Raw genomic sequence first — 144179 nt, 5'->3', positions numbered from 1 at the left:
TTCTAACTCTCTATTCCTCTCCCTTCTTCTCTGTAAAATATCAATAAAATATATTTTTAAAAGACTTTCTGCACAGCAAAGTAAATGGTCAACAAAATGAAAAGGCAGCCCACTCTGTGGGAGAACATATTTGTCAGTGATGCATTTGATAAGAAGTTAATTTCCAAAATATATAAGGAACTCATACAACTTAACAAAAAAGAAGATAAACAATCCAATTGAAAGATGGGCAAATGATCTCAATAGACCCTACTCCAAAATTGACACACAGAAAGCTAAGAGAGATATGAAAAAAATGCTCAAAGTCACTAATCATCAGAGAGAAATGCAAATTTAAACTATAATGAGGTATCACCTCACACCTATCAGAATGGCTAACATCAACAAAACAACAAATGAGCAGTGCTGGTGAGGATATGGAGAAAGGGAAACCCTAGTACACTGCTGGTGGAAATGCAGATTGGTGCAGCTTCTATGGAAAACAGTATGAAGTTTCCTCAGAAAATTAAAAATGAAACTCGCAATCCCACTTATAAAAATATATTTTATATTTTATAAATATAAAAAATTAAAAATTTGACCTCGCAATCCCACTTATAAAAATATATCCTAAGAAACCTGAAACCTCATTCACAAAGAATATATGCATGCCTATATTCTTAGCAGCACAATTTACAATAGCTAAGATCAGGAAACAGCCTAAGTGCCCATCAGAGATGAGTAGATAAAAGAGCCGAGGTACATTTACACAATGGAATGCTATCCTATATAATAAAAGCCTAATATATAAATCAACCGAATGGCAGAATGACTGGTAGAACAACTGGTCACTATGATGCACACTGACCACCAGAGGCAGACACTCAATGCAGGAGCTTCCCCCAGCACCATCCAAGGCAGGTGCCAGCAAGGCCTCCTGATTGCCCCTCTTATCACCCTGCAGTGGGAGGCAACTGGCAGCAGTGGTGGGGCAATTGTGGGGCAGGGCCAGCTGGTGAGCAGGTGGCACTACCCCCTGATCACCCCATCAGTCATCTCCAAGGTGTGTGCCAGCAGGGGCCCCATCAGCTCATTCCTGATCACCAGTCACGTCTAGAGACCCTACCCATACACGATTTTGTGCACCAGGCCTTTAGTCTATAATAATAAAAGCATAATATGCTAATTAGACTGGAAATCCTTCCAGACAACCTTCTGGATGAAGTTGCGGCTGTGAAGGAAGCCCGGGTCCCGGATGCCAGAAGGAAGGCTTATCTTGCATGAATTTTGTGCACTGGGCCTCTAATACAGCTATGAAAAGGAATGATCTATTACCCTTTGAGACAGCATGGAGGAAGCTAGAGAGTATTATGCTAATCAAAATAAGCCAGTCAGAGAAAGACAAGTATCATATCGTCTCACTCATATATGGAATCTAATGGACAAAATAGAAAGATGAACAAAATAGAGGCATAGAAGCATGGAACAGATTGATGAATCTCAGAGGAAAAAGGTGGTGGCAGGTGAGGTGGGGAGAGATTAACTGGAATACTTATATGCATATATGCACAGCCCATGGGCACAGACAGTAGTGTGATGAAGGCCTGGGGGACAGGGCAGGGAGGAATAAAGGAGGCCATAGGGAAAAAGGGTGGAAATATCTGTAATACTTTCAACAATAAATATACTTTTAAAAAAATATATATATATATATTTTTTTTTTACAAGAGGAAGGTAGAGGGATAGAGACCTAGAAACATCAATGAGAGAGAAACATCTACCAGCTGCCTCTTGCACACCCACTGCTGGGGATGTGCCCACAACCAATACACATGCCCTTGACCAGAATTGAACCTGGGACCTTTCAGTCCGCAGACCAACACTTTATCCACTGAGTTAAACCAGTTTCAGCAACAATAAAGATACTTTTATGAAAATGATTTAAAAAAGAAAGAGAGAAATTTTTATAAAAGAATAAAAAATTGTATCTCAAAGAAAGGGGATAAAGAAAGAAAAGCTCTGTATTCAGTGTTTAGAACTTTGTTATATGTAAAACTTAAGAACAATTTCTATAACCTTTTCATCTTTTGGTTATTTAGACTTCTCTTATAAGCTATTATGAAGTCTTTCTAAAATTAATATTTGATAAGGAGAATTAAAGAAAAACCTTTTGCCACTATCTCATTGAAAGGCAAAAAAAAAAAAAAAAAAAAAAAGGTAAATCAGATATATGGTAAAATTACAGACTATGGTTAGGTACCTCCAATGGTCTGATAAGTTGTTTAAATATATACTTTATTTATTCCTACTGAATGTCATTGAGCTATTAGAGGCCTGATGCACGAATTCATGCATGAGTGGGGTCCCTCAGCCTGGCCTGCAGGATTGGGCTGAAACTGACTCTCCAATATCCCCCAAGGAATCCCAGATTGCCAGAGGGCACATGCCAAGACAAAGGACCCCACCAGTGCATGACCAGGTCCTGGAAGGGATGTAGAAGGTTGGCCAGCCAGGGAAAGAATGTGGGAGGGCTCCAAGTTATGTGCTGCCCAGCTCACTCAGTCCCCAGCAATCAGATCCCAGCAGCAAGCTAACCTTCTGATTGGAACATCTTCCCCCTGGTAGCCAGTGCATGTCATAGCAAATGGATGAGCAGCCTTAGCATATCATTAGCATATTGTGTTTTGATTGGTTGAACGGCCAACTGATGACTGGACACTTAGCATAATAGGCTTTTATTATACTAAAGGCCTGGTGCATTAAAATTCATGCACTGGAGAAGGGTCCCTCATCTGGGCCTGTCCCCACTCACAGTCAGGGAGCCCTCAGGGATAGGAGGTGACCTGGTGATCAGGGAAGGCGATGCCCCATCACACCTCTGTTACTACCACTGCCACGGCAGTTCAAGACTCAGCCAGCCCTAGTTACCTGCACCTCAGGCCAGCCCTGGGCTGTTGGGCAGCCACCATCCAAGGCTTTCTTGTACCTCAGGCTGGCCCTGGGCATCTGGGGAGCTTAGGGAACTGGAGGACTCTGGAAGCAGGTGCAGGGAGTAGTCGGGCACCTGCCTCCTCAGCAGGGCTGAGGGGACTGGGTGCCACCATCTTGTGGCTGTGGGCACTGCCATCTTTGAGGGTGTGGCAGCAATTATCATATTCCCTCCTTATTGGCTGTGGGTGTGCCATATTTGAGGGTGGGGCAGTTAATTAGAATGTTCCCTCTTTATTGGCTATGGACACCACTATCTTTGAAATGGCATGAGGGTCAATTAGCATATCCCCTCTTCATTAGATAGAATAGGGTTAAAACCAAAGTGGTATGTTAAGTTGTATTCATTTACATGTCCACCATCAGAATTCAATTATGAGTTACCATTTATCATTTACAATCAACCATATACTATGTTAATATCTTTATATACGTTACTAGAGACCCACTGCATGAAATTTGTACACGGGGGAGAAGGGGTAGGTGTCCCTCAGCCCGACCTGCACTCTCTCCAATCTGGGAGCCCTTGGGAGATGTCCAACTGCCAGTTTAGGCCCGATCCCTGCTGTTGGACATCCTTCTCGTAATCTGGAACCTCACAATCTGGCTCTTAACCTCTCACCTGCCTGCCTGCCCTAACCACTCTGCCTGCCTACCTTATCCCCTTAACTACACTGCCCTGCTGGCCTGATCCTCCTAGTTGTCCTCCCCTGCTAGCCAGATCCCCCTAACTGCCCTCCCGTGCCAGCCTGGTCACCTCTATTAACTTTTTTTTTTTTACTTTTATCCCCTCACACACAATTGTATTTGACTTCCTTATTGACTTCTCCCTGTCATACAATTTTTCTCTATACTTTATTTAACAGTTTTTCCTACTAACTCATTATTTATAAACTTTTCTTTCCTCCTTATTTCCTACTTCTGTTCTATCATCCTTCTTCCCATCTTTCTCCTACCTTCCCTCCCTCCCCACATTTCTTCTTTTCTTTATCTTTACCCCTCCCCTTTTCCTATCTTCCCACCTTAATTTTTTCTTCATTTCCTCCCTCAGACCTGCTTTGCTCCCTCCCCCATTTCTTCCTTCTTCTCATTTTCCTTTTAAGTTCTACCGGCTCCCCTTTGAAACTTTTCTTCCCTCCCTCTTTCTCTCTCATCCACATTCTTCTCTACTTACTTCCACTGTTTTAATATCTATCTACTTGCCTAATTATTCACCATCATTTATCTTTTTTTTTCTGACCCCTACTTTTAAAATCTGTCCCTAGTACACAACTATACCTGATTTTCATTATAGCTCCTACAGTTCACTCACACCTCCTCTTTCCTTCTTTAATTCTGCTCTCTACTGATTGATTTATAAAGTTCTTCCCTCTCTCCTTACCTTCTTAAAACTTCCGGGGGGGAGGGGGGAACAGGAGGAGGCATTAACCTACAGCCCTGGGCTCAGCCCCTGCCAGGTGTTTGCCACTCCCACTTCCCTAGCTTTTCCACTGCTGTCCTGCTCCCATTCCCTGCCGGGGACACCAGCCCAGTGAGGGTGGCTGAGGCCCAAGCTGCCTGGGCCCTGCTGTAATGAAGCAGGAGCACTTCCACCCAGAAAGCCTTGGATCTTCCTCTCTGCCCGGAACTGGTGGGCATCTACCAGCCAAAGGCTGCCACTGGGTGGGGCTCCCTACTCCTCACTGTCTGCACCCCACCTCTCCCTGGGTACACCTGCTCTGCCCCATGGTCGCCACCCCCTTTCTGCATGCAGTTTATTTCCCCTCTTATTGTGTCCTATCCTATCGCTGGCCTTGCAGCTACTTATGCAGAGGGTGGGGATGCAGCCTGCTGATCCAGTAATGACCCATGTCACTGTAATGGGCAAATTTGCATATTCCTATATTACTAGATTAGATGTCCTTAAGTCCCGAAAATGGCCTTTGAAGTAGGTGCCATTGATAATAACTAAGTCAGACAGAGAAAGACAATTACTCTATTATCTCTCTTATATGCAGAATAAAAAAATAAAATAAAATAAAAACAAATGAATAAGAAAAACAGAAAAAGATCCATATATACAGAGAACAAGTTGCCAAAGGGGAGGGAGTGGGGAATTTTTGAAAAGATAGATGTAGAACACCAATCCCAGCACGTTCTAACACAGAAAGTTGGGGGTTATGCCCAAGGCCACACACCCAGTAAGTGGGAGCTCCCAAGTGATATATGTGCATTGCAAGCTACCTGCGAACGAGTGTGGGTGCTGCTGTGAGAACCAAAGTGACTGTCTAATATTGGCTCATTACGGTTTTTTTATGAAACACAACGACAGCATACTTACTTATAAAAAGTCAACTCCACATGACTCTGTTTTTGCAGAACTGAGTGAAAAGTTGGCTGAATTTGAAGCTATATTACATGTATATTTGATTAAATAATTACAGCTAGACAAACTAAACCTATAATAGAAAAATTGCACCTACATATATCTCTAGTAAGTGATCTATTTTCCAACATCATTTTACTGTTGAACAGCTAAATTGAGACAGCTTACTAGATAGTCTCTCCAATGTTTAATATCCAATTATTAAAAAATGAAATAGATCTAAACTTGAATTTTTCACAAGTTTAGGTTATGCCCTGACCAGTATATTTATACTGTAAGTTTGTTTCATTTTGGTTTTAAAAAAAAAAAAAAAGTTCTTATTGGCAATGCTTATTGAGCTGTGTGGTCAAATATTTATTTAAATAGAACTTATTTGATTTACAAATGATAGCTGACCACATATGAGCCTTCTTTCTAGTGACATTCTTATTTAAAGTATTGATTAAAGGTTTCTCATGCAGAAAGCATTTTTTTGTCAGTTCAGTTATGCTAGCCTTTGTAATAAACTAATTTGATTTCCTTTTTAACCTTTGTTTGATTAGGGGAGCATTAAAATTCAAGAGAGATGAAGTCTATCATCGATCTTGACTTCCTCATGGACCTCTTGTACACAGTGAAAGATGATTTAGAGAATGTCAAGAGTCCTGGAGCAACCATAATGAGAGAGGAAAAAAATCACTTCAGACTTACAAACCAGTAAGGGCTTATTTGACAGAAAGGGCAATTGCATTTAGTGACTTTTTAGAGAAATCAAAGTCAGGACGTTTAATTTTGTTCTTAGGCCAAGTCATTTAGAAATCTAGAAGATGAACTGTCATTAATAAAGTACTTGCTAGTTAAAATCAAAACATTTAAAAATATCTCAAGAGGTTAAACAACACATGTACATTATTACTTGCTACAAAGGAAGACTAAAAGTAAATTCTAGTATTTCTTTATAAACTAATATTTCTTTATAAATATTTCTTATATTTCTGGTAAAAACACTCATCTCAAGACAGTTCATAGTTTAATCCTCAAATGCTGTATCTGATAATTGTAGGGGGAAAAATCCATATCAAGCCAGTCCTCCTATAGTGCATCCCAGGATTAACCCTCTTTTATAAACATAATGAAAGAAAAAAATCTAGCATTTCTTTTCTTCTTTGAATAATATTATAAAATTGTATATTTTAAAGACTGCTGATGAAATGGGATTGTTCATATGTGAAGACTCTAAGCTAATTGCAAATTCTTATTGTTGCCCTCTTTTCTTGGACTCTTTTCCTGGACAGAAACCAATGTGTTTTATGACCTCAAAAGCTTACACCCATTTTTCATTCATATAGTCATCCCCAAAGATATTTAGAGCAATTCCACTGGATTTGGGATTTTTAGTTCAGGAGGTGGTCACCTACAATGAACCTAGTGATGTATTAAATGTTCAATGGGATACGTGGAGAATAGTATATCAGCTGGATCCACCCATTCTCTTTGCTATAGCTACTTAGAACATTTTCCAGGTGATACAGTGTGATAAATTGGAAAACAAACAGACAGGAAAAGAGAATAATTTTGTTAAAATTCTCCAAGCAATTGGTTGCAAAATTTCTAATTCCCTGTATAATTGAACTACCTCTTCCAGGTCAAATGGATAAATTGTCATGATTCTAGGTTTCTTGAAATAAGTTCTAGAGTCAGCAGGCCAGGGCTAATTTCTTTCTTTCTCTGGACAAGTCCTTGAGTATATTTACTGCAAGTAACATTTCTTTATTTGTTGTTCTGACAGAGATAGTTCATCTCCAATCCTCAGTTTCTAGATTTCACAATTTATTAGTTGTTTTTATTTATATTAATTTTAAATTAATGTATTTCTTCTTTAAGTTAACATAAACTAAGATGCTAGAAAACTAACTTTTTAAAAACTCAATTCAATTTGTAAGAGGAAGAGATTTGCCATTTGATATTCAAGGTAAATCTAGAACTTTTTTTATTTCTTTGAGTAGTACTATAGAAAAAAATATAGATCTTTTAAGGATGTTAATGAAATTAAATTGTTCACATGTGAAATTCTTTTAAATTAATAAAATATTACTACTAAGAATTCTTTCAAATTGTATAAAGTTAGATTCTTTTATAGAAAAGGTGATACTTTTATTTTAATGTCTAACAAATAATAGAGATGAAAAATATTCCATTTATGGTAACAAGTTTCCATGCTGTGAATATAGAGGTATAATGTTCATAAAATATGGCCAAATAATTTGAGAAAAGTATTTTCATATGCTACATGTGGGAAAATCACTAACACTTATTATTGAGAATTCAAAAATATCTATGTCATATTTTGATTTTTGTTAAAATCCATATAATTTAACATAAAATTTATCTGAAGATAATATATTCATATATTTCTACAGCATTTTTAGTTGAGATATTTATTTGGATTTTAATTTAACAACAAATACTGGTAAGCTTTTACCTGCCTAATTCCTCCAGTCTCATGGCAATCAATAGTACTGGCTCTTGGGAAATCCATCGGACTTATCCCTCTGGAGATTTAAAAGAGAGATTGTTGTTTGTTTGTTTTTTGTCTTCATTTGCCCTTCAGATTCACTGAACAAAATTTCTTATATCATAACAAAGATATTACTGGAGTATTTTATGTTTAATTTATCAGAATAGCTGCCAAGATGTTCAAATTTGTTTTTAAAAGGCAGGAACTCTATGGCAGACTAGCTTGAACTTAAAAAAAAAAAAGATTTTGTATGCTCTTCATTTTTTTCTATGGCCTCTGAAGTCAAGTTTATTGGTAACTGCTACAGTACTGTTCCTATCTCAACTGGTACCTTATTACTCAAAGCCAATATTAATTGCTAAATATGACTAATATCATGTGAAGGTCACAAAGTTCACTGCTAACCTTCATTTCAGCTCAAAATGTTTTCAAGGTTAATAGATTGATTTTGAGCAGAGAGATGATGCACTTATAAAATAGAAGAAAATGAAAAATTTGACATCACCACTATATGGATAGTTTTAAATGATTTCTTTGTTCCATTTGGACTGTAGCCATGAAATTCATTTGACATATATCACATACTTACATTATAACCTTGACACTAGAAAATAAATTAATGATACATTTTAATGTTAGATAATTTTACAGAGAGAGAGAGAGAGAGAGAGAGAGAGAGAGAGAGAGAGAGAGAGAGAAAGAGAGAGAGAGAGAGAGAGAGAGGCTCAAGAATAACAATAAAAATTAGGGCATTGTAACTTACTCTTCCAGCTGAGGGATATCATATATGTAAAATATAGACTAATAACTTTTAAAGATTGAGACCAGACTAAAATACAGTTCAGTTAAAACTATAATTCAGTCTACTGATTGCTTCCTTTGATTTACTTGCTAAGAACAAGGACAAATAAAAATTCTTGAACTTGTCTCAGTTCTATGCTCCCTAAGTTTTCTGAGGCACTGGCTCCAGTCTAAAGAATCTCCTGTTTTAACTTGTCAATGACTCTAGTATCCCTGAGAGATCTTTACCGCCATTCTGATCCTGCCCAATACCTATTTATGGGCCTTTTCTATCAATCAGTTTCTGAGGTTGGCTTTCAATTGCACTTTGGTGAGTTTGGAGAACCCTGACTTCTGGTGTTGACTGGGACTTATTGTTTGTCCCAGTTTTGCCAGGACCTGACCCACCAAATTTCCTGGGAGAGTCTTCCAAGTCTCATTAGGCTTTATGGTCTTTACTAGAAACAAGTCACCAAAACCTGTAGTAATATTGTTCCATTTCCCATAAGGCCTAGCTTATTCAACACCCTTTAGCTAGGGTGTTGAATAAGCTTTATTTTCAGGGTCTTCCCCCTCTCATTTCATGATGAATTAGCCCAACCACAATGAATATTATGTTAGTTTTCTCCCAAAATCATCACCAGTGGCATCCTCTCATCTACAGAACTGCATATGAACTCCTTGCCTTGGCTCTCCAAGTTGTCTACTATTGTACCACCTTCTTTCTGCTATTCTTAGGGAACAGCTAGATCTGCGATCTGCCCTTGACTCGGGTAGGGTCCCCTGAGATTATGGCCTATTGGGGCTTTTCATCCCCTGGCTGCAGGCAGCTGGGCCCACCCCCACTGCTGCCACAGCTTGCCATCTGTGCAGCACTGCCTCCCCCTCCCCTGCCACCAGTGGCCTCCCTCTGCAGGTGACAGGCTAGGATGCAATGGCTTGGCTTGCCTGGGCCTTCCTTTCTTTGCTGAGGAGTGGGGCCAGCCCGGCGAGGAGCTGTCTGCCAATCTGATTGCTGCTAACAGCTTGCCTGCCTGCCTAATCACCCATAACTGCTGGCCTGCCTACCTGATCACCCCTAACCACTTGCCTCCCTACCTGATCACTTCTAACTGCTGGTCTGCCTACCTGATCACCCCTAACTACTCTGCCTGCCTGCCTGATTTCTCCTAACTGCTTGCTTAGGGGCAGGGCCAGCCTGTGAGGGGCCGCAGTGTCTTGGTCTCTGGTCATTTCTGTCATGTTGCCTCTGGCATTTTATTATATAGGATTTGAAACATGCATATAGAAAATTTTATAGTATATCTAAGTTTAGATAACCAGGCTGAGGAAGAGTAAACTTTGCAAAAGCCTATGTTCAAAGAAATATTGACTTTGCTTGATACACATTAGATAGCGAACACCAAAATACTCCCAAACTCTAGAAAGAGGAGGCAGCCTGGAGAATCTTGCTTGGGGTGCTTCTAAAGCTATAAAATGTCTACTGGCTTGAGAAATCAAAGGTGCTCCCCTACTATTTTGGCTCCTGCTACAGTTTAGCCTCCTCGGCAACCTGATACACTTCCCATTCTCCTGTCAACTATCCCCAACTTCCCCTAGAAGACCTTGGCTTTCCTCATAAATATCAATGGAGCTTTGGTATTAGAGGCCTATTGTACATCAATGCCCCAGTCTGCAGAAATTCTCCCTGGATCACAAAAACGAAATTGTGTGTGTGTGTGTGTGTGTGTGTGTGTGTGTGTGTGTGTGTTGGGATGGGTAATTTGAAGAAAATAAACAATTAAGGATATAAAGAAAAATACTATGTTTATTCATGGCTGATCCTTGGGTTATTAGTTTCCTATACACAATGGAATTATTTGGTTGTTTAAGGCTTTCAAATATGAATAGAATACCCTTCATCAACACAGAACTCAGACAGATGCATACACACACATTCCCACAAAGTCTTTCAGAATTAAAAAAATATATATTAAGACAGAAGAAGATGGCAGCTACCAGGGCGGAGGTAAGGGAGAGGGTATGAATGAGAGAGGGTGTAAAAGAAGAGTGTATGGTGTGTGTGTGTGTGTGTGTGTGTGTGTGTGTGTGTATGGTGTGTGTGTGTGTGTGCGTGTGTGTGTGTGTGACAGTTAAATTCAGCAGGAGTACCAGGGACTGGCAGACCAGGCTTTCCTGTACAGAGAGCACCTACCACTACAGCAGGCACTCCCCAGACTGTGGGGGTTGGGCATGGAACCCACTCCATCTTGAAGGAGAGAATGTCCTCTTCTAGGAACTCATCAGCACCACCAACCAGACTGGCCTTGGACACTGCCCTTGAGCCTGCAGCCACTCCAGCCAAAATCTTGCTGCCCTATCCACAGACCTGCAGACCCTAATATGTCCACCTTCAAGGGTGCATGGCTCCTGTAGCACTTCCGACCTCCAAACACCACAATTGCACTTTTTCAGCATGCAGGCCTCCTGAGGTCACCACCCCAAAGGCAGTCTTGGGTGCTTCTGTGAGCCCCCACTAGGGTGTTCATATCCAAACAAGGGCGCATGGCCATGGCAGTAGAAATTTGAACTTGCCCCCCTCCAGAATGCCTCCCCACAGATAACACAGTCAGGAAGCTTCAGCACAAGGGCCCTTCTGAGTGTACCACCCTGACAAACAGTCCCCAGGTGCCTCTTTGAGCCACAGCTGAGTGCACGTGAATCCCAAACAATGGTGCAAGGCCCTGACAACAAAAAACTGAGTCTTCCCACTCCACAGCTGCCAACCTCCAGATGCTATGGCCATACCTTTCCAGTGTGCAGGCTTCCAAAGCCCACCACCCCAAGGGCAGCTCTTAGGTGCCTCTGTGAGCCCCTGCTTGGCACACTCATATCCAAACAAGGGTGCACAGCCCCAGCAACAGAAACTTGGTTTCTTCCACCTTCCCGCCTGCCTACCCACAGACACCATAGTCACACGGCTTCAGTGTGAGGGCCCCTCTGAGTGCACCGCCCTGGCAAACAGCTCCCAGATGCCTCTGTGAGATGCCACTGGGGGTGCATAAATTCAACTAAGAGCACAAGGCCCCACAGCAAAAACTGACTCTTCCTCCTCCACATCTGCTTACTACCAGATACTACGGTCATGCTTTTCCAGTGCGCAAGCCTCTTGAGCCCCACCAACCCAACAGGTGGGTCCTAGGTGCTTCTGTGAGCCCCCACTGGGCATGCAAGAATTCAACCAGGGGCACAAGGCAGCAAAAATTGGGGCATCCCTCTCCCCGACTACCAGCCTCTGGACACCACAATTAAGCCTTTCCAGCAGGCAGGCCTATTGAGCCATTTGCCCCTGTAGGTGTCTCCTGGGTGTCGTGGGGCGCACTTGTATCCAGGCTAGGAAGCACAGCCCTGGAAATAGAAATTCGGACTTTCCCCTTCCCAGCAATCTATCCACAGACACCCCAGTCATGTGGCTTCAGCACACAGGCCCCCTGAGTTTGCCACCCCAACAGGCAGTCCCTAGGTATCTCTGTGAGCTGTCACTAGGTGCACGCATATCCAACCAAGGGTGAAAGGCCCCAGCAGCAGAAACTCAGACTTCCCCCTCCTCAGTTGCCAACCTTTAGCACTAAAGTCATACTGATCCAGCGCTCAAGCCCCTTGAGCCTGCTGCCCCAGGAGGAAGCCCCTGGCTGTTTGCATCCAGTCTCTGCAGCAGTGCCACTCTAGTACATAAGCCACCTGAGCCCACTGCCCCAGCATACAGCTCCTGGGTGCCTCTATGAGCAGCCACTGACACACATATCCAACCAAGGGTGCACAACCCCTAAAGCAGAAACTGTGCCTTCTCCCTTCATGGGGCTGGTGCCACATCACAATTACTTCAATCCAGCATGTGGGCCCCATGAGCACACATGCCTTGCAGACAGCTCCTGGGCTCCTCTGTGAGCTGCCACTGGACATGCGCCTCTCCAACCAAGGCAGCATAGCTCCTTCAGCAGGATCCACAGCATCCGCCTCCTGGCTACCTACCTCTGGACACCTTGCTGAGTTACTGAGGACTTGCCTCCCTCGACAGGTCACATTGTTTCAGCCCCAATCTCTAAGATTCCTACATCCCCAGCTGCTGGATCCTGAACACCCTTCTGATTCAGAGAGGGAAATCACTTTGGCTAGAGTCCCACTGTCTCAACCACAGACTATGAGACACCCTCTCCCCACTGTCAAGGGCTCCAGTACCCTCGTAGTGAGCTGCACAATGATGCTTATCCAACAAAAGTCACACGATACCAGCCAAAGTCACAGTACCTGAGCTTCAGGCCCTGAGATTCCTTCCTTCCAGGCAGTGGACTCTGGGAACCCACAGTGAGGACATACCAGTGATATCTTAGATAATCTTTTCCACAAGAGCTGGAACCACGATCATATCCAAAACAGCCTGTACAACAAAACTGGGAGTGAGTCAGTCCCAACCTATGATGAGACTTCATCCATGAATAAGAACTAACATTCAAGATCCAACTACATTAAGAGAACCCAAATAACTCAGGTGAGGAGCTCCTCTAGATCACCAAGCCCAGAATACCTGAGAGACTGCACCAGTAGCACCACTGCCAAAAGAACCTAGGCAGCGAAGTAGTTGAATCTAGGACACAGAAACAATTAAAACATTACAGCAAAAAATGGGGAGACAAAAAAATCCCCAAAGGAAAGAAAAAGAGGAATCAATAGAAATGGAATTAAATTAAATGGAGGCAAGTAACATGTCAGAGAAAGAATTTAGAGTAATGGTTATAAGGATGCTCAAATGGCTGTATGACAAATACCTGCAACTCAATGAGAATTACAAGGAGCTGAATGAGAATGTCACTAACATGAAGAGGAACTGAGAGGAAATGAAGAATGACATAGCTGCAATAAAGAACACAAAGGAAGGCTTAAACAGTAGACTAGAAGAGGCTGAGGACTACATCAGTGAATTAGAAGGCAGGGTAGGAAAAACATAAAAACACAGCAGAAACATGAAAGAAAAGTTAAAGAGCAGAATGAGAGGCTAAATATCTTTGGGACAACACAAAACAAAACAACATCCACATAATAGGGATACCAAAAAGAAGAATAGAAAACATGTTTGAAGAAATAATGACAGAAAACTTCCCGGATGTTGGCAAGAAAAACACACACACACACACACACACACACACACACACACACACGAAGTCCAAGAAGTACATAAGAGTCCCAAACAAGATGAATCCAAAAAAACCAACACCAAGACACATCATAACTAAATTAGCAAACATCAATGACAAAGTAAGAATCATAAAGGCTGCCAGAGAGAGACAGAAACTTAACTACATGGGATCTCACATTAAAATATCAACTGATTTCTCAACAGAAACACACCAGGCCAGAAGGGAATGGATTGAAATATACAAAATGATACAAAGCAAGGGACTAATTCCAAGAATATTATACCTAGCAAAGCTATCATTCAGAATTGAAGGTAGAATCAGGAGTGTCACAAACAAAAAAGGACTAAGGGAGTTTATTACCACAAACCAACATAGAAGAAATGCTAAAGAGACTTCTGTAAAAAGAAGAAACAGAAAGGCAAGAAGGAACATAAACAAAGAATAAAATGGTGACAAACAAGAACTTATCAATAATAACATTAAACACAAATGGATTAAATGCTCCAATCAAAAGACATAGGATAGCTTACTGGATAAGAAAACATGACCCATATATTTGTGTCTACAGGAGACCCACCTCAAAACAAAGGATTCACATAGACTGATGATAGTGAAGGGATGAATTTTTTTTTCCACTTTTCTCAAGTGGAAATGAGAAAAAAGCTTGAGTTGTAATACTTCTATCTGACAAAATAGACCTTAAAGTAAAGGCCATAATAAAAAATAAGGAGGGCAACGTCATAATACTAAGGGTGCAATTCAACAAGAAGATATAACTGGTAAACATATATGCACCCAATACAGGAACACCCAAATACATAAATAACTCTGGAAGATATCAAGGGAGAGATCAAAAGATACACAATGATGGTAGGGGACTTTAATACCCCCACTGACATCACTGGATAAATCCTCTAAACAGAAAATCAGCAAAGAAAGAGTAATTCTGAATAACTCACTATATCAGGTGGACTTAATTGATATCTTCATAACATTACACCCAAAAGCTACAGAATATGCGTTCTCCTCAAGTTCACATGGGACATTTTCAAAGATAGAACACATATTAGGACACAGGCAAAGCCTCTTCAAATTCAAGAAAATAGAAATCATAACAAGCATCTTCTCAGATCACAATGTCTTAAAATTAGAAACCAGCTACAAAAAAACAAATACATAAACACTTGTAGATTAAAAAGCATGCTATTAAACAATGATTGGGTTACCATAGAGATCAAAGAAGAAATAAAACCATCCTGGAAACAAATGACAATCCAAAAAAACACAACAATCCAAAATCTATTGGACACAATGAAAGCAGTCCTGAGAGAAAAGTTTATGGCTCCATAGGCCTACCTCACAAAAAGAAAAAATGATAATAAATTATCTAACCCTACAACTTAAAGAAGTAGAAAAAGGGCGACAGAAAAGCCCACAGAGAACAGAAGGGAGGAAATAATAAAAAACAGAGAGGAAATAAATGACAAAGAGACAAAAAAACAACAACAAAAGATCAATGAAGCAGAGATGGTTTTTTGGAAGGATAAACAAGATTGAAGAACATCTAGCCAGGCTCACCAAGAAACAAAGAGGAACCAGATAAACAAATGACCAAATAAATCCTTTATAAAAGGGTTATTAAAAAAATACTATGAACAATTCTACTCCAACAAACTGGACAAAATCGACATAGTCCTAGAAAAATACAAGATCCAAAACTCAATCAGGAAGAATAAAAAACCTGAATAGGCTAATAACTACTGATAAAATTGAAACAGTAATCAAAAAGCTTCCAGCAAATAAAAGCCCTGAACCAGATGGCTTCACATAGGGGGCGGGGGAGGGGAGTTACCAAATATTCGAAGAAGAACTAAAACCAATCCTTTTCACACTATTCCAAAAAATTCAAGAGGAAGGAGCACTTCCAAGCTCATTCCATGAAGCCAGCATCACCCTAATCCCAAATCAGATAAAGACACTATAAAGAAAGAGAATTACAGACCAATATCCCTGATGAACAAAGATGCTAAAATCATCAACAAAATTCAAGCAAAACAGATCCAACATTACATTAGAAAGATCATACACCATGACCAAGTGGGATTTATTCCAGGGATGCAAGCCTGACACAATATCCACAAATCAATAAATATGATATATCAGATAAACAAATTAGAGGACAAAAATCACATAATCATATCAATTGATGCAGAAAAAGCATTTGACAAAATCCAACATCCTTTTCTGATAAAAAAAAAATGCTAAGCAAAGTGGGAATAAAGAGATCATACCTCAACATAATAAAAGCCTTATGTGACAAACCTACAGCCAACAATATACTCAATGGTCAAAAACTAAACTCATTTCCCCTAAGTACAGGAACGAGATAGGGATGCCTGCTTTCACCACTCCTATTCAACATAGTATAGGAAGTGCTAGCCACAGTTATCAGACAAGAAGGAGAAATAAAAGGCATCTTAATTGGCAAAGAAGAAGTAAAATTGTCATTATTCACAGATGATATAATATGATATGACATGAGATGATATGATACTATACATAGAAAACCCTAAAGACTCCATCAAAATTACTAAATGAATTTGGCAATGTAGCAGGATACAAAATCAATGCTAAGATATCTATGGCCTTTTTATACACCAATAGTGAACTTACAGAAACAGAGACTAAAGAAGCAATTGCATTTAACAATGAACCAAAAAAATTAAGATACCTAGGAATAAACTTAACTAACATGGTAAAAGACCGGTACTCAGAAAACTATAGGACATTGATAAAAGAGATAGAGAAAGATATAAACATGTGGAAGAACATACTGTGTTCATGGATTACTAGAATCAACACCATTAAAATGTCTATACTAACCAAAGAAATCTATAAATTCAATACACTCCCCATTAAAATACCAATGGCATATTTCACAGACCTAGATAAAACATTCCAAAACTTCATCTGGAATAAAAATAAAGACCCAGAAAAGCTACAATAATCCTGAGAAAGAAGAACAAAGTAGGTGGGATCTCAATACCAGATATCACACTGTGTTACAAAGCCACTGTTCTCAAAACAGCCTAGTACTAGTGTATAGACCAATGGAATAGAATAGAGAACTTAGATATCGATTTAAACCACTATGCTCAATTAATATTTGACAAAGGAGGCAAGAACTTACAATGGAGTCAAGACAATCTCTTCAATAAATTGTGTTGGGAAAATTGGACAGATACATGCAAAAAAAAAAAAAAATGAAACCAGACCACCAACTTACATCCACACACACAAATAAACTCAAAATGGGTAACGGACTTAAATGTAAGATATGAAACTATAAAAATCTTAGAGGAATCCACAGGCAGCAAAATCTTAAACATATGCCTAAGCAATATCTTCAGCAGTACAACTCCTAGGGCAATGCGAAGTAAAGAGAAAATAAACAAATGGGACTACATCAAATAAAAAGCTCTGCACAGCAAAAGAAATCATCAACAAAACAATAAGAAAGCCCACTGCATTGGAGAACATATTGGCCAGTGTTATCTCTAATAAAGGTTTAGTCTTTAACATTTACAAGGAATTCATACAAGTGAACAAAAGGGAGATAACCCAATCAAAAAATGGGCAAGGAACCTAAAGATATATTTTTGAAATAAGACAAAAAGAAGGCCAAGAGACATATGAAAACATGCTCAAAGTCACTAATCATCTAAGAGATGAAAATCAAAACAACAATGAGGTATCATCTTACACCTGTCAGAATGGCTATTATCAACAAATGACAAGTGCTGGCAAAGATGCAGATTAAAAGGAACCCTTGTGTACTGCTGATGAAAATGCAGACTGGTGCAGCCACTGTGGAGAACAGTATGGAGTTTCCTCAAAAAACTAAAATTAGAACTCCCATTTGACCGAGTACTCCCACCTCTAGGAATATAATCCCAAGAAACCAGAAACACCAATCAGAAAGGATATGTGCACCCCTATGTTCATAGCAGCACAATTTACAATAGCTAAGATTTGGAAATAGTCTAAATGCCCATTAGAGATGAAAGGATTAAAAAACTGGTACATCTACATAGTGGAATACTATGCTGCTGTGAAAAGGAAGGATCTCCTACCATTTACAACAGCAGGGATGGAGCTGGGGAACATTATGCTAATCAAAATAAGTCAGTCAGAGAAAGTTAAATATCATATTATCTCACTCATTTGTGGATTATAATGACCAATATAAACTGATGAACAAAAACCGATCCATAGACACAGAAGCATCGACCAGATGCGAAAAACTCAGAAGGAAGGTAGAAGAGGGTGGGAATAAGAGGGAGAAATCAACCAAAAACATTGTATGCATGCATAAAAGCATAACCAATGGACACAGACACCAGGGTAGTGAGGGCATGAGTGGTCAGGGAAGAGGAGTATCAGGGGATAAGGATACATATGTAATATCTTAATCAATTAAAAGATATATTAAGATAAATCAACAACATATATATTTCACGTTTTGCCATTTTCCAGTGATTTAAATTGGAGACATAACTCTATGTAATTAATTTTCTAGATGATATTATATGAAACACACCAGACTAGAAAATGGGACACACAGAAATTTTTTAGAACCAGAAGTGACCTTGACGGTCATCTAATTCAATTTCCTCAATTTTCAGAAAAAGCATAGGTCTCAAGAAATAAAGTAATTTGTTCAAAGTCAGAAAGATGTTCAAATAAAAGTGGAATTGGGTCCCATGCCTCTCTAATATCTACCTTTCTTTCCACTCTGAACAGCTCTCCTCATTTGTCTCATTTTGTGCTTAAGCTAAAGTTGTCTTCTTAAACTTGACATTTGTACTCACGGTTTGCAAAGAACTAACCTATTCAGGTGTAAACATATTCTGTGGTTTCCATACCTTCCATGCTTAATATGTCTCACAATAGCTGATATACATTAAAGAAATTTGATACTTTTCCTTGTTTCTACTGTTCAATACTTTCATTTTAGGATTCTCTCTCTTTCTGTCTGTCTCACCCCTACCTTGCCCCCAAAGTTTGTGAAGGAGTCAATTTCTGAAGCTTGAAATTTTAGTAACTTTATACTATCTAATATTTTCAGAAATCACATGAAAAGCAACAAAAGGAACCTGTTACCCCATTGCCTGCTAGTCTTGTTAAATTATATGCCTGTTGCTTTTTGCTGTTTAATTTTGTAAAAGCATCTTTCTAGCACTCACTTTGGGGCAGAAATTTATGAAGACAATAAACAATGGCAGAAACTGTTGCCAAGGGGTGGGAAAAATGGACATATCACAATGTATAGACAAATACCAATGGTCATTACTGGATTTTCTCCAGAAGGACTCCAAATGCATATGCCACATTCTCTGACTCTGAATGGAAAGAGGTGGTTCCCTCATTCTTCCAACTCTAACTGACTACTTCCATAAGTCAGTGCAGGACCAGCTGCATAAAACCAAGTCACCTCTCTCTTTGTCCCTCCCATTTGGTAACTATCATTCAGGATTTCTAGTTGTGTTTTTATGGCTACTTCCTCAAGGTTACTCTTTATTTTATTTGATTTAATTGTATAGAAATATATTTGTTTAAAGAATGTTTAAGAGCTGAGGTCTATAATAGTTGTAAGGGCCTAAGCCTTTATGAAACAAGTCTGAATATAATTTACAAAAAATTCTTCTGCCAGGCAAATCTGAGCTAGTTATGAATAAATGAGAATAGTAAAAGGATGAAGAGTCAAGTTTGATGAGGAAATCGCATTTGCAGTTTGAACATGTTGCATGGGAAAGGCTTGCAACATGTGGCTTTAATTACTGTTTTCCTAACTGTGTTATTTAACAAGAGCTGAATTCCTTTTGAATTCAGAGACTTGAGCTGATAATGACAATTTTTAAAGAATTTGTCCTAAAAGATTTCCTTATCTGGTTGTAAGATTCAGGAATTTGAACTCCTTTTATGAAGTGATACCTTATGTTTTTATACTCTCAGGTTCAATTGGGAGAGGAAGCTAAGAGCCCCTCTGAAGGGATCCAATTGTTGAACCACAGTAATTGGTTTACATTTGTGTTTTTAGTATTCCTGTATTGAGTTTTCTGATCTCATAAGCTACAACTGGTATCAATCTAATGAATTATTTATTGAAGAAATTCATAATGTCATTTTATAAAGCTTTATTTTTACCATAGTTGAGTCTTTTGCTAAAATTGTTTTTATTAAAGCGTGCTGAAAATTTAAACAAGATGGTACAGGTACTTTTACAAAAATGAGAATTCTCCAATGAGGAATCTAGAAAATGACTCATAATCATGAAATCAGACTCCCAAGGATTAAATCTTGGCTCTACCATTAAGGATCTGTAGGACCTTAGGCAAGGTATTCTATCTCTTTTCCTCAATTTTGTTCTCTAGAAAGAGAGTTATAACAGCATCCACCTCATGAGATGGAGATTATATAATTTGCTCACATTTATTTATTTCCTTCTCCTCTTTTACAGTTTTCCTTGTATACAACCTTATCACACTTATTGTGCTTGGCCATATGTCTTGATGAGATTGGTGGGCCAAAAACAAAAAACCATCTGCCACATCTGAGCAGAAGCATTTAGAGACATTGCATGTGCCCATCAATGTTTTTTTTTTCCCCCATTTTTTTTTATTCAGGTGTTATATGTGTACATATTTTCCCATAGCCTCCCCATCCCACTCCCACACATGCCCTCACCACACAGTGTTTTGCATCCATTGGGTATGCTTATAAGCATGCATACAAGTCCTTCAGTTGATCTCTTATCTCCCCCACCTCTCCCTAACCTTCCCGCTGTAATTTGACAGTCTGATGCTTTACTGCCTCTGTATCTATCTTTCTGTTCATCAGTTTATAATTATCCACAAATGAGTGAGATCACGTGGAATTTTTCTTTCATTGACTGGCTTATTTCACTTAGCATAAGGTAGCTGCAAATGGTAAGAATTCCTTCTTTTTATGGCAGCATAGTATCCATTGTGTAGAAGTACCATAGTTTTCTGATCCAGTATTCTGCTGACAGGCACCTAGGCTGTTTTCAAATCTTAACGATTGTAAATTGTTCTGCTATGAACATGGGGGAGCATATATCCTTTCTGATTGGGGAGTGCATTGAATCTATAGATTGCTTTGGGTAGTATAGACATATTTTAATGATGTTGATTCTTGAACATGGTATGTTCTTCAATCTGTTTATGTTTTCTTCTATCTATCCCTTTTTTTCCGTGTCCTGTAGTTTTCTGCATATAGGTCTTTTTCCTCCTTAGTTAACTTTATTCCTAAGTATCTTAATTTTTTTGATGTGATGGTAAATAGGATTGCTTTTTTAGTCTCTCTTTCTGTAAGTTCACTACTGAATATAAAAATGCCATAGATTTCTTGGCGTTAATTTTATAACCTCCTACATTGCTGAATTCATTTATTAAGTCTATTAGTTTTTTTTACAAATAAATGAATTCAGCAATGTAGGAGGACATAAAATTAATGCCAAGAAATCTATGGCATTCAGTTCACTCCCCATTAAAATACTAATGGCAACTGGTGCAACCACTGTGGAGAACAGTGTGGAGTTTCCTCAAAAAACTGAAAATGGAACTCCCATTTGGCCCAGTAATCCCACTCCTAGGAATATATCCCAAGAAACTAGAAACAACAATCAGAAAAGATATATGCACCCCTATGTTCATAGCAACACAATCTACAATAGCTAGAATTTGGAAACAGCCTAGGTGCCCGTCAGCAGATGATTGGATCCAAAAACTATGGTACATCTACACAATGGAATACTATGCTGCCATAAAAAAGAAGGAATTCTCATCATTTGCAGCAACCTGGATGGAATTGGAGAACGTTATGCTGAGTGAAATAAGCCAGTCAATGAAAGAGAAACACCACATGACCTCACTCATTTATGGATAATAAAGAACATTATAAACGGATGAACCAAAAGATAGTTATAGAGACAGTAAAGCAACAAGCAGACTGTCAAATTACAGCAGGTAGGGTAGGGAGATCTGGGGGAGATAATAGATCAACCAAAGGACTTGTATACATGCATATAAGTACAACCAATGGACACAAAACTTTGGGGAGGGAGCATATGTATGAGGGGGGGCAATGTTAAAATATGTACACAGATAATAATTTAATTAAAAATGTAAATAAATAATAAATAAATAAATAAAATACCAATGGCATATTTCACAGAAATAAAAAGAACTTTGCAAAAATTCATCTGGAATAAAAAAAAGACCCGGAGTAGCTGCAACAGACATGAGAAAGAAGAATAAAGTAGGAGGGATCTCAATACCAGATTTCAAGCTGAATTACAAAGCTTCTGTTCTCAAAACAGCCTGGTACTGGCACAAGAACAGACATATAGGCCAATGGAATAGAATAGAGAATCCAGATATTGACCCAAAACACTCAATTAATATTTTACAAAGGAGGCATGAACATACACTGGAGTCAAGACAGTCTCTTCAATAAATGGTATTGGGAAAATTGGACATATACATGCAAAAAAAATTAAACTAGACCACCAACTTACACCATACACAAAAATAAACTCAACATGGATAAAAGACTTAAATATAAGATAGGAAACCATAAAAATACTAGAGGCATCCACAGGCAGCAAAATCTCAGACATATGCCAAAGGAACTTCTTCAATGATACTGCTCCTAGGACTATGGAAATAAAGAGAAAATAAACAAATGGGACTACATCAAAATAAAAAGCTTTTGCACATCAAAAAAAAACACACAAAAAAACAAAACCCATCAACAAAACAATAAGAAAGCTCACTACACAGGAGAACGTATTTGCCAATATTATCACTATAAGGGTTTAATCTCCAACATTTATAGAGAAATCATAAAGCTTAACAAAAGGAAGATAAATAACCCAACCAAAAAATGGACATCCTACATAATTATTTAGAAATTCACCATATTATTGCTTTTGTCAATAGTTCATTCCTTTTCATTTCTGAGTAGTATTCCATTGTATGGAAATACGTTAATTTATTTATTCATTTCTAATGGACATTTGGGTTGTTTCTAGTTTGCATATTGCAAATAAAGCTGCTACTAATTTAAAAAAATGGAACTCCCATTTGATCCAGTGATCCCACTTCCAGGAATATATCCCAAGAAGCTAGAAACATCAATCAGAAAGGATATACACACCCCTATGTTCATAGAAGCCAATTGCCATAGCTAAGATCTGGAAACAACCTAAGTGCCCATCATCAGATTAGTGGATTCAAAAACAGTGGTACATCTACACAATACTACTATACTGTTCTAAAAAAGAAATAATTCCTACCATTTGCAACAACATAGATGGAACTGGAGAGCATTATGCTAAGTGAAATAAGTCAGAGAAAGATAAATATCACATGATCTCACTCATCTATGGGAAATAATGAACAACAAAACTGATGAACAAAAACAGATCTGGAGACAGGGAAGCCCCAATCAGACTGTCAAACCTCAGAGGAAAGATAGGGGAGGGTGGGAATAAGGGGTAGAGATCAACCAAAGGACTTGTATGCATGCATATAAGCCTAAACAGTGGTCACAGACAACAAGGGGGTGAGGTAATAAGTGGGGGTGGGGGAGAGTTGGAAAGGTAATGGGGGGGATGAGGACAAATATGTAATACCTTAATCGATAAAGAAATTTTTTAAGAAAGAAAATAAAGAGTTGATGATTTTTTAAATATTATTGTTAATGATAACAACACTTAACATTAATATAGTAAATTTAATTTAAAGTACTTTCACATCTATTTTGTCACTATTCTACACAGCAACCCAAATAGTTGGCCCTGACTTCTGGTGACCCTATAATACCTATCATGTCCTATCTCAATAGTCCTGCTCATCTCCATAGACTTATGCATGAGGCTTCTTTGGTGGAGTCAATCATCTCAAATTTGGTCTTTTCCTTTTATTTATGCCTCATATTTTTTCCAGCATTGTTGTCTTTTCCAAAGAACCCTGCCTTATCATGAAGTATGAACCAGGGTACAAAGGCTGTATCATCTCTTTTTAATACTAGATAACAAATATAGATTCATAAAGGTTGGAAGAGCTGCCCAAAGTTGCATAGCTATTAAGTGGAAGAGATGGCTCATTTTACCTCAGGACCATTGTTCCTTAATCTATCATTAAACTTCAGTAAAAACATACCAACTAACTTCCAAAATTTATATGATAACAAAGATGTAGCTGCGCTTTCATCTGTCCTCCAGAAACATGACAGGTAGAGTTGAATAATGAATCAAAGTTATTTCATTCATCCATGAGGTAAGATGGAGGCAAGGAACTGTTCATGGTGAAGAGTGCTACAGTTGCCAATCTCTGTTGATCAAAGAGAGGAAAGCCAGAAAGGTGACCCTATTAGGAGGAACTTCCTAATGAGCTATGAGGCTCTGTCACCTGACTCACAGGCACCACCCATAATTGCTAGTCCCAGGCACCCATTCTAATGAGCATGAGTGATAGCCAGATGGACTCATAATAGGATTATTATACAAAGATAATACATAAGAAAAGACAGAAAAAAAGGAAGTGGAGGTTCCAAACAAATTTAAAAATATCACCAGAAACCAGGCAAAAAGTCAAGTATATAACCATGAATTTACAAATTGAGATAAAACTATTGATTTATAAAACAACATTTTCAATTTAGTTTATAAGGGCCTAGGGAAGATAAAGTGAAATAATAGATAAAACAAATGCTCACAGAAGTATAAAGATGGCTTTGGAAGGAGCACAAAGAAGAATAGACACTGTTGAGAACAAAATAAGAAATACAGACAAGAGTAAGGAAGTGAGAAATGAAAACAAACAATAATTGGAGAAGATTAGAGAGATAAATATAAAAGACATGTTTCTGAAATCCATAATTAATAGGAGACTTGAATATAAATTTTAAATGGCATATCTTATTCTAAGAAAATAAACTTACATCAAATTAACAACACTAAGACAGATCCTAGGAAAGCTACTAGATATCAAAGATAAAGAAAGATTTTTTATCAATAGGAACAAAATTCAGAGGAAAATGAGAACATAAAGGAGATAACATAGGTTCAGAGAGTTCCTTATTTTTCATAATCAGGCAGTTAATATGTGGATTTAAATATTAAATATGTGCATTAATAATCAAACAAAAGCAGCAGTAGAAAGAATATTGGGAGAAGTGGAAATTACTGATATTAACATTATAATAGAAGTTAAACAATGTTGAGCAAAGAAATAGATGTCTTATGTAAAGTATACTTATAAAAATAAACAACCTTAGAGAATTATAAATCTTTTTTAGTATCAGTAAAACAAGCAATCAAAAAACACACACATAGACACTTGGCAAAAGATAGAAATTAAAGCATTAATAAAATCTATGCCGAAACTGGTTTGGCTCAGTGGATAGAGCATCGTCCTGGGGACTGAAGGGTCCCGGTTTCGATTCAGATCAAGGGCATGTACCTTGGTTGTGGGCACATCCCCAGTGGGGGTTGTGCAGGAGATAGCTGATCGATGTTTCTCTCTCATCGATGTTTCTGACTTTCTATCCCTCTCCTTTCCTCTCTGTAAAAAAATTAATTAAAAAATATTTTTTAAAAAACAAACAGAAGTACATCATTAACTATAACAAAAGTAAGATCTGCCTCAAGAAATGTATCCTACAAATATATTCATATATGTGTGAATTATGTATATACAAAGATGACCACTGCAAAATTGTTTGTAATATCAAAAGACCTGGAACAATTTTAACTTTATCATTAGCAACTGATTGAATAAAGTATAACACACCCATAAAATGAAGTATTATATTGCAATAAAGAGAATGAAGCAGCTGCAAAATCATAGTGTTAGATTTTAAAATAAAGTATATAATACACAAGTATTTGTATAAAAATCATATATACATACAACATGCAAATCTGAATATGGGTATGTGTCAGTGTAGGTATACGTTTTTACCTGGAAGGACAAAAAAATGAGTAAAAGCAGATCTTACCAAAGAGGGAAATTGGGTCTGTGGAGGATGGAGGCAAGAAAATTAACTTTTATCCATGTACTTTTCTGAATTGTGTTTAAGTAATTATTCTATCTAGTCAAAATTATATAAATTAAATAATTTTTTAAATGCAAAAATAACCTTACCAATTGGTTGACCTTGTTATGCAAAGTGCCAGTTTATCATGAATTGGGAAAGAAAGGTGGTTTGACTCAGAAAATTCCCTGCTTAGAACATCTCTGAGTACCATATTTACTTCTGTATCCCACTGAGAAATAAATTTTCAGTTTTCCTTTGGAGCCACTAAGAGTTTGACTTAGAAAGGATTTGAACACAGAGATCACTATCTGAACTAGATAGAAATGATCCAGACCAGTAGCAATGCCTACTTCAAAAGAAGACTAGCTCTAGCCTGTTTTGCTCAGTGGGTAGAGCGTCAGCCTGCAGACCCAAGGGTCCTGAGTTTGATTCCAGTCAGGGGCAGGTACCTCAGTTGCAGGCTCCTCCCTGACCCAGTAGTGCAAGAGGCAACAATACATGTGTCTATCTCTTTTTCTCTCTTCCATTCTTTCTATAAATCAATGGAAAAAAAATATCCTCGGATGAAGGTCAACAACAAGAGCAACTAAAGGCTAGAGAACGCCCATTTGTGGCATGCCCCTTGCACACAAGGAAACAGAATTAAGTCAGATTAAAGTCATATTGCAGTTAGAGGCAGAGGCATGGTGTGTTCAGGGGCATGGAACACAGCCTGCAAGGCTGTTGTTAATTGTTCTTTAGTTCTTAACTTTTCTAAATAAATGTCCACTCCCACTAAGAGCACCCTCCTATGGAGCTCATTGTAAATGAGAAAATATTCTTGCTTTGCCTGTACTTTGTGGATTTTTTTTTTTTTTTTGCCTTTCTATTAATAGAGTATAGTCTCTAGACCTAGATCAGAGAGACAACTTACACAAAACTACTCACACAGTATAACCTTCCACCATTTGTTATTTCAAAGCATAAAACACACACACACACACACACAACTGATTAGAGAAAAAAAATATATAAGGGCAGCCTCCCTCTTGAGAATTCAATTTGATCTTTAAAGCCAGCAATCTGAGCTTTTTAAAGGCACATCCTGTTCTAATCAATCAAGCTCTCACTTCCAATGGCAATTAACCTTCCCTAGGAACTAAAGAAATCAGAAACTAAAGCCTTGAATATGAAAAGTCAATATAGTCTTTTCTACTAAGTTGACTTTGTCCCACAAACGTACCCAGAATTTTGTCAACAGGAAATCTAATGTTCCAATATATTATAAGATACCAACACCATCTATCTTTACCAATCTGTCATATTAAATGGATAAATTAAGAAATAATATTTCTGATAAATTTGAGAAGACCCAAAGATAAGCAATAGCTTTCAGTGTTTTTTCTCAGATAATATTGTTTTTGACTACTGTGTCCATGATTAACTGGCTGAATATTCCAGGACATATGAAGTTCTAAGTCTACTTACTCATAACAGTAAGTGGCTTTGCAGCTGTTGTTGGCCAATAAAAGTGATAGGAAGAGTCATAAAATCTAGGTTATGCACACAATGAGATTTGCAGTACAAGACATGTTTAAGGATTTTTTTTCCAATGAGCCACATTATAAATTTGCAACAGACTCATTTTAAAAAGAACACTTTATTGAGCTATAATTGACATACCAAAGTTGTACATATTTAATGTATCTAACTTCATAAGTTTAGAGATAAGTGTACACCCATAAAACCATCACTATAATTATGCTATAAAGATATCCATCACTTCAAAAAAGTTTCTTCTAGCCTGTTGATTTATTTAGTGATAAGAGGACTTAACATAAGATTTAACTTCTTTTAAAATATCTAAATATATATATTTATTTCAGAAAGAAAGGAACAGGGAGAGAGAAATAGAAACATCAATAATGAGATAGAATCATTGATTGGCAGCCTCCTGCATGCCCCTCACTGTGGATTGAGCCCTCAGCCCAGGTATGTGCCCTGACCAGGATTCAAACCATGACCTCCTGGTTCATAGGTCACCACTCAACAACCGAGCCACACTAATCAGACAAGATTTAACTTCTTAGCAAAATTGTAGGCATACAATGTAGTACTGTTAACTCTAGGCTCTATGTTGTACAATAGATCTCTAAGACTTAACTCATTTGGAATAATTGAAAGTTTTTTATCTAATTATTAATTTAAAATTCCCTGCCCCTCTTATGAAACTTTTTATAGGTTGCTTGGAAGCTAATCTTCTTTATATATTTTTTTAAGGTTGTAATGTTGCATTTCATGTTACTGCTAGGTAAATTCTGATAACTTCATTAGACATACAATTATAAAAGTCACTTGTATATTTAGATTTTCTTTAAGCAATCTAAACCTCTCTACAGCTATAAGTTCAATTAATACACATAATTATTCTAATTTAGTAGAACTGCTTAACAATCTAATTAGCATTTATGTTCTAGGAAGTTAACAGGACAAATTTCAGCTGCCTAACTATATGCAGATCTAACATTTTCATTTTGCTCTCCAGTCCTCCTGCAGACCAAATCAAGGCCTCGGGGCATGAGCCAGGTCCAGGAAAATGAGGGCATCCTTGGAGGATTCTACTGCATACATCTGCATGAATGAATGAGGTCGAAGTCTCCCTGCTGCTGGTGCTGGAGTCGCCCAACATACACACAGGATGGGAAATGAATCCCTCCTGTGGCAAGAGTTGGAACTACCTAGAAATCTTTCACTCCCTAAAGACTCTGGTGAAGGCATCCTGATAGTAGTTGTTTTTAATCTCTCAATGCTGAGCTTGAGAGACCCAGGATACCTTTCAGCAACTAAGAAAGGGCAGGGATCAGTCCACAGTTGTTGAAAGGTTTAAATGAGCTAAATTAGTCATGTAATTAGAGGTCATGCTGAAGAATGTTCTACTGCCACAGAACTGGTTGTGGTTTTCAAACAGGATAAAAGGGTGTGGGCTTAAAATGTGGCATACCACCTAGAAATAGCTGAAATTGCCAAGCAGAAGGCATAACCACATGACCTGTTTATGATCTGTTGCCTGGCTCCTCCCTACAATATGAGCCCATGTCAGTTATCTAAGAAAACAAAGTAATCTATCTAAATATAAAGAAGGGCTTAGTGCATGACTGCAGCTATCAGTGCCAGTCTGATGGCAGCAGGGTGTGCAGAGAAGAACTCCAGACAAGGAAGAGAGTGCAGAGCTCCTGCCTTTGGAGTGTCTCTGACAAGAGTAAATCCTGCAATTGCTCGGGGCCTTGACATCCTCCTTTATTAAAAGAGAATAATAATACCAACTGTGTTTTTCTTGCAAAACTACTTAGGATAAAGAAAACCAAGTAACTAGTATTTCTGAACTCCTAGTGCTTACATAGGTATAGACCCAAATGTGGGCTTGAAAAGGGGTGAGAAATCATTTCTGATATAGATGGCTAATACACATATGAAAAGATGCTCGATGTCCCTAATCATCAGAGAGTTTCACATTAAAACCACAATGAGATATCACCTCACACCTACCAGAATGACTATTATCAATAAATCAAAAAACAAGTGTTGGTGAGGATGTGGAGAAAAGGGAACCCTTGTACACAGTTGGTGGAATACAGATTGGTGCAGCCACTGTGGAAAACAGTATGGTGTTACTTCAAAAAATTAAAAATGGACTACCTCATGATCCAGGGATTCTACTTCTGGGAATTTATCCAAAGAAATCTGAAACACTAATTCAAAAGACTATATGCACCCCCACATTCATACATTTATTGCAACATTATTTACAACTAGAGGCCGTGTTTGTGCACAAGGGTGGGGGGGGGCAGGGTACAGGGAGGAGGGTCCCTCAGCCTGGCCCGCAATGAGGGTAGCATCCCGCATGTACTAGCCAGCCTTTTATCAAAGGCTGACCCACCCACAAACCCTCCGCTGGCTGGGGTGCACAGGACCCTGGGGCTCATCACTGGGACGACACCACCAATGATCAGCACCCTGGCCAGGATGGGCACCACCATCTTTGTGGTGAAGTGATGGTTAATTTGCATATTACCCTTTTATTAGATAGGATAGCCAAGATTTGGAAGCAGCCCAAGTGTCCATCAGTAGATGAGTGGAATATTACTCGGCCATAAAAGGGAAGGAAATTTTACCCTTTGCAACAGTATGGATGGATCTGGAGAATATTATGTTGAGTAAAATAAGCCAGTCAGAGAAACACATAGACCATATAATTTCATTCAGATGAGGCATTTAAAGAAAAAGCTTAACTATCAAGCAAAATAGAGACAGACTCATAGATAGAAAGCAGGCAGATAATTCTGGTCAGCAGGAAGAATGTTATTGAAGGAAAGAGGAAGAGAGTGGAGGAATTAAGCAAAAAAAGAGAGAGAGAGAACTCGTGGACATGGATAGCAGTGTGGTGATTGCAGAGTGGGGATAGAAATGGAAGAGGGCATAGAGGGGATAAATGGTGATAGAAAAAAATAAAATAAGAAATAGTTTCTGGCCTAGAGTATTTCACAATAAATTTTGGAGGAGATCAGACTAAATTGTGAAATAATAGTAAACCACAGTACAGTATTTGCACAAGTACTCAGTTATAGGAGATATATACATATAATGTAAAAGCTAAGTGACCAGAATGGCATAACAATTGGAATGACCAGAAGAACCAGTCGCTAAGATGTGCACTACAGCTGGCCAACCAGCCCCATTGGGGGTGGCCTGCTGGTCAACCTCTCGTGGCCCCTATCCCCTGCTGACCTCATCCCCGATCACCTTACCCCATCCCACCCCACCCTGATTGGGGCTGGGACTGGCTGATCAACCCCTTCCCTCCAGCCAACCTGACCCCAATCGGCCCCAATCATCTCTGATTGGCCCCCATCAGGGTGGGCTGGCTGGACCCCATGCAGGAATTGATGCACCAGGCCTCCAGCAACCTATAATTCTTTAAGATTTCACAGTCAAGGGAGGGTCTCCATGACAGGCCATCAGCTGGACTGGATCTTGAAAGCTGAAAACAATTGTGAAGGAGGGAAGGACAGTCATTCCTGTGAGAGGAACTGCATTAATTCAGGCTTCAAGGGAGCAATGACAGGGTTATTTAAGGGGCCAGGAAGTGACTGGAAAACATTTAAAGAGGAGTAGGGAATGAAATTATATAAGTAGAACGAGAGAAGATTACACCAACAATGAAGCCAGGTAAAGGTGATTTTTTTTTTTTTTTTTTTTTTTTTTGTGGGGGAAGGATGGGAGAGAGAGAAATAGGATTCAGATATTTCAATCAATAGTGACCCCATGTTTAAGAAAGATTGTTTTGGTAATCAGTGTGTAGACTGATCAGAGCTAAGAAGGTGAAAGCATCAATTAAGGAAAAGCATCAATTACCCACTCAGTAGTAGTGATAAAAATACGGAGAAATAATGGAAGAAAAAAATCAAACTTTACAGAGGAAAAAAACTGAAGAGGAAATTAAGATATGCTAATAGGTCATTTAAGATTTGAGGCTGGTGACTGCCAGAATGTCTGTTCTGTCTGAAAGTCAGCACACACTGATACTTTTTTATTCTGCTTTACTTTGATTTACTGGGAGTCACTTCAAGAATTGCTTTACAAAATATTATAAATGTAATTGATTCATTAATTATGAACTTACTAGAGGCCTGGTGCACGAAATTCATGCATGGGGAGGTGTCCCTCAACCCAGCCTGCACCCTCTCCAATCTGGGACTGATTTGAAGAATGGCCTTAACAGGCAGTTAGACATCTCTCTTACAATCCAGGACTGCTTGCTCCTAACCACTTGCCTGCCAGCCAGCCTGATCACCCCCTAACCATTCCCCTCCCAGCTTGACCACTGCCTAACTGCTCCCCTCCCGGCCTAATTGCCCCTGACTGCCTGCCCCTGCCAGCCTGGTCATTCCCGACTGCCCTCCCCTGCTGGCCCAGTAACTCCTAACTTTCCTCCCCTGCAGGCTCGGTTTCCCCCACTGCCCTCCCCTGCAGGTTTGGTCCCCCACAACTGCCTTTCCTGCAGGCCTTGTCCCTCCCAACTGCCCTCCCCTGCAGGCCTGGTCACCCCTAACTGCTTTTCCCTGCAGACCTGGTCCCCCCCAACTGCTCTCCACTGCAGGCCTGGGTCCCCCCAGGTCCCCTCCCATGCATGTTTGGTCACCCCCAACTTCCCTCCTCTGCCAGCCTGGCACCTCCTATTTGCCATCCCCTGCTGGCCATCTTGTGGTGGCCATCTTGTGTCCACAGGGGGGCAGGATCTCTGACCACATGGGGGCAGCCATCTTGTGTGATGGTCAATCTTCATATTACTCTTTTATTAGATAGGATAGAGGCCTGGTGCACGGGTGGGGGGCAGCTGATTTGCCCTGAAGTATGTCCCAGATCAGGGTGGAGGTTCCCTTTGGGCATGGGGTGGCCTGAACAAGGGGCCTGTGGTGGTTTGCAGGCCGGCCACGCCCCCTGGAGACCCAAGTGAAGGCCCTGGTATCTGGGGTTTATTTATCTTCTACAATTGAAACTTTTCAGCCTGGAGCAGAGCCAAACCTCTGCTTGCTCCATGGTAACAGCCATTTCCATTTGGGGTTTTTGAATCTTCTATAATTGAAACTTTGTAGCTTTAAGCAGAGGCCTGGGCCGGCCAGGGTGTGCAGAAATCTTGGCTTCCTCCATTGCCAAGGGCAACCCTAGCCTCCTGCTCTTTTCAGCTCAGTGGCTGCAGCCATTTCTGTTTGGATTTGTTTACCTTCTATAACTGACACTTTGTAGCCATGACTGAAGGCCTAGGCCAGGGCAGGTGGAAAGCTTGGCTTCCTCCATTGCCTGGGAAATCCAAACCTCCCTCCTGCTCTCTGTGGCTGTAGCCATCTTGGTTGGGTTTATTTGCTTATTTTCTCCTGATTGGTTGGTGGGCATGGCTTGTGGGTGTGGTGGAGTGATGGTTAATTTGTATATTACTCTTTTATTAGGTAGGATTTCTTCAGCACATACTGCTAATCATTACATAGTTCTGTAAATAAGTTTCTTGATTCTTCCCATCTTCATTTAACATAGACTCCTACTCTCTGATTTTGCAATAAATGTTCTGCATTGTGTTCTTTTCACTGTTTTTGCAGATCTCTGAAGCTTAAAGTAGAATCGTTCATTTAATCCTTATTTAAAATAGCATACTGTTTTTATGAATGTTAGCTTCTGGGTCTTATAGCAAGATGCAATTCCATCTTAATACACTAGATGGCAGATAATCACTACTTTCTCTTTAAAAAAAAAAAAAAAAAAAGGAAAGAAAGCTAATGAAAAACTAAATAATCTGGCTCACACATTTGTTTGTTCTCTAACCTCATTTAAATACACACAAGCGCGCATGCTTTTATCCCTAACAGCTACCTGCATTAGGCTGAAAAAATTGAGGGAAAGGTTTTCACTCTATTGAGATTTCAATACCTGTATCTTGCTTCTTTTAATTGTTCTGGGCTTTTTTCCAAGTGTTTTGTTTCATTGACTGTTTTCGGGGTGTATTTTTGTTTGTTTGTTTGTTTGTTCTTGTTCTGTTTTTTTGCTTAGGAAGGAAATGTGGTGGGAACAAATAATAATGAAAGTGTTAATAAGGACATTATGAAGTGAGACTGTTTTGATTATAATGCATTATTTATTCATTCATTCGCTCATTTGGCAAGGCAGGGTTGAGGGAGTTGGGGTCAGGAGAGCACAATGGGAGCATATAGACAGAAGATATGGTCAGGATGAGTGAGCTTGTCCCCAAAGCCATACAGCATCATTACCAAAGAGCCTTTGCCACTCTTTCAGAATTGCCTTGGCACCCCAGGTCTGAGAAATGTTACCGAAAGTTACTTTAAAGAGATATCTAGTTTATCTTTCTATACTTAAATCAACTTAATAGGAAGAAGCCAACAGTGGACTTCAAATATGACTCTAATATTGAATTACTTTGAAAAGTGAAGTAAAAAAAACATCCTTTGAGTGTCTACTTTGTGCAACACACTGCAGAGAATAGTTCTCCTATGCTGTGTAATGTCTCTCACATCTACCTCAGAAGAATTTAAAGTTACTGAATCTTGTGAGACTTATCTATTACTAGAGGCCCGATGCATGAATTCATGCATAGGTGGGGTCCAGCTGGCCTGGTCCAATAGGGGCTGATAGGACAGGGCTAGCCAGGGAGAGGGGCCACAGGCAGTTGGCCAGCAGACCCCACCCCCTGGTCAAACTCCCAGTTGAACTCCTAGTCGAACTCCAGGTTGAGGGTACAATTGGCATATTAGCCTTTTATTATACAGGATTTTTCAAAATAGTCTAACAACATTTGATGTCCTCCTACATGTTTTCTAATTATAACCAGAAAGTAAAATAAATGTTTTATTTGAATATGAAATCTGAGTTAAGATTCTGTTTCTAATTTTCTTGATCAAGTCTAATATGTCTAGTTTAAGGATAATTTTTTTCAAAACAATAAAACTAATCTTATTTAAAGCTAATGAGACCCTATTGAAAAGACATTATTTTTGTGCATTTCCTTTAAATCTCTAGTCATTCTGAATGAGCTTTTTCATGACTCATTTTACTAGAATACAACTTATAGCTTATTTTGAGTTATGTTTCACACAATAGGACTTATATATGCTTACTGTTATTCTCACTTGAACTTCTTCTATATACTTAAAGTGGAACAGCTTAATTATATGAAGGCAGATGGTGTTGGCCCTATTAAAGGAGCCATAACAGGGCACATGGAGTGATAAGCACTCCGCATTGACTTCCCCTGGGCCCCAGGCACGGGGTGTGAGGACAACAAATAGCCAGCCATGGAGGAGGAGATGGTGAACTGAGGACTTCTCTGTGAAACACTCTGCTTCAAGTCAGCAGTGATGAGTAAGATGACTCTATAAAGACAAAACTGCTTTCATAATTGACTCACTCTAGCCCAGAAACTTCCTTGGCCAGTATTCTAAAGTTTTGTTCATGTGATTTCACTTTCTGGTTTTCCTAGGGAAGCGGGAGGCTGATCTGTGTGAGCGTTATTTCCATATATAGAAAGAAAACTGCCTGGTGAAAAAAAAGAACTGGAGAGAAAGCTGAGTCAGTGGCCTTAGGTAGGAATGACTGTTGGGAGTGTCAGGACTAAAGCTGCCCTTCAGCAGACATTATTATTAACCATGTTACGTCTGCAGATGTTTTCAAAGACAGATCAGAAAAGGGAGGTGCTGCAAATGTAAACAGTTTAAGTACTAATTTTTTGACAGAAATCTAACGGTCAAAAGAGATTGCAAACATATATTAAAATTCTGGAGGACTAATGCAAGGCAGATTTTCGCAGCCTTGATTTTTAAAAATTATAATTGTTACTATCTTTATGTCTACATTTGCTTATTTTTATTTAAAAATATATATTCCTTATTTTTATTTAAAAATATATATTCCTAATGTGACTTTGAAACATTGCATTAGGATTAAAAATAGTGTAAAAATAGACATAAGGTAATGTTGCTTATTCTGATAAGTCAGAATAATTCTGCACATGTACAGAAATTGTTTTTGGTATTTGTGACATAATAGTTACTGCAGTTTAAAAGATAGAGCTATCAGGAATTTTGACCAGAATAGTTTCAAGAGTAAGAAAAGAACTTTTGGATTAGTATTTGGGAAAGAATAAAAACTGTACATCTATTACTGATTCTTCAATTTTTCCAGTGTGTGCATAGCTCATACTACCTCCTTTTCCACTCAAAAATGGTTGTTAGTAGTCTAATAAATTTTTCTGTGATTATGCTCATAAAGCTTTTCAAACTTCTTGGGGGCAATAAATTTTTGTTTTTAAACATATATGTAGTTAAAAGATATATGTGCCTATTCTGATTATCAGATGAGAATAAATAAAAAATTTGCCCAGGTGGTGTGGCTGAGTGGTTGAACATCAACCTATGAATCAGGAAGTCCTGGTTGAACTCCTGGTCAGGGCACATATGGCCTCGATCCCCAGTAGGGGACATGCAGGAAGAAGCCAATCAATGATTCTCTCTCATCACTGATGTTTTTCTCTCTCCCTCTGTCTTCTTCTCTGAAATCAATTTTTTAAAAACTCTGTAACATGGGAAATTTAAACATTACTAAATAATTGAAATGATCCCATAGGCTTATTATTCTCAGAGTGCATAAAAATGGCAGAGAAGTATCCAGTTAGTACAAATCAACTAGGAAAATTTCTCTATAACACTGCTGTGACTAAATGAGCAAGGTGATGTAGGAAACCAAACAATTACCCAGTGAGCATTTCCTTGCATAAAATAGAGATAAAAATTTTCCTCCAAAAAATACTTTTCCACCTAATATAATATCTTTAATTTTTAACAGAAGTTAACATTGTCATTGTGGAAAATTCAAAAATACAGAAATGAAAAAAAAAAAATAAAAATGTGAATACCACTTTCTAGTTCCATTCTCCCCAGAGAACAGGCCTCTTTCTAAGGATAAACACACACACACACACACACACACACACACACACACACACACACACACGTGCATGCATGCATATCCATAAGATCATAATATACTATTCTGAAATTAATTTTATATAACTTTACAGATTAATATGTATAGATCAGCACCATTCTTTTGATTCTTTTGATTGGCTACAGCCAGACTGAATACATCACTGTTTACATCTTTAAATGTTTGCATGCCTAAGATCAAGTATGTCCCCAAAGGTAAATTATAAAAGAGAAATCTCTGGGTCAGAATCTGTACACTTTAAAAATTTGGGGATAGTTTCAATTGCTCTCTCTCCCCTCAAAAGTATTTAATGCACTACTACTTTGTTGTACATGTTAAGGCATGTCTATTTTCTATTGGTGTTGATTCTGCTGATAGGAAATCATTCTTGTTAAGGCATGTTGCAATCTTAACAGTTTAACCATTACATTATTATCAAAGAACCCCAAATGTATCATTTGATCCTACCAATCAGGCCCCTTTTTCATGGGCTTTGCCCAGCAGGCAAATGAAAAAGGTGTCCACTTTGCTGTTAGCTACACATGGACCTAATGCAGAGCTCTGGAACAGCTCTACCCAGAATGCCGTTAAAACATGAAGTATAGAAGGTGCACTCATTTCCCTCATGCCCAAATCTGAATGGTGGCATTCTTTCGACTATCCTGAAGCATGCAGAGAGTAGTGGCAGGGCCTCCTATCCAGTCAGTTTACATACAAGAGGCAGGAAAATAAAAAAAGATGGATGAGATGAAGTTAACCATGAGTCCACCTCTTTTAATACCCAATACTTTGGTACACAGGTGCTTTTGGTAAAGGTGATTCTTCTGAAAGGGAAGCTTGGAAGAGCATGGTTAACGGCAGGTTGGTGTGAGGAACTCTGCAGAAATTCTCCCTCCAACTACTGCTGATTCTTTCTCTATACTCCCTTAGACCAGTTTTCATGTGTTCTTTATTTTTTTTAATTGACTAGACAAGTCTACATATTATTTTAATTCCACAAGTGGTTATTATTATATTTTAACAAAGAAACCTGAGCCTACATTTCTCTATCCGAATCTGTCATCAAATTATAACTTTGATTGCTCTTTTCTACTCCACTTGGAACCTTTTGCAAACTTATACTTTGCCCACCCTCTCTCCATCTCTCTTTCCTTTCCCATGTTTTACTGAATAATCTGCCCAATTTTCCAGATGCTTTAAGAACGATTTTTTTACAATATGATTTATTTTTCAAGATTACTTTTAATTGCATCACACTTCATTTACCAAAATCTATTTTAAATTAATTCTTAATTTTATTGAAATTTTACTATTTACTGCTTTTTCCTATATATTGTGTTCTTTCCTTTTTTTGTGATCTTTACTTTGATTCCATTTTTATTTAACTAAATATTTTCAGAATTATCCCAAAAGTGTACATTGTTGGTACACTATTATATTCTGATTCTCTGAATATCTAGGATCCTGAATTATATTACATTTCCTTACTAACTTGTGATTCTGGTATTAAAAGTGGGCTTTTGAAAAACAATACTGTCTTTAGTTAGTGAACATTTTTAACCTGCAAACAAAATCTTTTCTCCAGTTTTGAAGAATGATTTTCTATTACTTCATCAATTGTTCATTCTTTATTGTTTGCTTTTCTTGCATTTAGAACGCTGATGTTTTAAATCTTTATTGTTGAAAAATATTACATAGATCCCTCTGTTTGCCCCACTGTTTTCATCTAGCCCATCCCTGTCCACCACCCCAGGCCTCAACCACCATATTGTCTGTGTCCATGGGTTATGCATATGTGCATACAAGTTCTTTGGTTGATCTCTTCACATGTATCCACTGTCCCTGCCTTCCTCCCCTCTGGGTTTAGACAGTCTGTTCCATGCTTCTATGTCTCTGGATATATTTTGTTCATCAGTTTATTTTGTTCATTAGATTCCATATATGAGTGAGATTATGTGATAAATGTCTTTCTCTGACTGACTTATTTCACTTAGTATGATACTCTCCAGGTCCATCCATGCTGTCTCAAAGGGTAAGAGATCCTTCCTTTTTAATGTTGCATAGTATTCAATGGTGTTAATGTACCACAGCTGTTTTATACAATCATTTGCTGTTGATGGGCACTTGGGCTGCTTCCAAATCTTAACTATTATAACTTGTGCTGCTATGAACCTAGGAGTGCATACATTATTTCTGATGGGTGCTTCACATTTCTTAAGATATATTCCTAGAAGTGAGAACACTGGGTCAAAAGGCAGTTCCATTTTTAATTTTTTGAGGAAACTCTATACTGTTTTTCATAGAGGCTGCACTGGTCTGCATTCCCAAACTTGTCATTTATTGATTTGCTGATGATAGCCATTGTGGTAGATGTGAGGTGATAACTTATTGTCATTTTGACCTGCATCTCTCAAATGATTAGTGACTGAGCATTTTTTTTTTCATGTCTTTTGGCCTCTTGTATGCCCACTTTAAAAAAAAGTGTGTATTTAGGTCCTCTGCTAGTTTTTTAATTGGATTAACTCCTTTTGTTAAGTTGTATGAGTTCCCTATATATTTTTTTAAAATTAATCCCTTACTGAATGTATCATTAGCAAATATGTTCTCCCCTTCAGTGGGCACTATTGTCATTGTTTGGTGATTTCTTTTGCTGTGCAGAAGCTTTTTATTTTGATGTAGTCCCATTTGTTTATTTCCTCCTTAGTTTCCTTTGCCCTAGAACAGTGGCCAGCAAACTCATCAGTCAACAAAGCCAAATATCAATAGTATGATTGAAATTTCTTTTGAAATCCAAATTTTTTAAACTTAAACTTCTTCTAATGCCACTTTTTCAACATAGACTCACCCAGGCCATGGTATTTTATGAAAGAGCCACACTAAAGGGGCCAATGAGCTACATGTGACTCCTGAGCTGCAGTTTGCTGACCACGGCCCAAGAACATGTATTCCCAAATATATTGTGACAAGAGATGCCTACAAGTTTGCTGCCTATGGTTTCTTCTAAGATTTTTATGATTCCACTACTTATATTTAAATCTTTTATCTATTCTGAGTTCATTTTTTGTGTATGGTGTAAGTTGGTGGTCTAGTTTCTTCTTTTCTTTTCTTTTTTTTATTTTTATTTTTATTTTTGTTTATGTATCTGTTCAATTTTCCCAACACCATTTATTGAAGAGACTGTCTTGGCTCCATTGTATGCTCTTGCCTCCTTTGTCAAATATTAATTGGGCATAATGGCTTGGGTCTATTTCTGGGATTTCTGTTCTGCTCTATTGATATATATTCCAGTTCTTATGCCAATACTGGGCTGTTTTGAGTGCCATGGCTTTGTAATATAGCTTGATATCTGGTATTGTGATTCCTCCAGCATTGTTCTTCTTTCTCAGATTGTTGCAGCTATTTGGGGTCTTTTTTTATTCTACCTAATAAAAGAGTATTATGTAAATTAACCATCACTCTGCTACACCCACAAACAATGCCCACCAGCCACACCCACCAGCCAATCAGAACAAATATGCAAATAAACCCAACCAAGATGGCTACCAGAAGGGAGGCTTGGGTTTCCCCAGCAACAGAGGAAGCCAAGCTTTCCAAACACTCTGGCGGGCCCAGGCCTCCACTCAAGGATACAAAGTTTTAATTATAGAAATGGTGGCAGCCATAATCAAGCAGGAGGCTTGGCTCCACTCCAGGCTACAAAGTTTCAATTGTAGATGATAAATAAACCTCAGATACCAGGGGCTCTGCTAGGGTTGCCAGAGGGTGTGGCCAGCCTGCAAACAACCACGGGCCCCTCACCCAGGCCGCCCCATGCCTTAAGGTAACCTTCACCCTGATCCAAGACAACCTTCAGGACAAACCAGCTGGCCCCCACCCATGTACCAGGCCTCTATCCTATCTAATGAAAGAGTAATATGAAGATTGGCCATCACTTTAACACACAAGATCAAGTTAGCTGCCCCTATGTGGTCAAAGATCCTGCTCCCATTGGACACAAGATGGCCAGCAGGGGAGGGCAGTTGGAGGTGATCAACCCTGCAGGGGAAGGCAGTTAGGGGTGACCAGGACAGCAGAGGAGGAAAGTTGGGGGTAAATAGGCTGGCAGGGGAGCAGACATCAATCAGGCTGGCATGGTAGAGGTTAGGGGGTGATCAAGCTGGCAGGCAGAAGCGGTTAGGGGAAATCAGGAAGGCAGGCATATGAGCAGTTTTAGAAGGAATAAGTGACTAATTTGAGCTAAGCCCTGAGTCATGCCAAAGTTCATTTTGAATTGTCTGCCATTCTGTTTTGCTCAGTATAAGCATAAACCTAGAACATCGCGAAAAATAAACAGTAAGGACATCAATTTGCCTGTTTCAAAGAAGTAAGTGCATTCAGAACTGAAATATCATTGCTGATATGTACACATAAGGAACTGATTGACATTGAAATTGGGTCTCAAAAGAACTGTTGACCCAGAAAGAAACTCACTATAGACTGATTCATTTGCCTTTCAGCATAACCACTATTATTTGTCTCATTTCAGTTCTTATAAGTGTATTTCTAGTAGGATATGATCTCACTCATCTAGAGGAAATGATGAACAACATAGACTGATGAATAAGAAAAGACCCAGAGATGAGGAGGCATGGATCAGACTGTGGGACCTGAGAGGGAGTAGGGGGAGGGTGGAGATAAAGAGGAGAGATAAACCAAAGGACTTGTGTGCATGCATATGAGCCTAACCAGTGGTCAAGGACATGCGTGGGGAGAAGTGAGGGATGGGAATGGGGAGATGAGGACAAATATGTAATACCTTAATCAATAAAGAAATTTAAAAAAAAAGAAAGTTAGAAACATTGATGAGAGAGAAATATTGATCAGCTGCCTCCTGCACATCTCCTTCTGGGAATGAGCCAGCAACCAAGTTACATGCCCTTGACCAGAATCAAACCTGAGACCTTTCAGTCTGCAGGCCAATGCTGTATCCACTTAGCCTAACGGGTTTCGGCCTAGCTCTTGGTTTTATTGACCTTTTGTGTTGTTTATAGTGTCTATGTCATTTATCTCTACTCTGATCTTTATTATTTCCTTCCTTCTACTTACTCTGGGATTTTCTTTTTATTTTGTAATTCCTTAAGTTGTACTTTATAATGTAGAGTTAGTTAACTTATGACAAGTTTTTCATGTATTTTGAGATAGGCTTGTAGTGCTTTGAACTTCCCTCTTAGATATGCTTTTACTGTGCCCATAGATTTCAGGTGGTTGTGTTCATTTTCATTTGTTTCCAGAAATTTTTTACTTCTTCTTTTATTTTTTTGGTAACCCATTCATTGTTTAATAACATGCTAGTTAGCCTCCCTGTATTTGAATATTTTTAGTGTTTTTATTCTGGTTGATGTCTAATTTTATTCCGTTGTGATCTGAGAAGATGCTTGATATTATTTCAATCTTCTTGAACTTGTAGAGACTTAGTTTGTGCCCTAACATGTGGTCTATCTTTGAAAATGCTTCATGTGCACTTGAGAAGAATGCATATTCTGTAGCTTTGAAGTGAACTGTTTTGAAAATGTCAATTAATTCCATTGATCTATTGTGTCACTTAAGATTGCAGTTTCCTTGTTGAATTTTTCTCTAAAAGATCTATTCATTGATGTCAGTGGGGTATTAAAGTCCTCTACTAAGATGGCATTGCTGTCAGTCTCTCCTTTGATATCCTCTGGAAGGTTTGTTTTTTTTTTTTAATATATTTGGATGCTCCTATACTTGGTGCCTATATGTTTATCAGAGTTATATCTTCTTATTGTTTTGATCGTTTTAGTATTATGAAATAGCCATCATTATCTTTTGTTATGGCCTTCACTTTGAATTCTATTTTGTCAGATATGAGTATTGATACTCTAGCTTTTTTTCATTTCAATTTGCCTGGAAATTTTATTTCCATCTCGTCACTTTTAGTCTATCGATATATGACTCCTTTATTCTGAAGTAGGTCTCTTGTAGACAGCATATATGTGGATCATCTTTTCTTATTCATTCAGCCACCCAATGTGTTTTTTATTGGAACACTTAAGCCATTTACACATAATCTTATTAATGATAAGTACTTATTTGTTGCTATTATTATTATTCTTTATGTCTGCTTTCTTCTCTTTATATTTTTTCTTCTTACACAAATCCCTTTAGAATTTCTTGCAGTACTGGTTCGGTAGTAATAAATACTTTTAGCCTTTTTTTTTTTTTTTTTTTTTTTTCTTTTTTTGTCTGTGAAGCTCTGTATTTCACCTTCAATTTTGAATGACAGCCTAGAAGGATAGAGTAGTCTTGGTTTCAGTCCCTTAGTTTTCATTACCTTGTATCCTTCATACCATTCCCTTTGACCTGAAGTTTTTCTATTGAGAATCTGCTGACTGTCATGGGATTTCCCTTTTAGGTAACTTTCTATTTCTCTCTCTCTCATGCAGTCTTTAAGATTGTTTTTTTTTGGGTTTTTTTGTTTTTTTGTCTCTAATGTTTTCTAATTATTATTCACCTTGGTGTGGGTCTTTTGAGGTTCAACTTGGCTGGGATTCTCTGTGTTTCCTGAACTTGAGTGACTATTTTCTTCACCAGATTAGGGATATTTTCTTTCATTATTTCCCCAATGTTCTCTATACCTTACTTGGGTTCTTCTCCTTCTGTTACCCTTATAATGCGAACGTTGTTACATTTCACGCTGTCTCAAAGTTTTCTTAAATTCTCCTCCTGCTTTTTAATTTTGTTTTTCTTATTTGCTGCTCTAATTTTTTTTCTACCTTGTCTTCTAATTCACTGATTTGATCCTCAGCTTCTTCTAGTCTATGGATGAATCCTTTAAGGGTGTTCTTTATTTCAGCTATGTCATTCCTTTTTTCCAATTGATTTTTACGTATTCTTTCAATCTCTTCATGTTGATGCAGTTCTCATTAAGTCCTTTAACATTTTCATTAATTTCCTTATAATTCTCATTAAGTTGTTTGTAGTTCTCATGGAATTTTTTGAGCACCCTTATTACCATTACTCAGAATTCTTTATCTGACAAATTGTTTGCCTCCATAACTCTGATTATTTTTAGATTAGACTTCCAAATCTGTTCTCCATGACACTTACACATTTTCTTGTTCTCTCTCTGTGTCACTCCCTCTCCATATCATTTAGTTTTGTTAAATTGTCTATTATTTATTCTAACTATTTAGATTTTTATTTTGTCATATATGATTCACAATTTTTTTCAAAGATTTATTTCTTATTTTTCACAGTGTTTCTTCTTCACAAAATCCTGGGTTTCTTTCCTTGTTTCTTCTTTATTTTTTTCTAATTGACACAGTATCTTCTCAAGTCCTATTGTGAATATGAATCAGAATGTTTCCTCCAAACTCTCTTCTGGTTTTTCTGTTTTTTGTTTTGTGTGTGTGTGTGTGTGTGTGTGTGTGTGTGTGTTTGTTTTTAATATATTTGTATTGATTTCAGAGAGGAAGGGAGGAGGGAGAGAAAGATAGAAGCATTAATAATGAGAGATAATCATTGATCAGCTGCCTCCTGCATGTTCTACACTGGAGATTGAGCCCACAACCTGGGCATATGCCCTGATTAGGAATAGAATTGTGAATTCTATAGAACTGTGAATGTTCAAGGTCAACACTCAACCAGGCCTGGTTTTTTGTTTGTTTGTTTTTGGGGTTTTTTTTGTTTTGTTTTGTTTTGTTTTGTGTGTGTGTGTGTGTGTGTGTGTGTGTGTTTTATAGAGGCTCATTTGTCCTTAATGGTCAATGTGGTGCTCTATGTTTGACCAGATGATTCTACTTATGTTGTTGGTGATTTGCTGTTATAATCTGTCTTATTTAGTATTGTTAGCTGAAGTGAGTCTCTTTAAGTACTTATATAGCACTGGCTCTAGGATTTCCCACAAGGAAATAATCTCTGAGTTGACCACTGGGAGTACTGAACCTTTTGTTAGATGACTTGGTGGTGGTGTTTGCCCTTGGAGGTGCACTGGAGAAAAGAGTCTGGCATGCCCATTTCTCCCAATAAGACAGGAGGCATTGACTCAAGGAGAAAACTGTGATTGGATCGACTCTTCTGGCTGACCAGAAAGATTTAAGTGAATGAAAGGACTCCATCAAACAACTCTTGTGACCATGGAGTCACATTACTGCATTAGAGAGGTGAAAAAGACAGATGATCATCCTTGTAACCTGACTGCTGTCTGTATAACCTCTACATTAGTTTTATATTGTTGCATAATAAATTACTACAAAAGACTAGCTTGAAATAACACATGTTTATTATAGTTTCCATGTTCCAGAGTCTAGGTAAATCTTAGATCCTCTGCTCAGGTCTCACAATCACAATGTCCGCCCTGGCTGCAGTTCTCTTATGGGACTTTGAGTCCTCTCCCAAGTTGATTCAAGTCTGAAATAATTCTGTTCCTTGTAGCTAATGATTGAGGTCCCTGTTTTCTTGCTGGGAACCACTTTCAGTTCCTAAGGCCACTTTCAGTCTCTTGTCTCATGGCCCTCAAAGCAGTTCACAATAAAGTTGCTCAATTGTTTTAGGCCAGTGGAAGCACACTTCTCTGACTTTCAGTCTTTTTCTGGTCTTCTGCAAGAATGTCTTATAAAACATAATGCAATCAGGAGACTGACCGACCCAATACCTCCATATTCTCACCTGCACTTATTTTTGTTTTCTATAAACACTCCCTTGGGCTTCAATGTCCCTCAAAGAACAATTCTAATGGCTCTCCCATTCATTCTAAATGGGTGTGGCCTGACTAGTTTTTAACTGAATGAGAAGGTAAAGAAAAAAGGGGGTAATTCTTCTTTCACTGATGGTGGAAATGTAAAATGGTACTGTGCTATAAAAAAAAGAGTATAGTGGCTCCTCAGATTCTCTCTGGATACATACTCAAAGGAATTGAAAGAAAGCATAAACACATATTTGTACAGACAGACTTATAGAAATATTCACAGTAACCAAAAGGTGAAACATCCTAATATGCAGTAATAGATGAATGATGGATGAATAAACAAAATATGTTTATCCATTCATCTGTTATATAAATGGCATATAGTAAAATATTATTCAGCCTTAAAAAGAAGTGAAATTCTGACACACACTACAACATAGATGAACATTGAAGACAATATGCTAAATGAAATAAACCAGGTAGAAAATGGCAATTTCTAGAAAATGACATATCTAGTATGATATACCACTTTTATGAGGTATATCATACTAGTAGAAACAGAAAATAGAATAATGGTTTCCAGGGGCTGGGGGAGGGAAGTGAGAATTATTGTTTGATTATAATTTTCAACACTTCTAGTTTCCAAGGTTATCATGTACATATAAATTAAGCTTATATTTTTTAGAATGTTTTGTCATGAGCCGAAACCGGTTTGGCTCAATGGATAGAGCATCGGCTTGGGGACTAAAGGGTCCCGGGTTCGATTCTTGTCAAGGGCATGTACCTTGGTTGCGGGCACATCCTCAGTAGGAAGTGTGCAAGAGGCAGCTAATCGATGACTCTCTCTCATCGATGTTTCTGACTCTCTATCTCTCTCCCTTCCTTTCTGTACAAAAATCAATAAAATATATTAAAAAAAAAGAAAAAAAGAAAAGAAAAGAATGTTTTGCCATGAATAAAAAAGAAGAAAAAGTTCTGGATAGTGGTGATGGTTGCACAAATATATATAAATACTTAATGCCACTGAACTGTACACTTACAAATAGTTAAAATGGTAAACTTTATTTTATGTACATTTTTCCACAATAAAAAAAATTCATTAAAGGAATGAACATTGGGCAGGAATGGAAGACTGGCTCCATCTGGCTATGTTCTTGCATGACGCTTATCTCTGGGATCTTTGAATCCTCCTTTCCAGAATCTTTAAGTCTGTAGTCGTAGAGTCATTCAATCATTCAACCAATCTTTAATGTTTATTAAGTGTTTAAGTTACTCTAACCCTATGGAATAACTTGGAAACTATTAATTATAGGTTAGATGCAGGATCAATTTTATTAAAATTATCAATAAATGGAATTAATCAAAATTGTTTTTCTATTGAAACAATATAATTTCTTACTGTCCATATTACAGATTTTTGACATACAGACATGGACTTGATTCTTAAATCATAGTGTCTCTATTCTAGACTGAAAACTATAAGAAAAATGACTAAGCCTAGTATATTATTTAGCCTAGCAATTTTTCCAACTAAATTCTACAAAAATAAGTAAATAGCAAATACAATATTAAAACTTGTACATAGTCTTTCTGAACAGTCTAAATTTCCATTATTGGGTCAATTGTGGAAAACTTAAGCATATTCAGGGACCTCTGATTCTGAGGTTCACCTGAGCTTTTAGGAATCCTCAAAGCACAGCTAAAAATCCATATCTAATTCTACCCCTTGATTCTACAGATCGAAATGATCTGCCCAAAATACATAATTTTTTCATTGTGATTTTCAAAAGGTACTTTAAGTTGCAACTGAAAAGAAAATAGTTTGTTCTTTTATTCACAATCATTTAAAACTATAAATCAATTGAGAGAATTGGAAAAGTCTACATGTCTAAGAGGGCAGTTGAATAAATATCATACAGTATAAAAGTATGGACTTGGACCTCAAAAATCTAGTTTCTGGTTCTAGTTCTGCTGGACTTGAAAAGAATCATGCAACCTCCCAGATCTCTCTCTGTTATACTACATCTGAAGCTAAGGATCATAATACCAAACACATCTAGTTTCCAAGGTTACCATGTATGTGAGTTAAACTTAGGTTTTTTAGAATGTTTTTGCCATGGTATAAAAAGTGATAATAACAATCACCAAAAATGAGGATTTTTAAGTATAAAGAAGATGGTATGTACATTTAATGCTCTATATTTAAAAAGTCAACATTTTATATTAGCCAGATATTTTTAATTTATAAGACTAAAGTATCAACTCTGCTCCTCAAAGAAAACAAACTACGTAGTCATAAAATCTGTAATTAACTTTTGAATTCCGCATCTGTCATTGGACAGAAATTTTTAGAGACTTAAAATAGGCACTACTCTACTATTTCATCAGTTTCCCCTCCACAGCAAGGAAAAATATAATTTTCTGATTCCTCGATTTTATGGTCCTTTCATCTATTCACAGTTCAAATTGCATAGCTCTTTCCTTAATCAAATTTACATTTGAAATGCAAGATTTCAAGACACTACATTTACTTTTCTATTGAAATAGTTTTATTAGCTTAAAATATCTAAGCTGCATGCCTTAATAAGGTTATTCAAGCACAAAACAGGTAACAATAATCCTATTTCAGATTGATTCCTTTGGCAATCAACAAAACACTGAAACAGAATATATCCTTTTTCTAAAAATCTGAAATCCTCCTATCTGGTAAAAACAAAACAAAACAAAACAAAACAACAACAACAACAACAACAAAACTGGTGCTTTTAATCAGCAGTTTAAAATAATTCAGCGATCTAAGGTAGGGATTGGCAAACCAAGGCCCACACATAAAATTTGGCTTGATTCCTGCTTTTGAAAATAAAATTTTCTGGAACACAGCCATATTCATCTGTTTACATATTGCCCATGGCTGCTTTTGCACTATGAGAAAAACCACAGTTGAGTAGTAGCTACAGAGATTATATGGTTTGCAAAGCCAAAAATATTTCCTATTTGATCCTTTGTAGAAAAAATGTGCCCACTACAGACCTAGGGACTAAGTTAAGAAAAAAGAAACTCAATGCTCCCCTTTCTTGAAGTCATTGTATAATCAGTAAAATCTAAAATGTAACCATTCTGCCCTGGGTTGGAAAACCAACCGGCATTCAGCCTAATGCTAATCAAAGCCTTACACGGAAAGATCATCCTCTGGCCAGCACTCTTATACTGGAGGACAACTAGCTATGTCCAGATTGTTTAGGCAATAGACATTTTAAAGACAAACAACAATAATATACAAGCAATAATGATATATAAACAAAGAGTAACAAAATGGTAGAGATCCTTTCAGAAAATTTTGGGTGGGTTTTTGAACCAACTTGACCTTATTTACACTTTTACTTTGAGAAGCTGTGCCTTTGGGACAAGGTTTGGAGACTACGGGAAGTGTGCAGCAGTATCCTGGAGGTGCATTTCCTGAGCTCTCCTGTGCAATGTAGGGACACTTCCTTTTTTTGTAGAATGTTTTAACATCTCCTGTACAGGCTGCCAAGCCTGATGTTGTGCCCACTCTATTATTCTCTTTCTACATAAAGCAATATAGTCTCTTTGCTTCAGGCTTTAGGTAGGGTTTTGATCACTTACAATAACACACTTCTTTATCTGACCCCTCAGTGATAATGGTCCATGATTTTTCATTCCCCAGAAGCTCACTAGTGGGGGCCTGCTACACATGGTGTTTAATATCTGACCAGCATTAGAATCACAGCTTCAATTACTTGTTGATTGTGTGAGCTTTGGAGCATCCATTCCTACCTTTATAAAATGGAGATTATAATAACTGCTTTCAATATTGTTGCAATATAAAAAATACATATTTGAAAAGCATAAAGCAGAAGAGAGACAAAAAAATATTATGAAAGTGTTCCTCCAGTCTTCCTCAATCCAAACAGAAACAGTGGATTAAGAAGTCTTGACCCTAGTCTCTTCCAACTCATCCTACACATACTCACTCTTCTAGAATTAATTCAACTATTTCTCCTTTGAGAAGTTTTCTCTGCCCACTAACCATTTTACTAAGCTTAGATAGATGATAATTCACAGTGATTTTACAATCCTTTAAGATTAGCACTGACAACATTATAGAATTTAACGCAGTTCTTAAGATAACTTTTGCCTTGCCAGTGTGGTTGAGCATCAATTTATGAACCAGGAGGTCACAGTTCGAATTCTGGTGAGAGCACATACCTGGGTTATGGGCGCGATCCCCAGTAGGGGGTGTGCAGGAGGCGGCTGATCAGTGATTCTCTTTCATCATTGATGTTTCTATCCCTCTCTCTGGAATAAATTTTTAAAAAGAACATATTTAATAAAAGAGTAACTCAACCTTATTCATAATAGCATGCATGTTGATTATTTTAAAAACTGGAAAAGTACAAAGATGAATGTAGTAACTGCACAAATCAGCCATGTTACCATTCCTACAATCCAGAAATAATAAATCTCTCTCTCTCTCTCTCTCTCTCTCTCTCTCTCTCTCTCTCTCTCTCTCTCTTTCTCTCTCTCTCTCCCTCTCTCTCTCTCTCCTCTACCTACATGCATTAGAATGCTTGTAGTTGCCAGTCAGGAAAAATAAGAACACAATATTCATTTGGCTTAAACAATAAGAAATAATTGAGTTACATTAATCCAGAGATAAGGTCACTTCCTTTTTTAATTTAAATTCTTTATTGTTTAAAGTAATACATAAGTCTTCTTTTTCCCCGTTGACCTCTCCCCAAACGCCCCACCCCCAGCACATGCCCTTACCCCCCTCTCCCATTCTGTATCCATTGGTTATGCTCATATGCATGCATACAAGTCCTTTGATTGATCTTGCCTTTACCCCCACCCTCCCCTACCTTCCCTCCGAGGTTTGACGATCTGATCAATGCTTCTCTGTCTTTGGATCTGTTTTTGTTCATCAGTCTATGTTTTTCATTATATTCCACAAATGAATGAGATCATGTGATATTTATTTTTCTCTGACTGGCTTATTTTACTTAGCATAATCCTCTCCAGTTCCATCCATGTTGTAGCAAATGGTAAGAATTCCTTTTTTAAAAGCAGCAAAGAATTTCATTGCGTAGATGTACCACAGATTTCTAATCCACTCATTTGCTGATAGGCACTTAGGGTGTTTCCAAATCTTAGCTATGGTGAATTGTGCTGCTATGAACATAAGGGTGCATATGTTCTTTCTGATTGGATATATTCCTAAAAGTGGAATTACTGGGTCAAATGAGAATTCCATTTTTAATTTGAGGAAACTCTACTGTTTTCCACAGTGGCAGCACCAGTCTGCATTTCCACCAGCACTTGTCATTTGTTGATTTGCATCTCTCAGATGATTAGTGACTTTGAGCAGTTTTTCATGTCTCTTGGCCTTCTGTATGTCCTCTTTCAAAAATTGCCTATTTAGGTCCTTTGCCCATTTTTTTATTGGATTGCTTATCTTTCTTTTGTTAAGTTGTATGAGTTCCCTATGAATTTTGGAGATTAAACTATTATCAGATATATCTTTGGCAAGTATGTTCTCTCATGCAGTGGGATTTCTGGTTCTTTGTTGATAATTTCTTTTGCTGTTCAGAAGCTTTTTATTTTGATGTAGTCACATTTGTTTATTTTCTCCTTAGTTTCCATTCCCCTAGAGCTGTATCAGTAAAGATGCTGCTATGCCAAATGTCTGCTACTTTGCTGCCTATAGCTTCTTCTAAGATTTTTATGGTTTTCCATTTTACATTTAAGTCCTTTATCCATTTTGAGTTTGTTCTTCTGTGTGGTGTGAGTTGGTGGTCTAGTTTCATTTTTTTGCATGTGCCTGTCCAATTTCCCCAATACCATTTACTGAAGAGACTCTTGATCCCATTGTATGCTCTTGCTTCCTTTGTCAAATATTAATTGAGCATAATGGTATGGGTTAATTTAGGTTCTCTGTTCTGTTCCATTGGTCTATATGCCTGTTCTTGTGCCAGTACCAGGCAGTTTTGAGATATAGCTTGATATCTGGTATTGTGAGCCTTCCAACTTTGTTCTTCTTTCTCAATATTGCTGCAGCTATTTGGGATCTCTTTTTTTATTCCAGATGAAATTTTGGAGAGTTTGTTCTATGTCTTTGAAGTATGTCATTTGTATTTTAATGGGGATTGAATTAAATCTATAGATTGATTTGGGTAGTATAGACATTTTAGTGATGTTGATTCTACCAATCCAGGAACACAGCATATTCTTCCATTTGTTTATATCTTCCTCTATTTCTTTCTTCAGCGTGATAAGATTACTTCTTAAATAGAGCAATTCATCAAAAGTCAGTCTCAAATTACAGCAATAAGGAATAGGGACAGAGACAAGTTTAACATTTCTTAAAGAGTGCTATTATGAAGAGAAAATGAAAATCACTCAACTATATCTAAATAATTAAAATAAATGAGTACTTACAGCAAACTGGCCACATGGAGAATTGATTACAGTGGTAGACATTTGGTGAATTGTCTTTCGGCCATGACCTACAACCAATGACTGCAAGGTTGACTGATCAGCAGATCAGCAGAACCAGCCAGCCATCTTTCTGCATTCTCCTGCATGTCAGCTCTGCTCCCAGCCTGGTGGCCTCATGGCTGTCATGGTGCAGACATCACCTACAGACTCACCTACATTTACTAACAATAGAAGCAGGACCAATCTTTGTTCCTTGTGTCTTATTTCATGATGGAGAAATAAATTTTCCAGAAGCCTTGCTACCCCAAAATCATCTAACCAACCTGATATAAACCACATACCCACCCGTGGTTCAATCTAATATTAATAAAGGTAACTCATGGAAACCACGGATTCCTTTCTTAGGCCAGAGCTGGCCCCTACCTCCCCTAAGCACATGGCTATACAGAGAAAGATAGAAACCTCAACAAAATTGTGTTGGTAGGAAGACTGAAGAAAATGGGTTTAGGTAGAAAATCAATATTTTCTGCTACTATATCTTTTTTGATTTAGCCTACATAAATTTCCCCATGGCAATAAATATTTTTTAAAAACACGATTTTAACTGAAAGCATAATTGCATGACAGCATCTTAGTTTATTTAATAAGTTCTCTATTGTCAGACATTTAGGACAATTCTATTTTCTGCTATTTTAAGTGACTCAGTGTTTTGTCTTAAATCTGTCAAATTAATGTCTATAAATCCATTAATGTTAATAAATCTTGAATAATAATGTTTCTTTCACTGAAATAAGTATTATCACTGCCAGTTAAAAATGCTATTATGGAAATTGGGACTCAAACGTTTTTTGTTATTATATGTTTATTTCTAGTCTGCAGTTGCAAGATTTTTCAAAGAAAAGAAATGGGGAAAAAATAGTTATAGAGATAAAGAACCATTGAACAGACTGTCAAACTATAGCAGGAAGGCAAGAGAGGTTGGGGGCAGGGGGGAACGGGACTGTAAGAGATCAACCGAAGGACTTATATGCATGCATATAAACATAACCAATGGATACAAGACGGGGTGGGGTGGGGGGGACGCGGGGGAGGTGAAGGCATATACGGAGGGGTAGGGGAGGCTGGGGGAAGGTCAAGGGGGAAAAAAAAGAGACATGTACTACTATTTGTAATCCTTCAAACAATAAAAAAATAATTTTTTAAATGCTGTTATGTTTTCTCACTGTCATTGATAAATCAGTAAATGATTGGTCAAGAAATGCTGATTTATAAAATGCATATAGACCTTTTTAACCTATTTGGTAGGGTTTTTTTCTGAGTTAACTTTTAGCAGATAAAGATCTTGACATTTTCAGAACTGTCTGATTCACATATTTGTTTAATATATATTGATTATCTGTTATTTGCCATGCTCTAGGATCCAGGGTGCAATGCCCTCATGGAACTTAGTAATCTTCTTTAGGTGCTGAGAAAGCAGTCAAGAGGAACTTGCAAAATTATTCTCCTACCTTTTGTTTCCAGGCCACCCTTTGTCACTTAAAGAGGAAACATCTGGCCTCCCTGCCTTTCTCTGTTTACTTTTGAGGGAATAAATTCACGTATATTTTCTCACCTTTGGCCTTGTCACTGATACCATAGATAATGTGGCTGTTTCAACAGAGGGCTCAATCGAAAATAAAATTTGACAGAGTTTATTTCCTGATGTATTTTGTGGCGTAAAACAAGGCAGGAAGTACTGCTCACAGTGAGCTTAGTTGGCTGTGGCTGTGAATGATGTGGCCACACTGAGATGCTGCTGACCCAGCTAGCCTACTCTCTCTAGTGACCCTGAACTTACCCACTGGTGAGAGCTCACAAGGCACTGGGCTCAGACATAGGACTTCTATTCAGTCTGGAATTTTTCAGGATAGGATTTCATCTTTACAAATGGGAATTTAAATGTAAACAGTTTTGCAGTTGCCGAGGTGAACTTAGTTTGTTTAAAAAGGTACAAACATTTCATTTTTACTAAAATAAAATTATAAGAACCTTTTTACCTTTTTGTAGTTCATCTAATTCTAAACAATTAATAGATTTCTCTTTTTTTGGCTCAAAAGGACTTGATTGGAAAATAGATAATAATTTATAGAATTTTATATTTAGACGGGCCCTTGGAAATCATATAGTTTTATGATGGGCAAACATAGCTGCCCATCCAAAGAACAGGAGGAGTTTTGAAAAATATAGATTCCAGGCCCTACCCAGACCAACTGGTTAGATTCTAGGGGTATAGTGTTCTAGTGCTAGAAACAGTGGTTCAAAACTTCTCATTTCACAGATGAGGAAAATAGGGACTTGTCTAGAGTCACAGAGTCAGATTATTTTAAAGAGAATAATACATTTTGTTTCCTCAAACATCAGCTTCTCTCTTTAATCTATTACCCAAAAAAGGTCAGTGCAGCCAAGGGAGAGGCACTGCTGCAAACCTTTTGAATCCTGTAATGACAGAAGGAGCCCAAGGGGGTATCTGAAGAGAGACACTGTGCATGCTGTTCCAGAATAACCTTGCCCCAGCCGCACTCCCCCCTGCACAGCTCTATGGCACTGGAGGCAGCGCTGCAGGAGCTGCCACACCATGGAGTCCTGATGCAGCAGAGGGTCTGACTGATCAGCCAGGTGCCAAGACTGTGACTCGCCACAGTGTAACAGTGACTCATGCTGCATGCTGCCCACACTCCCTCCAGAAGGTAACAGAGATACAGGCTGAAGTAAGCCCCCAGCTTCGCATACAGGGACACAGTTAGAACTGAGCTCAGGCCAGTAGTCTGGGGCCACATTTTCTCTGCTATGCAGACAAATATAGAAAGTGGCTAAATCCTCCTCCCCCAGTCCCAGGCTCCATGATGATACAGCTTTTTTATAAATACAGCAAAGGGTGTTGTTGTTGTTTTTCTTTTATGATACATTTTAAAAAAGCAGTCAAACCTCAGAGGGAAGTTAGGGAGGGTGGGGGGAAGGGGGAGAGATCAACCAAAGGACTTGTATGCATGCATATAAGCCTAACTAGTGGTCACGGACAACAGGGGAATGGGGGCATACGTGAGGAGGGGCTTGGGATAGGAATGGGGGGAAGAGAACAGTTATGTGATACCATGATCAATAAAGAAATTTTTAAAAGTAAAAAAAAGAAAGACTTAAATACTAGTCAAAGGAGGATGAATTACTATGACTGAGTTCTCCAATAACATGCATTCATTTAACAGATATTTATTGAGCACCTACTATACTCTAGATACTGCTCTCTGTGGTTGGTTTCTAGATCTTACATTCTTAGAATAGCAATCATAAGTATCGGGTCTAGTAATAATTAATGCCGTTTTTAAACATTCGTTTAAAATCTTGCTTGGCGTTGACTTGTATTGACATAACCTTCAAACACGTGGTATCTACAGAACGTGTGAAGTGCAATTAACAAGTTTTGCTTGAAAAAGTTTGTGCTTGGTTTGGTTTTTGTTGCAAAACTAGGGCTAAGAAGATGGCGGATGAAGAGCATATTCGGCACTGCATGCTTTACGAGTTCCAATTAGGAAGAAAAGCAAGTGAGGCTGCAAAAAACATCTGTAGTGCTCTTGGTCAAGATGCAGTTAGCGCCAGAAAATGCCAGCGTTGGTTTGAGAAATTTCGCGAGGGAAATTTTTCGTTAGATGACAAGAGTGGTCAAGGCCGTGTGTCCAATTTTGATCAAGAAGCTCTTCAAGCTCTTTTGGTGCAAAATCCTCAAATTACCCAACAAGAGCTTGCGACAACTTTAAATTGTTCACAAAAAACAATTTCCAATCAATTGCGTGCACTTGGCAAAGTCCAAAAGTTTGGAAAATGGGTTCCTCATGAGTTGACCGAAAACAACCGTAATCAAAGAGTCACAATTTGCAGTTCGCTCCTCTCTCGTCAAAACTGTTTGCCGTTTTTAGAGCAAATTGTTACCGGAGATGAAGAATGGGTGCTGTATGTTAATTTGAAAAGGTGGCCTCAATGGTTGGACAAAAATGAGGCTCCACAGCCCATGCCAAAACCTGACTTGCATGCGAAAAAAGTGATGTGTGTTTGGTGGAATTTTAAAGGAATTCTTCATTATGAACTTTTACCATTTAACCAAACCATTACAAGTGCAGTGTATAGTGCCCAATTGGAAAGGTTAGCCCAAGCTTTAAGAGAAAAAGAACCCGCGCTGATTAATCAGAAGGGCGTAATTCTTCACCACGATAACGCATGACCGCATACTGCAAGAATCACTGCTGAAAAACTGCGCCAGTTGGAATGGGGAGTTCTCCCTCAACCTGCATATTCTCCTGATATTGCCCCTTCCGATTACCATTTGTTTCGTTCTTTGCAAAACTTTCTTCTTGGAAAAAAATTTAATAATGAAGAATGCCTCAAAAATGCATTGACCGAATTTTTTGCATCAAAATCACAAGAATTTTACAACAGAGGGATTAAAATGCTTCCTGAGCGTTGGGCACAAGTAAACAACGGCAACTGTATTGTTGATTAAATTTTGTTGTATTGTTTAAATAAATTCGATTTTTAAAAGTATTAGAAAACGACATTAATTATTACTAGACCTTAATATCTTAGTAGTTAATGAATGATGCATAAATTATGGTTTCCTTTTCCCGGAGTAAAAGCTTTCTGGCATTTATTGAGGTCTGCTTATTTAAAAAATTTTTTAAAAGAGCAGCAACTTAATCAAGTGAAAACACCTGAATTAAAGATTGTGGCATGCTAGCAAATAGGAAGGACATATTAGGTTAATTTCACTCTGGCTAACATGGTAAACAAATTCCTTAAAGCCATACATTATTGTGTAAAGGAAAATTTTGTAAATTTGACTGCGTATAACTCCACAAACTATAATTGTATACATTTTTTACTCTTGTGTTAACATAAAAGCTATTGATATATAATTTTAATAATAGTGCCCATAGCTACAATTTACTGGATACTATGTGCCAAGCATTGTGCTAATATGAATTTTAAAAAAATTAATCCTTACCATAAACTTTTGAGGCAGATCTTGTTTTTTCCATTCTATAGATGTGATAATTGAAGCACACAGAGGTTAATAAATATGTCTAAGATTACACAGCTCTAGAACCAAATTTAAACCAGTTAGTCTGATCTCCAGGTCCCCAGTATCAAAGCCAAATAGTGCCTGCCTCTATACTGAAACACCTTGGGGAATAAGAGGATAATCTACATTAAGCACATGGAACAGTTCTTGGTTCTTACCTCTCAATTAGTGTAAACCACAATAACTATGGTAAAAATATAATAGTGGAGTGAATCACAGGAGTTAGAATCTTGGCTTTGGGACTAAATCTTCTCTTCTAATTTTAATCCCCCAAAATCTGAAGTTTGAGTTCTTGAGTCTCTTAGGATAATGACAAATTTTCACCAGATGGCTGGTTTGTTTCCTTCTTGACTCATACCAAATTGTCATGCTAAAGAATAAGGGCTTTGAAGCCAGAATAGGATGTGAATCTTGGCTCTGACACATACCTAATGTGTGGCCTTGGACTAATCATTAAATGTCATAAGCCTGTATTTCTCATCTGTTTATGATGGATAAATTTTTATTTTTCTTCCTTTCTTTTCTTCTATTTTTGTCATTTCCAATTTACTGTAGACAAACACTTTTGCAAAATACAATAGAAAAATCTAATGTCAAATTGTTACAGATGTCCTGGCCAGGTGGCTCAGTCACTTGGAGTGTCTTCCCATACACCAAAAAATTGCAGGTTTGATTCTTGGTCAGGGTCCATATTTAGGTGTGGGTCTGATCCTGCGTTAGGGAGCATACGGAAAGCAACCATCAATATTTCTCTTTCACATTGATGTTTCTCTCAGATGCACTCTTGCTGTCTCTTTTTTCTTCTCTAAAATCGCCAAAAATATATCCTTGGATATTCGGAGAGTTTTTGACTGTTGCCTGGCTCCAGGAATGGAATGAAGAGGACCCAAAGTGGACTGGTACTTGCCTACAATGTTATCCACCTGGACAATTCATATAATAATCTATTATAATGTAAGTGTAATATGCTAATTAGACCAGACTGCCGAACCACCTTCCGTATGACATTCCAGATGTCCTTCCAGATGAAGCCACGGCAGTGGGGGCCAAAGCAGAGGTGGTTAGGGTTGATCAGGCAGGCAGGCAAGTAGTTAGGGGCATCAGGCAGTCATGCACAGTGGTTAGGAGAGATCAGGCAGGCAGGCAGGTGAGCAGTTAGGAGACAGCGGTCCCAGATTGCAAGAGAGATGTCCAACTGCCAGTCCGAAACTAGCAGTCAGACATTGCCTGAGGGGTCCCAGATTGTGAGAGGGTGCAAGCCAGGCTGAGGGACTCCCCCCACCACCCCATGCATCAATTTTGTGCACTGGGCCTTTAGTACATAATACAAAGAGGACAGTTAACAATTGGTATATCTCATTTTAAGTCTTCCTACTTTAAGATTTTATTTCATAATCTATAAATGTGGGACACAAATATGCATTTTATATGGTAGTTGTAAAAAATCAAGTGAAATGATATAAAGTGCTTAGCATATTATGAGCAGTGGAGAACTTGGAGCCCTTTAGGAGCTCTTATTCGCAGCCTGTGCCAGAAACAGGGCTATAAAGATAGAAGAAAGAGCTACAAAAAGTAGCAATCTCAATGAGGAGGTGAAGAGAGAGGAGCATCTGCAATATTTTCAAAAATAAAGATAAATTTAAAAAATAAATACAAGTTTAAAAAAAAAAAGTAGAGATCTCAACTATTCATAGCTGAGTCCTTATGAGTTCACTTCTCCCCATTTCTTTGGGCAGCTGAGTTGCTCCTTGGGCAATACATTCCAGAACTCTAGTGTTTTCATGATGTTTAAGAAGGGATAAGTGACTAGTTTGAGCTAAGCCCTGAGTCATGCCAAAGTTCATTCTAAACTGTCTGCCATTCTGTTTTGCTCAGTATAAGCATAAACCCAGAACATCACTAAAAATATTCAGTGAGGACATCAATTTGCCTGTTTCAAAGAAGTAAGTGCATCCAGAACTCAAATATCATTGCTGACATATACACATAAGGAACTGTTTGACATTGAAATCAGAGCTCAAAAGAACTGTTGGCCCAGAAAGAAATTCACTACAGACTGATTCATTTGCCTTTAAGCATAACCATTATTGCTTATCTCATTTTCTGTTCTTATAAGTGTATTTCTAGTAGGACATGATCTTACTCATCCAGGGGAAATGATGAACAACATAGACTGATAAACAAGAACAGACTCAGAGATGAGGAGGCATGGATCAGACTGTCAGACCTCAGAAGGAATGTGGGGGAGGGTGGGGATAAAGGGGAAAGATCAGCCAAAGGACTTGTGTGCATACATAGGAGCCTAACCAGTGGTCAAGGACAACAGGGTGGGGTAGGGGCATGCGTGGGGAGGGGTGGGGAATGGGAGTGGGGAGGATGAAGACAAATATGTGATACCTAATAAATAAAGAAATTTTAAAAAAGGAAATAAGCGCATTATCATCAGTGTTTCAACTGAGGCTCAGAAGTCAAAGAGCTCTTTCTATAATGCTTAATTAAATTAATTTGAGGAAACACTGCTAAAGTAACACATTTAATGACCTTGTGTTTACTTTGTTGGTGGTGTCATCCTTTTGGCTCTAGGAGTGGAATGAAGAGGTCCCAAAGGGGACTGGTGCTGGCCTGTAATGCTATCCACCTGGACAATTCAGATAACAATACATAATACACAGAAGATCAGAAGATGCAGCTGAATCATAATGATAATTGTCAGCAAACTCCAGGCAACAATCAGACTCTCTGAGCATCCAAGTGTTTAAATTTTGTTGTTAACATAAAACAGGACGTATCTCCTTGCTCAAGATATTTAACTGAATCTGCCACAACTGAAATGAAAGCACAAAAAATATGATAAATATCTCTAAGACTTATGTAATGACTCTACCCCTTAGTAATATCCTCAAAATGATGATGAAAAGTGCCCTCATGAAAACAGCAGTTAAGGCACGCCTAAATATTAGAGTGAAATAAAGCTCCCAGAGTCCATATTTATATCAAATTTAAATTTATATCAAACTATATCCCAATATAAACATTAAATATATATCTATTATTATATTATATATTATTATATATAATAAAGAGGAAATATGCCTATTGACCATCATGCCCTCACAAGATGGCTGCCTATCACCAGGCTGGCAGGGGATTAGTGAGGAATGAACAAACACTGAACAGCAAGCTGCGTAGGAGACCAAGCCAGTGGGGGTGACAGTTGGGGGTGACCAGGCCAACAGGGGAGAGTTAGGGGTGACCAGGCTGGCAGGCAGGTGAGCAATTAAGAGTCAGAGGTCCAGGATTGTGAGAGGGATGTCCGACTGCTGATTTAGGCCCTGGAATCAGGACTAAACCAGCAGTCGGACATCCCCCAAGGGGTTCCAGATTGGAGAGGGTGCAGGCTGGGCTGAGGAGACCCTCACTCTGTGCATGAATTTCATGTACCAGCCTCTAGTTATTTAATATAATACTAATTATATTCATAAATAATCCCCATAGATTATTTATATCAGATATCAGATAAATTCTAATGCAGCCTGGCCAGTGTGCTCAATGGTTAGAACATCAGTCCATTCTCCTAAGTATGTGGATTAGATTCCCAGCACGTACTTGGCTGGTGGGTTCACTCTCCATCCCCAGTAGGTGTGCAAGCAACAGGCAACCAGTCAATGCACCTCTTTCACATCAATGTTTCTATCTTTCTCTCTCTCCATCTCCCCCTTCCCTCCTTTTCACTTTCTCTGAAAAGCAATGGAAAAAAAATTCTCTGATTAACAACAACAAAAAAAGAATCTCTAATGCAAATATTATTTTGCCTTTCAGCTATGACATGGAAAGGTACAATACTGAAAAGCATTTGAAAGATAATATCTGTGTCAAATGGAACACACTATAAAAATCTTCCATATAGTCTTGGCCAGTTGACTCAGTGGTTAGAGTGACAGGCCACACAGGAAAGAGTCACAAGTTCAATTTTTGATCAAGGGCATGTGCCTGAGTTGCAGTTTCTATTCATGGCCCCAGCCGAAGGGGGAAGAGAGGGCATTCAAGAGGCAACCAATCTATGTGTCTCCTCTCTCCTCCTCTCTCTCTCTCTCTCTCTCTCTCTCTCTCTCTCTCTCTCTTCTCTCTCTCTCTTCTCTCTCCCCTCTCTCTCTCTCTCTCTCTCTCTCTCTCTCTCTCTCTCTCTCTCTCTCTCTCTAACAAAACAAAACAATGGAAAAAAATCCTCTGGTGAGAATTAACAAAATAACAACCAAAAAAATCTCTCATATGAAGCCTCAAATAGAAAGAAACTGGTAAAGGAAAGAAAAAGATGTGAAAGTCAAATAACAAGTTGAAACTATTCAGTTCAATATGGAGGAAAATCAGTACACTGACACGTTGTACGCTCTAAAACAATGAAAATATAAAGCTGATCACTTTCACTAGTTGAGTTGACATTGCCTAAGGGGTCTCAATGTTAGCTTCATTGTCAGAGAAGAATCAAGTAGTGGTATAGAAATAGAAAGAAGAAAAGTTCTGGCTCCTAAAACAACTGGGACAGATAAAAAGGAATATTAATGGACAACACATAAAGTAGTACAAGAAACAGATACCTAAGCAGCATGCAGGTAGACAACTTGAAGTGGTTATGAGTATAAGCTTTCAGTCACACAAATCTGGGTTGGAGCCTTTCTATCAAATGGGGTTAACAATGTCTTCCTTGAAGATTTTATAAGGTGTTAATAAGAAAAGTGCTTAGCAACTTCCTAACATATATTATTAGCTAAAGAAATGAGAACTATTGCTAAAAGTAGCAATAATGATAAAGTAAGAACAATAGGTAGAGGCTACTTCACCCACTGTTTAAATTGCCATTCTCCCAAAACATAAACATTAAAGTAGCACGTATCTCACTTCTAAATCTGTACAACACTCTGAAATGGAAAAACAATCTCATTATAAAGGGAAAGTAGAGATAAATTTGGCAAGTTCATGAGGGACCTAATTTATTTTATTTTATTATTTTTTAAATATGTTTTATTGATTTTAGAAAGAAAGGGAGAGGGAGTGAGAGATAGAAACATCAATAATGAGAGAGAATCATTGATTGTCTGCCTCTTGCATGCCCCCTACTGGGGACCGAGCCTGCAACCCAGGCATGTGTGCTTGGCCGGTATGGAACCTCAGGCTAACGCTCTATCCATTGAGCCAAGCCAGCTAGGGCCCTAATTTATTTTATTTATAAATTGAGATGAATTTCATGAGGGTAGCATGAAATCCTTTAGGGTTTAAATTACTTCATTTAGTAAGATCCTGAGTAATTTATGTGAGACTACATTAATATTTAGCCTTCAAACTATATACTTTAAATATATCTGCAGGATAATTAACAGATTTTTTTCAGCGAGTTGGTAGCTAGAGGGTAAAATAGGGACAGGTTGTATGGTGGACTTTCAGGGTCTGGTTTTAATAAACTAACTGTTAGAATATACATTTTTTTTAAAATTACCAGAGAAATGTGACTGCATGAATATAAAATAATATTTAAAAAAATTTGTTACTATTACTGAGTGTGATGATGTCATTGCAACTGTGCAAAAAAAAGTGCCCATAGTTTTAAAAAAAATTTTACTGAAAAAAGGTAAATGTGAAATAGGTTCTTGATGGCTGGGTTTTGCTTCCAAATATTTCCAAAAAAAGAAAAACCTGGATGGTTGAAGCAAAGCAGCAAAAGCCTGGTAACAGGTAACTCTGGTGATGAGACTATATAAAAGTTTACTGTATTCCTTTTCTCTATTTCAAATATCTTGAAATTTTAAATAAGTTAAAATGAAAGCACTTCAACATCAGGTAGTTAATGTTCTCACTTTTTTAAAAGGGGATGCTTGGAAATGAAATTTCAATTTATTAATGTTCACCTCTATTTTTTCCCTAGCAGATAAATTATACTATGTCTCTGCATTATGTCATGAGGAATATGATGTAATGATTTGGAATTTGCAGTACTTACAATATCAGAACCTCTACCTTTTAAAATCTACTTTATAGAAGCTTTAATATTATTGGGAAGTGTGGCTAATTACTAAGGAAGTTTATAAATTCTAAAAGTTTAAAGGTATTTATTTCATGATGACATAGATGACTTTTTGTTTAAAATAAAAGAAGTTAGACTGTTAATTTCTTTCAGATTAAATCTATTTTATGTATCCATGTATAAAAAGATGCAAAGAAGAAATTAAAAGCCAGGATCCTAAATATCCTTTCTCATTTTAGAATTCAGGGACATTCTTTTCCTAAGCCTGGGAACAAACTCAACACTATTAATTTAATTCCAGTGTCCTCTTATAGAAATAAATCGTCAAGGACATCTTAAAAAAAAAATATATATATATATATATATATATATATATATATATATATATATATATATATATATATATATTATTGACATAATAGCAGTTGGGAGCAATTAGGCCAGCAAGGGGGAGGGGGGCAGTGAGTGGCAACCAGGCCAGCAGAGGGGGGCAGTGAGGGGTAACCAGCTCAGCAGAGGAGGCAGTTGGGGGCAACCAGGCCAGTATGGGGGCAGTTAAGGTAACCAGGTCCAAAGGGGGGCAGTTAGGGTTGACCAGGCCAGTAAAGGGGAGACAGTTGGGAGTGACCAGGCTGGCAGTTGGGGCAGTAAATGGCAACTAGGCTGGTGGGGGTGCAGTAAGGGGTGACCAGGCCAGCAAGGAGTCCAGTTAGGGGTGATCAGGCAGGCAGGCAGGTGACCAGTTAGAAGCCAGTGGTTCTGGATTGTGAGAGGAATGTCTGACTGCTAGTTTAAGCCCAATCCCTAAACTGGCAGTCTGATATCCCCAAGGGGTCCTGGTTTGGAGAGGGTGCAGGCTGGGCTGAGGAGACCCTCCAACATGCATGAATTTTGTGCACCAGGCCTCTAGCAATTGTATAAATAAAATAGAATCATTGTGGAGTGGCAATATGATAAAGTTTGTAATTGTATAACAATATTTACTAGGAAAACATAACTGAAGATTTTTATAATGAAACCAGAGGCCCAATTCAAAGATTTGTGCACAGGTGGGGTCCCTTAGCCTGACCTGCACCTTCTTGCAATCCAGGACCCTTCAGGGGATGTCAGACTGCTTGTTTTTGGTCAAAACCATCAGTCTGACATCCCTCGAGGGAAGTAGCACTGCCAAAGCAGCAGGCAGCCAGGGAGAAGCCTGAGCCAGGGATGGGCATCCTCCTACTGCTGCTCCCCACTGTGCCTGACCTGCCACCTGCTACTGCCTGGAGCCACCATCTGCCTCCGCCGCTGCTCAGTAGTGCTGTTGTGGAGGTAGGAGAGGCTCTCCCCACTGCAACTGTGCTCACCAGCTGTGAGCCCACCAGGGGGCAACTCCTGCATTGAGCATCTGCCCATTGGTGGTCAGTGTGTGCATCATAGCAACCTGTTGTTCCAGTTGATTGGTCATAACAGTCACTTGGGCATATATATATATATAATACACTAGGGGCCCGGTGCATGAAATTCGTGCACTGGTGGTGCAGGTCACTGAGCCCAACCTGCCTCCTCTCACATACTGGGAGCCCTCAGAGGATGTCCAATGGGGAGTGGGCCTAAGCTGCAGTCTGGCCTCCCTTTGTGGGAGGCAACCAGGCTGATCAGGGGAAGGCACCAGCCCCATCACCCGCTGCTGCAGCCACTGCCAGTCACCACAGCCACCAAGGTGTTTTCATCAACATGACTTCAGTCCCTTCACCAAGAAAAAATGACAACTTTCTTTAGGCATTTCCAAGATGTGTCTTTCATAGGATATGCATTTATTTCTTTTTTTTAAATTCTCACCTAAGGATATGTTTCCATTGGCTTTTAGAAAAATGTGAAAGAGAAAGGAAAAGACAGAGATAAACATCAAAGTGAGAGAAAAACTTTGGTTAGTTGCCTCTTGCATGAGCCCTGACCTGGGTCCCGACCAGGGAGAAGCCTGCAACTTAGGTACATGCCCTTGATCAGAATCGATCCCAGACCCTGCTGTCAGCAGGCTGAGTCATTATTCACTAAGTCAAACAGGCTAGGGCAGATTATGACATTTCTTAGCCCTCCAACCATGGACCTTTGTTTTTTTTCTCCAGAAGTGTGGTGGAAAAACCCTTTTTGGATTTACCTTATTGGATTCTTATTACCCAAGTTATTAAGAATATTACCAGTGGCATGCAGGAAGCTTGGCCATTGTGCAGTCAGAAAAGGTGTTTCCTCTGTAGTTCACACCAATGTGGTCTGGACCCTGCTTTAGGCCTGGGCAGGGGCCCCCCGTCTCCCTGTGATCTCAGGCTCCGCCCCTGTCCAGGCCTGTCCAGGCCAAAAACCACTGTCTCTGGCCAAGGCTTTCAGCCAGCCTTTGGCAAGAGACCCCCAGCTCCCTGCAATCACAGGCTCTGCCCCTGCCCCCTCGTTCTGATCACAGGCTTGGCCCTTCCCTGGCTGCTCTGGGCCCAAGTGGCCTGAACTCACAGTGATCTGAATGCCAGGATGTTCCAAGGACACAGGCACTGGGTGCCTATATGCAAATTAACCACCATCTTTTTTGTGTTAATTTGCATACTCACTCTGATTGGCTATGGGTGTAGCAGAGGCATGGTCAATTTACAAGTTTGTCTATTATTAGATAAGATTTGGAGTTGAATATTCTTTTTTTTTTCTTTTTTTTTTTTAGTAGTAATCAGCTTTTTTTTTTTCTTTATTGGTTAAGGTATCACATATTTGTCCTCATCCTCCCCATTTCCATCCCAAACCCCTCCCACACATGCCCCTACCCTCTGTTGTCCATGACCAGTGGTTAGGCTCATATGCATGCACACAAGTCCTTTGGTTGATGTCTCTCCCTCATCTCTACCCTCCCCTACATTCCCTCTGAGGTCTGACAGTCTGATCGATGCTTCCCTGTTTCCAAGTCTGTTCTTGTTCATCAGTCTATGTTGTTCATCATTTCCCCTAAATCATTTAGGGGAAATACACTTATAAGAACCAAAAATGAGATAATGTAATAATAGTTATGCTGAGAGGCAAATGAATCAGTCTATAGTGAGTTTCTTTCTGGGCCAATAGTTCTTTTGAGTCCCAATTTCAATGTCAAACAGTTCCTTATGTGTACATGTCAGCAATGATATTTCAATTCTGGATGGTGGACAAATGGTGGTAATGCAGGTCCAACCCTCTCTGGTTTGGTCCTGAGCAACCTGCAGGAGGCACAACTGTACATCATCAGCATCTTCCATCTCTGGACTGTTTATCTTCTGTTTTCATGGCTGGAGTAGTCCTGTCAATTCTCTGTTGCAGGAATCTACATGGTCTCAAAGTTGTTTTCTGAAAATATACAAACATATTCTTGACCAAAAGTTAATAATGGAATCTTTTCTATAAATTTGACTTGCAATCCTTTTTCATTTTTTGCCCAAATGATTTTTCTTTGGCTTGTTTTGACACCATGTATGTTTTACATGGGTGTCTTGCTGTTAGCATTACAAATGAAAGTTAATTTTCTAAAATAAAAATTTTCTAGATGTAATTTACTTACAGAATATTTTTCCTTACATGATATTCTTCTACTATCCCCCCTTTTTAATTTTAAATATTAGGAGGATTTTGGAAATTTTATAATGTAGTCTTGATAACTTTTAAATTTTAATTTTTTGCACTAAAAGATTTGGAGTTGAATATTCTTTTAATTCTCTACTGGCAATGTAGCAATCTCAAAAGCAAACTGCAAATCTAATTGTACATAGAGACAATATTGTCTTATTTTACACGTGACACTGTGATTATTAAAAAAAAAAAAGGAAGAAAGAAAGAAAGAAAAAAGAAATGTATTTTCAGAGAGTTACAGAAATTTCAAAAATTTCAGAATATTACTACAGATATTCAACTTGACACTAGAAACATCAAAGTTTAATCAAAATGAAATGGTAACAAAAGCTATTTCCTTCCCAACTATTTTTTCATAACATCCTGATTGGCCAGCTGCCAGATTTTTAACATGCTTGACATGGAGGTTCTCCTTTCCATTACAGGACTGTCATCTTGTTGAAAAGCTGTGGCCCTGAATATATGTAAATGTTTATGGTAATAATACCATTAAGTGTTTCTGAAAAGAAAATGCTTTCTGCTTTGTCATCCTAGTGCTAGCCAAATATTTCTTTTTACTAGACCAGTAAAACAACACCCTAAAAACCTAAATCTAGGGAGGAATGAGAAATCATGTAGCATGTTTCTTATGCTTAAAGTATGAATTAACTAAACTTGTAAGTGACAAATTGAAGCATAGATCTTTGTAAAAATTTCCTGATTTTTCCACAACTTCAGTGACTAATTTATACTCAACAATTCTTTTTTAAACCAGAACGAAGGGATGAATATATATTAATAGCACTAAGTTTGCTCCGCTATGAAGCAGAATTGATATCATCTTCAACATTACTATAGCAGATGATATTAATAAGGTTTATGTGTGTGATGGTATGGATATTACAGCAGCACTGAAGGGACACATAAAATCACCAGCAGTTACAGCCATCCCTGAAGCTTCAACTCTCAGCTGAATAACTTTACACTGGCTTGAGCTCTCACTTTTATTTACTTCTATACAGAATGCTCCCTCCTGACCCCCCTCCCCTTACCCCAACACCACCACCACACACACACCAACAATTTTACATTTAGATACTTAACTTACTGTGACTTTTAATTTTCTTACTTTTAGACCTCTTCTTTTTCATCATAAGCTCCAAAAATCAACATTCTCCCCCTTAAAAATGGAATATTTTTCACATTAAAATAATGTAACTTTTATTCAAGTTACTGCTTTTAATGACAAAAACAGCACATTCAGGCTGTGAAAAGCTGTGGCTTGTGACTCAGTCCTGAGCACTGGCGTGCAAGGATCCCAATCACACCTCAGCAAAAGTGCCAGTTACTTCAGTTTCTCCTCTAGTTATTTAAAATTAAAGAAAACTGTACATGTTAAACTATGAACATCAGTGCCTTCTGATATATCTGAATTCAAATTCCACTCACAATTTAGAGTGGCTCTAAACAGAAAAAAAGAAATATTAGAGCCAAATTTAATGTATTCCCTCTTCTTTTCTTCTCTCTCCTATATTTTGTTTCTTGATTATATTCATGTGTAATCTCTTTAAAGACTTGCTCTTCCCATGCCAACATGGTCAGTAATATGTGGGTTTGAGGTGCACCAGTGAAAATAGTTTTATTCATGAGTGGAATTTCTATGAGGCTAGACTCAAATTAATGATAACTTGCCTATGCAATTTTATTTTATTATTTATTTATTTTTATTTATTTATTTATTACATTTTTTATTAAATTATTATCTGTGTACATATTTTAACATTGCCCACCCCCCCCCATACATACCCTCCCTCCCCAGAGTTTTGTGTCCATTGGGGGAGATAATAGATCAACCGAAGGACTTGTATACATGCATATAAGTACAACCTATGCAGTTTTAAATTAGAATTTCTATATGAATGTAGTCATTAGGCATGCCATTTTCAGATTGACATTTGTCAATGGTTCTACATTGTCATTGTTCACCCATCTCTGTCAAATCTATAGACAAATGGTCTCCATCTTTACTTCATGTAAATTATCTTTTTTAAAAAAATATATTTTATTGATTTTTACAGAGAGGAAGGGAGAGAGACAGAGAGCTAGAAACGTCAATGAGAGAGAAACATCGACCAGCTGCCTCTTGCACACCCCCTACTGGGGATGTGCCCACAACCAATGTACATGCCCTTGACTGGAATCGAACCTGGGACCTTTCAGTCCGCAGACTGATGCTCTACCACAATATATCTGAATCAATTCCAGTCATCTTTCCTCTTGATACTCAAATTACACCTTCTTGGACAGTAGAAAGAGTTTTTTTCAAGCTGGAACCTGACTTTTTAATATAATACTGTTAACCCTTAATAGTTTAATTAGTCTCTGGTGTGTATGTGTGGACACACACACATACACGGTCAATCCATCTTTTACATTTTCTATTTCTGGTTTGGAATCAACCATTTTCTAAGCACCTGTTGGAGGGAAATTTCAAGCAGGACACAAAGAATCTATTTGTGAATACTAGAGGTGCTCATTGCCTCTAGGTTTCAATTGTTTTTGACTTTTATTGTATAGAACTAGGAACTGTGCATTTTTAAATGGTTGACAGTATTACAGATGTCCCCCATTTTTCCCTCCTTGGCCTCCCTACACCTGGATCCTACTCCACATCAGATCTTTCTCAAACTATTATTTGTATCCATGGGCTATGCTTATATACACACATGTACTTTGATTAAGCTCTTCCCACTCCCTTCAGGCCCTTCCTTCTGACATCTGTCCTGTTCCATGCATCCATGTCTCTGGACCTATTTTGATTATTGTTTTATTTTGTGCATTAGATTCCACATATACTAATGAGATCAAGTGGCATTTGTCTTTCTCTAATTAATTTATTTTGTTTAGCATAATAGTCTCCAGATCTATCCATGCTATCCCAAAAGTTAAGTACTCTTTTTTTTTTTATCCATTCATCTACTGATGGGCACTTTGGCTGTTTTCAGATCTTAGCTTTTGAAAATAATCCTGCTGTGAATATTGGGGTGCATATATTCTTCCTGATTGATGTTTCAGGATTCTTAGGATATAGCCACAGAAGTGGGATTCGCTGGGTCAAAAATAGTTCAATCTTTAATTTTCTGAGAAAACTCCCTATAGTGTTTCACAGTGGTTGCACCCAGTCTGCATTCCTACAAGTAGTGTACTAGGGCTCACTTTTCTCCAAATCCTCAGCAATACTTCTTTATTGATTTGTTTTTGGTAACCATTCTGATGAGTATGTGGTGATCCCTCATTGCAGTTTGAATTTGCATATCTGATGATTTAGTGACATTGAGCATTTTTTTTCATATGTCTATTAGTCATCTGTATGTCTTCTTTGGAGAACTGAATTTTCAGGCTCTTTTCCAGTTTTTAATTGGATTGTTTATCTACTTTTTGTTGAGTTGTTTGAATTCTTTATATATTTTGGAAGTTAACCCCCTATAAGATGTATTATTGGTGAATATGTTGAACCAAACAATGGGTTCCCTTTTCATTTTAAAGATTGTTTCTTTTGCTGTGCAGGATTTTTTTAGTTTCATGTAGTCCCATTTCTTTATTTTTTCCCTTTGTTTCTCTTGTTTCTCTCTTATGGGAGATATCTGACTATGGTTTCTTCAGGGATTTTTATGGTTTTGCAACTTACATTTAAGTCTTTTATACATTTTGAGTTTATTCTTGTACATGGTGTAAGTTGGTGGTCTAATTTTATTTTTTGGATATACCTGCCCAATTTTCTCAACACCATTTATTGAAGAGAGTACTGTTATTCTACTGTATTCTCCTGCCTCCTTTGTCAATTAATAATTGACCATATTGGTCTGGGAAATTTTCTAGGGTAACTGTTAGTTCCATTGGTCTATATGGTTGTTCTCCAGCAAGTATCATGCTGTTTTGATTGCAGTGGCTTTATAGTATCGTGTGATATCCAGTACAGTGACCCCTCCAACTTTTTTTTTTTCCCCTCAAAATTGCTATGGCTATTGGGATATATTTTTGTGCCATATGAATTTTTGGAATGTGTCTTCTAGTTCTATCAAATATGCTTTTGGTATTGTTTTTCTTTATTGATGAAGGTATTACATATGTGTCCTTATTCCCTCATTGTCCCCCACTCTCACCCCCCATTCATATCCTCATCCCTGGTGTCTGTGTCCATTGGTTAGGTTTATTTGCATGCATACAAGTCCTTTGGTTGATCTCACCTCCTTACCTCCACCCTCCCCTACCTTCCCTCTGAGGTTTGACGGACTGATGGATGCTTCTCTGTCTCTGGATATGTTTTCGTTCATCAGTTTACATTGTTCATTATATTCCATAAATGAGTGAGATCGTGTAATATATATCTTTCTCTGATTGGCTTATTTCACTTAGCATAATGCTCTCCAGTTCCATTCATGCTGTTGCAAATGGTAAAAATTCCTTATTACCACAGTGTAGTATTCCATTGTGTAGATGTACCACAGTTTTCTAATCCACTCATCTGCTGATGGGCACTTAGGCTGTTTCCAAATCTTAGCTATGGTAAATTGTGCTGCTATGAACATAGGGGTACATATATCCTTTCTGATTGGTGTTTCTGGTTTCTTGAGATATATTCTTAGAAGTGGATCACTGGGTCAAATGGGAGTTCCATTTAGAACAAAACGCCATACTGTTTTTCATAGTGGCTGCACCAGTCTGCATTCCCATCAGCAGTGCAAGGGGGTTCCTTTTTCTCCACATACTTGCCAGTACTTGTTTGTTGATTTGCTGATAGCCATTCTGACGTGTGAGATGGTATCGCATTGTTGTTTTGAATTGCATCTCTCGGATGATTAGATTTTAGCATGATTTCTTGACCTTCTTTACATCCTCTTTTGTAAAGTATCTATTTAGGCCCTGGCTGGTTTGGCTCAGTAGATAGAGCATCGGCCTTTGAGCTGAAGGGTCCCAAGTTCAATTCAGGTCAAGGGCATGTACCTTGGTTGCAGGCACATCCCCAGTAGGGGGTGTGCAGGAGGCAGCTGATGGATGTTTCTAACTCTCTATCCCTCTCTCTTTCACTCTGTAAAAAATCATATTTTTATATATAAAAAACTCTCTATCCACTGAGCCAAACAGGTGAGGGCTTTTTGATTTTTTTCTATGTCTTGTTGTTATGATTACTATATCTTCTTAAATTCTCACTGAGTTCATTCATTCTTCTCCTAAGTTCTTTGAGCATCCTTATAATCAGTGTTTTAAATTGTGTGTCTAGTAGATTGTTTGCCTCCATTTTGTTTACCTCCTTTTCTGGAGCTTTCTCCTGTTTTTTCATTTGGGACACATTTCTTTGTCTCTCCATTTTGGCTGCCTCTTTACATTTGTTTCTATGCATTAGTCAGATTTGCGACTTCTCCCTGTCTTGACAGGGTGGCCTTATATCATAGATGTCCAGTGGGGTCAAGTGTCACTATCTTCCTGATTTCTTTAGCTGGGTGCTCCAAAACTGTCCTTTGTTTTATTTATTTGTGCCCCCCTGTTGTAGTTGATCTGTTTCCACATCAGTGGCTGGGATTCACTCTCAGATAACCTTGCTGTGAAGATTGGCCATGACCACAGCATATAAGCCTCTTTGAGGGGCTAACTTCACAAAGGGGACTTGCCCATGTGGGTTCTGTTGCCAGCCAAAAAAAGGAGACTTATGTAATACTTTAAACAATAAAAATTTTAAATAAATAAAAAACCTACACACTTAAATGTATGCCATGAAACCATAAAAGTCCTAGAAGGAAACATAGGCAGCAAAGTGTCATCCATATAATGTAGCATTTTTGCCAATACATCTGCCCAGGACAAGAGAAACCAAAGAAAGAATAAACAAATGAGACTACATCAAAATAAAAGCTTCTGCACAGCAGAAGAAACCACCATCAAAATGAAAAGGGGACCCACTTGTATATTCATCAATGATACATCTAACAAAGGGTTAATCTCCAAAATATATAAAGTACTCATACAACTCAACATAAAAATACATACAATCCAATTGAAAAATGGGAAGACCCCTGAATAGATACTACAGTACTTCTCAAAAGAGGACACACAGATGGTTAATAGACATGAAAAAATGCTCAAAGTCACTAAATCATCAGAGAAATGCAAATTAAAACCACAATAAGATATCACATCATACCTAGGTCAATAAACAAGTGTTGGCAAAGATGTGGAGTAAAGGGAACACTAATTCACTGCTAGTGGGAATGCAGATTGGTGTAGCGACTATGGAAAATAGTATGGATGTATATTACTTTCTCTAATTATACAGATGTTTTTCTGTGTGTTTGAAATGTTTTGTCATTTAAAGCTAGATGGAAAAATGAAAAGAAAAAAAAAAGAAAATAGTATGGAGTTTCCTAAAAAAAATAAAAATGGAACTCCCATTTGACACAGTGATCCCACTTCTGGGAATACTAATATATCCTACCATTAAAAACCCAGAAACAGGCCGAAACCGGTTTGGCTCAGTGGATAGAGCTTCTGCTTGCAGACTGAAGGGTTCTGGGTTGGATTCAAATTAGGGGCATGTACCTTGATTGCGGGCAAATCCCCAGGAGGGGGTGTGCAAGAGGCAGCTGAGCTGATCGATGACTCTCTCTCATTGATGTTTCTAACTCTCTATCTCTCTCCCTTCCTCTCTGTAAAAAATCAATAAAATATATTTTAAAAAAACACACAAACAAACAGAAACATCAATCAGAAAGAATAAACGGACCCTTATGTTCATATCCACGCTATTTATAATAGGTAAGATTTGGAAACAGCCCAAGTGCCCATCAGTAGGTGAATGGATAAAAAAGCTGTAGTACATTTACACAATGGAATATCACACAGTTGTAAAAAAAAAAAAAAAGAAGGGTCTCTTACCCTTTGAGACAGTATGGAGGGACCTGGAGACTATTATGCTAAGTGAAATAAGCCAATCAGAGAAAGACAAATACCACAAGATCTCACTTGTCTGTGGAATCTAAAGAACAAAGTGAATTGACTAACAACATAAGACTAGAGGCATGGAGCCATGGAACAGACTGACAAATATCATGGGTGAAGGTGAGAACAAATAACTGATATATACCTTTAGTCATAGCCCATGTACACAGACTATAGTGTCCTGAAGCCTTGGGTGGGGAAGGGGTTGGGCAGAGGAGGGGGTGGTAGGGGGAGTAAATGGGCGATATATGTAATACTGTCCACAATAAAAATATATATGTATTTTTTTAATTAAAACAAAATAAAAGGTGTGTAGTGATATCTCACTTTTGTTTTAATTTGAAATCCCCAAAATAGAATACAGAGCCTCTTTTCTTATGCTTATTTGCCTTCTGTATATCCCATTTGGTGAGGTCTCTGTTAAGGCCTTTGGTCCATTTCTTTAAAATTTATCTTTATTATTGAAAGTGTTACAGATGTCCCTTTAATTTGTGTGTGTGTGTGTTTTCCCATTGATCCCTTCCACTCTGCACCTATCCCTCCCAAGCCTTCACCATACTTTTGTCTGTGGCCCATTTTTTAAAACAGGTTATTTTCTTATTGTTAAGTTTTAAGAGTTCTTTGTATATTTTATATAACAATCTTGAATCAGATATGTCTTTTGCAAATATTTTCTCACTACTAGCGAAGTTTTAATTGAAGTGCTTCATTTTCATAGCCAATGTTCTGACTGTAAGAGAAAAATGGTTTAATTGATATTTTAGGTATGTGGCAAACTTTACCAGTTCTAAATAAGGAATTCTTGTGATCATAGAGTAAAAAGCCTGTGACATCAGTCAACAACAATGCAGAAATCCTAACATAGCAGTCTCAGGTCTTGTTTTCTGAATGCAACATGGAAGATATTGTTAGGAAATATCATTAAAATGTATTCACAATTGCTCTCAATCTAATTAAAATTTTACAACAATTTTTAACTAAGGTGATTTTTAGATGTAATTTGAAGGCATTTTTGTCTCAGTATGAATATTGAACATTTGAAATAAAAAGTTCTAGTTTATCTTTGAAGTTTATTTTACTTTGAAAAGTAAATACAAACAGCACATTCTTTAGTTATGTGGTTTGATACTAAAGATTCACTTTTTCTATACTAGCTCCTACAGTTAAATAACACTTCAGTGAAAATCTCATTATAACAACCTATTTGGAACTTTATCTGATGTTTAAAAGTTTGTTTTGGATAAAACTAATCAAAATACAGCTCAAAATTCTAGGGCAACAACAAGAAAAATTGGTGACCGAAGGAAACTTGATTTTGGGTGGAGGGCACATAATGCAATATACAGATTATGATTGTACACTTGAAATCCATATAATTTTATTAACCAATGTCATGCCAATAAATTTAATTAGAAAACAAAATAATGATTTTTAATGTTTTAGGGTAATATCCTATTAAAACAAGAAATAGCTACAAAAACACGGATTTGTATGTATAAATGAAACTTTGTCTACAATTTTAGGGTGTTCATGGACTCATGGTTTCTCATACATAGATACACAGCAAAAATTCTATCTTAGATAATATGTCATGGGGATTAATCTGCAGGAAGAGTTTGCTTCTACCTATAGACATACTTTTTAACACTAACCACTCTATAATGAATTTGGTCTAAAATCAAGCTTCTCCTAATTCAAATTGCCAAATTTTCCTCAATGTACTCGAAAGTAGTTAAAGGAATATAAAAATAGTGTGTTTTATAGTCACTAGCCATAAACTATTGGCAGCACCATCATTTCCTGTACTGAATGACCATGGTTCCTAAAAATAACTCCAGTGTTTTTCAACTGCTTATATTTGGCATATTCTTCATTCTTATTTGGGAAGGCACATTCCCTTCTCCAGCTGAAGAAACTCAGTGTCTGAAAAGAGCTGCCTAAAAACACTGTTCCCTCTGGACTCCTAAAAATGTTCAGCATCTGAATGTTGGCAGGGAGTGTTCACTCCCAGTGGACAGGAGAAAAGGGGGCTGCTATATATGGAGAACATAAAGTAGAACCAGTTGAGGTAGCCTTTCATAAGTGACCCATATTCAAAGCCATAATCCAGCAATGACTAAGTATCTAGAAAAGGAAAAGACTTAATGGCTAGTCTAAGCTAAAAGAATACACTGCAAATCAGGCCAGACTTTTCTGGCATTTTCCACCTTACTTTAAAAAAACAAAGGAATAAAGCTCCGACTGAAGTCTCAGGACAGGCTAGTCAAATTCACTGACACATATCATATGTACAGAGTTGGTGGTTCCCTTGTAGCAAACTGAATATTTCATGGTTCCTCTGGCAATGATAACAGCCTATTGAGAAGTGTCCACTAAATCATAACTCCCAAGCCAAAAATTGGTTTCCCTGAGTTATGACTATTTGCATGTTATTTATATATTTAGAGACAGAAAGAGAAACTAGAAGGATTGTATCACCCTTTCTTGTTCTTCAAAAATGTCAATAATTCTCAGGGATGCCTTTTTTATTTTTTTAAACCAAAGCACACAAATTCATATTTATTTATTTATTTATTAAGAAGTTATATTGTATGTTTTTTAAATATGGTTCTATTGATTTTAGAGAGGAAGAGAGAAATATCTATTGGCTGCCTCCTGCATGTCCCCTACTGGGGACCAAGCACCAGAAACCCAGGCATATGCCCTGACTAGGAATTGAACCAGTGACCTCTGATGCATGGGACAACACTCAACCATCTGAGCCACACTAGGCAGGGACAGATTCACATTTAATGGAGGGATTTTAGTTCTTTAAAAAGAGGAATATGATTATTATTTATAAGCACTTTCATATCAGTATAAGACATTACCAGAGATTATTATTGTTCCCATCCCCATCTATTCACCTTTTTCTTTTTCTTTTTTAAATTTATTTATTGTTTAAAGTTTTACATATGTCTCCTTTTTGCTCCGATTGATCCCCCTCCCCTGAGACAAATGGCAGAGGTGAGTGAGGAGGTTAGAGAGCAATCTTTTTCTCCTTCTTCTTCTTCCTCCTCTCCTTCTCCTCTCCTTCTCCTTCTCCTTCTCCTTCTCCTTCTTCTCTTTCTTCTTCTTCTTCTTCTTATGTTTAAAGGCAGTTTGTTCTAAGTAGCGGGACATAGAAGTTGAGAAGACATATTTCTGATCATTTTTAGAAACAGTTCTTAGGTAAGTAGCTGAAGACTTATGTAGCCATGGTCAATCAGTTTGCCCTAGAAGCCATCAATCATATATATTTACAGCATGGTTTAAAACCAAGTCTAGTTAGTCATCCAGGCAATTTTCAAAGATTTTCCCCTAACTAAATCTCCTAGTAGGGAATTTTACTCTCATAGGAACAGCCTAACTCAGCACATTGATCCACACACAGTTCCTCCCCCTCCCCTTTATCAATGTTGGAATTGATCTTTACCTATACACCTGTAACCTGGTTTGCTATATTTCCCTATGCATCCCCTTCAAATTTCTAATTACTCTTCTTATTCTTCATTGTCTCGAGACTCTTATTTATAGCAGGATGCACTTTTGAAAATGAAAAGGAGTGTTATTAATAATTATGCTTGGCAATAGACAAACTGGAACTATCTTGGGCATAGTGGGTCATCAAGTCACCATGTTTATTTTTAAATGATTTGGTGAACAGAGCCAGAATGTGGCAATCCACAGCCAACACCAAGAAGAATTTGGTCTTGGGTATATACTTCTATTTTCACAATGCAGGTATTCATCCTTTGTTCTAATGCCATGAGGTCTTGCTTCTGGTGATTATTATACTTAGTAAATGACAATCATTGTGTACTAAAATATTTGCCTATACAAGTTTATACTTCTTAGAATGTTTTCATTTTTAAAACCTGAAAAGCTTTCAAGTTATCATGGGATGATTTGTGGCTAACTGAATGAGGTAATATTTTAAAGACTAAGTGGCAGGAATGGTAAAACTAGAAGAGAAAGACAGATATCCACTCCTGAAGCAAACATTGACTCACTCTCACTGTTCAAAAGAGATAATCAAATTTCTAGTGAAGCCTTTAGCCATTTTGTACTGGACTAAATATCAGTAGTTCCTTTTGTTTATGTAATCCTATAGCTTAATTATAAATATGTAGAAATAGGGATTAAATAATGATTGAAATGATCTTGAGCATCCAATACAGTCTTTACTGGTAAGCAATTTTGAAACTTTACTTTGAAAAGAGTAGGTGAATAAAGATAGATTTTGAAAAGCACATACTGGTATGGTACTAAAACTAATAGATCAACTTTTAAATATTTGACATAATGACTTATGAGATAGCAGAAGAAATTTATAATTGGAGACAGTACATGTAAGGTATGATTTGTCTTAAATTCATGTTGCTAACAGATGTTCTATTATATTATGCTATGACTAGAGGCCTGGTGCATAGATTTGTGCACAAGTGGTGTCCTTCAGCCTGTCCAGTGGCGATCGGGTCAAAATTGGCTCTCCAACATCCTCCAAGAGGTCCCAGATTGCGAGATGGCACAGGGCCAGGCCCAGGGACCTCCCCAGGGCACAATAGGGCCAGGTAGGCCAAAGGAGGGCTTCAGGGCATGTCCAGCCCAGTTCCAATTGGACTGACCCCAGCATCAAGCTAACCTACCAGTTGGTGCATCTGCCCTCTGGTGGTCAGTGCACATCACAGCAACTGGTCAAACAGTTGGACACTTAGCATATTAGGCTTTTATTATATAGGATTTAGCAATGAGACGTGTACTTTCCCTGCTTACTAGGATTTCATCTTTAGTCTGGTTAGTGTGACCAATCCTTTTTGGACTTCCATAAATTTTATAGTTATCTAATTGTCCATTGGTTAATATTTAGGGGAAAATTCAAGTAGTGGTTTTCTTAGAGAACATGTTCTTTAATTTCTCTTTTCCCAAAAGCTCATGACTTCTGAACATATATTGCTACTTACACTTCATTTTAGCCAAATGTTCTGGCCTGGTCCCATGGGAGCAAAAGGATCCACTTATATATTTATCAAATATTATCAGATTCCCTATTATGTGTCCCAGAGCAGTGTTTGACACTGGGATTAAAAAGATGATTCAATTCTCATTGAACTAATTTTATTTAGTGGTATGCAAATGTAGGTTTCATAATATTCTTGTGGCAAAGATTGCCTCTTCAGATTTCATACAGGGAAGAAAATAAAGAGATATGTACTGCAAATCAACCATGGATCAATTATACTTAAACAAAACAAAACTAATCTCATATGCTGAGATCAGGCCAATCCTGATTAATTTTGAACAGTGGTATAGCTAATACCTTTATCTATTTAGACAGAATTTAACAATTTATTTGAACATGTCACCTAATATTTTATCTTTTTTTTTTTTTTAACTTTTTAAAACTGGAATTTATTGGGGTGACATTGGTTAATAAAAGTATACAGAAACATATTGCTACCAGAGATGTCTGAGATTTTGCTGCCTGTGGTTTCTTCTAAAATTTTTATGGTTTCACTAATTACATTTAAGTCTTTCATCAATTTTGAGTTTATTTTTGTGTAAAGTGTAAATTATGGTCTAGTTTCTTTCCTTCCTTCTTCTCTCCCTTCCTCCCTCCCTCCCTTCCTTTCTTTCTTGCATTAATAAGAAGAAATAAAAGACATCCAAATTGGAAAGGAGGAAGTAAAACTGTGATTATTGCAGATGACATAATGTTGTACATAGAAAATCTTAAAGACTACAAAAAAAACCTTATTATGTAGATTTAATAAATGAATTTGGAAATGTAGCAGGATATAAAATTAATAACCAGAACTCTATGGGATTTTTACACATCAATAATAAACTCTCAGAAGAGAAATTAAACAGTCCCATTTACCACTGAAACAAAAACAACAAAAAAATAAGATACTTAGGAATAAACTTAACTAAGGAGGTAAAAGACCTGTACTCAGAAAATTACAGGAAGTTAAGAAAAGTGATAGAGGGAGATATCAAAAAGTAGAAGAATACACTGTGTTCATGGATTGGTAGAATCAACATCATTAAAATGTCCATACTACCCAAAGCAATCTATATATTTAGTGAAATCCTTATTAAAATACCAACAGCATATTTCACAGACCTAGAACAAACTTTCCAAAAATTTTTTTATGGAATGAAAAAGGACTCCGAATAGTCACAGCAATCTCGAGAAACAAGAATAAATTTGGAGGAATCACTATACCAGATATCAAGCTATACTACAAAGCCACTGTTCTCAAAACTGCCTGGTACTTGCACAAGAACAGGCATATAGACTAATGGAATAGAACAGAGTACCCAGAAATCAACCCAATCCATTATTCTCAATTAATATTTGACAAAGGAAGCAAGAGCATACAATGGAATCAAGACAGTCTCTTCAATAAATGGTGCTGTGAAAATTGGACAGATAAATGCAAGAAAGAAAGGAAGGGAGGGAGGGAGGAAGGGAGAGAAGAAGGAAGGAAAGAAACTAGACCATAATTTACACTTTACACAAAAATAAACTCAAAATTGATGAAAGACTTAAATGTAATTAGTGAAACCATAAAAATTTTAGAAGAAACCACAGGCAGCAAAATCTCAGACATCTCTGGTAGCAATATGTTTACAAATACAGCTCCTTAGGACAATGGAAATTAAGGAGAAAAACAAATAGGACTACATCATATGAAATAAAAAGCTTCTGCACAGCAAAAGAAACCATTAACACATTAACAAGAGATAACACTGCATGGAAGAACATATTTGCCAATGATACATCTGATAAGGGGTTCATCTCTAAAATTGATAGGGAACTCATACAACTAAACAAAAGGCAAACAAACAATCCAGTTTAAAAAATGGGCTAAGGACCTAATTAGATACTACTCCAAAGTGGATCTACCAAAAGACATATGAAAAAATGCTCAAAGTTACAAATCATCCAAGAGATGCAAGTCAAAAGAACAATGAGGTACCACCTCACACCTGTCAGAATGGCTCTTATCAATAAATCAACAAATGACAAGTGCTGGCAAGGATGTGGAGAATGCAGACTGGTCCCACCACTGTGGAAGTCAGTATGGAGTTTTCTCAAATAATTAAAAACGGAACTCCCTTTTAACCCAGTAATCCCACTTCTCCTGTAATCCCACTTCCAGGAATATATCCCAAGAAACCAAAACACCAATCAGAAAGGATATATGTACCACTATGTTCATAGCAGAACAATTTACAGTAGCTATGACTTGGAAACTGCCTAAGTGCCCATCAGCAGATGAGTGGATTAAAAAATTGTGGTATGTTGCTGAAAAAAAAAAAAAAAAGATGTAACTCTTACAACGTGTCAGCAAATATTTTCTCCCATTCAGTGGGTTGTCTTTTCATTTTGTTGATAGTTTCCTTTGCAAACGTTTTTTTTTAGTTTGATGTAGTCCCTTTTATTTTTTTCTTTTGTTTCCCTTGCCAGAAGAGATATATCAGAAAGAATATTGCTATAAGAAATTACCTTTAAAATTAATAATGTTGATGTTTGGTGGAAGCTTTACCATTGGGATATTAATATTTATAGTCTTAAACTTGGTCATCCATGAAGGAAGTGGCAAAAATCATGCTCATTTCTTAGCTCTTCAGAGATTATCTAACCAACAGATTTGATTTTACTAGTGAGCAATGTGCAAATGTTCCACAGTGGGACTACTGTATTTTCTTGTGTTTAAGACTGGCAGCCAAATGGGCATCCCAGCTTCTAATCTCAGGCAAGTGAACCACTGTTTGTCTGCTCCCAATTGGGTGCTGCAGCTCACCAACTGGCAAAGCACATTTTCAGTTTGCCAGCAGTGTATTCTGAAATTACTGGGTTTCAGTATGATGTTGGTTGGTTAAAGTTTCACTCTTCTTATCAAAATGTGCCCAGTCGTGGCGGGGTGGGGCGGAGCGGGGCGGGTGGGGGTGGGAGTCAATAGTGGGGAAAGGGGAGTATGTAATACTTTCAGCAATAACGATTTAAAAAGAAAATGCGGGCCGGGACCGGTTTGGCTCAGTGGATAGAGCGTCGACCTGCGGACTGAAAGGTCCCGGGTTCGATTCTGGGCAAGGGCATGTACCTTGGTTGAGGGCACATCCCCAGTGGGGGGTGTGCAGGAAGCAGCTGATTGATGATTCTCTCTCATCGATGTTTCTAACTCTCTATTCCCTCTCTCTTCCTCTCTGTGAAAAATCAATAAAATATATTAAAAAAAAAAAGAAAGAAAGAAGAAAGAAAGAAAGAAAGAAAGAAAGAAAGAAAGAAAGAAAGAAAGAAAGAAAGAAAGAAAATGCGCCCGGCCATTTTCACAATGAATGTTACCCTTTCCTCTTAAATGCTTCTTCTCCAGCCCCTATGTCCACTACTAAAAAAAATAAAAAAAAATAAAAAATAGAAACTCTATACTTAAGGAACTTTTCCTTCTCGTCCATGTTTCCCATAAACGGACCATCGAATTAATCTCACAAGAGCAGCTCCCTAACTCGGCAGTTTCCGCTAAAACTTTCCTCAGCTCCATCTTTCTTGGTACCCCTCTTCTTCACAAGTATACACCTTTCTCACAGACATGCGACAAGAAAACTGTCATTCTGGGAAAACAATATCGGCTTCACCTAATTCCCTTTCGAAAGGGAAACGTTTGGGGCCCCGTGAACCGCTCCAGGTTAGGGGGCCGCCTCCAAGTTCCCACAACTAACGGGGCCGGGGCCGTGCGGGGCAGCGGGGCTGTAGGTGGGACCGACGTGCAGCAAAGGAAAAGCCGCCGCCCTCGGGCTGGAGCGGACGCGGCCGGGCGGGAGGCAGTCCCAGCGGCCAGCGAGTCCAGGAGCGGCCTCCACCCGCTTCCTCGCCGACCACGCGTCAGGCGACGACCGCTCTGCGTGGCGGGTGTCAGGGCGCCCGGTGTGGGGGCCGGGTACTTTTCTGCACGTCTGTCCCACCTACAGCCCCGCTGTCTCGCACGGTCCCGGGGCTGCTAGCTGCAGCTTCGGGACGCAGAACCGATGGCCGGTGGGGAAGCGGGGTCCGGCGGGGAAGGCGGGTCCGGCGGGGAAGGGGGGTCCGGCGGAGAAGGGGGGCCCGGCGGGGAGGAGGGGGCGCGGGTGCACAGCCACACCCCTCCGCTCAGCACAGGAAACTGAGGCACCGCGCGGCCCGGTCGAGGGGCGCTCCCCCCGCCCCCCCCCCGTCCCCCCGCCGCGGGCCGCTCCCACGGCCGGCTCCTTTGTCCGAGCCCGGCTTCCGGCCGCCTCCTCCCGCCCGGGCGCGGCGAGCGGCTGACGCGGCGAGGAATGCATTTCCGGAGGGAGCGGCGGCGGCGGCGGGAGGAGCGGGCGGGGCGCTTCGAGAAGGCTGTGCCGCGGGGGTCCTTTCGGGCCTGGAGGCGGCTCCGGGCCGCGAGTCCCCGCCTCTCGCCGCCGAGTAGGAGGAGGAGGAGGAGGAAGAGCCGCCGCCCGCCCCGCCCGAGAGGAGAGGCCGCGCCAGTCCGCGGGAGAGGCCGAGCGGGAGCTGACAAGCCACGGCCCGAGCCGACCGCGCGGCACCGGACGCCTCCCTCCCGGAGAAGGTAGGGGCCCGGGCCGGGCGGGCGGGGGCTTCGGGCTCCCGTGCGCGGGCCGCCGGGGGGGGGGGGGCCTTTGTGCGGGACGGCGGGGCTGGGCGGCCGGGCCGGGAGCGGAAGTGCGGGCCGCCGGGCTCCTCCGGACCTTCCCCGCCGCCCTCGCTTCCCGGCCGCCGGCGCCCGAGGCGCAGAGCCGCCCCGCGCCTTCCGACGGGGGCGGTCTGGGCGCTGTCACTGCGGGGCGTGGGGCTGCCAGCGGAGTACCCGGCCCCCACACCGGCCGCCCTGACACCGAGCGGTCGTCGCCTGACGCGTGGTCGGCGAGGAAGCGGGTGGAGGCCGCTCCCGGACTCGCTGGCCGCTGGGACTGCCTCCCGCCGGGCCGCGTCCCGCTCCAGCCCCAGGGCGGCGGCTTTTCCTTGGCCCCGCCTCGGGTTCAGTGGTTAGCTCCCAGGAGAGGGGGTTGCCCGTCCGTCCTCGGAGCGGAGCCGGTGGCCGCTCTCCGCCCGTGGCGGGTGGGTGTGGGCTGGGCCCGCCGGGCAGGCCCCGGAGGCTGGGGGGATGGGCGGCGGGGCGGGGAGGGAGCGCGGGCGGGGGTGGCGGGGCCGAGGCCAGCGCCGCGGAGGCCGGACGCCGCGCGTCCTCGCAGGGCGTCCCCCTGGGCCTCCGCGAGACTCAGTGCCCGACGCCGCCCGGGACCTGTGTATTGCGTGTCCTTTCTTATGCTTCGTAGTGATTAAGTGGTGTTTCAAACAGTACAAATATTTTATGCCTAAGCAGTTTTTACCTTACCAAGTTTGTGCTTTTGAGTCAAAACCTGGCACTAATTGGTGGGATCACTGGTAAATGATACTTTCGGCTTCATTTCCTCATCTCTAAAATGGAAACAATACTTAATACTAATAATAAAAGTAATAATACTATAATAATGATAGTGGAAAAAAAGTGCACTTAGCTCAGTGCACTTTGTGTGTATTTTCTTATTTAATCGTGGAATCGACCTAATAAGGTAGTTGCTGTTTTATCCCATTCTACAAATGAAGGCACAGGGAGCATAAGTAATTTGCATGTGGTCATCTGTCCCTGAGTGGAGAAACCAGGGGGTCTAGCTCCATGGCCCATGTTTGAATCACAGGTTACAGAATAATTGTAAAACTCATATGTAAAATGTGAAATACTTGGAGTATATGATCAAAAGTTGACTCCTTTTCATCTCCTCTTGGCATAATAAAAGATTTTAAGAACTCAATATGTAATTGATATCCTCACTGGTGAGGTTTCTTTGGCCCTGCATACCACATAGATATTTGGTGCATAGAATTGCTTCCTGGTTTTTGACTGCTTTGATGGCACAGAAATAACATGCTAAATAAATTTTGATTATGCATCTCAATGACCACTTTTAGAAATTATTAAGGAATTTTAATTGGAAGTTACCTAGTATACATTTGTGGATATCAAGGAGCAGAGGGGACAAGGAGTCATCTAAGAGTCCCATTATATTTATATTTTCAAATAATTTTGTTTCATTGATCAGTATTAAATGAGTGAAGATGAAGTGATAAAGAGGAAATGGATGAAACGAAGTGATATTTTGGTTACAGGCATTTGAGGAAAAAAGTCATTTTACTTACCCTAAAATTCAGTATAAAATGGAAGACATTATTAGAGTAGTAGTTTAAAAGACAGGATGTGGTAAATAGGAAGCAAATAAATTCTAATTTAAGTCTTCTATGTTGACTTCACAGACCTAAAATTTGAAGTTCTTACAATGTTGATTCTTTTAAAAAGAATGCTAAGTTGTATATTAAGGTTATTTTCTAATTTCCCTCAGCTTTCTGCACATGAAAAGTATAGAATCAACAGTATTGAAAATCACTGGATTTTGTAATTTTTAAAAGCCTTCTTCTTAACTTTCTGGTCACTAATTAAAATCTGCCCCCATTTACCCTCACTGAATGAATATGTAGTTCTATATTGGTGTCAATAAATTCTGGAGACTGAATGAGATCTGGTCACTCTATAAAATGAAAGTTAATCAAATAGTTTAGCACGATGCTGGTTTTCATGGAATGCTTGCCACTTAATGTCTTTTATTGTTTGGCTTGTCAAATAAATTGTGGCTCACAGCATGGGGTAGTAGCATAATCATTCAGAAGAAAACTTTTTCATTAATATCCTGTAAATGCACTGGTTTACTCTTAACTATAGTGCTAGAGTGATGAGTTTAAACATCTTACTGCTAAAAATTGCAGCACTTTGAATTCTGAGAATTTAAATTTCTGATGTGTAACAAGCTGAAATTATCTGAGAAGATATACATGGACTATTGTTAGGATCAGTCAGGTTGTTGGTAAAATACTAGAGGATTATATTGTGCAAATATGTAAATATCTCTTGTATTAGATTTATTTTTATTTTGGTTGTGTATTGTGGGGTTTTTGTGTGTTGCAAAGGTGGGAGTCTTGGGATAGGAAGGATGCTTGACAGGGGTAAGGTTAGGGAAGAGTAAAAGGTCCTGAAATAGTAACTGTATATGTAGAAGACTTTAAAAAAATGATAGTATGTACTTGTATTAAAGGAGGTGCAGCCCATAAAAACTAGAACATTAGCAACCTTAGATTATTTCAGTAGATAAGTGAAAAGAAATGTGGTATCCTCTTTTAGGAGCTGTGTGCAAAAGGAGCCAAACTGTATTTGGTAAAGTTCTGATCTTTTTAAAGATAGCTAATTCTAAGACTTTTACAGAACTGTTTTTGTTTGTTTGTTTTTTATTGTCTAAAGTTTTACATGCGTCTTCTTTTTCCCCAATTGACCTTTCCTCCCTTACCTGCAGCCATTCCCATCTCAAGCAAGCCTCTACCCTAGGGGTGTCGAACTCAATCAGAGAAGGGGCCAAAATCTAAAATCCAGCCTAAATCGAGGGCCGAATGGTTTACTGAACAGTCATAAACTGTCATTGTGATGGAAACGCAGGGGAGTGCAGTGATGACAGCGCGGTGCGGGCCACATTGCAAGGCCTGGCGGGACGGATTTGGCCCGCGGGCCTTGTGTTTGACACATGTGCTCTACCCCACAAGTGTCTTAAGTCCATTGGATATGCTAATATGCATGCATACAAGGCCTTTAGTTGCTCTCTACCCACCCTCTCCCCTACTACTTGTCTCTGAATCTATTCTTGTTCATCAGATTATGTTGATGATTATATCACTCATCAGAGGCCTGGTGCACGAAATTTGTGCACAGGGTTGGGGGGGGGGGTCAGGCCCTCAGCAAGCCTACGCCCTTTCACCGGGAGCCCTCATAGGATGGCTGACTACATTTTAAAAAAATCACCCTGAACTTAATTTTCTTACTAATTCCTCCTTTTAAACTCCCCTCACTATCACATTATGTTTCTTTTTATTTAACTATTTTCCTGGCCTTACCCCATTTTAGCATCCTTCTCTTTCCTTTCCCTCCCTCCCTTTGAACCTCCCATGCCCCCCCCCCTCCTTCCATTCTCCCCCTTCATTCCTCAAGTCTGTCTCCTTTTTACTCCTCCCCTCCACCCCCTCTGGGACCTGCTTTCAGTCCTGCCTGAGTACACATTGATATTAAAGCTTCCGTTGGGAGTGGGGGGAGCATTAACCCCCATCCCTGGCCAGGCCTTTGACACTCCCTTTTCCCTGGCTTTCCTGCCACAGTCCTCCCATTCCCTGCCTGGGTCGCCCCAACTTCTAGTCAACAAAGTACACTTAACACACCACTAAACCTAACCCTGGCCAGTGTTTTTGGGGTCCAGCCTTTAGGGATGAAAGTGGTATCTTCCTTAGTGTCTGACTCTGCCCCATCTAAGCTGCTCTTTTCCTCCTAGCATGGGGCACCTGGCTCAGTGAGGGTGGCTGAGGCCTGTGCGGCCCAGGTGCTGCTGCTGCTGCTGCTGCTGCTGCCGCTGCTGCAGAGCAGGAGCGCCTCTTGCATGGAAGGCCTTGCACCTTCCACCCCTCCATCCCAATGGCCCGCACCAGGGGCCACTGCCCTCCTCCTGCATCTGGGTGGGGCGCGCGCGCGCGCGCACACACACACACACACACACACACACACACACACACGTGCAGCTGCTCCGCCCCCCCCCCCCCCCCATGGATGCCACTCCCTCCCCCATGGAGCCCTGCATTTCCTTCCCTTTTCCATTCCTGCCTCTTTGTCTTGTTCCTTTTCTGTATTTCTGTTTCTCCTCTCAGTCTGTCTGCATGCAGGCCTGCCTTCCTCTCCCTCTCCTTTCTTATCCGCTCCTATTGTATCCAGTCCTACCTACAATGGGCCTTGCAGCTGCCTGAGCAGGGGGTGGGGACAGCCTGCTGAATGGTTGTTATGTGATGGCATCCTGGACAATTTACATATTCTTCTATTATTAGTATAGATAAGAGTGAGATCATGTGATATTTATCTTTCTCCGATTGGCTTATTTTGCTTGCTTAGCATAATGCTCTCCAGTTTCATGCATGCTGTTGCAAATGGTAAAGGTTCCTTCTTTTTTTATAGCAGCATACTATTCCATTGTGTAGATGTTACCACAGTTTTGTTTTTTTGTTTTTTTTTCCTTTTATTGTCTAAAGTTTTACATATGTCTGTCTTTTCCCCAATTGATCCCCCCATCACCAGCCATTCCCACCCAGGGCAAGCCCCCCATATCTGTGTCTATTGGATATGCTAATATGCATGCATACAAGTCCTTTGGTTGCATTCTAAATGCCCCCCTTCCCCACAAACACACCCCATTTGTCTCTAGATCAATCTATTCTTGTTCATCAAATTAAGTTGATCATTATATCCCACATATGAGTGAGATCATGTGATGTTTATTTTCTCCAACTGGCTTATTTTGCTTAACAATGTTCTCTAGTTCCATCCATGTTGTTGCGAGTGTTAGAAGTTCTTTTTTTTTTTTTTTTTTTTTAATAGCAGCATAGTATTCCATTGTGTAGATGTATCACAGTTTTCTAATCCACTCATCTTCTGATAGGCACTTACGGTGTTTCCAAATCTGAGCTCTGGTGAATTGTGCTGCTATGAACATAGTGGTGCATATATCCTTTTTGATTGGTGTTTTTGTTTTCTTGGGATATGGTCCTAAAAGTGAGATTACTGGTTCAAATGGGAGTTCCATTTTTAACAAAACACCATACTGTTCTCCACAGTGGCTGTACCACCAGCGGTGCAAGGGGGTTCCTTTTTCTCCACATCCTTGCTAGCACTTGTCATTTGTTGATTTGTTGATGAGAGCCATTCTGACAGGTATGAGATGGTGTCTCGTTGTTTTGATTTGTAGCTCTTGGATGATTAGACTTTCAGCGTGTTTTCATATGTCTCTGGGCCTTCTGTATGTCCTCTTTCAAAAAGTGTCTATTTAGATCCTTTGCCCATTTTTTTTATTGGATCGTTAATCTTCCTTTTGTTGTATGAATTCTATGTAAATTTTGAAGATAAAACTCTTATCAGAAACATCATTGGCAAATATGTTCTCCCATGCATTGGGTTTTCTTGATTTTTTTTTTTTCTGTGCAGAAGCTTTTTATTTTGATATAGTCCTATTTGTTTATTTTCTCCTTAGTCCCCATGACATGTCTGCTATTTTGCTGCCTATGTAGTCTTGTAGGATTTTTATGGTTTCCCGTTCTATATTTAAGATATTTAGCTATTTTGAGTTTGTTTTTGTTATGGTATAAGTTGGTGATCTAGTTTCATTTTTTTGCATGTACCTGACCAAATTTGCCAGCACCATTGAAGAAACTGTCTTGACTCCATTGTATGCTCTTGCCTCCTTTGCCAAAAATTAATTGAGCATAATGGCTTGGGTTGATTTCTGGGTTCTCTGTTCTGTTCCATTGGTATGTATGTCTGTTCTTTTACCAGTACCAGGCAGTTTTGAGAACCGTGGCTTGTTAATATAATAGCTTGATATTTGGTATTGTGATTCTTTGTTCTTTTTTTTGGTCAGGATTGCTGTGGCTATTTCGGGTCTTTTTTTTTTAATTTCAGATGAATTTTTGGAGAGTTTGTTCTACAGAGTTAAGTTTTATTAATAGAATAATGTGGGTTTTTAAAAGTCAGCTATTTTTAAATTTTATTTTTTGTCTTTGGCTTTAGAGAAGATAAGGTTAACTATATTTAGCAATATGTCAAAGTATGTGTGTATCATTTCATCATGAAATATATGTGTGTGAATCAAAGAAAACATTTCAAATGACTATTTGAAGCAGTTTCTTTGTGTGTATTTCTTACTATAGGGACATTATACAGTTTCTAAAAATGTAGGTTCCTGAACTTTAGGAATGTTTTCATTAAGGTTTATAGTATCTTACTATATTGCTGTAGATATACATGTATTTTAACTTATAAGTAAATATGCATATATTTTGGGTGTCTGTATGTATGCTCAAAATATTTTCTTAAATATATTTTTGAGTTCAGATAGGAAGGAAGAGGGAGAGAGAGAGAGAAACATCAATGATAAGAGAGAATCATTGGTCGGCTGCTTCCTGTACTCCCCCCATTGGGGATCAAGCCTGCAACCCAGGCATATGCCCTGACTGGGAATCAAACTCAGAACCCTTCAGTCCCAGGCTGACACTCTATGCACTGAGCCAAACTGGCTAGAGCTGCTCAAAATAGGTTTAGTAATAAAGGTGAGTGATCCAAAAGCTTTGGAGATCATTGATGTGTGTACGAAATGATTTGGTTGGGGGTACAAGAACTACTGAATTTAGGAGGGAAAATTGATAAAACTTGGAGTTTGACGTAAGAGAGATGAGAGAAATCCAGTGCACAGATTTCTGATTAAATGATGCCATTTACCAAGATTGGCAATATGACAAGGGAGTGATCTAGTTGACTGAGGGAGGGGGAATGAATTTATAATAATGCTGAGGGGATTATTTTAAGGTGTGCATGGGACATACACACATAGAGATGTTTAGAGTGTAGAATGGCAGCACACACAACAAAAGTCTGGTTGGTAATTCTTAGTCTGTGAATGCTAGATGAAGCAATAGGCTGCAGGTGAAAATACCAATAGAGAGTGTAGAGCAAGCATGTCTAACTCAAAAGCTAACATGGGCCAAATAAACAAGGTTTAAGTTTATGTGGGCTGCAAAAAATAAAAGCTTTAATTTTCATAGAAAAATAGGTTTATTTTGATAGAGACATGCTGAATACAGAGGGCTGACTAAATGAGTAATCCTTAACATAGAATAATAGAACATTTCAATAAAAATTAATATTTTTCCTTGGACATTAACCTATCAGACACTGAATAACCATAAATTAATAAGCATAACGCAAATAAACCTATTTATCTTGTTCTTTGAAAGCAAAATATTTCCTTTTGCACACACCAAACAAATCAGTTGAAGACTAATTATGTGGCAATTGGCTTGCTGAAATATTTGCTGCTAGTATTAGTGGAGAGAAATGGTGTGCCTGCACGTAAGGTGAAGAAGGGAAATGAATGCAACATGATTATAGTAATCAGTCATTAGCGAATGTTGTAGTTCTTTATTAATAACTAGAGGCCCAGTACATGGATTCTTGCACCAGTGGGGTCCCTTCGTCGAGATCAGGCCAAAACCTGCTCTTGGACATCCTCTGATTGTGAGAAGGTGCAGGCTGAGGAACCCCACTGGTGTATGATCAGGGCCAGGGAGGGAAAAAGGGAGGGCTGCAGGATGTGTCTGGCCTGTTTCCCAGTCCCTGATGGGCCAGACCCTAGTAGCAAGCTAACCTATGGTCAGAGTGTCTGCCCCCTAGTGGTCAGTGCGTGCCATAGCTACCAGTCGAATGGTCTAATGCTCGCTTAGGCTTTTACACATATAGATTATGTATAATGGTATTGTAAAAATTAGTTTACAAAATTTTCATTCAAATGTTTCTTACATACTGTTATATTGGCTGAACCACAGAATTATTTGTCGTGGGCTGCAAGTTTGACATGCTTGGTGTAGAGTAAAAAGAGGCCAAGGAGAACTTTGGAACACTTAGTGGTCAAGGTCTGGGAAGATGCAAAGGAGTCTACAAAAGCATTTCCCTTTCCCAGTTTCTAATTCCTTTGTGTGGCAGTTCAGTGAGTGACTTGGGTATTTGTGGGTTTTCCTTTTGACATGTGTGGTTTAAAGACTAATTTTTTGAGATAGAGAAGCAGTTTGATGCCGTAAGGTTTCTTGATTGGGAGAGAGGAAATATGAGTTTCAGTGCAAGTTCTGCCATTTTGACTTTCTCTATGAGCTTAGTGGAAATACTTCACCTTTGAATAAGACTTTAGTTCTGTATTTATACCAATAAGTAGTGGTTTCTACTTTCCCACATTCTGTGAGTTGAAGGGTAGCTGCTGTTTGACCTGAGCACTGCAGAGTGCTGCTCTTCTCTTTCTCCCATAAATAAACAGTTCCTTGTATCATAACCATTGTGGGGGAGGTGCTGTGCCACATTCTTGTTTAAAGGAAGCTTGCTGCCATGGGCAGTGTGGCTCAGTTGGTTGGAGCATTGTCCTTTATACCAAAAGGTGTAGGGTTTGATTCCCGATCAGGGCACATACACAAGTTTCGAGTTCCACCCCCAGTCAGGTTGCATGATGTTTCTTACATCTATGTCTCTCTCTTGCTCTCTCTAAAATAAAATAATAATAATAATAATAATAATAATAATAATATTATATTTTTTAAAAAGCCTGCCAATGCTAAACAGCCAAATTTGTTACTGTTTGCTCTTAGTTAGCTTGTACCTCTGTTGTGCATTACATTTTAATCTATCTGTATAATGAGTGCCAGTGCCTGAAAAATGTTTTGCTGAGTAGGTGTAGGAGCAATAAGTTGTCATGGACCTTGCTGTTGAGTATACCAGTATTGTGGAGTTGGGACAAGTATGTTCAGTCTAGGGAAAAATATCAAGTACCGAAGAATATTTTATACAATGTTCTATATAAAATAATACTTTTTAAAAAAAATATATTTTATTGATTTTGTACAGAGAGGAAGGGAGAGAGAGAGTTAGAAACATCGATGAGAGTCATCCATCAGCTGCCTCTTGCACACCCCCTACTGGGGATATGCCTGCAACCAAGGTACATGCCCTTGACCGGAAACGAACCCGGGACCTTTCAGTCCCCAAGCCGACGATCCAAACTGGTTTCGGCTAAAATAATACTTTCTAATAGATCTTGAGAAAAAGATCAGCACTCGAGTGATTTTGGAAGGTTTTGTAGAGGAGCTTATAGAGTTATGAGCAAATATGTGGATTGATAGATGGGTGATATATTCAAAGGACAGTGTGTAGTACAAAGCAGAATCTAGTCTGATTTAGCAAATATTTTTTGATTACTTCTAAAATGGGAGATCAAAGTACTTTTAAAATTGATTTTTTAAAAATTTAGATATAGTGCTTATTTTTTATTGGATAAAGTGAAAGGATTGTGTTGAATAAATCTAGGATTAAGATGCAAAAAACAAAACAAAACATTGAAGACCTACATTCTTGCCTTCAGTTCTAGTCTGATGAAGTTCACAGACACAAATACAATTAATTATAATGGAAGTTTTATAATGGAATTAAAGTAACACATTATTGACCATTACTAAAGGTTTGTCATTCACTGTGGTAGGCACTACAAAGATGATGTTTTAGTACCACAAAGAATGGAGTAGTTAATTTTGCTTATTGTGGATGGAGATGAAGAGCCAACGAAGGCCAAAATAAAGCCAGACAGGTAGAAGAAAAGTTAGTATTTAATTTTGTTCTAGGGAATGTAGTTTCAGTGGAGTAATGAACAAAGTATTTACATGAAAAAAATTTGGGGAATCTACCATTTGAAGTATGCAAGTCATATGTCAGTGGTAAGTATTGAATGAATATATAAACAACTTAGCTTTCATACTCTATGAAATTAGGAATAGTAATTTTTTGGCATTCCAATATTTTATAGTTTATGTATGATATATTTCATATAAATTTCGTGCTTTGAAAGGGCTAATGGTGGGTTATAATTCATTATTGCAGGAAGAAGCTGTAATTCAAAAAAGTGCATTCAATGGTATATTAGGGAAACACATCAAAAAAGCACAATAGGCAAAGGATTTGTGCTTCTTAAAGAAGCATGGGTTTTAAAAGATTGAGAACCTTTTTTTAAATAGATAATTGGTTTCTTATATTTAGAAGCCTATGACCAGTGAATGAGTAGGAACTTAGAAGAAAATTCAGTAATCAAGTAAACTGTGGTCTGTACAAGGTATTTGTTGCTAAGAGCTTTTTCATTCATGGTCATATTTTATCCTTAAAACAGTTCCAAGTTAGATATTATGCCCAGCTTAGTACTGAGTAAAATGAGAATGTTATTTTTCCCTATGTTTAGTTAGGTTTTAAAACATTTTTTACATATTTAATTCATACCCAGCACTGCTTGTTCTACACTCCACTACAGGACAGAGAGGAAATGTGACAAATGACATGGTCAACATTTATTAAAGTTTTGATCGAGAAAAAATTTTGGAGTGGCCTACTTAAAAAGTGGATAAAATTACACAGTTTGGGAACATAGTTTACAATTCTCCTTAATTGAAATTATGTGCAAGAAATTGTGCTTTCAAGTGCTTACTGATACCACTAATTAGGATGGATAACTTTCTTTTTTTTTTTTTGCTAGCTCCATTCACAGTTATTTTTGTATACTTTCTTCAAAGTAAAATTTCCCAACTGAAACGGTTACTAACTTTTTCTTTTCTACTCACAGAGAAAGCAAGACCTATAGATATACAAAAGTATAAAGAAGGGGTGGCCTGTGGGGATTGGGCCAAAACCCACAGTCCAACACCGCCTGCAGTTGTGATATTGTATCAGCTCCTGCTCATCCTGGCCCCACTGCGCCTGCTGTGGGCTCGTGCCCAATCAGTCCAGATCAGGAGAGGGGGGTGCCACCACAGCAGTACTTGGCAGCCACAGCCGCCAGCCCGTGGTGAGCCCTGCGTGTGGTACCCTCCTGAGGGGAGTGGCCTGCGGAAGTGGTCCGAAACTGGCTCTCCGAGGGACCTCACCAGTGAACTATTGGGCCCAGGGAAGGACCACAGGAGGGCTCCAGGGCATGTCCGGCCTTGTCTCATCCAGATTGGGTGGTGTGGCTGGCTTACTGGTGAGAGACACTGGAGGTTGGCCAGCGGGAAGGGACTGTGGGAGGGCTATGGGCGTTTTGGGCCTATCTTGCTCAGCTGGACACCAGCAGCCAGCTAACCTACTGGTAGGAGTGTCTGCACCCTGGTGGTCAGTGCATGTCATAGTGAGTGGTTGAGCGGACTTAGCATATCATTAGCATATTATACTTTGATTGAACAGTTGGCCAGTCAGCAGATGACAGGGCACTTAGCATTTTAAGCTTTTATTATATAGTTCAGGGTACTGTTCTATTTACCCACAATAAATGGAAAAGTACTTCAAGTAAGTACTTAGTTGCATCTTTGCTTTGAAATACTTAGCATCTTATCTTCTCTTTCCTGTTCTCTATGCTTCTGCACACCCCTTCTTTATCCTTTCTGCTAAGTTTTTATTAACTCTAACTTATTATTTGGGGTGTGATTTGGGGGTGGTGGTGGTGGTGGGGTGTTGAGGTTTAATTGGTCTTCCTGTGAGGGGAAAGTTGCTCTTGCTCTGGATAAATTCACCCCTAACTCTTGCCCTCATATTTGATGGTATTCTGAAAGATCAGTAGGATTTTCCAGATTTCCTTCTATTTATGCTCTGCCATCTCATTGCTTTCTGCATGGGGCAAAGTGGAATGAAAGCAGACCTTCTAGTCCCAGTCAGGCCTTCAAATAACTGCAGCCAACTGATGGCTTGACTGCAACCTGGAAGAAACCCTCTGCCAGAATCACCTGCTATGAGTCTCCTAATTCCCACAAAATAAGGGAAATTAACAGTTGCATCTGCTATGTGGAATCTAATGAACAAAATAAACTAACAAAATAAAAACAGACTCACAGATAGGGAACAGACTGATAGCTATCAGAGAGGAGATGATTGGGTTCTGGATGAAAAAGGTGAAAGGATTAAGCAAGAAAAAAACAAACACCCATAGACATAGAAAAGAGGGAAAGGGGGTTAATCTTACTTAGGTGTAGAATTTAAAATAAGTATCTAATTATACTTCTTAATGTAATTAGTGTTTATTTATTATTATAATAAACATCTGACTAAACATGCAGTATAGTAGGTTGTGATATTGTATCAAAATAAGTACTCTATGAATGGTAATAATAATCAACATTGTAGTTGTGTTATTTCTTACCCTTTATCTTTTATTCCATATCTTGTCTCTCCTAACATAGATCAATCTAAAGTTTTCTGGTTATAATTATGATTCCAGCCACTGCTACTGGGAACATTTCTGTGACTGTTGGTTTAACTGCATCTTTTCTTGAGTTACCTCCATTATTTCAACCCCTGGGGCTTCTCTAGCAAGCTCTCTTGTCTGTGGCCTTCTATAGCAGCCTTGTGGTTGCCCATAAGGCAAATGCACTGTAGTTCTTAGAAGTGTGGGGAAATTAATGTCCCTTGGGACAAATTTACCAATGGGGATTGAATTGATAAAATGCACTTCTGCACTTTGACCCTCCTGTGGGAGGACTTTTTATACACTTCTCAAAACTTCCCAGCAAGATCAAGCCTCCAGGCAGTAAATCAGGTATCCTGAGGTTGGCTTTTCTCTTTTTCCTGATTTACTTTCTTCAGTACCTCTTTCCTGGGCTCATCTTTGGAGTACACCCTTTGCCTGGAGTCCTGTTCTTGTCTCAGGCTTCTTTTGGGGCAAGAACCTTGATTAAAACAAGTATCCATAGCTATACTTTCACTTAGAACCTTTGACCCAACATTGTGAAATTTTAAAACCTCTTGGGCTTACTTCTCCCTCCTTTGTTTATGTGGGCTCCTTTTCTCTCACTGCCCCGTGTAGTCTCTAGTCCTTTGACTTTGTCCTCATCTTTGTTGTTAACTTTTTGTCAACTCCATTTCTTGATGCACCCCATCCCTTCTGCACTTGCCCTGTAAACTAGTGGGTTAATTCAGTGATTTCAAATTGGCATCTGAGAATGATGGGAGGTAATCTCAGTGATTTCAGCATTTCTACAATATTTTAAAAAATAATTTTGTGCTTTTGTGCTGATAATTACAGTTATAACCAACAAACATTTGATTATACTGAGTAATTGTTACTTCAGTGCCTATGTTTGTATTTGCTTCTACGTGTAAATTAACTTTGGTTATAATGTATAGGAACCTATATCTAGCCTTAAGTTGAAAATCATCATCACTAGGATATCCACAGTAACTATTTTTTATTAAAAGAGGATCTGCACATTAATCTGAGAAACTTTTCTTTCCTCTGAGTAATATCAGAGAAAAATGTCATACAATATTTAAGCATTGATTTTGTGTCAAACACTTCTGGTGCAATGAATGAATAAGACACTCGAAGGCTCTGTCTTCTTGGAGCCAGAACCCATCAGGGAAGATAGATAACAGGTAGTTGCAAGTGAAATAAGTGTTATAATTGTGCCTTTATAAATTAAGATGTCATTACCTGCTGGCCCCTCAGCATTGCTCTATAATCCTATTGTATCTTCCCCAGCCCCATCTCTTTTTCTCTCAGGGTAGTACTTACTTCCTAATTCAGGAAAAAAAAAAAAAAAAAAAAAAAAAAAACATAGGCTGTTACTGGTGAATGCTCTCAGCTTCCTACCTCCTGCCCTCACTGAGAGAAAAGGTGCTGCACTGCTCTTTAGGGTAGTATAACCCCTTGTGCTCTGGTTGCCATTCCTCTGCTTCAAGGAGTTCTGGATCCATTATTTACTGTTACTCTTTTCTGTGTCTTCACCTCTTCAAGTTTGCCCTTACCTCTTCTCTCTTCCTAAGAATTTTTCACAATCTCATTCATTTTCCTAATTTCAATTGCCACCTACATAGTAACAGCTCTCAGATACGTATTTCTAGCCCTGCTATATTTCCTGAGATCCAGAATCCTATGTCTTAACTTACCAGTCAGTATCTTTTCTATATTCACAGAAGCATTTCGGTCTACATTTCTAAAACAAAAGTTATCATTTTCTCCCCTAACTTCATTCTTCTGTATTCTTTATTTGAAAGTGATGATTCTTTTTTCTCTCTGACCCTATCTAACAATCATCAGATTCTACTGTCGCTACCTCCTAATCACTGATTGATCTTCTTGTCCATTGCTACTGTCTGAATTTAGATATTTATAACCTCTTACTTGAACCTCGGCAATAAATTTTGTACATCTCTTGTGGTTCCTCTCTTGCCATTCAACCTCTACATTAGGGGTGTCGAACTCAATCAGAGAAGGGTCCAAAATCTAAAATCCAGCCTAAATCGCAGGCCGAATGGTTTACTGAACAGTCATAAACTGTCATTGTGATGGAAACGCAGCGGAATGCAGTGATGACAGCGCGGTGCGGGCCACATTGCAAGGCCTGGCGGGACGGATTTGGCCCGCGGGCCTTGTGTTTGACACATGTGCTCTACATCATTAATTTACTGCAATATATTTGTTGTCATGTCATTAAAGAGTAACCTTAAAACTGTTGTTTTGAAAGTTATATTCACAGAAGCATTTCAGCCTATATTTCTAAAACAAAATTTATTATTTTTTGGCAACAAATAAATTTCCTATATAATTAAAGGGTAATATGCAAATATTATAGACCAAAGGGTGGAAAGACCAGTTGCTATGACGTTCACTGACCACTAGGGGGCAGACACTCAATGCAAGAGCTGCCCCCTGGTGGTCAGTGCACTCCTACAGGGGGAGTGCTGCTCAGCCACAAGCCTGGCTGATGGCTGGCATGCGCAGCGTCAGTGGTGGGAGCCTCTCCCACCTCCATGGCAGCGCTAAGGATGTCTGACTGGTGGCTTAGGCCTGCTCCTAAGTCGCCAGTTGGACATCCCCTGAGGCTCCTGAACTGCTAAAGAGTACAGGACAGGTACAACCTCCCCCCCTCCCACACACACACACACACACACACACACACTCACACACTCCTGAGTGCATGAATGTTGTGCCCTGGGCCTCTAGTCTATCAATAATTGAATCTAAAAATCAAAATAAACAAGTAGTTTTCTCGCTTCCATTTCTTTCATTTATAACATGTTTCTTTGTCTTGTATTTTGGCTGCTTCTCTGAGTTTGTTTTTATGTATTAGTTAGAGCTGTAATGTCTCCTGAAATTCTTAGAGTGTCTTTGTGTAGTAGATGTTCTGTAGGGCCCAGTGGCTCAGCCTCCCCAGTCATGTGAGCTGGGCTCTCTAGGTGTACCCTTGTGTGGGCTTATATATAGTGATCCTTGATTGCTGTTAGTGTTACTGGGAGGACTTGACCTCCAGGCCAATTGGCTTTAAGGACTACTTGTAACCACAGTGGAAGAGCTGTTATTTAGGAGACACTCCTATGGAGCAGGACTTGCTTAGTGGGGTTTTGGTGCCTGCTGAGTCTGCCCCTTGAGTGTGTCACTTAGAGTTGTATAATGTTGTAACGTGCTATGGTTTGAAGCTGTCCACCAGGTGCTAGGGCCTGGACCACTGAACTGAGACCTCCAGAGAGGTGCAAAGTCAGCCACTATCTGGGGCACCCAGCAGGAGCTACAGAGAGATCCACAGATGGCTGCTATTTGTAGTGGGCTAGGAAGTTCCCAAGCAAGGCCCAGCTGTGAAAGCAAGGCAAGCTGATCTTAGTGCCAGGTCTTGGGGCCAGCTTTATTGAGGCCAGCTGCAGCTTTTTTGAGAGATTTTAGTAAAAAGTTTTTTCATATGAATGGACAGGCCATTCATATGAAAAAACTGCTCCAAACAGGTTGGGTGGGGCAACAAATTGGATGGGACAGGGTCTCAGAGAATCACAAGGGCTGAGCCAACAATATGAGTTATGCTGAAGGAAACTCAGATATGGCTGCCTGCTAGCTCTGTGATGGGGAGGTACCAACACAGGAACAATGATCGCTGCAAGCACCCCTATCTGGGAGAGAGCCACCCCTGAATTCCTGCCCCGATGTTAGTTAATCCAGTTCTTGCCCTAATATGTCTGGGTCTCCCAAAAGCTACCTGGTACTAGAGTTCAGAGGGATGGGGTCCAAATCAGTGTCTGTGCTGGCCCTTTAAGAGGAATACCTGTCACTCAGCCACAATCCCTGCTTGTTTTTATAGCCCAAAATTATGTCTTTCTAGCTCTGGAACCTTGAGCTGGGGGTCTAGTGTGTTGCTGGGACCTCTTGCTCCTCATGGGCGTCCTCCACAGGGATGGTCTCCCTCCTGATTAAAAAAGTGGCTCATGTTGGTGCCAGACCAGCTTGTTTTGTGCCCCTCCTACCAGTCTCGGTGTGCTTTCTTCTTAACTTCTCTAGTTGTAAGACTTCTATTCTTACAGGCAGTTCTGAATGATGGTTGTTCCATATTTTTGTTGTAGTTTTGATGTAGGAGGCAACACATAGCAGTGTTTACCTATACCATCATCTTGGTTCCTCTCTGCCCTATTTTTTTTTTTTATAATATATTTTTTTATTACATTATTTTTGTACATATACCAATGCCCCCCCTCCTGTACATACCCTCCCTCCCCAGAGTTTTGTGTCCATTGGTTGTACTTATATGCATGTATACAAGTCCTTCAGTTGATCTATTATCTCCCCCAGATCTCCCCAACCTCCCCACTGTAATTTGACAGTCTGCTTGTTGCTTTACTGTCTCTATATCTATCTTTTGGTTCTTCAGTTTATAATGTTCTTTATTATCCATAAATAAGTGAGGTCATGTGGTGTCTCTCTTTCATTGACTGGCTTGTTTCACTCAGCATTTGTTTTGTTTTTGTTTGTTTTGTTTTTTTCAATTTCCTTACTCTATATTGAATATAATCTAAACTTTTTTAGCATGGCTTTGAAGGCTCTCTGTAATTCAACTTCTGCTTCACTGGTCTCTGTTTCTGTTATTTGCCCCTTATAATTTAAACCTCACAAATAGTTAAGTACTTTAGGATACTTTTTGGCCTCTATATTAAGATTTTAACGTAATTGATACTTACTGTAGAAAATTACAAGCTTAAAAATAATCACTCATCTCACTGACCAGATTTAACTACAAATAACATAAACAAAGAGAGGCCTGGTGCACAGATGTGTGCACATTGAAAGGAAATTAATTAGAAGGTGTCCAGCAGAGAGGACTGGGCAAGATGGGCCAGGCATGCCCTGAAGCCAACCTCCTGCAGTCCCTCCCCAGCAGGTCACACCTGGAGTGATGCTGGAGCTGAAAAGGCATCTGCAGAGTGAGCAGGGGTCCCTACGGCAGGTGGGGTCCCTCGGCCTGGCCTGTGAGGATCCGGCCAAAACCGGAAGTCTGATATTCTCCAAGGGGTTCCTGAGTGTGAGAGGGCACTTGCAAAGTTGCTTTCGCACAGCAGCTCCTGTGTTGACTGTCTGCCCTCTGGTGGTCAGTATGCGTCATACCTACTGGCCAGTCGGCCGGTCACTTAACCTTTTTATATATACATACATACATACACACACACACACATACATACATACATACATACATACATACATATGGGCCCAATGCAAGAATTCGTGCACCTTGAAAGGAATTGTGGGCCGCGCAGCTGCAATGGGCACAGGGGTGGGTCTCAGCCGATCATCTGTGCTCCCGCCCAGCCCCTCCCACTGCAGCCACTGGTCTGCTGTCTGCTGGCTGCCCTGCTCCTACTGCCACCATTCTCACATGCTGACAGTGCTGGCCTCCCACGCACCCACCGATGGCACAACACCATTGGGGTCGGTGCCAGCAGTGGGTGCAAGTAGGGCCATCGCTGGCAGCAGATGCGAGAGGTGGCTGTTGGCCCCTATCATTCCTCAGGAGTAAAGGAGGTGGAGAAGTCTTGAGGGATGATCAGGCCAGCAGCCGCTGCTGGCACCTGCTGATGGCGCTGAGCAATCAAGGCCCAAGTTAGGCACTGGCAGTGGGAGCAAGCGGGGCTGTCTCTGGCAGCAGGTGCGAGCACTGGATAGGACCATGGTGCACAGGAGCAAAGAATTTTCAGTAACCGCCAGAGGTTCTCCCTGATGACAGTGAACAGCACCCCACCTTCATCTGGCGTCCCCAATCACTTGCTCAACCATCCCATCGTGGCCCACACCCTCCATGTTCCACACTCTACCACCTGCTGCCGATGCCCATCATGTTCCACGCACACCCCCTGGTGGTCAGTGCAACTCAGAGTGACCAGTTGTTTGGTTGGTTATCCCATAGTTCAGTCTATTTGCATATTAGGATATATATATATATATATATATATATATATATATACACACACACACACACACACACACACTTTTTTTCTGGTCTTCTTCCTCTAAAGATACAGTTCCACTTGTGGAGGTGTGTAGTCACATGACTTAATTAGAAATTAAGGCTGAAAAGGAATAATTAGAATTCATCTCAGGACTCCATGACTTTGCATGTACAAACCTTTTTACCTGGAAGTCTTTTCTCCATTTGCCAACCTATTTCTTACATGTCTGATTCTGGCTGAAACATAGCCATTTCCATGAAGCCTCTGAACATAACGGGCAGATTTTGGGTCCTTAGTGCACTTTGTTTTTGTCTTCATTATAGAAAACATCATGTCATTTTGTAATTATTTGAATTTTTATCTTTGAAGTGAAAATTCCTTGAGATATCTCTCTCTATATATATTTTTAAATATATTTTATTGATTTTTTACAGAGAGGAAGGGAGAGAGATAGAGAGCTAGAAACGTCGATGAGAGAGAAACATCGACCAGCTGCCCCTTGCACACCCCCTACTGGGGATGTGCCCGCAACCAATGTACATGCTCTTGACCGGAATCGAACCTGGGACCTTTCAGTCCGCAGACCGACGCTCTACCACTGAGCCAAACCGGTTTCGGCTCCTTGAGATATCTCTAGATAGGGCACAAACCTGACATAGTTGTCTGATGAAGAACTTTCAGAGACACGAGTGGTACAAGGAAATAGAGTGTTTTAAGAACAATGGTGAAATGTATTAAATATGTAATTTTTGTGGGTCGTAAGCTGCTGTGTCTTAAGTGCATATTGTAGATAGTCAAGACATTTTTTAACAAATTAATGAATGTAAAAAATAAGGGAAGTCTGGAAAGTATTCTTTTGTAAGAGCAGTTGTTCATGCATGATAGCGAGTGGACACCAATTATGGCAGAGGTAGTAGGAGGTTTTGAAATGGAAACCAGTGTAGACAACTATTTCTAGACCTTTGAATAGAAGAGGATACAAAAAATAGGGTCAGGATAATATCGGAAGGCGTCTCTCCTTGTTGGCCCCTAATATATACTATTCTATGTGAAATGTTCTTGATGGAAACTCCTTAAGCCACCTTTTCTCTGTGTAAGAATTCCTGGAAACACAGCACAGGCCCCCATTCCCAAGATGGTTGTTTCTCTGTACTTCCTCTTCACTATCCAGCTCTCTGCTGCTGACTTTCCTGGTGGCCACATCAAACCAGGCTCTCTTCTAACCCTTATCGTCTTACATCACTCTTCTTTATTTTTAACTTCTGTCTTCTATCTCCTGTGGCTTCTGTTTTTTGGACAGAAATCCTGTCCTTTTTACATTACCAGCCAGTTACTGTGCCTCTGTTTTGCCGGTACACTGACCAGTCACAGGAGAGCTGACATTTGTCCTTGAGCTGTTCTTGGATGTTGTCCTTATTCTCTCAGTTGTGCTTCAACACTAAAGTCTTGATTTGTCTTGTTCTGGGTTTGAGCTCTTCCAGAGGCCTAATGTTTTCAGAGGCTGATCTTTGGTTTGACAATGTTTATAGGAGGACGATGGCATTTAAAGAAATATTTTAAAACTATGTAACCTAAGAATGATAGGAAATATTTTCTGTTACCTAATAACGTTATTTTAGTGGTGATTCTCTGAAGTGTGTAATATTTTAAGAGGTTTCTTAAGATAGTCTAGTGAAGTAGCCTGAGAAGTATGAAACACTATCAGTCCATATATGGTCTTTGTGCAGAAACTGCCTTTGATGCTCCGTTTGACACAGTCATGCATTTCCTTAGGAGTCTTAATGTTCCAGGTCCTTTTAGTCATTGAAATTGATAACATTTGAGTTGCTTAGAAGTATGGTCTACATGGATTTATTACATGTTGCATCTTTTAGGTAGGCCTTAAAAGGTGAACTGTTAAGCATTTCACACTTTGTGTCAGTTTTCTTGGTCTTTTGGATCCAGTCACTGATATATAAGCACAACTCTAAGCTCCTGGCATAAAAAAAACAAAACAAACAAACAAAAAAACTTGGCTAGTCTGAGCACATTTGCCAAGTGGATGACTATGCATGTTTATTATTACTTTTCTCTGGGAAACTAACAGAGAAAAGGGGAGAACTGTTCACATCAGGGAAAATGCAAGTGCTCTAAGACAACTTTAAAGTACTATTATGGGAGCTATGGAAATTGCATCCTGGAGTGTAAGGTTTTGAAGATGGAGGTTTTTAAAAAATATATTTTGCGAAATAAAGGAAATTTACCAAATGAATACTTGCACACAGCTAGCAACTTATCCATAAAAGAAGAAAAGACTATAACAGTTTAAAAACAATAAATCCATAGTATCTATATTGTGCTTACAGCTGTTTGTCATCTACAGATTTCTTGGGTTACTTTATATGCTATTATTTTTGCATACTTGTTATCTTAATGTATATCTTACATCCAAAATTATTCTATAAACCTTTTGATGTTACTTCATTTTATTATTCTTATGACTCTAATAAGTCTATTAAGTTGGTACAATTAGCCATTGCCCTATTTTTGGGTAGAGGATGTATGCTCTTTCACCTCTTGTAAATATAGAGTTGGGTAAAAGTAGCTTTATAGTTGTGAATACAGAAACATAGAGTTTATTCTTATATTAGTATTTAGTAATTATTATATTTTTCCATACAAACAATTGTAAACCTATTTTCACCCTTGAGTTCTGTACTGATTGTGTATGTGCATATGTATCACCTCTTACATTTTTAATTATTTCCTTAAGATGAATTCCCAATACCTAGCTAGATTGCTAATTCAGAGGGTAGAAACATATTTTCATGACTTTTGATATAGGTTGTTAAATTATTTTTCCCCCAATTATACTAGTTTACAGAGCCATATCTGCTTTCTCTCAGTCTTCTGCATTAAGTTTTGTTAGGTTAATTTTTAGGTTAATTACTCTGTTTACCTTATATTGCTTTCATTTCTTTTTATTTGATAACTAATAAAGCTCTCCTTTGTTTTTTTTCCCTCTGTGTTTTTTTTATATGGTTGGGACAGAAATTTATGCATAATTATTTTACTGGCTGCTAGTCCAGAGCAGAAAGTAGTTAAGGGATAGGATCAGTGATCTCTGGCTATAGCTGTCTTCAACAAATTGGGAAGTATAGATTAATACAGCAAAAACTTGCTATCTCTATATATAAAAAGCTAAGTGTCTGTGTGTCTGACCAGTAGCTATGACACATACTGTCTACCGGGGGCAGATACTAAAGGCAGAAGCTGCCATGACGCGCACTGGCCATCTACACTAATAAAAGAGTAAGATGCAAATTGCCCTTACTTTCGTGACACCCACCAGCCAATCAGGAGTGAGTATGCAAATTTACCCAACAAAGATGGCAGGTTAATTTGCTCACACAGGTGCCAAGTGGCCAGGGGTGTTCCACACTGCCCCAGATGCTCTAGGCCTCTGGAAAGTGTGGGAAGTTGGAAAGGATGCTCTGACTGGAGCAAAGGTGGTGCCAGCAGCCAGGGTAAGGAAGGCCCATTCTTACACAAATCTTCGTGCATTGGGCCTCTAGCTTAAAAATAGACATCACTACGAATGTGGTGCCAACAAACCAACACTCAGCTTCCCTCAAGTGGGACACAGCCCACCACCACCCAGGAGCAACACCTTACCAAATTGCAGCCATTGCTGTCAAGACCCCATGGCAAAAAATGTAGCCCACAGCCCAGCCCAGCCAGGAAACGGTCGCTGTAGGTGCTAGGTAATAATGTCACGTAGCAGCACCTGGCTTCCTCTCCCTAGTGACTTGCCTCCTTGGAGTCTCTTCAGCCTAGAAACCCAACTTGCTTTATAACCAGGTGCAAACATTTTATAGATGAACCTAATGTTTATGAAGCATTTTCCCACACTTCATCTCATTTTATCCTCACAGAAGTCCTGTAGTAGGTAGATAGGAGACTCTGTAGAATCCTATTTTCTTTTCATTAGCAATCTGAGAATAGAGATATTAAAATATTTCTTCTAATTTCCTTTCAATGTGCATGAGTCTGTGCACCAGGACACTAGTGTATATATAATAGTTTAGGTATTCTGCTTAATATACAAAATATTATTTAATTTTTCTTTAGGTTTAAGCCTCTGTAAGACTAAAGCCTCTTTTAGGTTTCTTATGCTCCTTCCTCCCCCACCTTTTTGGAGTCTAGTTTGTAGATATAGAAATTACGGGGAATTAAATTAAATATTTTATTAACTCCATGCATAAAAGTTGATTTTCTTAAAAAAGAAATATGAAAATTGAGTCAGAACCTTGTACAGGATATTGGTCATCTCCTGAGGAAAATTAAAAGCTATTTAAAAATTGTAAGAGGATGTTGCATTCTAGATGTGCCTGTTTGATCCCTTAGGAGCCATAGGCAGTAATAGAGATCCATACTTCACAGGACAAAGAAAGTTAATAGCTTTTATAGTGTTAGAGTAGGGGTGTCGAACTCAATCAGAGAAGGGGCCAAAATCTAAAATCCAGCCTAAATCGCGGGCCGAATGGTTTACTGAACAGTCATAAACTGTCATTGTGATGGAAACGCAGCGGAGTGCAGTGATGACAGTGCGGTGCGGGCCACATTGCAAGGCCTGGTGGGACGGATTTGGCCCGCGGGCCTTGTGTTTGACACATGTGGTGTTAGAGAATACTCAACACTGTTAGTCTTTTTTGAAGTACTATCAATTAAATATATGTGAATTGAAGAAAAGTAAGAACAGATTCTGGAGATTTGTTATGAAAGTTATTTTAGTTGAAGATGAAAGATGAGGTACATGGGGAGAAAAGGTAAAATGACTGGGGTGTGGAGAAAGGTTGGAGGAAAAATGGTTGAAAGTATTATGTTAAGGCAGATAGACATGACTTATGTTTAATGTATTTTATTTTTAAAATATATTGTACATTTTATATTTCAGATGAATTTACAACTGATTTTCTGGATTGGATATATCGGTTCAGTTTGCTATGTGTTTGGCCAAGCAGGTAAATAAAAAATCATATTTGTGTTTTCATTTCGTGTCTCATATGGCTTTTTGATCAGTTAAATTCAAGAGAGATCTAAGTCAGATCTTACTGATCCACTTCAAAGTCCTGCAATCTCTCACTCAGAGTAAAGGGCAAGGCCCCCTCACCTTTGACACCCAGAAATACGGTAGGCAGGTCTGTAAGTGAAATGCTAAAATGATAGGATATTAGAGGCCCACTACACAGATTTATGTGCCAGTGGGGTCCCTTGGCCTGGTCTGTGCCCTCACACAATCTGGAACCCCTCAGGGGATATTGGATAGCTGGTTTCATACTGATCCCTGAAGGCCCAATCCAGACAGGAGGGAGCCCAATCCCCACAGGCCCAATCCGCACAGGCCCAATCCTGACAGGACTGAGCCTGATCCTGATCCTGTGCGTTGAGCATCTGTTCCTTGGAGGTCAGTGAGCATCATAGCAACTGGTTGATCAGTCGCTCGGTCGCATAAGCTTTGATATATAGAGACTAGAGACCCAGTGCATAAAATTTGTGCACTGGAGGGAAGGTGGCAGAGAGGGCTTGTCCCTCAGCTCAGCCGGCACCCTTTCCAATCTGGGACCCCTCAGGGGATGTCTGACTGCAGGTTTAGGCCTGATACTTGCGGGATCGGGCCTAAACCAGTAGTCAGACATCCCTCTCACAATCCCACAATCCGGGACTACTGGCTCCTAATCGTTCACCTACCTTTCTGCCTGATTACCCCTAAGTGCCCTTCCATGATCACCCCCTAACCGCTCCCCTAACTGCTTCTGCCTGCCAGTCGGCCTGGTTGCCCCTAAGTACTCTCCCATGATCGCCCCCTGACCGCTCCTCTGCGGGCCTGATTGATGCCTAGCTGTTCCCCTGCTGACCTGATTGCACCCAACTACTCTTCCCTGCTGGCCCAATGCCCCCCAACTGCCTTCCCCCACAGGCCTGGGTGCCTGCAACTGCCCTCTCTTGCAGGCCTGGTTGCCTCTAACTGCCTTCCCCTGCCGGCCCTGCCCTTCCCTGCAGGCCTGGTTGCCCCCAACTGCCCTCCCCTGCCAGCCATCTTGTGGTGGCCATCTTGTGGCGATGCCACCTAGGCTTTTATTAATAGGATAATACACTACTGGAAGGCACCACTTGCCAATGCTGTCAGTGCACTAAGGAATGCAGAAGGCTGTTGGACCTTGGGCATTAGCAGGGCTAACACTAAGAACTTTGTTGATTTAGTGGTGGCTCAAGGCAATTCCCTAACCTGAATAATCCTTTTATTGTTTACCAAACTTTACCTTTTATCTGCCTGTATGCATTGCTAAAGGGAAAATATGTATTCAAGTAAATAAATAGCAGACTGGGCCAGCAGTCTGTGTGTCTCTTCATGAAAGAGGCTCCATCTGGACCCCAATGGCTTCTAAATTCATATTTCTTGTATAGCATTTTCATTTGTGCATCAACCCCTCCTTCAGATCCTGAACCTCACTGTGAAGGTTGTGGCAATACACTACAGAAAAAACTTTTGAGAAGATAGTGGAGTGTTTGAGCTTAGAAAAAGCAATGACATGTAATATATTTAGAAGAAAAGAAATAAAAATATAGAATGGTAGATTATGAACTATCTATTATGATCTATAAAACTGAAACCAGAACAATTGACTAATATATGTTCCTATTATTTTATCAAAATGTTGGCATTGCTAGTAGAAGAATGGAAAATAAAGCCAAAAACGTCAAATCCTCTTAGAAACCGTGATGCGTCCACATCTAAAATAATAAAATGTCTGTTCTCCAGTTCTAAAAATATGCACTGTAGAACAATTATTTTATCTCAGGATAGGAAGGACTTACAATACAGAAAAATGAAGAAAGAAATCATAAGGGAAATATTGATAATTTTGAAATGCATAAAACCAACAACAACATAAAAATCCCAAAATATCTAAATGTCAAAACACCATCAACAGTAAGAAAATTAAAAAAGTGTTTAATTTTCTTATCATGTGTAGAGATCCAATAAAAACATGAACATAATAGAAAAATTTGCAAAAGATAGAAAATTTACAAAAGATATATGGTGAGTAAATATATGAAAAAATTAGAGACCTTAAGTAATTGACAATTGAATTGATATTCTAATTTATCCTATTAGTGAGTAAAAAAATTGTGTTAGTAATGTTGAAATATTTATATTAATTACTTAATGCATTAATTAAATGCCAGTTAATGAAATGGTATTTGTATATTGATTGTGAGAATATTAATTCTGGGTACAAATTAGTATGTATCAAGGATTTTAAAGCCATTAATATTCTTTAACTCAGTATTTTTAAAAAATCTATGATAAAAAAATAGTTTTATAAGAATGGGATCATCTGAGTGGGTGCATCTATGTGTACGTATGTGTGCGTATGTGTTTCAAGGGTTTGTGTGTGCATGTGAGCAAGCATGTATGAATAAGTTTGTTCACTAAATAGGGTGCAATATAGTGAAATATGCAATTATTAAAGCCATCATTTTAAATAATTTATAATGATACTTTTAGGCTAATACAGTGGTCGGCAAACTCATTAGTCAACAGAGCCAAATATCAATAGCACAAGGATTAAAATTTCTTTTGAGAGTGAAATTTTTTAAACTTACTCTAACGCCACTTTTTCAAAATAGACTTGCCCAGGCAGTAGTATTTTGTGCAAGAGCCACACTCAAGGGGCCAAAGAGCCGAATGTGGCTTTCGAGTCGCAATTTGCCGACCATGGGGCTAGTATAAGAAGTAGTACACAAAATGTATGTCCTTAATTTCATTTATATAATGTGTGTGTGTGTGTGTGTGTGTGTGTGTGTGTGTGTGTATATATATATTTATTATGATTCTTGATATATATATATATATATTTTTTTTTTTTTTTTAACCTATTTATATGAAAAAAGACTAGAAGGATTATATAGTAGTTCTATCTTATGAACACATTGTGGGTAATTTTTAGTTTTTTTTCTTAATGTTTTTATGTATTTTTAAAGTTTTCTATATTGAGCGTAATCTGAAAAGACACATTGGAGACAGTCCATGTCAGTGTTTATCACATGAAAGGCATGCTGATATAAATTTATATTAAAGATTTATAAAACAAACTTTGAACACAGAGCCTGATAAATCATGTGATTTTGGCTTGGATGAATATGAACTTTTCAAATATTTAACACTAGAGACTAGATAGATCTGGAATTATGCCTTTGACCAAAAAAAGGATAAACGTGCATGGTACATGAAATTCGTGTACGGGGCGGGGGGGATGAGGGGGGGAGGGTGTGTCCCTCAACTAGCCTGCACAGCTCTGATCTGGAACTCCTCAAAGGATGTCCAACTGCCCGTTTAGGCCTGATACCACATTCCTCTCACAGTCCAGGACTGCTGGCTCCCAACCATTCCCATGCCTGCCTGCCTGATTGCGCCTAAGTGCTTCTGCCTGCCAGCCTGATCGACGCCTAACTGCTCCCCTACGGGCCCAATTGCCCCTAACTGCCCTCCCCTGATGACTGTCGCCCCTAACTGCTCTCCCTGCTGGCCTGGTCACCCCCAATTGTCCTCCCTTGCCAGTCCAGTCACTCCTAACTGCTGTCACCTCCTGGTCTGGTTGTTCCCTACTATCCTCCCCTACAGGCCTTGTCCCTCTTAACTGCCCCCCTCTGCTGGCCTGATCACCCACAACTGTCCTCCCCTGCTGACCATCTTGTGGCAGCCATCTTATATGTTGGAATGATGGTCAATTTGCATATTATTGCTTTATAGGATAATAAAAAGGGAAAACTGCTGGATGCTTATAGGTTTTGGCGATATAACTTAAATGAAGTATGCTTTGCGCATTTATAAGAAAACTGACAATTATGACCATTCAACCTGATAGATCTGGAATTATGCCTTTGATAAAAAGGATAAATATGCATTAATAATTGTAGGTAGTCCTTGCTATAGAAGACAAGAAAGATAACTGTCTTTTTATGGCTTTGTGTTTAGGTAATCTAGAATCACTACTCTTTGGGGCCTTTTTGGGGCAGGTCTAGATCATAGTATTCAAATTTAGTGTTCATATATATATAATTCATCATCGTAATCCTAGTTTTTTATTATTTTCTCTCTTGACACATCAAATAAAGTGGTCTATTCTTTTTTTCCCTGACAGATGAAAATAGATGTTTAAAAGCAAATGCCAAATCATGTGGAGAATGTATACAAGCAGGGCCAAATTGTGGATGGTGTACAAATTCAGTAAGTAAGACAACACAAATTTTTTCTATTTATTCTCTAGTCATGTAGTATTACACACAACTGTATCCTTGGAAAAGCTCGATGTGAATTTTCATTTAAATCAATGTGTGTGTACAAATGTACATGTTAATTGAAAACTTGAAGTATGGGTGGTTCAAATTGAGAATTGCTTTAAGCCTCAAATAAATAACAAAGTTTGAAGACTTATTAATTAGCATTTCAACATTAATATTTTAAAAATCATTTTATATATATAGCCCACCTTTGTGGAATGTATTATATTTCTATTGGATATCTGCCCCCCAACTCTAGCTATTTAATTTGACTATTTTAGGATTTTCCCTTTTATAGATGGGAGAGGTATAAATTACCATTTCTAATTATATTTGATTAAACTAATATAGAATTGATTTACATCTGAATTGATTTGTCAACTATTGAAGTTAGAGTTTAAATTTTATTCACTTTTGTCATCTCTATATATTGCTTAACATGGAACCTTCCACAATAGTTTACTGAAAGAACAGACAAACCAACGAAAGAATGAATGGATTAGAACAGGAATTGAAGGAAAGTCTTTTTGAAGATGTATAATTAATTCACAGTGAATATCAGAAGGTCAAAACTTATTTGTTTTTATTCAGTCATTTGACCTCCACATTTCAAGTACCCATTTTATAGACATATCTGGTCAAATTTGCTTTGACCATCTGAAAGAAAAAAATGAAAGGTTTTTGTTTTGTTATTTCAAAATGTTTCTAATGGTTACTTTCTGTTTTCCTAAAAATAGTATTCTGGAATTAACTTGGAGACAATGGAGGAAATAGAGAGTGCTGAACTTAATTGCAGTTTCACTTAAAAGGTTCTAAATGAGTGGTAACTACTATCATCCACAGTATCCATTTTATTAAGGTTAATAGAGACCCAGTGCACAAAATTCATGCACGGTGCAAGGAGGGGAGGTTCTCTCAGCCTAGCCTGCACTCTCTAATCCGAGACTCTTTGGGGGATGTCCGACTGCTGGCTTAGGGATCAGGCCTAAACTGGCAATTGGACATCCCTCTCACAATCTGGAATCACTGGTTCCTAACCTTTCACCTGCCTGCCTGATCACCCCCAATTGCACCCTGCTGGCCTAATTGCCCCTAACTGTCCCCCTTGCCAGCCTGGTTGGCCCCAAATTCCCCCCCCCCTCCCCCATGTTGGCCTGGTTGCCCCTCACTGCCCCCCTGCCAGCCTAGTCATCCCATGCAGCCTGCTGTTCGGTCCTTGCATGAGGGTGTCCCAGCTAATTTGTATATTACCCTTTTATTAGTATAGATTATTAGTATAGATAGTTTTTCTGGAGTTGACAGTTATCCTACCCTAGCTAAGTAGGTTAGCTTTTTACCTTTGTAGCATAATTCTTAAGTTATTAAGGCTATTTTGGAATATGTTGAATGACTTTATCTATATGTTATGATTTCTGGATTGGCTAATATTTAGAAAGTATAATAATGTACTAGGTGTACTAGGTAGTATTTACTAAAGTTTGATAATATATAAAAACAGTGTAATTTTGAACCATCTGATCCATGGCATTTTTTTTTTTTAAGTTTTTCTAATTATTTAAATGTTCTCATTTAGGCTTATGTTTCCCTTTAAAAACAACTGATCAAAACCAGTTTATTTTTTGTATTTAAATGTTCTAACTATATACAACACCATAAAATTGGTAGATCATAGAATACCATATCAAAGTGAATATAAGTGACCCCAAAAGAAAGGCATTCTCTTATTTTCCCAATGATAAGATTTAAAATTTTTTTACTTACTAAATATATAATTTTTAGGGATATATGTCAAATGTCTATTATAATAATTGATTTAGTTATATGTACACATTTAAAAATCATACATACATACACTCACATTGTTTTATCCCTCCCTCACATTTCATGAAAACATGTTATTCAAAACCTTTTATATATATCTTAAAAGCAGTGTTTTTGTTTTTATTAAGGTACTTTGGTCATCTGATACAATTTTTATTTCCATCTAAGCTGTTGATGTATAGCACATTCTAAAATCATGTTGCTACTGGAAATTTACCACAAGCCACAAGTACCATTTACATACAATTATGATCTTTTCTATTTTTACAATTTACCCAGTGGAAATATATTTATAACCTTTGTCATATAATCACTTACTGTATTGTTTACAGTAATATTTAATACTTAAAATTGTTTTAAATCTCTAACAATACTAAATTTGTGCTAAATTTCTTCTTTTTGTTTAAAATGACATCATTAATCAAGAGGCTTTCAGGATAACATGTTTTCTACAGTATATTGTTGAAGGTTATTATGGTGGATAAAGCTACATAATATGAGAGGTTTCTAAGGAATTTTCTTAAGGAAAAATATTTGCTATTTGGTTGTATTTACATTATTAATGGATGTTAACCATGTTAATTAGTGATTTCACTAAATAAATTTTTTGATACTTGAATTTGAAGGTGGCGTAGTTAAAATGTATACTTAGATCAATCCTAAGTATTATAAAATAATATATTACTAGCAATATATTAGTAAAAACATAATTACCCTCCAGGGAAACATAACACAGAATGAAAGCCTAATATGTTAAGTGTCCAGTTGTCTGGTGAGCTGTTCAACCAATCAAAGCATTATATGCTAATGATATGCTAAGGCTGCTCAACTGCTCGCTCTGAGGTGCCCTGACCATCAGGGGACAGACACTCCAACTGGTAGGTTAGCATGCTCTGCTGGTTGGACATGCCCTGGAGCCCGCCCATATCTTTCACTGGCTCGTCAGATTTCCTCCCATGTCTCTCTCTGACCCCGTAGGAGATACCAGAAAGCTGATTTCAGCTGGATTCCACAGGCCAGGCTGGGGGACCCTACTGGTGTATGAATTCATGCACCAGGCCTCTAGTTTTGTTTATAAATAAGAGCACTTATGGATTAGACAAAGGAAACATTTTGTTTAAAAACTAGGAATTAAGTACATTCGTTATGTCACTTGATTTGTGCAATTTGATTGTGTTATTTGCAGTTAAGTGAAAGATTTGACCATTATACTTTTTATTTATACCTATATTTTATTAAATGTCACTTAGACATTTTTACAAGAAGGAATGCCTACTTCTGCACGATGTGATGATTTAGAAGCCTTAAAAAAGAAGGGTTGTCATCCAGATGATATAGAAAATCCCAGAGGTTCCAAAGATATAAAGAAAAATAAAAATGTAACCAACCGTAGCAAAGGAACTGCAGAGAAGCTCAAACCAGAAGATATCACACAGATCCAACCACAGCAGTTGGTTTTGCAATTACGATCAGGTAAGACATTTAATTCTGTGATACCTTTGTTTCTACTTGAGCTTTTTTCAACTTTATATAATCCTCATCAGTTTCTGTTGAGGGTTCATTTTCATATGTGGACTGGCTCTCAAGTAGAAATGTGGAATGCATTACATTTTAGACATGTTTCTCCAGACATAAAAATTTGTACTACATAATTGAAATAATAATAAATATTGCCTAATGTTCAAAGTAAATTATTAAAGATTAAGAAGGTAATAGATGTAATGGGTTTTAAAAATAAGTGTTCATATATGCAGACAACATTTTAGCCTATATTTTTCCTTTGTATATGTTTAATATTGTTAAATTATTAAGGTTTTTATCAGAATCTATAGCAATTTCGAATCTTAACCACAACAAAACACAAGCCCTCTTTCTGCTAATTCCAAGGTCTATCCCCTTTCTCTCAAAAGAGTAGTGCACATTACTTTTGTCCCTTATTTCCACTCCCATTTACTCTTCATTCTGGTGCAGTCAGGCTTCTGCCTCTTAGCCTGTTCTGGCAAAGCTCTACCATCACCTTGAACCACTAAGTCTAATGTACCTTTGTTGGGGGGCCTTTTCTTTTTAACTTTTCTGTACCAAGTGATACCTTTGAGCTCTTTCTCTTGACTTCTAATATATTACTCCTAAACACTTTTTTGAGTGTGTCTTTTTGTCTTCCTTTCTCTTTGCATTCCTCCTAGTTGTAGGCTTTCCTTTTATGGCTTTAAAACCATTTGTATATTGTCATACAGAGTTTTCTCTTAAGCTTCAAACCCATTTATTGAACTATGTACTAGAAATTTATATAGAAATAATCTACAAGGTAGTTGTTATTAATCCTTACTTGAGGATATTTTTCATTGATTTTTAGAGAGAGTGGAAGAGAAGGGGAGAGAAAGAAAGAGAAACATTGATATGAAAGAAACACATTGATTGGTTGCCTCCCACATGTGGATTGAGCCTGCAACCTCAGTATGTGCCCTTGACCAGAATTGAAAACCAAGACCCTTCAGTCTGCAGGTCGATGCTCTATCCACTGAACCAAGCTGGCTAGGACTACAAGTTAAATTTTTATGGTTCTTTTTCACCCAATCCTTCTCTTTCTCACGTTATTTTCTTTTTTATAAATATATTTTATTGACTTTTTACAGAGAGGAAGAGAGAGGGATAGAGAGTTTGAAACATCCATGAGAGAGAATCATAGATCAGCTGCCTCTTGCACACCCCTTCCTGGGGATGTGCCCGCAATCAAGGTACATGCCCTTGACAGGAATCGAACCTGGGACCTTTCAGTCCTCAGGCCGACGCTCTATCCACTGAGCCAAACCGGTTTCGGCCTCTCACATATTTTCTAAGTGAATTATACCTAACACTTCTTACTCATCTCTCTTCTCCTTCCTCATTGTTACCATTCAGACTCATTGTTTTCGATTTTTGCTATAGTTTCTTAACAAGTTTCTTTGTCTCTGTAATTTTTAAAACTTTTTACCAGGTTTTCTAAAGTAAAAAAACAGATTATGTTATTTGCATATAGAAGGATTTCATTAAACAGAGAACAATCTTGATTTACAACTTCAAACTCTAAAAAGTCAGGTGTACCCTGTAATGTGCCCTTCTCACCCACCCGTTTCATTTATGTTTTTTCATCTACTTGTTTTTCTCTGTGCTAGTAATAAATTAACCATTTTTGTCTGTTTCACCCACTATGGATTTGGGATGTTGTCTTTTTCATCTTGTATCCCTAGGCTCTGGTATTGTAAGTATTTGAATGAAATTGAATACACACCCATTGTATTATGTATAGAATTTTGTGAAAAATATAACAATAATACATTTCATTTTATGGTGTTTACCTTGCAAATACAGGCTGTTTGGTTTTCTTCATTGCTTTTTTCATCTTCTAATATTTGTTTAATTAGGGGAGCCTCAAACATTTTCATTAAAATTCAAGAGAGCTGAAGACTATCCCATTGATCTCTACTACCTAATGGACCTTTCTTACTCTATGAAAGATGACTTGGAGAATGTAAAAAGTCTTGGAACAGATCTGATGAATGAAATGAAGAGGATTACTTCGGACTTTCGAATAGGTGGGAATAGTGAAAAAAATATGTTTTTCAATTGTATAAATCTTGGCAGTTTTGTTCTTCACCACTTATGAGATAAATAAGGTCAGGTTTTAACCTTTTCTTTCAGAGAACTGATAATTTTTGTCACACATCTAATAATTTTTATTTTTCCTTATTCCTCTGTTATCTATTCTACTGTGTTATTTGACACAGATTATAGTTGTACTTCATATCCACTGGGTATTGGTTCCAGGACTCATGCTGATACCAAAACCCAAGGATGCTCAAGTCCCTTATATAAAGAACTAGAAGCCTGGCTGCCAATTGGAGTCAACTCGCCCAGTCCCAATTGAGGCCTGCTGGCCAGGGGAGAGGCCGAGGGAAGTTGGCTAGCTGAGGATGGGAGGGACAAAAGGAGGTTGGCTAGCTGGGGGTGGGAGGGACTGAGGGAGGTTCTGATTTGGAGGGGCCACAGAGGTTGGCAAGCCAGGGGAGGAGCCGTGGGAGGTTGGCTGTGGGAGTGCACTGATCACCAGGGGGCAGCTCCTGTATTGAGCGTCTGCCCTCTGGTGGTCAGTGCACGTCATAACAACTGGTTGACCGGTTCTGATTGTCCAGTCATTGCAGTCGTTCTGTCCTAATGGTCTCTTAGGGGTGTGTGTGTGTGTGTGTGTGTGTGTGTGTGTGTGTGTAAATGGTATTTTCGTTTAGGTAACAGCAGGAACTGCCTACTCCTCACCTTATTCATATGGATTCATCATAGTGCTCGATGCATGGCAAATTCAAATGTTTGCTTTTTGTAATGTTCTGAGATTTTTAAAAAATATTTTTGATCTGCATTTGGTTGAACTGCAGATGCAAGAATCATGGATGTGGTTGGCTGATATTCTACCAGGTTGATAATGAAATGCATGCTTGTGTTCAGGAATTTAGTCACTCATTTGTTGATTTATTTTATAAACATGTTGAGTATTCAGGTTCTATTTCATTACTAATTAATATGATTGCACCAGCCAGTATAGCCTACTAGCTCTTGAGACCTGAATTTTTCATATTATAATGATCTCCTTTGAAACATTATTATTAAAATCTTATTATTTTTTGTAAGGAAAAAGGTTGACTTACATGTGGTAACATTCCTGATTTTTTTTTTAATGCAAATTTATCCATTCACCTATCCATCCATTTCTCTTTATGCATTTTTCCTACACAGGGTTTGGCTCATTTGTGGAGAAAACTGTTATGCCTTACATTAGTACAACACCAGCAAAGCTCAAGAACCCTTGCACGAGTGAACAGAACTGCACCAGCCCATTTAGTTACAAAAATGTGCTCAGTCTTACTGATAAAGGGGGAGTATTTAATGATCTTGTTGGTAAACAGCGCATATCTGGAAATTTGGATTCTCCAGAAGGTGGTTTTGATGCAATCATGCAAGTTGCAGTTTGTGGGGTAAGTGTATTCATTTTCTACAAAGGTACATTATTTGTTTGAATTTTAGTGTGTTTTACTATCAGTTAATGGAAAAAATTATCTTTATTACCATATCATAGTTAGTTACAGAATTTAGTCAGTTAAATTCCCTCTAACCATAAGTGTTTTATATAAGCATATGTAATCATGTTTCTATTTGACCTAGGCACTTAGTTCATTTATACAGGGTTTTAAAAATCCAGTATGCTTACCATTTGAAACAGTTGGACACTTCAGTTGGTGTTCTAGGTTTTTAGAAGAGACCCAGGTATCGAATTGAGGTCATCTGAGGTATCACAGTAGCATTAAAAGTGCTCAAGTGGAGCAGTGTCTCAGGTGTCATTTTCCTTTGATCAATTTTCTTCTGCTTATCATCTTTAAAATAGGCCTTTCCCTAGCCCTGGCTGGTGTGGCTTAGTTTGCCGAGTGTTTTCTCATGTACCAAAATGTTGCAGTTAAATTCCCTATAGGGCACATACCCAGCTTGCAGGTTCTATCTTCAGTCGAAGCATGTATGGGAGATAACCAATTGATGTTTCTCTCTCACACTAATCTTTCTCCTAATTTGTAAACTGAGAACATAATATTTTAAGAATAATATTTATAATTTTAAAAAATATATATTTTTATTGATTTCAGAGAGGAAGGGAGAGAGAGAGAAACATCAATGATGAGAGAGAATCATTGATTGGATGTCTCGGGGATGTGCCCCTGACTAGAGTTGAACCTGGGAACCTTTAGTCCGCAGGCCAACGCTCCAGCCATTGAGGCAAACCAGCTAGAGCTGTCATTTTAATGATAAGATTTTCAGTAGTAGCATTAAACTAGTGATTAGAATTTTATGATTAATTTACTAGCCGTAGATTTTGGGATGAGCTTATAGTGAGGTAGTTGAAGCTGAAATTAGAAAATATTTTGAGGTAGATAATGTAACACTATAGTAGAGTGATTAAGAGAGCAGTCTTTCCACATGTGTCAAACACAAGGCCCGCGGGCCAAATTCGTCCCGCCAGGCTTTGCAATGTGGCCCGCACCGCGCTGTCATCACTGCACTCCCCTGCGTTTCCATCACAATGACAGTTTATGACTGTTCAGTAAACCATTCGATTTAGGCTGGATTTTAGATTTTGGCCCCTTCTCTGATTGAGTTCGACACCCCTACAAGTTTAGACTATTAGAGCATAACTTCAAATTTTTCCATCACCACTTATCTCAGGCAATTTACTTAGCCATTCTAGCTGGTTATTTCCTTTTCCTTAGGGATAATAATAGATATACCTAATTAGGCATATTATGAATTTTAAATATAGTAATCCATCTAAAGTGCCACTATGCACTCAGCAGATATTAACTAATATATTATTGTTACTTTTGACTTCTCTCTTGGTAGTTGCAATTTAAAGGTAGCCTGCTTTTAAAGGGAAAGAAAGAGTAATTTAGGTAGTGCCTAGCCTGACACCTCTTTTCTTTCCAGCCATTCATTGTGATCCTGTTAGCAGCTCACTGGTGAGAGAGAGCATTCTCTGGGCTACCTGACTGTGCTTCAGTTTGTGGGATTAAAGCAAGCCATAAAATCCGTGGCCACTATTGTTTTTCTGATTTTTTTGCTGAGAGTAACTGTTCATTCACTTTAGATGCGAAAGAGACATATTAATTTGTTACACTGAGTTGCCAGCATTAAAAAACTTAATTTCTGCCTTCAAGGAATTTAGTCTTATGAGGACGTAAACAGATGTATTGAGTAAATTTAGACAAACATAATTACAAAATTACTGAGAGAGAAAAGGATTTTATGACTACCTTAAATTCTTTGTTGAATAAGGTGGAGAATAAAATAAACGAACAAGTAAATAGTACTGATGTGTTATAATGATGGAATTAAGCAGGGCAAGTCTTTGGAGAAGATTATTTTTTCTGTGTTTAAAAATGGAGGGCCTATAAAGGATATATATGCTGTAGAAGATAGAGCAAGGATAGAGGATGATGGAAGGGAACAAGACAGCATCAGAAAGGTAAAGTAAAGACAAGGCTGAGCCCGACTGGCAGGGCTCAGTAAGTAAGCATCAACCTATGAACCAGCCCAGTTTGCCAGCTCAATCCCCAGTGGGGGAAGGGAGGGGAGTGATGCAGGAGGCAGACAATCAGTGTTTCTCTCTCATCATTAATGTATTAATGTTTCGATTTTTTTTCCTCTTTCCCTTCCTCTCTGAAGTGTGTGTGTGTGTGTGTGTGTGTGTGTGTGTGTGTGTCTATTTTTTTAAGCACAGGCAGAGACATTTTTATTTACCTAGCAAATATATGATGTGAAGCATGTACTGTATACTAACCACTGTGTAGCTGCTACAGTGGAGAAGATAAGCAAAACCTGATGTGGTCCCTGCCACACACAGAATTAGTTTGTTTACCTCCTAGTGGGAATAAGACATTTATTTTAAAAGATAACAGTTTTTAAAACAGCTAAACCAGGCAAGATAGAGTTTTACAGTGGAATAGAGGAGTTTTATTCAATGGGTTCTCTGTATTTATCACAAGAACTAGTGGCTCAGTGCACAAAATTCATGCACATTAAAAGGGGATTAATTAGAGGAAATATTTTAATATTGCTATTTGCCCTTTCTCTATAATAGAAGTGTCAGAGATAAAAGAAAATTAGTAAAATGTATATGAAAATCTTCCTCCTGTCAGAATCTGGGACCTGCTGTGGACCCTGCCCACCCTTGGCACCTCAGAATCACACGGGACCCAGCCCCAGCCAGCCCCATCTCCACTTGGCAAGATCGAGACCTGGCTGGCTCCACCCCTGTCAAGCCCTGCAACCTCAAGTGCTCTGGCACATGCTGGGCGAGGGACACAGGCTGAGGTCCCCCAGCCTAGAACCAGTGCGGGGGGCGCACCTTGAGGTCTCCCGTCAAGCCCTGCCAGGCTGGGGGCATGGCCTGAGGTTCCCTCATCAAGCCCCGCTGGGCCGGGAGTATGGCCTGAGGTCCCCTGCCAAGCCCTGTCAGGTGGGGGGTGGGGGGATCCTGGCCTGAAGTCCCCCAACCCAGCGCCAGGGCAGGGCACGCAGCCTCAGATCCCCTGGTCTGATGCCAGGCGGGAGGCGCAACCTCAAGTCCCCCAGCTTGCAGTCCCCCATCAAGCCCTGCTGAGCAGGGGGCACAGGCTCAGGTCCCTTCTGATGGCTCCTTAAGGCTGGTTATGGGGACTCGGCCTCTGCCATACAGCCATCTTGTGTTATGGAAACCCTATCTCTGCTGTGGGTGCCACCATCTTTGTGATTAATAAAGAGGGAATATGCAAATTGACCATCAAACCATCACAAAGATGGTGGCACCCACAGCAGAGATAGGGTTTCCATAACACAAGATGGCTGTATGGCAGCGGCCGAGTCCCCATAACCTGGTGCACAAAATTCATGCATATTAAAAGGGGATTAATTAGAGGAAATATTTTAATATTGCTATTTGCCCTTTCTCTATAATAGTAGTGTCAGAGATGAAAGAAAATTAGTGAAATGTATATGAAAATCTTCCTCCTGTCAGAGTCTGGGGCATGCCATGGAACCACAGTCAAGTCACCACCCACCCACATGTGCCTTGAAATTGCACAAGACCCAAACCCGGCCGGCCCCACCTCCATTGGGCCAGATCCAGACCCAGTGTTGGGGTGGGGGGTGTGGCCTAGGGTCATCTGTCAAGCCCTGCTTGGTGTGAGGCTCAGCCTCGGATTCCCTGCCTGGCCCAATGCCAGGAAGCCTCAGGTCCTTGCTGATGGCTCCTTAAAGCTCGTTATGGGAATTCAGACTCTGCTGTGGGTGCAGCCATCTTGTATTATGGGATCCCTGCTTCTGCTGTGAGCGCATCCATCTTGTGTTATGAAATTCCTGCCTCCACTGTGGGTGCAGCCATTTTATGGTGTGATTGTCAATTTGCATATTCCCTCTTTATTAGAATGGTTTTAGCATTGTGCAAAGAGAAGGTAAAGAAAATACAGAATAAGCTTAAAAATACAATGGCAGTATATATGAATTATTGTGAGTAGTATTTTGAATTTTAATCCTTTTCTTTTTAAGTCATTGATTGGCTGGAGAAATGTTACACGACTGCTGGTATTTTCTACGGATGCTGGGTTTCACTTTGCTGGAGATGGGAAACTTGGTGGCATTGTTTTACCAAATGATGGACAGTGTCACCTGGAAAATGATATGTACACAATGAGCCATTATTATGTAAGTGCTTAATTCCTTACACATTGAGTGGAATCATGTTGATTTTAGTGTTTAATACTAAGAGAAGAGTGGGTGACAGGCTTGTGGGTTTTTCAGAGTGTTAACAGAAGAAACATTCAAACCTGTGGATAATTTTTGTGAATTTTATTTGGGCCAAACTGTCAACAATTGATAGGAAGCCAAGTCTCAACAGATTGAGATTATGCTCTGGAGAATGGCAGTTTTGTACCTTATTTTAAGCATTACAGTCAAAAGAGGAGATTTAAGTAGGTTACATGAAATCCATTGGTGATAGATTAGGGAAGTGGGAGAAAGCAAGCAGGAAACCTCTGGGATTGGATAAAAGGTAAAATGATAGACTCACACTTCTTTTACTTACGTGGATATAGAATAGTTAATAGTCAACACTTAACGCAATAACATTGAGGGGATTTGTGGTCTCCACAGAGCAGTACCTATTGCTTTGAGGGGTCCAGAAAAAGGAAAATTACTTAGACATTCCAAAGATATGTTATCATAGATGAAAAAAGACAATAGGCTCAGTTAAGGTAAAGATTGACCTTTGTCAGAGAAGATACCGCCTAGGACATGACTACCCGCCATAAACTGCTTGTAATTAAAAGGCTTTAATTTCAGACATCCTAGGTGGTTACGGTACTTTAGGTCTCTGAGTTTGTAAGGCCACCATGTAGGCCTCCCCTAAACTTGTCAGGTTTACTATGTGGTCTCTCTATGTCCATAAGGGTTTGGATTTTGTTATTTGGTAATTATGAGTCCTGACCTAATATGCAGGAAAGCTATTATAGTATTGCTGTTTCTATAGATGTGGCTTTGTGCTTGCTTACTTGCACTTAGAGAAGGGTCTCAGTAGGGTGAAGAGAGCTACTTAGACACATTTACTTCATGCCTGGACAATGGCTGCTTCTCTTTTCACTTGTATGCATCATTTGTTAGCAAATTTGATATTATTTATAAACAAACAATATAGTCTTAATATTCCTTATCTTATTTACATGTGAGTTTTACGAATGGGTACCCTGCTCTTGTTAAAAATAAAGATTGGCCAATTACTTAGTCTGGAAAAAATTTAAACGTTGGTGAATCTTGGTCTTTTTCTTAAGTGACAGATAATACAATCCTTAATTACTGGAAATTCCTTAGTTTATTTGTTCTGGCATTTAATATTCATAGATAATATTGCTTTATAAAACCTTTTTATTATGGAAATTTTAATTCATACATAAATAGAAAAGAGTAGAAACACATGACACCATCCACTTCAACACACTGCTTGTGTTATTTCAAGCCATCTTCTGTGAGTGATCCAGTTATATATGCAATTTGATTTTCAAAAATGACTTAAAAATGTATTGATTGGTTGTAATTACATATTAAATTTTATTTAATTTCTTAGGATTATCCTTCCATTGCTCACCTTGTCCAGAAATTAAGTGAAAATAACATTCAGACGATTTTTGCAGTTACTGAAGAATTTCAGCCTGTTTACAAGGTAAATATATATGTGAGATTAAAAGAACATCAAACTTCTAGAACAGGTTATTTAGGCACTGGTATTTAAAATTAAGTATTCAGTACTAACTTATCTATTGAATTGCTATATTTGCATTTTATATGCTTATCTTTTAATTGCAGGAACTGAAAAATTTGATTCCTAAGTCAGCAGTAGGAACATTATCTGCAAATTCCAGCAATGTAATTCAGTTGATCATTGATGCATACAATGTAAGTACATTTTAAATACAGTCTATTTGAACAGTACCCTGTTGAGAGGACTGTGCTTAAAGAAATAAAACTCCCTTCTTACACAATATAGCAAAACCAGAGGACAACATAAAATTCAAATTCTGTATATCTGGAGGAAAATCTCACATTCTCTTAAAAAAGTATTACCCTATATAATAAAGAGGTAATATGCAAGTTGACCATCACTCCAACACGCAAGATGGCCACCCCATGTAAACATCATAAGATGGTCACCACAAGATGTCTGGGAGGGTAGGGCAGTTGGGGCCAATCAGGCCTGCAGGGGAGGGCATTTGGGGGAGATCAGGCCTGCAGGGGAGGGCAGTTGGGGGCAACCAGGTTGGCAAGGAAGGACAGTTAGGGGCAACTAGGCTGGCAAGGGAAGTCAGTTAGGGGTGACCAGGAAAGTAATGGAGGGCATTTGAGGGCGACCAGCTTGCAGAAAAGGGCAGTTAGGGGTGACCAGGCCAGCAGGGGGTACAGTTTAGGGCCATCAGGCTGGCAGGTGAGCAGTTAGGTGTCGATCAGGCTGGCAGCAGTGTGGTTAGGGGGGTGATCAGGCTGGCAGGCAGACGCCATTAGGGGCAATCAGGAAGGTAGGCAGGTGAGTGGTTGGGAGCCAGCAGTCCTGGATTGTAGAAGGGATGTCTGATTGCCCATTTAGGTCTGATCCCACTGGACATTCCCTGAGGAGCCCCAGATTGGAGAGGGTGCAGGCTGGGCTGGGAAACCAGCCCACTCCCCCTGCACCCCATGAGCAAATTTTGTTCACCGGGCCTCCAAATCCTTTCTAATAAAGAAGTAATATGCAAATTGACCGTCACTTCAATACACCAGATGGCTGGCAGTTGTGGGCAATCAGGTCAGCAGGGGTGGGCAGTTGGTGGTGATCAGGCCTGCAGGGGAGGACAGTTAAGGGGTGACCAGACTGGCAGGGGAGGGCATTTTGGGGAACCAGGTCTGTAGGCAAGGGCAGTTGAGGGAGCCTGGACTGGCAGGGGTGGGCAGTTAAGGGTGACCAGGACAGCAGGGAAGGGAAGTTAAGGGTGACCAGGCAGGCAGGGGAGGGCAGTTGGGGGCTACTGGGCTGGCAGGGGTGGGCTGTTGGGGCTTACCGGGCCAGCGGGGGAGGGCAGTTGGTAGCAATGGGGCCAGCAGGGGAACAGTTAGGCATCGATCAGGCTGGCAGGGGAGTAGTTAGGGGATGATCAGGCTGGCAGGCAGAAGCAGTTAGGGGCAATCAGATAGGTGAGCCAGTTGGGAGCCAGCAGTCCTGGATTGTGAGAGGCATATCCGACTGCTAGTTTAGGCCCAGATTGTAGATGGTGCAGGCTAGGCTAAGGGACACCCCCTCCCCTCTAGTGCATGAATTTTGTACACTAGGCTTCTAGTCCTATATAATAAAAGGCTAATATCCAAAATAGACTGAATGGCGTAACAACCAGTTGCTATGATGCACACTGACTACCTGGGGGCAGACACTCAATGCAAGAGCTGCCCCTAGTGGTCAATGTGTTCCCACAGGGAGAGCGCAGTACAGCCGGAAGCCTGTCTCAGGGACATCCTCCAAGGGCCCCTAGACTGTGAGAGGATGCAGGCTGGCCTGAGGGACCCTCCCCTCCCCTCCCCAGTATATACTTGTCATGCACTGAGCCTCTAGTTATTTATATAGTCTAAACAAAGCAAAAATATAATAATATGATGAAGGCATGTGGTGAAAATGTCTTAAGTAAATAATGAATGTCGTTAAGTAAATAATCTTATTGGAAAGCAAATGGGAAATATAACTCACATTTAGATTTATAGGATTGCCTCAGTCTTCTTTTTCCTTCCCAAGAATCCTTTATAGGTTTACCTATTTTGATGCATTGTATTTTTGCCAATTTTTTTCTTGCCATATATTTAAGCAATATAGTTTTCTATTCTCAAGATGTGCATGTACTATAAAATATATGTAAAAACTTAAATATATATGACAACTATTTTAAAGGATTTATAAGATTTTTCCCCCCACACACATGGGAGGATGTTATATTGAAATTAAAAAGGAATTCTTTGCTTTGTCTATAGCTTAATCAGAGTACCTTTAGTGATACTCATTAAGTATTGGTTACAAATGCCTTCAGATTACTTAAAGTGATTAATAATCAATACTTAATGATCATTTAAATAATCTGAAGGCATTTGTAACATTATGGTAACCATTGTGTGCTATATACATTATCTCCTTTCCTTGACAAGTTGAATTTTAGGTATTTTTAAAATATATATTTTTAGTTCATGTCAGGGGTTCCGAAAATGTTTTAGGATGACCTACTCAAAAAGAGAGGTTTTTACAAACATTTTCAAGATTCTAGTTGTTTCATGTCTATAGTTCACCTTAATAGCATAAATTCCCATCCTTGCAGGACTGTGTACAAGCTATACCTTGCTGCTGCAACCTTTTGCATTTGTCCTAAGCATTCTCACATTCTAAAAAATCACTGGTTTGAAACCTTCTTACTTTGGAGCTATTGGTTTTTTTTGTTTGTTGTAGTTCTTTTGTGTTTTTGTGTGTGCATTTGTGGGTTTTTTTTGTTTTTGTTTTTTTTTTTCCAGAGCTACCATCATTTCTAAGGAAATTTGTTCTCACATGTAGTAGATTGTTTACCTTAGTCCCATGTTAGATGAAATCATAGGGTCATATTGGCAATGGGGAAAGAAAATTTTGGTTCTGAGTTCTTAGGAGTCCTCATAATTAATACTGTGTTTCCCCGAAAATAAGACATCCTCCGAAAATAAGACCTAGTGCATGGAAAAATAAGACATCCCCTGAAAATAAGATTAGCGCATCTTTGGGAACAAAAATTAATATAAGACACTGTCTTATTTTCGGGGAAACAGGGTATCAGGCTTCTGTGCTATATGATTATTAACATTTTAGTAATTAAAGCACAAATACTCTTACTTTTCAGTCATATGCATTATTTTGAAGAATTGGTTCTTATTAATTAGATTTTATTTCTCAAGGTTCTGTGTTTTCTAGGCACCCAGGATTTGGCTTCAAACATTTTATTTAAATGCCTAGAGACCCGGTGCAAAGATTCATGCACCAGTGGGGGTCCCTCAGACTTACCTGTGGGATTGGGCCGAAATTGGCTCTCCAACATCTACGGAGTGGTCCCAGATTGCAAGGGGGCACAGGCCAGGCCAAGGGATTTCTCCCCCCCCCCCCCCCCCCATGCACGATAAGGGCTGAGGAGGGAAGTAGGAGGTTGGCCAGCTTGGGAGGGACTATGAATGGGCTCTAGGCGTATCTGGCCCATCTTGCTCAGACTGATCAGCGATCAGCAGGACCCAGCAACAAGTTAACCTGCCAGTTGGAGTATCTTCCCCGTGATGGTCAGTACACGTCTTAGCGACTGGTCAACCAGTCAACTGTCCCTTGTTGATCAGTGCACATCATAATGAGTGGTTGAGCAGCCTTAGCATATCAATAGTGTATTAGGGTTTGATTGATCGAATGGATGACTGGACACTTAGCATATTAGGCTTTTATTATATAGGATACTGTTTTCTTAATGGACCCATTGGTTTTATGCATTCAACTTATAGTAGCATTTTGTTTGCCTTTCCTATGTGTAATTAGTCTTTGCTTTAGTCCCTTTCCTCAGAAGTAATATTGGAAAACAGCAAATTGCCAGAAGGAGTAACAATAAGTTATAAATCTTACTGCAAAAATGGGGTGAATGGAACAGGGGAAAATGGAAGAAAATGCTCCAATATTTCCATTGGAGATGAGGTAGGTTGTATAAACATTTTCTGAAGAAAAGGAAAAAAAATATTGCTGTTTTATATAAGCAATCAAGTTTATAATTTGAGAATAAAAGAAATGAGCTCTTTAAAATATTTTTAGTAGATTCAAATTGCTTAGTTGTTAACTTAAAACTTAATCTTGTTTTTTTCCTTTAAGGTTCAATTTGAAATTAGTATAACTTCAAATAAATGTCCAAATAAGAATTCTGAAACCATTAAAATTAAACCTCTGGGATTCACTGAAGAAGTAGAAATTATTCTTCAGTTCATCTGTGAGTGTGACTGCCAAAGTGAAGGCATTCCTAGCAGTCCAAAGTGTCACGAAGGGAATGGAACATTTGAGTGTGGAGCTTGCAGGTAAGCTGCAAGTGATTGGAGAAGTGTTGATTGTGTTGGAAACATATAGACAAGCTATGTTTTGGGACAACCAGAAAAAAAAAATCTATATGGAACAAATAAATGTTTTGTTTTAATTACTGTTGCTTATCACAAGATTAGTTTTATGATCTTGTATGTACTATTTATAGAAAGTTCTTTCTTGTCTTTTTTCTTAAGACTACTCTTTAAAATAAAAGCTTTTATAGCCATCCAAGGTATATTTAAAACAAACTGTTAAGGTAGCTTTTGGATTTCCTCTCCTATTATATAATAGCAATCTGAGTTTTCTAGAGCTAAATAGCTTATACTATAAATATGTTTATAAAGATATTTTGGAAAAATATACCAAAGTTATAATGGTGATTTTATCTGGGAAATGGAATTAGGAAGCAGTAAAGGATATTCACATATGAACATACTTCTGTATTGTTGGAATAATTTTTTAAAAATGAATACATTTGGCCCTAGTTGGTTTGGTACAGTGGATAGAGCATCAGCCTATGGACTGAAGGGTCCCAGGTTTGATCTTATCAAAGGCATATACTACCTAAGTTGCATGCTCAATCCCCGGCCCTGGTCAGGGCACATGCATCAAACCATCAATGTGTATAAAAAAAAAAAAAAATAAGTAAATGAAAGGATACAGTTTGCAAAATTAAAGAGAAAACAGTATTTCAGAACTTAGAATCAGTCGAAACCGGTTTGGCTCAGTGGATAGAGTGTTGGTCTGCGGACTGAAGAGTTCCTGATTCGATTCCGATCAAGGGCATGTACCTTCGTTGTGGGCACATCCCCAGTAGGAGGTGTACAGGAGGCAGCTGGTCGATGTTTCTCTCTCATCAATGTTTCTAGCTCTCTATCTCTCTCCCTTCCTCTCTGTAAAAAATCAATAAAATATATATTTTTTAAAAAGAATCAAATTAACTCTAATCATATTTTAAAATTTATTTTTACACTCAGGTTACTTTTTAATTAAAAGTTAAAATTAAACACTCCCCATTAAAATACCAACGGCATATTTCACTGACCTAGAACGAACTCTCCAAAAGTTCATTTGGAGCAATAAAAGTCCCCGAATAGCCACAGCAATCCTGAGAAAGAAGGGTAAAGTAGGAGGGATCTCAATACCAGACTTCAAACTGTATTACAAAGCCACTGTTCTCAAAACAGCCTGGTACTGGCAAAAGTTAAAATTAAAATACTCTAAAAAAGTCGTAGGAGGAAGGGAGAGTATTTTGATTAAAGTCAGCTCCAAATGGGCTCATAAGGGTTTTAATCATGAGGGGGAAAAATAAATTTATTTAATCATCAGTAATTAACTCAATTTTAAATAGCGATTAAAATGTTAAATTTTTTATTTTTCATGTACATATCGTGAGACATATAGACCTATTTTTAGTAAAATAATTCTTTAACTAAAAAAATTACCTTGAAAATGTTTTGCCTTCCTTCCCTTTATATTTACTAGATACAGAATTAGTGTATTCAGTGTCTGTAAGCATTAGGTGTTTTAAAAATATACAGTGTGTCCAAAAAGTCTGGACCCATAGGATATATTTATTTATTTATTTATTTATTTATTTATTATTTTTTAATATATTTTATTGATTTTTTACAGAGAGGAAGATAGAGGGATAGGGAGTCAGAAACATCAATGAGAGAGAATCATTGATCAGCTGCCTCTTGCACACCCCCCACTGGGGATGTGCCCGCAACCACTGTACATGCCCTTGACCGGGATCAAACCCGGGACCCTTCAGTCCGCAGGCCGATGCTCTATCCACTGAGCCAAACCGGTTTTGGCAGGATATATTTATTTTTAAACAGTATGTTCAAGTGATAAGCTCAGTGTTTTTCTTCAATCTCCATATACTTTTATAGTGTATTTATTGTACTTTTTTAGATTAACAGTTTGAAAATATATCCTTTAAAAATAAATTTATCCTGTTCCTAAATGTTTTATTCACCTGTTTATTGCTAGATTATATTTTCATGTTAATTAAAATGGTTACTCTCTTGAAGAAAGGGTTTTTCCTAGACCCTGCATCTGAACTTGAATGGCTGGTATGTGTGCATATGTAATATAATATAATTATAACTTAAAGATGATGTTCATAGTCTTATTTCCTCTCCCATTGTTTCTCACAGCTTAACTTGTTATTTCTTTTATGTAATTGAAATTTTGGACTCTTTCTTTAGATGCAATGAGGGACGTGTTGGCAGACATTGTGAATGTAGCACAGATGAAGTTAACAGTGAAGATATGGATGCCTATTGCAGGAAAGAAAACAGTTCAGAAATCTGTAGTAACAATGGGGAGTGTGTCTGTGGACAATGTGTTTGTAGGAAGAGGGATAATACAAACGAAATTTATTCTGGCAAATTCTGCGAGTGTGATAATTTCAACTGTGATAGATCCAATGGCTTAATTTGTGGAGGTGAGCAAGGGGTTATGAAAAATGGTTATAAAATGTGATCACCATCTAATATAATAAAAAAGTTCAAGTATGCTTGGTGAATAAATAAAAAAGGATAGCATTGAGAATCAGTTCATCTTTTACATAAACTTTCTTGGGCATTATTGCTTATTTTTGCTTTTAAATCATTGCTCTGATTTTTATGTTTTACCATTGTTAAGAGAAATTATATTTTTAATTTCAGGAAATGGTGTTTGCAAGTGTCGTGTATGTGAATGCAATCCTAACTACACGGGCAGTGCATGTGACTGCTCTCTGGACACAACTTCATGCATGGCCACAAACGGACAGATCTGCAATGGCCGGGGCGTGTGTGAGTGCGGTGCCTGTAAATGCACGGACCCCAAGTTTCAAGGGCCAACTTGTGAGATGTGTCAGACCTGCCTTGGTGTCTGTGCTGAGCATAAGTAAGTATTCCTGATTACTTGAAATAGTTGATATTTACTGTTTGTTACACTATTACTCCTAAATCCGGAACAGTACCTATAGTAACTTACACTGTAAATAAAGTTTCTGCCACACAGAAGCCTGCCTTTAAATCTTAAACATTCTTTCTCAATTGCTAGTGTTTGTCACATGATGTTGAAATGTGTCATCTAAGGATGGTACTGTTAATTTGCTGAATTTGCTATATAATCAAATCTATGTGGTGACTGTTGATGAATTAGCAATACCAGTTGCTTAATTAGCATCTTTTGACTTAGCACAATTGAAGGTTTTGCCCTTGAAGAACTGTTATTGTATCAACAACACATAGTTTAAGTTCCTTTGGTTTTATGTTATATACTTAATATCTGATAGGGCTAGTTTTATTTTACTATTTTATTTCTTTTTCGGGATTTTACTTTGAACTGTAATTATAGTTTCATTTGGGAAATTATATTTAGTTGCTCATTGAGAAATGTCATATGCCTCTTAATTTATTCAAATCTTTCGTAGCTCTTAGTTTAATTTGGTCAGATTTTGAGTCTAGCTCACAAAATAATCTTTAAGCAAATATTTTAAATAATAAAGGTTAAATGTAACAATTTGTGTTTTAACAGAGAATGTGTTCAGTGCAGAGCCTTCAATAAAGGAGAAAAGAAAGACACATGTGCACAGGAATGTTCCCATTTTAACATTACCAAGGTTGAAAGTCGGGACAAATTGCCTCAGCCAGGCCAGGTGGATCCCCTGTCCCACTGTAAGGAGAAGGATGTTGACGATTGCTGGTTCTATTTCACATATTCAGTGAATGGGAACAATGAGGCCATTGTACACGTTGTAGAGACTCCAGGTAGAAATCTGATCATTTCAAAATTCATTTTGTTTCCTTTTATGTCTTGTTTTTACTTCGTAGGCTTATTGGCAATCTCTCTAAAATCCAGGAATGGCTTCTACCTTTATTATTTTAGTTCATATTGTGACATTTTTTTATCTCAAAGTTTAAAAGAGTATTAACTATATAAGAAATGAGGAAAAGAGAAGGCAGGTTTTAAGTTTTATGAGTGAAGAGTTTGAAGATTAAGTGCAATAATCCATATTGGTGCAATGCTCATCACTTAGGGCATTTAGTAGGTATTCAGTAAGCGTTATCTCGTTATTGATGATATCTAACTTTGAACTTGAAATAGATTGGGACACTGAAAAAGATAATTTGTTAAGGGATATTATAAAGTATGAGTTTGTTCAGTTTCTCAGAAGATAAAGTATTTTTTGGTATTTCTATACACTTAAAAAATGTCTTTGGTTTTTTTGTGGGAATAAGTTTTCATTTCTCTTGGATAAATATTAGAAATGGATTTGGGAGATATATGTTATGTATATGTTTATAAGGAAGACCCAAACTGGGTTTAAAAGCCTGTACTATCTTGACTTTTCATATTTGTGTTTTATAGTAGTGTCTCCCAGTCTTTCCCTCTTGTCTTCTCATTTTGTTTAACAGGTTTGTTTTGTTTGTTTTTTAAACAGAAGCTTTACTTTTAATTGAACTATAATTTACCAAGTTTTTCTTTTATATATCTTGATTTTGTTATTTAATCTGAGAACTTAAGTTCATAAGGACTTTTCTCCTGTGTTTTCTTCTAGAAGTTTTATAGCTTTGCTTTTTTGTTTTGGTCTATACCCCTTTTTTAGTTAATCTTAGTTTATGGAGTGAGGTTTTAGTTTTTTTGCATATGAATCTCCAGTAGTTCTAGCACCATTTGTAAAAAAGACTAACCTTTCTTAACCTTTGTTAAAAAATGAGATAACTTTAGGTGTGTGGGCCTATTTCTGACTATATTTCAGTAATCGATGCAACTGTCTTTTAGCTAATATTATACTGTCTCAATTATTGTCACTTTATAGTACTCTTGAAGTCTGGTATTGTGAGTTGTCCAACTTTGTTCTTTTCCAAAAGTGAATGTAGATTATCCCAAAGAATCTATAAAATAGGCTCTAGAATTAACAAGTGAGTTGATAAGTGTTTTTGTAATATTTTCCTAGTTCTCTGCCTTTTTTGTAAATTTTAGAGCCTATATAATAAAAGGCTAATATGCAAATTGTCCCCTCTACTGGGAGTTCAACCAGGAGTTTGACGCAGGGACCAGCCAGCCACCTGAGGCCCCTCCTCCTGGCTGGCCCTGCCTCTTATCAACTTCCACCCCGGCCTGCTGAGCAGGATCAGCTCCAGTCTGTGTGGGCCGGTCAGACCCTGTCTGTCCACCAATTCATGCACTGGGTCTGTAGTCCTATATAATAAAAGGCTCACATGCAAAGAGAAAAACGGCAGGATGACCAGCCGCTATGATGCGCACTGACCACGGGGGCTGGGTGGGGGGGGGGCGGTGGGGCCGCAGACGCTTAATGCACTATCTGCCTCCTGGTGGTCAGTGCGCTCCTATAGGGGAAGCATTGCTCAGCCAGAAGCTGGGCTCATGACTGGTGAGTTCAATGGCACCTCCATGGCAGCGCTAAGTTGTCATATATCCCATGAGGGCTCCCTCTCTTCCCCTGAGAGTATGAATTTCATGCACTGGGCCTCTAGTATCTATATAAGTACTGCCAGGATTTTGATTGGGGTTGCATTGATCAAGTTAGAGGAAAATTGGTATTTTAACAGTGTTGTGTCTTCTTACCCATGAACATAGATTAATTTCTTTCACCAGTGTTTATTAATGATTAGCAAATGCAAAGTTGCATATATTTTGTTGGATTTATGACTTTTAAGCTATTGAGAGGATACTGTTCTAAAATTCAATTTCTATTATGTAAAAATAAATTTCTATATAACATACAGATATACATAATGATTTGTTGTTTATTAATCATGTAATCTGGGGCCTTGTCAACTCCTTAGTTCTAGAGTCTTTTTTTATAGATTCTTGTGATAATCTGCATTCTTTTTATATGTGACTGCCCTGTTCTTTGTAGTTTTGGCTTTATTCTGCACACATTAATCCCTCGTATACTCAGTTTTTTCTTCATATTTTATAGAGTGTCCCACTGGTCCAGACATCATCCCAATTGTAGCTGGTGTGGTTGCTGGAATTGTTCTGATTGGTCTTGCATTGCTGCTGATTTGGAAACTTTTAATGATAATTCACGACAGAAGGGAATTTGCCAAATTTGAAAAGGAAAAGATGAATGCCAAATGGGACACGGTAAGTTGCAGTGATAAAGTAAGGTCAGTGATAAAGTAAGAGTAATACTTCTGAGACTTGTTTATTAAATCTAAAACTGATTATTAAAGCCCTCACTAAGTGTTTTATTCCTCTGTAAGTTCATTATTCAGAGAACTTACATTTAATGAAGAAGCAAAACATCTTAAATATATTCCATTAAAATAAAATACTGTATGAATGTATCTTCTGGTTACTGTGGTCATTATTTTTACTTCCTTAAAATTTTGGTCTTAAATTTATTCTGCCTTTTTAATCTCATGTAAATTAGAATCCTATACAATGGAAAGATTTTCCTCTCTCCCCCCCTTCCCCTCTCTTTCTTTCTCTCTCTCTCTCTCTCTCTCTCTCTCTCTCTCTCTCTTTTTTTTTTCTCAACAAAGAACCTTAAGTAGAAAGCAGCCAGACTCAAGGCTATATACTGTATGATTCTATTTATATGACATTCTGGAAAAGGCAAAACTATAGGGCAGAGAGCAGATCTGGGTTGAAATGGGGGTCATCTTCTTGGGATGACCTTAATTGTGGGTATGTTTATGCATTTGAGAAGTAATGAACCTGTACTTTAAAAGAGATAAATTTACCCTCTGTGAATTATGACTCAATAAACCTTACTTTATAAAACCTTTTGAAAGCTGTTAGTGGCTGAAAGTTTGTGCTAGCGTTGGCTTTGAAATTTGAAGTCAGAGGTGGGATGACCAGATGTTGGCACTTGTGTGTATTTGTCTTTTGGTAAAGGAAGGCTATGACAATTTTCAGTATTTTTAAATTATAAATGGACTTTAGTCATTTGCATTATAGTACAATTTGCTGGGGTTTAAAAAAATAATTTCAGAAGTATAAAAATAGTAAAGTTAGTAAAATAGTAAAAATTTTCCTTTATAGTATTTAAAAATTACACTTGTCATTTTTTTTTTCTGATGAAATCATTAGAAACTATTTCTTTTACTTTAGCAAGAAAATCCGATTTACAAGAGTCCTATTAATAATTTCAAGAATCCAAACTATGGACATAAAGCTGGTCTCTAAGTTGCCGTTCGTATTTTCTTTCTTTTTCTGTCTTTGCATGTGAACTTTTATTCTTTTTGATTGCACTGTGTGTCCTTTATCACTATTGCTATTTTTTTTTTTTAAAGTCTGGCTTTATTTATATGACTATACTATGGCTGTGTGTGTGTGTTTGTGTGTGTGTGTGTGTGTATTAATTTAGAGTTAGTATTTAGAAGGGTTTTAAAAAATGGGCTAGAAGCAGCAGCTGTGTTGTGAAAAGAGAATGTGCTTTGTGGTCAGACTGACTAGGGTGAAATCCCAGCTCTTCCACTAAGTAGAATAGCTGTGAGTCCCTCACTTTCTAGCGCTTTAGTTTTCCATATTTTTAACAAGGAGTCAGTAATAATGTCTGTTGTGTAATGTTATTGTTTTTAACTGATATGATAGCAGCATGTCAGTTATTACCCTCATTACAGACCAATAGTTTGGAAATGATTATTTATCATATGCATGTTTTAGGTAAAATAGTAAAAAATGAATGTGATATCTCAATTGGAAAATAGAAAAAGATGGATATAACCGGGCATAACATTGTTGGTTCTAGAACTATTTTGAGATTCTTTATTCTTGATTGTAAATTGAAATTCTATTAATAACCAGAAGACCTTCTATTTATATAGGTCATATATATATATATAAAATTTTTGAATGAGTCTAATATTTAAATCTAATATTGAACTTTAAAAATAAAAACTAACAAAGACTTGTAAGAGAAAAAATCCTATCACAGTTTTAATTAAAACTTAGATATTTTTATAGTTATAACTAGAGGCCCAGAGAATGAAATTCATGCACAGAGGGGGAGGGGGCCTCAGCCCGACCTGCACCTCTCTAATCCAGGACCTCTCAGGGGATGTCCTACTGATGACTTAGGCCTGCTGTTTGCAGGGCCCACTTGGCCACTCCCAGATCACTGCAGTTATGGCCAAGCAGGTGCTCTTCTCAGAGGCCGCCCCTTAGGACTGGAGGACTTCAGCAGGGCTGAGAGTGAGAGGACTGGGCGCCACCATCTTTTGTGATGGAGTGGCGGTTAATTTGCATATTACTCTTTTATTAGGTAGGATAAGGTTTGCTTATCCTCTAAGCTAGGGCCAGTTATTTTTATGAGTCTACGTTATACCTGGATGACAAATTAATCAACTCTTGTCAGTAGTGGACAGGATTCTTCCTTATATCTGAATTTTCATGAAATGCTTCTAACATAAAACTCTGTTATAAAAGCATTGTGATTAGAACAGATTCTCCTGACCGGTTATTCAGAAATCTTTTTTCCTTTCTTATCTTTTTTTATTTCACATGTGAGGAAACTAAGGCACAAAAAGGATTAGGTAACTTGACCCAGGTTTATATCTGGTTAGTGGAAGAGCTGAGATTCAAACCCAGGTATTTGGGGTCCAGCTCATGGTATCCACTACATTGTACTGGTAGCAATCACATATTCTTCAGGAGACTATTTCTTGGTTAAGAAGAGATAGATCACTCTTTGTAGAGAATTATTAAGCTTTTTTTTTTTAGAATTATTGAGCTTTTTGACATTTGTTGTAACTTAGGGTAACACTACTGTGTTGGGCAAACATAGTAATGGGGAAAGCACTTTAGTACATTGAAACCAACAGTAGTTTTTCTTATAAAATAATAATAAGTAAGATATTAATATAGAAATGTTTAAAAAAAAACATAAAGGAAGTATCAGTAATAGAAACCATTACTGGTCCGATTTTCCTTTTATTTCAAAGCAGATTTTAAAACTTTTGAAATGACAAAGTTAAATTTGATGCCAGCAAATTATAGTCAGATTCATATATGGATACATTGGTCCGTTTTCATATTAGTCTGAGAATTGTCACTGTTTTTCTTATCTAATACTTTCCAGAAAGTTATTTTGCTTAACTTCTTCCCTCCCTCCCTTCCTTCTTCCTTTCTGTGTTAGGTCAGAAGCTGTCAAAGATTGATAATTTCATATGATTACTTCTCATAGAAGAGAAAATTCTATATGTCCTACTGAAAGGTGAAATTTTCACCTTCGCGGTATATTAAATTGTATTTTGAAGAAAATTACCAGTATTAGTGAAACTTAATGTCTGTATTGCTAACTTAATTTTTGGCTAATATGTTATTTTTTTTCAACAAAGATAAGCATTTTTGGATAATTCAAGAAGCAAAAGTAAAATGTCTATTCATTAGTGAAATCCAGACAAACAGAATGGTAGTGTGAGGTGGTAAATTATTTTGAACTTTCTCAATAAAAGTTAAAGTAGAAATAAATAATAAAAATTAGAATAAGTCAAGGCTTGTAAAGAACGTATCTGATATGGGACCAAATTTTGCTAATCTATTATGTTATTAATGTATTTTGGATAATGGGCAGCCACTGTAATTATTTTAACACATAAGACTCATGTAGGGACATTAGAAAAATCAAATTATTAACTTTATAATTGTTAAGGTGATTTCAAAAATTGACTCGTTTACCCTCCTCTGGTGTTAATGTAAATGCATTCCTAATCGTCCACAGTGTGCATTGTAAATCTAATATATTTTATAGGGGTGATTCTGTAGCTGCCCTTGTCAGCTATTCGATCGATAGAGTGTGCACAAAGACGAAATTTTACTGAATATAATCCTATTCTTTTGACTTAAATAGGCTTTGTATTTTTGTTGGGATAGTGGTGGGATTGCATTCTGAACAATGAAAACTAATATAAATTATTTTAGTTTACCTCCATTTAAAATGATGCCTAATGTAGATTAGTTTCAGTTTACCTCTAACCTTGCATGTTGAATTTTTGTTTGAGTGGACTTTGAAATAATAAATATAAATGTTTGTATATATGAAAAGGCACACTGTTCTCCAGAGGTAAGATCTGCTATATAAATTGCATTTTGAGCTCATCAGTAACAACAAGTGTTTTTTCCTCTTTTGTTTTTTGTTTCCTGCGTTGTTTTGTTGTTTTGTTTTTGTACCTCCTTTACGATTCTTAAGTATTAAATATTAGATTTACTTAATGCACTTATTTTAAACTAGAGTTCCAGTGCACCAGTGGGGTCCCTCAGCCTGGCCTGTGGGATTGGGCCAAAACCTGCTCTCCAACATCCCCTGAGGGGTCCCTGATTGCGAGAGGCTACAGGCCAGGCTGATGGATACACACTCCCCACCCCCTACCACCACTATAGTGCACGATTGGGGCCTCGGGAGAGACTGCAGGGAGACTCTAGGGAGTGCCTGGCCTGTCTTGCTCAGTCCTGATCAACTGGACCCTAGCAGCAAGCTAACCTACCAGTCAGAATGTCTGCCCCCTAGTGGTCAGTGCATGTCATAGCAAGTGGTTGAGTTGCCATAGCATATCATTAGCATATTACACTTTGATTGGTTGACTGGACACTTAGCATATTAGGCTTTTATTATATAGGATAAACTTAAGGAAATGGTTATTTATCTTCCCAGCATATTTGAAAGAATGGGTAATATTACATGCAGATAGGAAGGTAAGTGTAACTTATTTGTGCTTTATAACTTGTTAAGAATGTAGTTGTGAGGTTCCAATTTCCTATCTCCATTGTGAAGTGTCTGTTGTAATTTTCTGATAGAGAATTATTTGCCTGTATTTCTTGGCTTTCAAGTCTACTTCAGTTTATAAGAACAGGAGAAAAAAGAATGCTTGTTATAGCAGATATTTGAATGTACCAGATAGCATGAGACTTTCTTAAGAAAATGGTAGTGTGAGATTGTACATTATTTTCCTTTTTATTTTTCTTAACCTGAGCTTCCCTGGCTATCATGAATGTTTTTCTTTTCCTTTTCTTTCCTTTTTTTTTTTTTTTTTCTTAGTTGTTTTTCTGCTTAAAACATCACTAAACATATTTTTGGATCTTGAGAAATCTTTTGTATTTATGACTTCGATTTGTTTACTAGACTTAATTTCATTGCTCCTTATTAAAATATACTATTGCAATAAAACTAAGACACTTCCCAGTACAATATTGAAGAATAACAACTATTTTCTGAAGAATGATAATCATGTTTGTTAACATTCTAAGCAAATTTGGTGACTTGGTGGAGGCTCAGCACCATCAGTGACACTGACAACCTTACCTCAGAACTCTAAATCAGTAACACTTTTGGAATAACCTCAGGAGAACAGTTCCCCTTCCTCACAAAAATTAAAGCAAGGACTCGTATTAATTATCAAGCACCTTCTGTGCACCATAAAGGGTTAAGAATTGGGCTGTTGGTGGCAAAATAGTTAACTCTTTCTTTAAAAAGGCATTCAAAATTACTATTGGGTCGGCAACTAAGTACTTGCGGATTTTTTAAAGAAAATCAAAGACAATTTTTTCATGGAACTAAATAACTTTATTCTGTAATGTATTGCCCATTTTGATCAATGACCTTTTACCATCTTTCAGGCAGCATCATAATCCCACGTTCAAAAAACTTCTGGTTTTTATTAGCAAAAAACTGAATCAGGTACGATTTGACATCATCATCATTATTGAAATTTTTACCATTCAAGGAGTTTTGTAAAGATCGAAACAAAAAGTAATCAGATGGTGCAAGGTCAGGACTATATGGTGGATGTGGCAAAACATCCCAACCAAGCTCCATTAATTTTTGCCGAGTGACCAAAAATGTGTGTGGCCTTGCATTGTCATGATGGAATACAACACCTTTTCGATTTGTCAATTCGGGCCGCTTTTCTTCAACTGCATTGTTTAATTTCGTTAGTTGTTCAATGTAGACATCAGAATTGATCGTTCGGTTGGGTGGTAAGAGTTCAAAGTAGACAATTCCTTTGTAATCCCACCAAACTGATAACAAAACCTTCTTTTGATGAATATCAGCTTTTGATGTTGTTTGAGTTGGTTCACCTGGCCTGCTCCACGATCTTTTCTGCTTGATATTGTTGTAAACAACCCATTTTTCATCGCCAGTTATCAGTCGTTTTAAAAATGGATCATTTTCATTACGTTTCTTTAGCAAAACGCAGCTGCTAATGCGTTGCGTTAACTGTGATTCTTTCAGTTCGTGAGGAACCCATGTATCGAGTTTTTGAACATAGCCAAGTTGTTTTAAGTGATTTTCAATGCATGTATGTGATACATGAAGCTTCTCTGCAATCTCACGTGTTGTACTGTGACAGTCCGAATTGATTATTGCTTTGATTAGGGCGTCATCAACTTCAACTGGACGACCAGAGCGTTTTTCATCTTTGAGTGAAAAATCACCAGAACGAAATTTGGCAAACCAATTTTGACACTGCCGTTCTTTTAAGGCTTCGTCACCATAAACAGCACATAACTTTTTATGAGCTTGCAATGCGTTTTTCCCTTGTGGAAATAAAAAAGCAAAATATGACGAAAATGTTCCTTTTGATTTTCCATTTTTCAATGAACGCCAAACGAAAACTACAAAACAGATCAAAAAACTTTTTTCACTGATTAACAGCTGAATAGCCAACTACCAAATAACAAAATGTGTTTTACATTTGTACTACGTCTGCAAACCTAAAAATTCAACTGAAGCCATATGTGTGTGAAACCCGCAATTACTTAGCTGCCGACCCAATAAAAGAAACCATAACAGCACATTCTCTACTATGGAGGATATTCTCCAGTCAACTCCAGTAAAGAATGGACTCAGGAATGAAATAATACGAGTTCCTAGGTATACCTTTAGATCTATAGAGCAAAGTTTTCACTATACATATTTGCATAAACTTTTATTTGTACTTTAAAAATAATTTTCATGTGTTATTTCTATCAATAAAATGGAAACAACTTCTGAAAATGACTTTATATTGACCTTATAGCTTATATTGTTTTATAAAATAATATTACATGATTTTAGTAGAGTAACTGATCATTTTTCTCTCTTTTTTTTTTTTTTTTTTTTAGGGTGAAAATCCTATTTATAAGAGTGCCGTGACAACCGTTGTCAATCCGAAGTATGAGGGAAAATGAGCACTATCTATACCAATTTTACAGCATTGAATGCAAAATAGCGAATTTCATAGTCACAGAGGAAGGTAGCTTTAGGGAATTGTTTCCATGGATTTTACTCATGTAGGTTTTGAAAATGTATATAATATGTATAATTAAAAATGTTTTTTGTTATTTTGAAAATAATATTATAATCAATGCCAGGGACTGACATAATACTTGAGACAGGATGGTTATCCTTGTCAGCTAAGGTCACGTTGTGCCTTTTTTACCTTTTCTTCCTGGAGTATTGAAATTAAGCTCTTATTTGACTAAGTGCTATTTCTAGAATGATTGAAAGAACCCGTAGTTAAAGTAGTGAGTATGCTGAGAGTTTCTTTTAATCAAGTATTCAAACTGACTTTTAACTTTACAGATATGTCAGGTTTCAGTTATAAAAAAAAACAAAAACACAAAGTAAATCATCTTACTAACTGGCTTAGAAATTATTTTAAATTTATTTTGCTATTTTCCTATTAGAATGATTAATGGCATATCTGCAAGATGAATGAATATATTAGGAGTTAGTTGTATAAAATAGTTTTTGAAATGTTTGATATACAAAAGCCATGGGAAAATGTTAGGATGGGGAAAAACAGCCTGAAAATCTGTGTGCCATTTTAAGAATTACTTAATTCTTGGAATTTTCATGCATTCTCTCTATAAATTCAAGCCTTGGATAAAAATATTGGTAATTTTTCTGCAAAAAAGTCCTTAATTTATCATTATTTACCTAATGGCCTTAATTTACATAGTATTTTTTTAATTGGTAACTTTTGGGTTATTTTGTTTAAAGCCTGGTGCTTTTTATCACCACTTCTAATCATTTTACGTATTTACAATTTTGAGGTAAGACTTTTTCAATTAGTACTTTAATTAGTAGCTGTAAATTTGCCTTTTTAATGAACATGTGAAGTTAGCTTAAGCAACAGCTATCACTGTGCCAGTCATACTTTCAGTTAGTGCTGTATAACAGACCACTGTACATTTACTCCTCACTGTTTGAGTTGCCCATTTTGTTTCATAATGGTCACATTCTTATTTTAAATGTCTTTTAATTTTAATAGTTCACTTTTTACAATGCTGTTTACTGAAGTTATTTATTAAATAAAAATACATAAAATAAATTGGGTATTTTCATTCTGTATTGATATATTTTGTAGTTTGTTTGCATGGCATTTTTATAGATTAAAAAGGTTGATGTAAAAGGTTTCTGGTTGATGGTTATTTTAGTTAAAAAGCTAAAATAACCCTGGCCAGGTGGCTCAGTTGGTTGGAGTGTTATCCCAAGAATCAAAATGTTTTGGATTCAATTCATGGTCAGGGCACATATCTAGGTTGCAGTTTGATTTCTGGTTGGGGCACATATGGGACGCATACTCTCACATCAATGTTTCTGTCTCACTTCCTCTCTCTCTAAAAATCAATAATAAAAACATCTTTGTGTGAATTTTAAAAAATAAAAAAGCTAAAGCATAGTTTTTTTTAAAAAAAAAAAAAAGGAAAGAAAAGAAAAGATGTGCTAGAGAAAAAAGTTTTACCAGAGAATCAAATTCCTCCTTTGATCATGGGAGTGGAGTCTTAAAATATTTTTAGAAAAATAATTTTTTAAAATAAATCTTTATTGTTCATGTTATTACAAATCTTCATTTTTTTTCCTCTCCATTGCTCCCCTCCTCTAGGTTCCCATCCCACCCTCTGTCCTTTCCCCATAGAAAAGTAATTTTCTAAGATTCATGCAGAAAAATGAATAGGTTTTATTGGCATGAAATTATATTTCTTGGATTATGAATTCTCATGGCCCTTCACCCAGACCTAAGAAAGGTGCTGCTGGATTTCCAGGAGAGCCAAAAGGAACCCCAAAGTGTCACTTTCATTTTGGAGCTGAATCCATTACAATCAGTCCAGATTCTGTCCATTGTGTGGATCCCATAAGCCACATGGGAAAATGCTGGAGAGTGTGCCCCGGCAACAGGAATCACAGGCAAATGGGAGAGGCGAGAGCCAAGAGAGCCAAAGTGAATTCCCTTTGTTCAGAAGTTTAAATAATCCAGGTTTTATATTTAACCTGCAGTGGCCATGCCTATTCTGGCCAATTACCTGTTCCCAAGTGTGATTGATGGGAAAGCACCTTCCTATAACACTGAGACCTTACTGGGCACGTGTCCAAATTGCCTTTGTCCAGTACCTTCTCCCAGTGATCAGTAGGGAGTGTGAAATTAGTAAAGCAGTATAAATGGCATGCTTGTATTATCTAGTCTTCCCTTTAATCCTTTCTATTAAATAATTAGTAGAGCATTATAATAGTACCAATAATTAATATTGAAAAATAGATTTTTAAGACTATCATTCAGCCCTCTAAATAATATTGGATAAATCTTCATTTCTTTCTCCAATTCTACCACCTACAGTAGGAAAACAGTCACCAACCTTTCAGACCTCACAGACCACCAGTGGTCCACAGAATACCAATTTGTGACCACTACACTAGGAGATAATGTTTCATCCCCATATTAATGTAAAATTAACTTCTTTTTTAGTTTTTCCTTTTTAAAACAATTTTTTTCAATTACAGTTGATATACATTATTTTGTACAACACATGATTAGCTATAACCATGAAGTGATCACCTGATAGATCTAGTACCTATCTGATACCATATATAATTATTACAGTATTATTGACTACTAGAGGTCCAGTGCACAAATTCTTCTACAGTTGTGGTCCCTTGGCTTGGTGATTGGGGCCGATCAGGGCCAATGGGGGCCAGTCGCTGGGGAGGAACCACAGGAGGTTGGCCGGCTGGCAGGAAGACTACAGGATGTGTCCAGCCTTCTCACCCAGTCCCAATCAGCTTGACCCCAGCGGCAAGCTACCTACTGCCTCCTGATGGTTAGTGTGCATCATAGCAACTCGTCAAGTGGTTGACCAAATGGTCAACTATTCAGTCAGACACTTTCTGTTCTGTCTGTTCATTTGTTTTTTTAGGTATCACATATAAGTGAACTCATGTCTTATTTTACTGAATACAATACCCTCTAGATCCATCCATGTGGTTGCAGAAGATAAGATTTCATTCTCTTTTATGGCTCTATCATGTTCCATTGTATATATTCATAATTTCTTTATCCATTCATCTATTAATGGACACTTAGGTTTCATTCATATGTTGGCTATTGTAAATAATGCTGTAGTGCTCGCTTCAGCACATATACTAAAATAATACTGCAATAAACATATGTCTTTCCTATTCAGTGTTTTGTTTTCTGCGGGGAATAAATGCCTGGAAGTGGAATTGCTGGGTCCTTCTATTTTTCTGGTTATAGACTTTATTTTAAAGTATTTTATCAGGTGTAAGTATGGCTACTCCATGATTTTTTTAAATTACCATTTTCATAAAATACCTTTTCCATTCCTTTATTGTCAT

The 144179-nt window shown here is 38.4% G+C and overlaps 2 protein-coding genes across 8 annotated transcripts; one reads left to right on the top strand and one right to left on the bottom strand.

Annotated features, from left to right (window-relative positions):
• Positions 1–82282: 82282 nt before the first annotated feature.
• Positions 82283–85742, bottom strand: LOC118716551 (basic proline-rich protein-like). The gene is made up of 2 exons (XM_036434024.1): positions 85733–85742; positions 82283–83331 (listed from the first exon to the last, which is right to left on the bottom strand). Exons 1-2 carry the CDS (start codon positions 85740–85742, stop codon positions 82283–82285), a joined length of 1059 nt encoding a protein of 352 aa, XP_036289917.1.
• On the top strand, positions 82772–141879 carry ITGB1 (integrin subunit beta 1). Of its 7 annotated transcripts, XR_006742485.1 has the most exons (18): positions 106205–106271; positions 110457–110542; positions 113667–113889; positions 115818–115988; positions 117181–117419; positions 121513–121668; positions 123083–123178; positions 123322–123411; positions 127073–127213; positions 127385–127584; positions 129805–130043; positions 130267–130489; positions 131126–131358; positions 133539–133705; positions 134678–134758; positions 139038–139052; positions 140339–140438; positions 140669–141879. XR_006742485.1 is itself a non-coding variant. In XM_036454025.2 (17 exons), exons 2-16 carry the CDS (start codon positions 106205–106207, stop codon positions 134750–134752), a joined length of 2406 nt encoding a protein of 801 aa, XP_036309918.1. In that variant the 5' UTR covers positions 82772–82908; the 3' UTR covers positions 134753–134758; positions 140669–141879. The 7 variants fall into 7 exon arrangements, 6 of the variants coding, with proteins under 6 accessions (XP_036309918.1, XP_036309936.1, XP_045442178.1 ...); XM_036454025.2 differs by lacking the exons at positions 139038–139052; positions 140339–140438 and adding an exon at positions 82772–82908; XM_036454043.2 differs by lacking the exons at positions 134678–134758; positions 139038–139052; positions 140339–140438 and adding an exon at positions 82772–82908.
• Positions 141880–144179: the final 2300 nt, after the last annotated feature.

The sequence above is a fragment of the Pipistrellus kuhlii genome, unplaced genomic scaffold, assembly GCF_014108245.1.
Source record: "Pipistrellus kuhlii isolate mPipKuh1 unplaced genomic scaffold, mPipKuh1.p scaffold_m20_p_1, whole genome shotgun sequence".
Classification (NCBI taxonomy): domain Eukaryota; kingdom Metazoa; phylum Chordata; class Mammalia; order Chiroptera; family Vespertilionidae; genus Pipistrellus; species Pipistrellus kuhlii.
This window is presented reverse-complemented; position numbering and strand designations above follow the sequence as displayed.

Coding starts and splice junctions, on each gene's coding strand:
- ITGB1 (XM_036454025.2), top strand. CDS start 106,205: ATGAATTTACAACTGATTTTCTGGATTGGATATATCGGTTCAGTTTGC. Junction 113,890..115,817: donor GGTTTTGCAATTACGATCAG/GTAAGACATTTA, acceptor TTGTTTAATTAG/GGGAGCCTCAAACATTTTCA. Junction 121,669..123,082: donor ACACAATGAGCCATTATTAT/GTAAGTGCTTAA, acceptor TTAATTTCTTAG/GATTATCCTTCCATTGCTCA.